The sequence below is a fragment of the Calonectris borealis genome, chromosome 3 (assembly GCF_964195595.1).
Source record: "Calonectris borealis chromosome 3, bCalBor7.hap1.2, whole genome shotgun sequence".
NCBI classification, from domain to species: domain Eukaryota; kingdom Metazoa; phylum Chordata; class Aves; order Procellariiformes; family Procellariidae; genus Calonectris; species Calonectris borealis.
In genome coordinates, this window is record NC_134314.1 from 64,759,940 (window position 1) to 64,881,835 (window position 121,896).

Consider the following 121,896-nt stretch of genomic DNA (forward strand, 5'->3'; position numbering starts at 1 on the left):
AGGATATAAGACAGCCACGGTAGTTAGGGCTACATTTGCATAATCACATTAACTTTAAGGACCTACTTTAAAACTGACCTAACAATGGCTGTCATTGTTTAAAGCCACAGCTGTCCATGCTGATTGGACAACATGCTTGGTCAACTTGTGTCGCAGCCATCTTCTTCAGGAGGATTTAGAAAGTTTGACTGAAAAAATCGTGGGCTCCAGGACATCCGGTGAATGCTCAGACTCCCATCATGGTTCGGGTATCTGGGAATCCACGGATTTCAGAGCTGCACAACTGTTGCGTTTTTGTTGGGACTGATGTAATTTATTACACAGCTTTATTTTTCAGAATTGTTCATCAAGGTTGGGTGAAAAAGCACACACAGATTACTTATTAGCTGCTAAGAATATTACAAAACACAGATAGTCTGAGCCCTGGTTATTTTAGGCTTGTGTGAGTTACTGCTAAGATTTGAAAAAAATCAGAACTTGTACTCCAGACATGACACTTCAGCCACATGTTCCTTCCACACACAGGGAAGAGTGGACCATTTTGATCTTCATACGTGCCTTGCACAATCATTCCCTGCCGCAAAATTGCTGATATTCAGCCAAAAATGTACCTGGCAAATGTTCTTCAGTAGAAAAATACTTACTTAAATTATCAACACTTTCAGGGTAGTTGGCCATATGCAAAGTTCTGATGAAAAACCAGACTTTTCTTAGCTAAGATTTCTTTTTCTTGTTCTCATTTGTTTCAGAAAGGCAACCTTGTCCACCTTGAAAAACATGTTTATTTTAAGTATTTTCAGGATTCTCAGACAAGCAAGGTGGTACTGGATTAGCTGCAGGGAACTCAAAGTTTCAGTTAGAGTGTGTCTTCTTTGAATAACACTAACCACAGGTAGGAGAATGACTAGAGCACATACTCTAGACTGGAAAACAAATAAAGAGAAATGTCGAAGAAAAAAAAAAAGCTGTAGCAAAAACGGTTCATCCCTTTCTGAGAATGAGGTTGAGGAAAACTAGTTTCTCCTTGCCCTGGTAGGCCTAGTTAGCATAGCTGCTAGCACGAGTCCGTGAACTTTAACTGACTTTTTGTTTTGCATTGCATATACCTGTGATTAAAAGTCCATTTAGTCTCCATACTGTCACTTGTTCTTAAACCGTGATACCCAGTTAAAATATTTTTACATCGCTTTCAATTAGGAAACTCTCCTGCCTCCATGCTGTGGATCAGGGACATGAAATTTTACACGGGAGTGTCGTTTGAGGCTCTTATTCCTATGAAGATCCATATAAATTGGACCAAGTCATACCCTCTGAGCGTTTCATTTGGCACAGGAGTACCAGAGGCTCAGCCCAGTTTGGCAGCTCCACTCCTTGCAGACCCCCTGGGCAGCACACACCACCCATTTGAGGCTCGGGGGCTGCAGCTGGTCACCTGTGACCCTGCTCCTCACCCTCGGGGGCCGGTGCGGTGTCGCACAGCGGCTCAGCTCAGCTCAGCTGCCTCGGTCTCTCAAGTGACCTCCTGCTGCCCCATGCTGAGCCTACATGGGGAGAAGGAGGTTACCCGACACGAATGCGGAGGGATACTGGGCAAGGTGGGTGTAAAGGCAAGTTGGAAGCGATAGAACTACTGGCGAGGAGCCAGATGTAAATGTGTGTATGAGCGTGTGCACACACATAAATGTGACTGTGTAATTAAGATTAGTATTATAATGCATATACAGAAAAGTGGGGAGTGAGGGGAGGGTGAATTAATTGCACGGAGAACCTCAATTCTGACTCTCCTAACTTTGAAGTACTGCACTCCCAAGCCTTAATGAGCTTTTAATTTATACTTTAAATGATAATTTACCTTTTGATTATTCAAAAGATGGGCAACATTTTACACCAACACTTCACATTCAAGCAAAGTAATTGAAAAGATGCAAATGCCTTTAATGAAGAGATATGCAGAATGCCCTTCTGAGTTAAGCACAGGTAAAGTGAACAAGCATATTAATATAGGCAAAGCTTCACTAACCACACTGTTATTTATATTTTAGGCACTTAGTTCATCATGAGGATCAGCATTCCTTCCTCATACTCATATCTGAACATATTAAGGCTACTGGAATAGTTCAATAGCATTACAAGAGAACTGCAGATAGAGCAAAGACAGGGATGAGATCTGTGAAACTTCTTCAGAAACGCCTATGCTGCTTCAGCACTTCTATACTGTTTCAGAGACCCCTGTACTTTGGGACTGAAAGAAAACACAGCTTCATATCACTTAAATTCATATAGATTTCCCACACCAAGGAAAGCCTCAGAGGTGAGTACTGTTGAGTGAAAAAACTGCAAGGGTTGTGCAGTACTGTCTTCTGACAGTCAAAATCAATCTTTGGCAGGGAAAATGATACAACACCTTCATTTGATCTTATTTTAGGTATCCCAAGAACTATGGCAGTCCCTTTATCTTAAGTCAATGTCAGGATTCATTTTGTAATTTTTACTTTTGAAAATCAGCATTGTGTTACTCATACACTCCCATGGATTTGGTTATTACTGAACGCAGTTCTATTGCAATGAGTTAACCAGATATTTCATTATACAAAAAGTCTTGCATAGGTTTGTGTGGGGATCCAGGACTGAATGGACATTTTTCATTTTTCAATATGGCGAGGATGACATTAGTAGCCCTGGGATTTCTGTCTAGAAAAAATCTTAATATTTCATAGGAGCGACCAAAATGTGTAGAGCACAAAGGGATGAACTAGGAAACCCATTAACATGCTCAGTAAGCGGAGTACCAAACCCCTCCTCATCATCAGACATGTCCGGTACCACCTATCTATCAAGAACATTTCTGCATTCACACTACAAAACACATGCCATTAGATGCCATTCCCAGCGCACCCTCACATACAAGCCCATTCAATATGGGCTAAAAACAAAGCTTTACCAGGTGAAAGGCTAACAGCAAAAGAGCATAGCATTTAACTCGGGCCTTCTCCACTAACTCAGCCCATCCAAAGTTTGTACATCTACAAAGGACAATCTCTTCAGAAAATCACACTTGCCTTTCAGGCTTAGTCCATTTGAGGTAAAAACTTGCTCTTTGTATGAGCGGTCAGCATTCGCTTTCCTCAGTTACCCCTATTTGCTGACAGATTAGAGTATTTCAGGTTTCAGCCCCACCGTTTTACACAGACTATACCACTTACACTAAATGCACGTCTGCATTGGAGAACAATTTGAAATTATGTCAAATACAAGCTCACAATAACATAAAATTGCCTATCGGCAAATAGCACCTATGGTAAAAAGTACAGACTGTAAACATTACATGAAACTCAACCTGTCTGTAAGACAATATTTAGCTATTACTAATACATCTGGGTGTAAAATGAGGCATACGAATAGCATTGTAACTGCTTCATGTAACTCTCCAAACCAAAGAGAAATAGTGAGTTATTTATCTTAATGATGTCAATATTCTGCCAAACATAAGATAAAACTGCAGAGCATGGATAGAAAGTTCAGAAACCCGTTCAAGCACCATGCAAGATGCAAGTTCTCATCAGCTATCACGGAAAGTGACTCATTTACAACAGAGTAAAACAAGGTTTATAGGGAGAGCAATATTTTTATTAGACTACCTGATACAGCTTCTTAGACCAATGGTTGAACTAATGCAAAGATATTACAGACTTTGATTTTCTCCGTAGCAGATAACAGAATCTCACTTGCACCCTTAGGCAATCACAGCTACAAGAGCATTCATTAATTACATTACACACACGGGACAAAGTGATGTCCCATGACTACATATGAAACTAGTGGTGCAAAATGAGTATTGGCAAGACCCTCCTACACAAAGTTAAATGTGGCATTAACACCACACATTAGAAAGTCTAAATAGCACAGACGCGTAGGAGCACATTGTATATATATACTAAACCAGGTAAGATCCTCTGCCCAACTATTATCCTATTTTGCCTTACACAGCAGATGGTGGTACCTGTTGCTGTAGAGACAGGTGAGATCTATCTGCAAACCAGCTAAGTATTTTCTACAGTGGTGGAGAAGAGGGAAAGCCATTCTTTTTGGGGTACTGCATGTCTTGACGTGTGATATTTTGTTAATCTTTCTTAATGCCAAATGTTATTTCATAGCCAGCTACCCATGTTATGCACATAAATATATACTGCTAATGACAGATTAGCATAGAAGGTCATAGGGAGCTCAAAATAAAATTTAAAAAAAAAAAAACAGCTACCTCCTCCAAAGCCCCCACATACTTCATTGCAATATGCATGCGGGTTATTTTCAGCTGCTGTAACTTGCCGATCTCCATTTAGCAACTTCTATATTTTTTCCTCTTTTTATGGCACTTTGAAGGCGTGGGTTTGTAGAGCAGTGATGTAAAACAACCACCTTAGAAAACAGCCTAAATTAAACATCTGTTCCTATCACTGAAAAAAGAGGGAAAAAAATCTGATGCCTTTTGCTTCTGACAGTATTTTCAAAGCCCACACAAACAGTGCATTGCTCTTTAACTTTTCCGTTGGATATTTTGGGTTTTTCCCGCTGCTTAAAGTCCTTTCATGGAGACTGTTATCCTACAAGTCTTATGTTCCACTCCGATTTAAATATCTCAGCTCTTAATATTGCTATTAAACTATTATTTATTTCTATCACAACAGCAGTCAAAAATGTCAAGGAGAGCCTTATTGTATGACACAGTGTAACACGACCCCAGAAAGTTCCCATTGTGTCAAGCAGAATTTGCTGTTACGAGATTTATTTAATAGTATTGTATTGTCATGAGAATAGATCTTGCCCCTTCAAAGAGTCCGTGCGTTATCTGCTGCTTATCTGACAGGCAATGAAGGTACCTTCACAGGCAGGTGAGACTATTTATTTTCATCATACACTAGCACATTATGACATAAATCTATAGGGTCTCTGTGAGAACTTCTTTTATGAACATACATCAAGCCGTACAGTTAGAGCTCCCGAACGATCCTTTGCCTTGCATTGGATTATTGGAAGAGTTACAACAGCTCCTCTGTTGAGGAACTACACTAACGATATTGCATGGTATGTGTTACACAGTGGCAGCTCGTCCCTTCTGCGTACGGTCACTCAGTTTGGGATTCCTTCCATGCATTCATTGTCTCTTTCAAAAGGGAAAAAAAAAGGGAAAGAAAGAAGGGAAGGAGGGAAAAATCTCAAGCTATTTCTTTCGAGTCGAGACCTCCACGCGGTGGCTAGGCACGCGCAGCCTGTTGCCTGTTTTGTGCTCTGCCATGTTATGTGGCAATGCAATAACTTTGATCCCCGGGGAGGTGAGACGGAAGTTGGTCTTCACCATTAAATTTTTTTATAGATAGCAAAGTCCGTCCTTCCACCTGCATCCAAAGCACTGAGGCAGCTGGCAGAACAAAGCGCTAGAGAAAAATAGTTGACCAGAATCTATCTGAAATTGCCAGCATACAGGTGCAGTCTTGTTTTTCATCTCAGTCGCAGCAGTCCCTAGTGACTGTCAATGTTTTACTGAGACTAATTAACCCTTTTTCGCCTAGGATGGATCAGAGGAAAAACCATCAAAAACCCCATCAACCCGCCACCCAAGCTTAAAATTACACGAGTAGAGAAACGCAATAATCATTCCTACTCCAGAACTGTGCCACAAATAAAAAGGTTGCTACAAAAGTAAAAAAGAAACAGCAAAAGTATGGGGAAGCTTTGCATCTTGGGATTATTGAGACTGTTCCAAGGTTAGTGTGTTACTTCTAACACCTGAATGAGGTGGTAAAGATAAACAGAGAAATCACCCACTGCTGAAGCACCGCCAACTCCTGAGCGTAAAGGAGCAGTTGTTAAACAAGGAATAGTAAAACTGAACAATAAACTTGGATAAGCACTGTAGACAGGAAGTCAGGAAATATAAACAACTGAAACTAAAGATAAGAATTTGAGGATAGATAAGAATTCCCAAAGCTGCAGTTTGGCTGAGCCGTCAACATTAAACATTCCTTCGGATCCTCAAGGAGAAGTGGTGGCCAAGGAGCCTTGTGGCTTTTAACTTGCTACCTCAAAGAAGCCAGGGGAAATCCAAATGATCCGTGCAAAAGGCAGGACTGTTCCCTGTGGTGCCTTGTGCTCCTTCTCTGTCTGGTTGTTCAAGTCCTAAACTATGGGCTTCCACTACTACCCTGAGGAGATGATCCCACAATACCAATGTTAGGATTTTTCCATTTACATGTAGCCTAAGTTTTGCTTCTCATTTTCATCTCATTCCTGCTATTATCCCTCCTCCATTAAAAAGAAAATGTCCATCGTTGTTACTTGTGGGTTGCAAATATTTACCTCATTTTCATGTCCTCTCTAGCTAAGTGGCTGTGATTAACCAAGGTATATTCGGTTCTCTGACAGCCTCCGTGGAAGCCACCCGCCGGTGACAGCAGAGCTGTTCCGAATCCCTCCATCCCTCCAGGGCCAGGCTCACTGTGGCCGCAGGGGGGGAAAGGTCCTCGCCTCTTGCCGCGGTCACCGGATAGCTCAACGTGGCCCTCTCAAAATGCACTGGCCTTTTTCTCCTTCTCCAGTCACATGATGAGCGCTTGCCGAACTTCACTAGCGGAGAAGTTTCTTCCCGTGCGGAAAGTGTGTTTGGTCGAGGTTACTTTTTCCCCCAACATCAGTTTTTCCGTAGCAACTTGAACGAGGCCTAACCGCGCCTCTGATTTGTCACAAACACTGACAGCTGCCTACCCGCCGCCCAGAGCCAAGTGACGGCGGGTCAGAAAGGTCAAACAGGCAGGCAACATCTGGGCTTGTTTTTACCCTCATTCTTTGGTGTGACCACGTTAGGAGGAGAGACGGGAGTATGCATTAAAAATAAGGGAGACGCTCGCTGCCTTGCTCTGCTTTTCTGCCAAGATTTCCTCTTTTGTGACTTCTGTGCCTCAGTTTCCAGGGCGGAGCGTTTTGAAGGACGCTCTGCGGCTGCTCCCCAGCCGTGACAAAACCCACGCTCAGATCCGCCACAGCCTCCGTAGCTGTAAATACGGCAGTTTTGGGAAACAGAGAGTAACGCGTAGATCTGGGACGAAAAGGACAAGGAAAGGACAAGGACAAGGACAAGGCGGGCTGCGAGAGGGGGAAATGCTCCGTCGTGCTGGTACGGCAGGAGTTCAGCGCGGGTGTCAGGGCTGCCGATGCCTACCTGATTCACTTCAAACAAGCCAGTTCAAAACACCTCGCCAGCCCGGAGTTGGGGATTCTTAAGCTGCGGTCACATTCCTGGCCCTCAGCGAAAACCGCCCACTCTGCGTCTCGGGAGCAGCGTCAAGGAAAGCGATGCCTCCAGACCCGAGCGGTGGAAGCCTGCCACAGGGCTGGAACTGCTGGAACGCCGGGCTGTGATGCAATGCTTTGGCAGTCGTCGGCCGTGCTGCAGTTAAGCTCGCGCGGCTGTGCCAGTTGTGCCTTCCATATCCCTCGCTTTGAAGGATGCCATGCGCAGACTCAGTGAGAGGGAAAACATTCCCCTTGCCAAGGCACTTCAACAGCAAGTCTGGGACATTTTGTTGGCTGTAAAAATAGAAAATACAGTTGGAAGGCATCTCAAGAGGTCATTGTGTTCGTCCTCATGCTTTTAGGCAGCACCAAGCCTGAGAAGCATTCCTGCAATAGACTTTTTTAACCTCTTCTTGAATGTCTGCAGTGGTGGAGATGCCCAGCTTCTTCAGGCCTCTCCGTTCTTAACACAATGCTTTCTCAAAGTCTTACCTGAATCTTCCCTGCTGCATTTCAAGCCCATACCTTCTTTTTCCATCAGCAAAATCATGAAGAATAGTTTGTTATTTTCCTCTTTGCAGCATTGTTAATAGTCAGTATTAATAAATAATCATCGTCTAATGAAATGGAATGAGATTTAGAAATATCGGTCATTAGGAGCCTTCAGCTGAAAGGCAGTACAGCTTGGTAATGTAGTATAACAAAACCCGCTCTCTGGCTATAAAGGGCTCTGAAGTCTAATATTTCAGGATTTAACTGGATTCACACTGTTTCACACTGAAATTCCACAGCAAATGGAATCCTAGGCTGGCAAAACGACTTCCTCCTCTTCATAAATCATATCACTTTGCATATATTTGAATGGTCAAACATCTATTTAGTCCCTGGAATGATTTGTTCTTTCATTAATGGAGACTAGATGAAAGCCGCAGATAACAGCTCATAGTGATTGAACGTAAAGTAAAACTCCTTTCTTGTACAGGATCTGCAGCCCGAGCACCATGGCAATAATCTAATGATGCCAAAACTTGGATGCCCTTCAAATGCTTCAGAACAATAGGTGCTGTCAACATGACCTACACGAGGTACCAGCAACTGGGAAGCCAGACTCTGAAGTTACACTTTCCCTCTGCCGCCGTGGGCAGCCCGTGAGGGCATGTGGAAAGCTGGGCAAGGGGCCGGCGCCACTCAGCCCCGGCCTGTTTGTGCTCCTCTTTCTTATTTAGACCCTCTAAAATCCGGCTGCTGTTGAAGCCGCTGCTAAAACTCTCCCAGAGGTGAATCCTTGTTAGGATATTCCAGAGCAGTTAAGCCCAGCAGCTCCCACTGACTTCACTGGGACTTGCCCAGCAATGAAGCATGTAAATATTTACGCTTGCAGAATTTCCACATTTTAAAGTTAACAGGGGCTTGGCCTGGGTAAGGAGTGTGGGTTGGAAGTTATCCCTAAAGCTGCTCCAGCACTTTGGAGCAGACAGTAGAGGAGCTTTCTCAGGGCCAAGTGTGCAGCACACTATGGACAATAAAATATGTTGATTGAGTGCATTCAGCTGTACATCAGCAGTCCCTTTAGAAGAAATGTCCAGCTTCCGTCGTTTGCCACCAAAACCCAAATTATTTTAATGGCTGGTGGGATTATTCAATATATATGTCATAAAATCCATATGTAGTCTGTGTCGCATAAAACTAAAATACAGCTGGAGTGAATACATTTTACTTGCAAGCAAAAAGTGATTTCTCAGACTGATACTTGGAGTAGATCTGGTGCTTTCAGAGGGATGTGGGAATGGGAAAGGGTGGGGAAAATAACCCAACCAAAACATGGTGTAGTTAATTTCCTGACTATTATTTCCCTCCTTTCTGCCAAATGGCTGCATTTATTGACTACATTATTTCCTGAAGAGAAATAGTGTTAATTCTGAGTTGCAGAGAAAGATTTCCCCATTGAGAAAAAATGTGAGATCATCACAAACCAATCACCGACTGAGATCACAAAAGAAGAAAAATGGACATGAAAAAAGGCCAAGTTCTCCAACAATGAGACATTTCCAATTGGACTGCGGTATTTATTTTAGTTTAAACATACTGCTCAGTGAATTAATGAACTGAAGGTGCATAGGTCAGGACCCACCAGGAATACCCTCCTCTCCTATCATAGTATTAGGCTGAATATTTTTCAAAAGCCTAAGTGGTTACAGCCTTTATTAGTCCTGTCTCTACCTAAAGATACTTCCACCCCTTAATGAGGGCGTGCTTTCAATTGAGATGAACGCTGGAGTTGCAGCATGACCCTCCGATCTTTTGATGCGGCATTATTATTTCACGTACTGTAAAATAAGCTCGGTCTCCTCAACTACTTCTTAATGCATTTCTGTTTTGTTATCGAATCAGCACACCATCCTATATGCTAGGCAGGCATTCCTCTTTGTGGGGGACAGCAACTTGGGTCTTTTCCTTGCCAGCTTATCCAGCATTTATCTTCTCCCTCTGTTTTGATGGTAATTATCACTTATGAATGCAAGAAACCTGAGGGGAAAAGTAACCTCTCTTTCCTTGCCATGGAACATACTTCAAGGCTTTGAGTTTTTCTGGCCAGACTCCCATCCCAGATTTTTGGAGCTCCAGTGGGGCTTGCTCTACAGTCTATTATAGCTGCCAGTGGAGAGTATATTGTAGTAAGTTATAGTCTCCAACTACAGCTGAATAATTCACCCTTACAAACAAAGGCCTTTTTCAGAGCTTTTTCATCTTGTGTCTGATATTGCCAGCCCAAAAAATAAGGTAATCAAAATTGCCTATCCAAGACTGGAAAACATGAGTTTACAAAAGTACGTTTAAAAAAACCTCAAAACTTAGTCCCACTATAAATAAGCACTATTTGCCAACTACTTACTGAGTCATATAGGTACGTGACAGCTAAACTTTTACGATTCTGCTAGACAAGGGCTTGAGGACTGTACATTGTCAAGGCAGTCTTACACAGATTAGCTCTCAGGCTGTCCGCAGAAGAAATATTAGTATCTCCAGCTAAAGACAGGGAAATTGAGGTGGAGGTTCAGTTGACCCAAGGCCATGCCATAAATCATTGGAACAGCACGATTAAAACTGAATAGCCATGGGCTCATGAGTTCTGGAGAAAGATTCAGGGTCAGGATTTTTGCTCCAGTTAGAGATTTATGACAGAGGAGATAATGAATAAAACACTTTCACTGTCATTTTTTCTCAAAGAACAGTTGTTAAGCACCAACACTGATCTAGTGGGTCTTAGAGATGCTATTTTAGAGGAAGAAAAAGGCAACTAATAATAGTACGCATAACACAGCAAAAGAAAGGAAATATATGACCAACTAATTTAAATGGTCCCAGAAGTACTTCTTTTTGCTCTGTCACGCTGCTGTCAGGTAAAACGAAGCTTGTCCAAAGCGAGAGAGAAAACATAATAGACATGCTTTGTAACGAAATCACATGGACATAGATCATACCAAACAGGGCTGCTTAACCTCTTGCTTTCTGTAAAAACTATACACAGTTAAGCACTGCTGTCGTGTCTCCCATTCCTTATCTCCTTTCCCCACTAACAAATCCAATTCCTTGCACATGCGTCATCGGTTTCTAAACCTCCTGTCAGCCCCACTGCTGTTCCCTGGACCCTCTTCAGTTTGTCTACGGGTTTCAGGATACGGTGCCCAAAACTAAAGCAAAGTATTCCTGCTGAAGCTTCACCAGCATAACTTGGAAAGAAGTAATCACCTTCTGATCTTACACTTTTCATCCCTGCTAATATCAACACTCAGATGAGTGTTCTTTTTTCAAACAGACCCAGCGTGTTGTTGATTCATTTAGTATGTGTTTGAACCTATCGCCTTCAACATTTTTCTGCAATAAAACTGAAAAGGCATTTCACGTTTTTGCCTTTGTTTCCTTCTTCCTCTACTTTGCACAAATCTTACTGGCTGCTATTTTACTGATTTGCTCCATTACTTCCATTTTTCAAAATCATTTTTAATTCTGATCACATCCTGCAAAGAGCCTGCAAACTCCTGGTGTCACGCACAAGTTTTATAAATACTACTACATCGTCCAGCTCATTAATGGAAATAGTGAACAGAAGTGACAGAGAACTGACCTCAGGGACCTCACTTGCAATATCTCCCTGGTATGATAACTAAACTTGGGTAACTCTTTTTTGAATGCAGCTTTTCTTTTTTAATTAGTTATGCATCAACTCCTCATGATAGTTTCATCTAGGCCATATTTCCCCCTTTGTTTATAAAAAATATCATATGAGACAGCATCAAAAATCTTACCAAAATAAAAATTTGTCACACTTAATATGGTCATATTCACTTAGACCAGTTATACTGCCAAAGAAGCAAATTAATTCGAGTATTCAACATCAGTGTTTTTCAAACAAAGTTTTTTCCTAAAAAATGGTCTTTAAATAAGCACTGAAGTTCTTTGTGAAAAACTGTCAACATAGTCAAAGTTTTCTGTGACAATGCAATTACTATTTTTTTCAAAATTGTTGTAAAATCACTGCTGGTATTTTTTATTAAATACTGATAAAGCATAACTTAGGCTAATGAATTACGTCACTGAGTATTTAGACAACAGTTTCAGCTTAAAGTTAATTAATCTGCTTTCAGTTAAAAGTCACAAAACCAGTTTAAATTAAACCCAACAAAATGGAAACAAATAATCATTTCAACATCTTTTGAGGAATCGTTTTCTTGGTTTTCAGGCAGCACTAAGATTCCAGATCACAGCTTTAAATTTAACTTTCCAAAGCATTTCCAAGTGTTTTTCAGCCTAGAGCAGATACTTCAGCACCTTAGGACAGAAGCAGCAAAAACCAGTTCCACTCACACCTTCTAGTCAAAGAAAGTTATAATGATAGTGGCAAATAACTAGCCAACCAACCTAAGCAAAAAAGCCAACCTTCAAAAAGGCCGGTACAAAACAGGCAGCTATATCAATATTTGCACAAATTTGTCCAGGAGTGAATAAGTTCTTTGAGTTACACAAGGCAGGAGTGCATGAAGAAGTGAGTCACCCCGGGGATGGATGGCAGGGTGTCCATCAGAGTGATAAGTGGTGTTTGATGCCTGGGCACCTGGCACACTGCCACCCATCCCATTTCTCCATTTCAGCTGGAGTTTTACAGAGGAGGCGGGAGGCCAGCGGGGAACTGAGGGTGGCTGGGAGGGAGAATGGGAGCGGCACCACAAATCGCGTGTCCTTCCAGGAGCCCTTAATCTCGTGTGACATTTGCCACTGCTTACAAATCCGCATATAGCAGGGCCTGTTTTCCACGCTGCTGCACCGTGCAGCAAAGAGACTACCAGTGTGCCGCTCAAGCACTTCTCCACTGGTTTTGCACAGGTTCAAATGACAAGTGAATTCTCTTTGTCTCTTTTTCTTTCTCACTAAACTCTTACTCAACTTGCAGGATTCAACCTGACCCTGCAAGACGTACTCACGCCAAGAAACTCCAAGTCATAAAGGAACTCTGCTAACCAGAGTTTAACCACTGTTAACCACTGTTCAGCTACAGTTTCAGGCACAAATACATGTGTCTTCAAATTTGGAAGCTGTGTCAGTCCACTGTCAGGTCCTAAGAAAGCAGGTATGTAAACTTCGCTGCTTCTAGTTCCAGAAAAAGATACCAACAGTTCAAGCGAATTAGGAACAGGTTTCTTCAATGATACAGAGATAAGTTTCCAATATGTATTACCACACATTCAAAAAAGGAACAAAACCAGAAAGAAAAAAAAGATACCCCAAAACATTCACAGATGTTACAGCGCTGCTGCGTGGGAAACTGGTGGAGTTTAAATGTCTCAGTGAAGCAACCTCAGCCTACAAAAAGACTGAACCTCAATAGTGTTTGAGCAGTGTGTCAACCCCAATGTGCTGAACCAGTCACTCTTTCCTCTCCGTACAAAACTTGTTCCTAGAATAGGCAACCTGACCTAAACATTAAATTTATCGTCTTTGGTGGCAGACCCAGTCTAAGTGCACTTATCGCTTAGGCTGAAAGGGATTTGAGTCTTACAGCTCTCTCCTCCAAACCTTCCAGTTTTTCATGGCCCAGGAGAAATCTTCTTTGGTAGTGGTATGACCTGACCATCAGCATTACTAGTCCTGTATTGCCTCCTGTTTCACTGGCATGAAAAAATACCAGCGAATGCTAAGCATTGTCAAAAAAGTTAACTCTCCTGATGAAGCAAACTGAATCAAGCTGTTGCTAGATGATAGCACAAACCAGTCAGGAAATTGTACCCTAGACCATGTCTGCACGAGTCTCTGTCCTTCCACACAGAACCTGACCAACAACCAGGACCTGGGAATTACCAGACTTCTTTTCTCAATATGAATTCAGGCTACTCAGGGACCTATCTGGAGGCAGCCAAGTCTGCAGCCCTTGGCCTACGAACCTGATGTCAAAAACACTGCCTCAAGTGATGCTCAGCAGGAGCCAGGTGCCTAGGTTTCCAAATGTGACCCTACACTATTTTGTTGCCAAAGAGTATAAAGGGCAAAATGCCAGAGATGCTGAACTCGAAGAGCTGCCATCAAGGGCTTTTTCCGCTTTCAGAGAGAAAACCTAACCCTGACTGAAAGAACAGCAAGAAAAAAGCAGCTGTAGCTACTGCTTCACCCAAGCATGTGGCAAAAACCGCTGTCTAGAGCTTCCACCCTCCTTCCCTGTGCCAGCTCAGTGACTGGAGCCCGTCCCTGGAGAGCAGGAAGCCTGAGCCCTGGCCCTGCCCAGCACCCACCTGCAGCCCCCCACTCTGAGGAGCGTGCCTGGGTGTCCCCCCTCTGAGGAGCGTGCCTGGGTGTTCCCCCTCTGAGGACTGAGCGTGCCCTGGGTGTCCCTCCTCTGAGGACTGAGTGTGCCCCGCTGCCTACTGACCTGCCCCCAGAGCAGCCCACCTGGCTCTTATCCAAACCTTTGGATGCGGGCAACAAATTAGGAGTTTTGTGGTGTAAATCGGGAGTCCTGATGCCAGGATGTTTCCTTCGGTGAATAGGACCTGCAAGGCCATTCCCTTCGTTGGGCAGCAAGCCAGCGGAGGGCCATGTGTTGCTCCCCACCTTCTGTCTGCCTGCGCACGTCCACGCTGCATCCCCAAGGAAAGCCACCCCAAGATATTTATTGCGCTGTAGCATTCTGCCTCAGTTAACAGAAAAGCCATTTTTAGTCACTCTCAGTTGTAACCCAGACCCAATCAGCTCTGGTCATGCTGTTGGTTAAGCAGGAGGGATGGCAGGAGCCTTCGGCTACGCTGCAGAGCGCATTTACTGCCCCTTCTGCCCTTTCCCTGATGTCACTTTCTCATTATGACACTATACCAAATCACAGTGGGGATTAACCACCCCTGTATAAGCTTATTATTGGCTTATGCAGGCTGTTGGAGATTGGCTTTAGATGGCATTTATTTTAATGAGCCTGGGGCTGATGTCACTACTACACCCATGACTGTATATCCCCATTAAGAGCTAAAATTAATGCGGAACATAAAACTGAGTTGCTTTATACAGTGTCTATACAAAGGTGTCAAAATCCTGATGACATACACTGAAAAAAAAAAAAGGCTGATGATGCAATGGCAAAATAAAAATGTCAAAGTGGAACTAAGAGAACAATTACAGTCCATAATAAAAAAACACTGCCAAGTGAGTAACACTGGTGATGATAACTACTTGCATTTACTCTGCACCGCTCACCTGCAGCAGTGGATACGCAAAGGCTTAACTTGTGCACATTAAAACACGCAGTGCAAGAAAGGAAGCAAAACAACCTATTCTACTTATCAAAATTTGGGAGAAAGAGGATTTTTCTTCAAATTACACAGTGCTGAATTGTCTATATTTAGCTGTGAATTAATAACAGGGTGTTCAAGACTGAATGTATCCCCAGAAAAAGATGAAACTCAGTATTTCTTCATGTTAACTGAGAGCCGAGGCAATGAATTTAGGATAAGCAGTTGAATGCAGGGAGGACCTACTCTAGTCACCTTTGTAAAAAATAAGCAGTAAGAGACATTAAAAATTGATTTGTGAGAAATTTGTACTAATTCTCTTTTCAACTCACAGACACTTTCATCAGAACTCTCTCACTATTATTAAACAAAACCGAATGTCATTAACATGGGTAAAGAAACAAAAATACGGACTGATCAAAGCTAACCCGGCGCCGAGCGTCTCAGCTCCACTTATTAATTTCATCACTAAAACACATGGCTAGGGCCTGCACTGACTCACAAGATGTGTGAAAAGAGGTTCCTCAGTTGAGTATGTCCACAGAACTTCATTAACTCTCCTTCTGACTTCCAGAAGAGTAGGATCTAAGCCAATATATTCTGCAACAATTTCCTTTCCAGCTATACCTCTGCCTGCACTGACTTTGCCATGGACACTCCATGATGTTGGTGAATGTGAGTCTGGGAAAAATTTCTAGATTCAGAGAAATAATGGTAATATTGGGCGCTTTGTCTTCTTTTTTTTTTTTTCCCGTTCCAGCTATACCTGCATTTTATGTGACTACAGAGTTTTCAAACAGCTATATCATAACAGTCTGTCGCAAGTGTATTGGGTGTTTCAGTTTGCCAGACCTGTCATAATAAATTAATTACAGGATGTTGCAGAAATGGCTGAGTTCCAGCAGCATCTTGCACAGTTTAATATAGCCCTATTTCCCCATTTCGATGTATTTGTGGTTAGATAAATCCTCAGAAAATTTACAGCTGCTACACACTAGTTTATTATACTCCTGCCTGTGCAGGCGATGTAAGTGCAACAAAAATTTGATGTCTGCTCAGAGCATAGATTTTACTGATATTGCTTTACCGGTGTGGAAACATTTTTCCGCTAAAAGTGGCATCTGCAGTTTCTGCCGAGTATTTGCACTTATGCATTAGACAGGACTTGTAAACTTGCTTGCCACAGCCAAACATAGTGCAAAAATCAGGTGGCTGGAGCTTTAGATGAAACGCAGAGCTACCATTTTCATTTTTGAGTGCAAGCTAGAAAATAGTTTTCCAGTCTTTAGTGTACACTAACGTTACGTAGTAACGTAAACTACAGCCATACTGCTGCTGCTGAAAGCCTAATCCTTGCTGGCTTTGCTGGAGCTTTGAGTATAGGGGTCCATCTACCCCGAGCAGCTTGCAGGACCGGGCCTCTACGTATACATGTCACTGCTGGAAAAGACCCTTCTGAAGGGGAAGGCAGCAAGCAACTGGCATACCACAAAGGAGAAGACTCTTGCCCAAACCACTGTGAGTAGAACACATCTACATGTAAGAAAAGGATCATATGATATTTAACGTTCAAAACAGCAAGCTCGATGCTTGGTGTGAAATTCTCATCTCTTCTCTAGCTGTTTTGCGCCAGATGAAGAGGCTGGAGCAGACTGAATCGAGGCAGAGGTGCGTATTGCAACAGACAACAACTATAAAGGTCTCCTCGGAAGACCTGTGCCAGAAATTAGGGAACCAAAGCTTCATCTATCCCAACAGCACTGAAAGCCATAGATGATTTGGACCTTTCCGGGCTGTAGCTCAGAGTTATGACAGTACCAAGTTACGAGTTACTGGAGAGACACAGGAGAATATTCCTCATGGGGTCTAAGAGTTCATCCAAAAAGCTCCTGTAAATGGCACAAAACTTAAATGTATTAAAAAGCGAAGTGGTTAAATATCTTAATTTCTAAAGTCTAAAAAACATGAAGCCACCACAGCTCTGCTATAGCATGCCTTCTCACTATCTTCTGTTCCTTCTTCTTAAGTTCCAATTTCTAATTGCCACATTCTTGCAAGTCTCCCCCAGACAGCAGTTTTCTTCTCAAGTTGCTTATTTCCCTCTCTCAGACCTCCTCTCGTTTCTATTCCTTACGTGCAGCAGCTTTGTTCCTAATGCACATATTTTATACTCCAAGCAATAAAGCTCCTTGAACTAACACAATGTTTTTACAAGTGCAGGTGTACATCCATAAATTAATTTGTCCAAAACATTGTGGATAGTCATTGGACAGAATGCCAAGGGAAAAACCCCACAGTACAAACCTGTACATGAATCTTTCTAGACTCCCTCCACTATTCAGAAAATACTTCTACCCCCTCCCAATTTCCACATCCATAAAATAGGTTGCACTGCATACATACTAATTTCATACGTGCTAGAAAAGGATCATTAAAAAACCCCACCACTCTTTGTGTTTACCAAACAAGTGTTTTTGCTTTAGTCTGTTCCCGCCTTAAATGAAGTATTTCCTATTCACCTTAGTAATTAGAGCAGAAGGATGTAGTGAATGAAGTGCCTCATTATCAAGTTTGTATCCACGGTCTCTGCAGAATGGCTGCCATGCCGGCTATTTTTCATAGCTGTCTGCTTTTGCTTGTAATGGGCCATTGTTAACCCTAAATGATCCTGACATTCAATTCTCCATCAGACAATCGGGTCCAGCCGGCAGATTTAGTTCACTAGTCAACAGAGACTTTCAGTTGTCATGTTCCTCTGTGTTCTCATTAGCCCTTGTTTGACTGTGATCCATCCCCTACTGCCTTCTGAATTAAGTGATGCTACAAATACACTTATTGTGTTTTATGATGTCTGTTCCTCAAATTATTTTAAGGAAAAAACTAAATGCAATCTGATGGCTATTGGGAAACACAGGAAAAACGTGCCGTCCATTCTTTTCTGTTTTGTCGACTTATGCATTGTTCTCCATGACTCTGCCACACCATAAAAATGTAATAGGAACTGTACATTGTAACCACACACACAAAACCTAAAAACACCAGAACAATGAAAGACCTACTATGCTGTTATCACTAGGCAGTTATAAATATCTAATATCTACCCCTTTTTAAACAAGGTTTTATCTGCTTTGTTCCAGCAATGAACTTGTATCACCCTCTAAAAACTTTTCAAATAGACTTTTGTATTGTATTTGTAACTCTTGTATTTTAACTCATGCCTCAGGGAGCAATTTTGCAGGGCACTCATGTTTTAGGATACTTAATGTAGTTCTTAAACTAAAAAAAAGAAGGAAAATTTTCAGTAGGCAATCAGAATCCTTCTGGAATTCTTTTCTTCCACTGAAAGTTGTGTCCTTTAAATACTTGGACAATTTCCAGCAAATGTACACAATGTTCATTTTAAAGTGATTTTAAAAATATGTAGGTTGCATTAACACAGAAACAAGAAGCATTATATAAAGCTTAATTTAAAAACTTTTTTTTTAAACCACTACCCTAATCCAAACTGTTTAAAAGTTTTATCCTTTCTTGTAAATTTAAAATCCCAACAGCAACGTCTAAAGAATAAAGAATCTACTAACACTGAAAAGCAGTTTTTCTTAAAATGAATGTATCTGCCATATTTCTGAACAAAAGGTAAAAACTGTCTTTGCCATTATGCCGTGTTAATAATTTGTTAAGAAATTTTAGTCTGAAGGTTCCGATTTTAATACCGAAGGATCACTTAGACTTTTTTTTTTAAATTTCAAATCTTTTTGTTCGTTTTCTGTTAAATGAATGCAGAAAACTAGTACCACGGTGACATGGTTTAAAGCAATAGAAGTCTCACAAACCATGTGGTAGGGAGGAAAAAAATAATAAAAACAAAACAAAAGCTATTGCAATTACAAGAAAACATCATGAAAAGTTTATTTTCAACTCCCTGCATTTTCATGTTTGGCTCTCATCTGATTCCATCTACTTAATTGTTATTTGGACCTGTGCCTTGGAAGACACTACTGCTGCCTCTCCTCTCAATTTGGAAAGTGTGGCAAAGCGGCTTTATTCAGCTTCAGAGCAGTGAACATAATTGGAGCCCTAGTTCGCAAGCATGAAAGGAGGTGCTGTGCCTTTGATTAGAACTACCATCTCTCTGTGGTGTTTATCTGAAGTGTTATTTCTGTCTTCAGTGTCCACAATGCCAAATTAGCATTTTACAATGCTTTCCAATGAGCTTCCAGATCTTGGCTACTGTTCAGCTCTCCCTGACGTGGAGCCTGATGTCATGCTCTGCCCTTATTTTAAATGTGATCCAGGACATTTTAAGAAATCTAAGATGTTGAGATTTTTCTCTTTTATAAAATCTTTAAATCCCACATCACACGGAATGATGAGTTGGAATAAGCTGCAAAAGCAGAGAGATAAGAGTCTAGGAGCCTCGCTAGAATCAGGCAGTCCCAGGACTAAGATAATTTTACACCACCTCTGACTGGGGAAAGAGATGTTAATAAGTTTCCAGTACATATATGCAAGTCCCATTTAGGGGAGAACTCCATACGCATGCTCTAGGCGAAGCAAAACTACGACTCTTAGCAAAGAACAACTACCAGTGCGGTCAAAAAAGAGTATTTGTTGCCATGCTTTACTCAAAAGAAACAAGTTTACAGATTTTTCTGGCTTTAAAACATGTGCAGGGAAGATATTACAATATATAGCAACCAGTCCTCTGCATCTGGGTGCATTTCACACATCAGTGCCCAACATTGTTATTCTCACTTCTTTTTTTAATGGAATCAAGTGCCCTGTCTACTAAATAAGGGCTTTCTAATTTTATGTTATTTATTGCTTCAGAGAGGGAGGAGGAAGAATTTCCTAGCAGAGTAAAAATAAACTGGACATCATCAGCCAGAAAAAATACCAACACTAACTGATAGAAAGTGTTTCCTTTAATATAAAACAAATTATTTAGCACTGTGGATAATTAGTGAAATCACTAGTAAAAGTTCACAACATAATACTCAAGTAAAAAACAGATTAATGACACAAGTGAATAAGGACTACACGTAAAACAAACATCACAGTTGGATATGAAATATTTCATTCAGACAAAAGAAAGTATATTTGGCAAGACTGCTGCCAAAGCAGCCAGGAACTCTGACAAAACTGCAATGCACCTTTATTATGTGCAGAAAACCTCATTTGAAAAATATAACTGCTTGGAATTTGCAACATTTATTTACATTGGTAAGCATGAGTAGTCCCATTGAAGACAGCGTAGTTGCATAGGTAGTTACTCAACATCTCACTTCAGAGCTGCAAAATGCAGTTCAAGTGAGCATTGGAAGTCAGGAAAATATTTTTAAAAAGCTTGTTTTCAGGTACACTGTAATGTCAGTGTTCCTTTGGAATTTTACCATTCTGAATACTCCTCTATTTTACTTACAACACATTTTAAAATGCTAATTTAATAACGTCTGTAGTGGTTGGGCTTGTTTTGCTCTAGATTACACTTTTTCACTTGATTATCTGCTCCCAATGGACTGATCTACAGTCTACAGAAAGGCCTGTTTAGCCTAAGTTAAGTTGTAATCAGATATTAAATTGGTTAACATTGTATTTGTCAGTGGGGTTCTCATGAAATAGGAATGTTGGTTTCAGATTTTACCAGTCCAGTGAGTAGCTGAACATTCAAGTTCTGTTGATTTCATGGAACCCAGGGCAAAAGTCTTCTAAAACAGCTTTACACCATTTGGTAAGTCAGAACTAGTGCCACTTTGTGTATTTGAGTATTTTAATTTCTTTGTTTCTTGCTAATCCTAGAAGTGAGATCGTAGTTGCAGCCTTCACTGTGTATACCGAATATCACACCAGTAATTAGAATTAAATTATGACTATACGTCATAGCATTCAGGCTCAAAGGCAGTATTTGTCTTTCCATTTGTGCTTAAGTTTGAGCCTCTCACTGCCTTTTTCTTCTTCTTCAATTCCACCCCATGGGCTGCAGGTTCGTTTTCAACACCATTAACTGTAACTGATGATACAGGAGTATCGAGACCCATTAAGTTGTGCTGATTTTCTATCTCGTTCTTCTGTATCCTTTTCTTCTTTTTCTTTGCACCTCTAGAGGAAGGTGGATATAAAAAGAGTAAAAGAAACACAAAGTTAGCCCAAATTTAGAGCTTTTTCCATCCACAGCTGATGTGTTAGAGCAATTGTCTGCCTGTCCCCCTTGAGTACAATACTGAAACAGCTACAAAAACTACTGTTCCACAGCAGAACAAAGACAGAAAAAACATGAAGACAAAATATGAGACCACTCCACTAGTCTACTTTTCAACGTATCACAGTATTGCTTTGAAAAGAACTGCTCATGATCTTAAAAATCAGCTCGTCTTGATCAACAGTCAACAGATGCAATCAGAAAATACAAATTACCAGCCTCCTCCACTCATAAAAGCCATTGCATTTTTTTCTTTACTTTCCTAAGCTCAAACACCAAAATACTTGCAATTAAAGAGAGATTCCTGGTTTATTTATTCAACAAGGATAAGACAGGCCGGCAAAGTGCGTAAGATCAGTTTTTCCATTTTAATTTACCTGAACTGTGACAGATTTATAGAATCAGAAATCACTTTAACGTCTATTCATGCTTATCAGACTTCATACAATGCCAAAAGCATCAGTCAATCTTCTGTATCTTTCCCAGTTAGTGCCTTTAACAAGGGAATTAAACTGGTCTTGCAGATGATGTCCGGGATTATGCAGATGTTACAGCACTTCTACCCTGAATTCCCCCTCTTGACAGAATTTGCAACTTTATTTAACTATAAATATGTAATACTACTTCGAATGTAGCCTTTCAAGGGCAGGTACTGTCTTTGTTCAAAATTTGTATTGTGCCTAGCACAAAGAGGTCTTCATTTGTGACCAGAACTGCTATGTTGAATGCTGCTGAAACACATAAGCGAGTGGATGAATCCAGACTAAAGACTGTAATGAGATGTATGCAGTTTCCCCAAAAAGGGTGCTACAAGAGCATTACTGTTGGTGATACTGTCCTAATGTAATCATATTTTATAGATGAAAATGTTTACACATCAGCCTTGCTAATGAACTGATGACTATGTGCCTATAGTTCAATTTTTTTTAAGTTAAATTGTATATTCATGAATACATGAATTGCTGCAGCTCTAACACTGGAACATCCTGAAGAAGAACATTCTGGAGTTTAAGACCTTCTGTGTTAGGATTCCTGGAACAATTTGAGAAGTACTGCTGCATGAGGAAACCAGGGTACAAAATCATAATTAATCAGTAATATAAGTACCAACCTACCAAACTGAGTGTTCAGCCGGGTCTGATGTGTAATCACTTGTAAATTTATGCAGAGAGCACTACCTAGTGTAGCTCAACAAAACTGTACAGTGGGAATATATCTTAGGAGATAATGTCTGTACTGACAAACAGTATCTAATCATTAATATTCGAAGGGTAAGGCTACTATGCAGATTTTCAGTGTAAAGCCACTCAGATTTTGAGAAGTAGTTTTCATCTTTTTATTTGAACATCAGATGGGATGATGTATCAAATCGTTGAGATACTTAGATAAAAACCTTAGTTCACTTAGCATCTATTATGTGAACATTTCTCTATTTATTCTAGAATCTACAGAAGATAGATTAACTGCTTGGCTAAGATAAAAATCTACTAGCACCTTGGATAAAATTTGTTTTCCTGTTGCAAAACCATATTTTCCATCCAGAAATTATGAAAGATAGACGTCATAAGGGCTTGCCATTCACTTTCTTTTACAGCAGGTATTGTGGCCATAATCAGCAAAACAGCAACCATTCATTTGGAGGCTCAAAGAAAGGTATAGTGAGTTGTGCAGGTGCTAACAGTTTCACTTCTCCATAGTGAAAGTGCGTACTTGGCAATTACATCTCACTTGATTCTTACGAAGTTTATTTACTGCATAATTCCTATGATATACTAGCACGTGACATGGATATTAAGTGTATTTTCACAGAAAATAGGAAGATAACAGGATGTTTTAGGTGGAGCAACTATTTAAGTACAGACTGGACTGGACCACAAGTCATGTTGATATTTCTTTTAGATGCTAAAATAGAAAACTTTTCCAGTTAAGATCGCAACACTTACATGCATGTCATTTTTTAAGGTTATTTCAAGGCACGTCAACTGTGGTGAACAAGAAAACTACAGTTCTGTCGCAGCCCCTGTAGGTCGTGGTTTCAGGTACAAAGTAGTGAGAGTTTTCATGAAAAATATGTGGCCATGTTTCTGAGAGGGTTTATTATCTAGTCTGTACTATATAGATAGCCTATAAACAGAAATATGGAGCAGTCTTTCAAACTACTGTCATCAGAAATGCCTGAAGATGCTTCTCTCTTCTAGATCTCAAAAAAAGACAAAAACTTGTGGTCTCTTCTGAAAAAAACTTGGTACGTGCAGTCACTGCTATAATTACGAAGACAACTGAATCGCATTTCATTATGTTCTAGTTCATGGAAGAGCTTGCAAAGTACATACTTTCAGATTCAAGCTCTACATCAGGAATAGACATTACTCAGATTTGCATTCTGATCTTAAAACATGCAGTGAAAACTGCCCTCTCCACGTCAGACAAAACTGCTCTTTGCCCAGATGGGGCAGCAATGACATGAAGCACGACTTCAGACCGGCAGCTCCATGATGCTCCTGCTCCCTATAGTTCAGGAGGAGGGAGTACATTCCAGTGACTCAGGCATGTAGGTATCTTCTCTCACCTTTTTGAAATGTAACTGAAGCCGTTTTGGGGCTCTCTTTCTTCAGCATGACACTTCAGTGTGACTTCTCAGTACATTTCCATTAAAATGAGTATCTCACATTTGATATGACTCAAAATTCTTGAATTTGATTAAATCATTTGTGATTCCACATTTTAAATCTATGGTCCAACATTCTTCAGTGGATGCCCTGGAAAGGTCACTCAAAATAATTGTTTCCTGAAGTTCTACTAATGGAGTTGAGTCATACCAAATTTTTGATACTGGCTTCTAACAGACTGTATCAACAGTCACAGTAACTGTGCTTTTAAGGCATTTTCTTTCTTAATGTACATCCTATCCGAATAGTTATGCCCAAAATTCAATGCTGAATTCTGTCACTGTGTAGTTATACAGCCCATTCCTCACCTTTCCGCTTGCAATTTATTTTCAAATCTAGATACAGCTGGAGATAGAAAATTAAGATTTAAAGATAAGTTAAAATTAGATACGTATCTGCATCTACAACATATATGTACAGATTATTTATATGGGGAGGGGCCCAGTCTGGAAAACGATCAGTGAAATAACTTTGCTTAGATGATAGATACCTGTAATGGCAAACACGGGAAGAATATTCAGATGTATTTTTTGAGGTATAAATGGTTGCAATAGCTAAAGATATTGTGGAAGGTCTTGTTCAAAATGTTGAGATCTTACCTGCTTACAGCTTTCACACAATATACACACAATTTTTAATAAACGCAAGTGTCAATCAAAGATGCTAGCTTGCATTTTCTCAGTATGTGACAACCTTCTGCAATTTATATTAATTAATTTTTAGAAGGTGCAAAAATAGTTTGCAGTTTGTAGCAATAAAGCCTAATACATAGCTAAGGGATACCACAGGGCAATCCCATATCCCTGAGTTTTGCTTCTCATGTACATTATAGTCCTTGCTCTTTTCAGGGGGGAGAGTGTGTATGCACATATGTGTGTGTGAACATACATACAAACTTACTTCCTTCACATTTCAGGTGTGAAGCACTTTTTGAATGATTATCCTAAAGCTAACTACCTAGCTAAAACAAAATAACCCTTCCAACATTTCTCACAGTTTTCTAACAGCAGTTGTAGAAATAACACTGCAAATTGTTTTAAGTATTTCTTGCTTACTGTGTTGCAGGTGAGTCTCTATCTGTGTCACGCTCTGAGCTGAATTTTAGGTCCCCTGACTTACTGATGACTGGTGACATCTGTAAAAGGAAAAAAAAAAAAGGCAGGAAGGTAAAAAGATGACAGACAATAGGGCCAACACATGTACATAGAAAACCCACCAGCTTCCTGAATAAGGAGAGAATATACCTCGTTTGAAAAAGAATGTCTATCAGCCATAAAATGTTAACTCCTATGTGGTTACAAACAAGGAAACAGTACCCTGCTTTAAAAAAAAAAAAACAACAAAAATCTACTTGCAAATAAAAGACAGTTTTTAGGTATGTGTAGAAACAAGAAGTTATGAATCTGCTTGAAGTAAGCTTAAAATACACATGGTCTGTAAAGAATTAAGTTATTTCTGCTACTGCATGAGTAAAGAGAGAATGCTAAAAAAGCCACCTTATTGCATAGTTTGAACAAGAGAAACCTGCCTATTTTTTAACCCTGCAAGTTTCAGTCAAAAGCAGTTCAAATCACTCCAGTTTATTTTACAATTCAGGGCTAAAATGAACCAATCAACCAAACCTGGAAGAGTTTAAGTAAATTCTCTAATTTCCAATGTCATTAGTGGGTCTCTATGCAACTCACTCCCTGCATAAACAAACCTCTTCTAATTCTAACAAGTCTCATACTTACTGCAAGAATTCTCATAAGGAAATGTGAGTGCCCTTCCCGAGTTTACTATCTTCAGGGACAGATTATTTTCTCTACCTTCTTCCCAAGCTGTTCACAAATATCTGGTAACTACCCGTGCAGTTTAATTTTCACGGAGGGCAGAAGCCAACATAACTGATAGGCCTTATGTCCCACTCAAAATTTGCTCTTCTGGAACCAGGCATGCACTACACATCCAGCCAGGAACTTCAGGCCTCCAGAGCACCACAACCAAAGAGAAAAGCTGTGGAACGCAGTGCAGCTTTTTACTAGGTTCAGACCTAGTATCACAATGCTGTCAGTAAAAAATTGCTGTGGATCTCCAGTTCAGGTTGACAGGACAGCTATGTTCTGTAAGTGTCCGTTTGGTATGGCATGCATGAAAGAAAAACAGAAGTTATCTCCAGGCAGGCATTGTGAGAGCGGGGACCGGTTCCTATGAAGACTTTGGAAAGCTGGAGAAAAAGCCTCTTTCAGGATACTGGAGCCCTAGGCCAGAGAAGGGAGGGAGAGATTAGAGATTAGATCTGGTACTTTCCAAAAAATAGGATTTTTTTCAGGGAGTAAAGGAGAAGAACGGGCTTGAAACTAACTCAACCCTCAAAACTGGGCCCATGTTTATGATTTTTTAAGACTGTTAGTTGAATTTCGGATTCATAGCCAGCCTAAAGCAAAACCTATTATATTGTTTCTGAATTTCTCAAATATCCTTAGTGTTAAAAAGATCAGCCCATCCTGTTCTGCCAAGCACAGGGGTACTCATCTGCTTGTAAGAAAGATGTTTAACATTCTGCTATCAGCCTGAATTACTCCAGGAAACAGCCAGTTACTGACATTACTGTCTCTAAAACCCCATTTAAAACGGAGCAGTATTAGGAACGGAGTATCATTCAGGAGCTCTGGAGTGCCTAACAACAATATAGCATCTAAAAAAAGCAACCACAAATTCAACAAGAGCTTTCTGGAAGCAACAGAGAAGAAAAAAATTACAGTTCTTGACCCTCTAGTCTGCCAATTGTTCATTTCATTTTGTGTGGCCTCAGAGGCAAGGTGTACCATGGTTCCTCCATATTTAACTTAAACAGAGAGAAAATAGAGGGTTGCTTCACAGCAGTTCTTTTTATCACTTAAGCATTAGTTTCGGTATTTTTAAATGGAATGAAAATACTTTGTTTTCAGACACTAATCTTATCCATAACAGCTTTCAAAGCCCTATTGAATAAAACTTAACATTCCCCTGTCAAGTACTATTGTCCAATTTTAATTCGGGGTAAAATGAGGCACAGATGAAAATTGTCTTGGCACACACAAACGAAGACCATATTGGAACCAGAACCTGTATCTCCCAAACCTCAGTTTTAGGCCTTGAACAGTTTAATTACCTTTTAAACTCTAAATGGAATTAATTAAAAAACATCTAGTCAATGTTAGTAGTTGAATGAAATTTGAACTTTTTTGTCTTGGTCCTGCTCCCTAGTATTATTTTATGAGGTTAATATTATTTTTCTGCTGACTTAGAAGAAACAGGATGAAGCTCCCATTGACTTATTGAATTCATATAAGCACACTGCCCACAACAACCATGTTCAAACATTAGTCATCAGAATTAGTCTGCTGAAATAATACAGATTGCTGGATTAGTTTAGACAAAAGTCAGCCTATTAGAATATAATAATGTAGCATTGGCGGGGCTAGGAAGAAAAATCTTCTACTTCACACACACATACTAATACAGTAATAAATTTGAGACTCAGTCAATGGTGAGAGTAAACACAAAAGAAGGAAATATAATGCCACTGATACGAAAATACAAGGGACTGCTGTAAAGGGAATGACTCTAATTAATACTTCCTTCAGCATTCCTTGCGGTTCCTTGCCATACACAATCATGAATTCACTTCGCTTGTAGTCAAAACAAAATCTTTTTCTGAAAATCCTATGCACATGATGTTGAACTAGGTTTTTTACCCTCCTTTTTGAGTAAATATAACAGAATCTTGACATTGTACTAATACTATAATCAAATATGGACCTTTCTAAAGCACGGTTTGGTAGTGCCACTACAGAAGACTGACTTCTCTTAAAAAAATAGACTAAGTTTTTTAATACTTACAGATACCAAAACACAGAAAATTATCCTTGTTTTACAGTTAGAAGATTAAAGTATCCACTGGATTAAGCTGCCCAGCTGAAGGTTCTTATGATCTGTTTTAAAAAACTACTCATCACATAGGCTTTCATATATTCAGGCACAGTATTTCAGTATGGGTACCAAGGAAAGAAAAGCACGCAATTAGAGACTAAGTTGGAATAGCTGTGTTCACCTGACATGGCAACTAATAAGAATTCCTAGGGTCTGTAGGGACAGACTCCATCTCTCCAGAGTACAGTTCAGGTATGATACCTTTCTTACTTACAAATTTCAAGTATGTAATGAGGCAGGAACTACATACTAGATCTTTCTGAAGCAAATCTCAGTGCCACTACCTTCTCTTCCCTATCCCACATTCCTTTGTGTCCCTCAGTCCACCCCTTGTACTAATTTTCCTATCCCAGTGATGTGAGTAAGCAGTAGCAGTACTGAAGGAACAAGTGGGGTCAGCAGCAGATGCAGGAGCTGGTGCTGCAAGGGGATGAAGCAGCAGGAGGAGCACAGTGAATGAGTGAGTGGAGGCTGGGAAAACAGGTAGGAGGTATGTGGCTAAGGAGGTAGCGGTAACACTTAGACACTGCGAATTCATCAAGGACATGCTAGTGTAAGGAGCAAGCCACAGAATTCTAGAGCATGGAGGGGCTGAAGGGGCTGTTGATGTCTTCTCTCCCCGTTTCTAAACCTCTTGACCTGTTATGCAGGGGCTCTGCGCTATTGTCACTGCGTCACCAAGATTCAGCAAACCTAGCATTGTAACAGATACAGTGTTAGCTATTAAATTCATCCAGACTGCAGAGCTTAAATATTAATACAGAATTATTAGGGCTCTGTCTGCTTTAAAGAAAAAAAATTAATGTGACAGATAATTATTATGAATAACTTGAACTTTTCTGTTCACGAGAACAAATACTGAACGCAGTACAAAATATGAGCTCCTTTGTATAGTGCCACCAACGGTGTTCAATTTTGTTGCCACATTCTAATTCTCCACCCTTTGAAAGATATAGCCCACCAGAAGGAGAGGAGAACATCAGCTCATATCAACTGTAGAAGTTTAGATTTTCTGAAGTTTCTTTTGCTCTGTTTACTATCATAAAAATAAAAATTGTAATAAAATATATACTTTTCTAGAAGACTTGCTTGCTTTACAGCTCATTTGGCCTTAATTTTTTGATACTTTTGTCTTAGTGTTGCCACATAAGAAGCAACCAAGGCAAAATAATTAAAGGCTAAATACACAAAAGCATTTCAGTTCCTGACCACTGCTGTAGAATCCACAGCAGTAGGTCAAGCACTAAACCATCCCTGTGCAACTTGTGGAAACAATCATACGTATCAGAACACACTTCATAGCAAAACCTGAAGCAGAGGGCATCTAAAGGAAATACCAGGGATAAAGTCTCATCCCAAGTCTACATCTTTGGTAATGCTTTTCTCTAGGCTGTGCAGAGTTGTCTCTAAGACTGATGGTCTGCAGAGCTTCTCTGATAGACTAAGAGGTAGATGGTCAGAATGGAGAGGTGCAGGCAATCTGTTTAGGCGATTCAAGCCATGAAAGTAAATGCACTTGCTCTATAGCCTACTCTGCACAGGGGAACTCTCCCACAGAAGCTGTTTCTACAGAACTTGATCTAATTAAAGATTCGTTGGATCACAGACAGCAAGAATGAACATGTTTCTGTGTCTTTTCAGAGTAGTCTTTAGGACGTCAAACTCAGTAATAAGTTCGTATTTTGTTTTCTATTACACAGTCCATGGATAGAAGATATATAGCAATGTACTTAACTCCCCAGAACCATGTTGATGCCTCCTGTCAAAACTGTTCTAATGAGTCAAGTTTGGGAAAAATGCTGTGATACTACACCACACTCATAATTTTCTTTCCTGCTATTCTGTACCCCTCCACACATTTCCCCATTAAATGAACAACTGGCACGGAGTTTTGCTAGTGAAATTACATATATTTCTTTTGCCATGACCTTCCTATTTAAAATGTAATTAACTTATAATTGCTTTTTTCCCCCTCTCTAGTGTTTTTAAAGAACAAGCCTATCTAAGTCAGATTCACCATATTGTAACCCTTATGCCTAGCAGTATCAACTTAGCTGTGAGTATCTAGCAGAATCATGGCTCTGTATACAACGGAGACATTGGCATGAAGTTCTATCTTTCCCATAAAAAACAGCCAAATCACTGTAGTGTTTAGGACTAAGCCAACACTCACTAGCTTCTCCATCCACAAATGCTAGAGCCACAGGCTGAGAGGACTTTGCCTTGTCTAGTCTTTGAAATGGCAAAATCCTGGGCCTGTTCAGGGCTAGGAGAGATCAGCAGGAAATCTGGTGGGTGAAAACCATAGTCATGGCTCAACACTGACAAATACTGCATCTCAGAAACCAAATCAACTAGACGGCTGTTTGAGGGACAGCAAAAGAAAGAGGAGGAAGAGTGGAGACAAGATACTTCAGACTGAAGCACTATGGTTTAGAGCAGCTGTTTTCAGTCTTGAAGTCTTGGCCTCTGGGAATTTATCTGTGGTTACAGCTTTGCATTAAAATTTGCATAAAAATAGTTTAGTCCTGTTCAAAAAGAGGCTAGGAGGACCCAAGGAGAAAACAATGGGGACAGAGAAGTTAGCTTGCTCCTGAGACCGTCTTAATAATATAAATGTCCCTCAATAATATTTTTCGTTCTGCTTGACCAGTTCATGGGCTCAGCCTGATTCTTCCTGTCTTTAAACAGACCAGTTACTTACAGCAAATGACACTTCATCTCTTTTTTCCCAATAGATATTAATTTGCCTATAAACCAGATACCTTTTCTTTCAATGACTCAAATAATACTATAGACACAAGCGCAAACATTTTTTGAGACAGGACACATTAGGAACCACAGAGGTGGTTTTGGAGTTGAAAAAGCTTACAAATAAAGTAGCACCACACATGCTTAAGAGAGAGTAATTCAACTTGAACAGTACAAACTGCATTTTAAAGGGAAAACAGAATATCTAAAAATAGGAAACTACAGAACTAAAAAGGTGAAATATGTTAATGTCGGGTAACGTTTAAGGAAAGCGGTCTATTCCTCATAGATGGTACCATGGTAACATTTTCTTCAGAAAAAGGATTTCTTCAAGAACAACAAAAGTAGTTTACTATTTCAAAAGTAGGATTTGCAAAGATGTCTCTATTTTATAATGCCTATTCAACAGTTTATGTGGAAGACCACACAGCAGCTTTGCTGACTGATTCTAGAAAAATATAGTTTCTTTCAGCCCAGATGTCAATGCCTTTAGAAAGGGAGATCTGTAATCATATTAGGCACGAATGAAGCCCAGAATTATAAACTTCACTATAATACATTCTAATTCAATTGAATATCACATTTTTGTGGGTCTGCAACCTCTCAGAACCTTGAAAATGAACACATTTCACGACGTGTTGAAAGTCTTCAGCTCTATTCACTGCAAGAGTTCCATCGTATTAATTCTTTAATGTTTCCCTCATCAACATTATCACATATTCCTAGTCCATCCTCTTCCTAAAAGATAATCAGTCACCAAAGTGCTCCCCAGTAACCTGAAGAAAAGCACCATTAAAGGAGAAAATAGAAACAGTACAAACTATAAAATGAAAGTTTTTGATGAAACTAATAGAAAAATTTCTAGTTAGTATTTTTGGAAATATTTTTGAGCAAGTTTTCTATGCTTTTAAAATTTTTAGATCTAATAAATAAACTTTGAGCCCACAAAAAGACCCACATTGAAAGAGCTCAAGCCCAGGGGAAAGCATCAATTGCTTGGCAGGTTAGTTTCAGACACGCCAGGCTAACTATTCAGAAAGTCTGACAACAACCTACTCTAGGGAAAGAAGAGTGAGAACATGAATTATTTATGTGAACAGTGATAATCCCAAACTTTGTTTAAATATACACGGAATCAAGTTTTGATGATCTCTGGGCACATTATCCAAATTGTGCAATAATAATGTAGTTCTTGAAGGTAACCCTTTTTTTTTCATGCTTATGATCATTATTTTACACCTTAAAATCATTTTTCAAAGATAAATATACTAGAAAGAATATTTTCTTACACTTTTAATGGACATTTTAAATTACTGGTTTGTTTTTGTCTATTACTACTTCCCACTATTTTCACATAACGTAGAATTGAGTAATTAACATTCAGAATCCAATTAGATGCATTTTATATAGTGAGTGGTAGGCGATCTTAAACTATAAAACATATTCACAAGATTTTATAGACAGCAGAACATTTCTGGCCAAAAAAAAAGAAGGTACTCTGTTGACTTTGAAACGTCTCTGATTTGCCAAAATTTTGCAAAATGCAAATTCTGGTTTCTAATAGAACCCTATCTGAATTCCTGTCTTTTCTGCCTTCAGCTTAAGGAACCTGAAAACAGCACATTTACTGGAGCAGCCAGATGACAAATTCATCTCTAATTCTTGGGATTCTTCATCAGTGCAGTGAGAACTTCACTCCATGAAATTTCTATTGGCAGTTTAGATGTATGTTGTAATTAAAGATGATTATGACCTAATTTTGTGGCTCAGGAGTTAAGTAACTCATAAGGCAAGAAAACAAGGTTTGCATAAAATTATTATGTTATGAATGCAAAGCTGATGGTAGAAAGCATTTTGAAAGCAGGTTCTTTGAACTACAACTTTTTTTTATTATTTGCAAAGATTAATATTGGATCTTGAGTATTACCCTCTCCTAATGTTAATGATTCCATTTTATTCACTCATCATAAAATTCTGAAGATTAGCTAGATAAGCATTTATAATATCTGCAGTTGGAAAACTATTTTTAATTAGTCTATCTGGTATTCTCAGTAATTAAAACCATAGTATTCTTCTACATTTTAAGTGCCCTATTTAGTCTTGTATGGTAGCAAAATCTCACGAGTAACTGCTATGATGATTTTCATAGTATGTGTTTTTGCAGTCTTAACAGAGCTAAATATTTAAGTATTCCTCAAAAAAAAAAGAAAGAACAATAGATATAGCAGACCTGGATATAACTAAGTATTTGGGAAAATATGCTTGTGGCCAAAAACCAAACACAACCAAAAAATTCAGTTATATTTTCCTGCTTGTGGTAACAACTTAAGCAACAACTTATTTAATTATTCGATAAATATTTTTGGATTTTTTTTTCAAAAAAACATGCTTCATTTTCTGTCAAAGCAAAAAAAAAAGTCATAAGGTATTAAAAAATAATGATTTTTCATATTTTTCATGTAAAAGAAATTGGCTTTTGCTTTTATCAGCTTTAATACTGACAAAAAATGGAAGGAATAGGAAGAAAAGTTGCTGTGTCACTGCTGCAACACAGGAACTGCCATAACCGATCAGCCCCCTCAGTGGTCGTCTTAGCAGTTTTGTCTCAGAAGTATCTGGTATTGCCTAAAGCCAAAGTGCTGTAGAACTTTCCTTCATTATGACAAACAGCTGAATGACAATTTGTTTCTTCATGCAGCACTCTGCAGCTTTTGTAAAACCATTACACTTCAAGGCATCACAAGTCTTACAGAGATTTGATTGATCATTTGATTCAACTCACTATCTTGGTTATTTATACGGTGCTTATGTAACTTGAAATTAAAAAAAATCAGCCAGGTTTGTGTTCCCCAGTCATTCAGATGCTTTTGGAATCTCAGCCATTACCTCAGCCTAAAATGTGTTATTAAAAAAATTAATCCTTGAGCGCATAAGTTTAATAGTGTCTTGTAGTAGCTAGGTTTACCAGGTTAACTAAGCATGGCATAAACATAAATTTCCTTCTACCAGTATTAGATATGTTCCATTCCAGCTTAATGTTCCCTGATCTTGTTTAACAACAGAAGGGAAAAAAAAAAAAAAAGAAAAAAGAGTGCATCCAGTTCACCTCACTGCATCATGTACTATTTTATACACTCTCTTCACTGCTCATTCTTTTTTAGTTTAATCTTGTAAGTATATCCTCTTATGCCATTTTTTCAGGACTTGTAAATGTTTCATTACTTTTCTCTGGACTCTTTGTGATTTTGTAATGACCTTGGATGCTGCGCAAGATAAAAAGCAACATATTTGCTTGTTTTTGGACTGTTATTGTACACTTTATTCATTATGCCTTTTGAATATCTGTATGTACTAATTATTAAATATGCAGTCAATTTAATTCAAAGTGCCAGTAGAATCAAAGTAAAGAATATTTTGATGAAATACTACTGAGTGTTACTAAAAAAGTGATACTAGCAATACAAAAACTATTGTTAGAAAAATATGTCAACCATAGACACTTGAGAAAACATAAGCGAACAAAACTAATCAAACGTTACTTCTCACAAAGTTGAACAATAAATACTGGTTGTAAATGTTAGTAACATTAGTTAGTGCACATAAAAGTATTTTGATCCAGTAAATCAACTAGATTCCTACTAGATTAAAACAGAAAAAAAGATATGCATAAAAATGATCAAGTCTTTAATGACAATAAGTATCTCAGCATTTCTCCCTTTTCTAATCTGTGTATGAGTGAAACTGGGTCAGTATGGCAATATATTCCCTCTGGGACGTCTACATTGCTGAAGGCAAGGAAGGTAACAAGATGAAAGAAATCTTCATGCTTTCCAGTAATGTTATAATTTTTCCTGTATTTGTTCCAGTCTGCTTTTACAGGAGTATGTGGAAGTAATGCACCCTTGTCTTTCTTGGACAATGGTTTGCCTATGAGTTTCTCAGCTACAAAGAGGTAAAAGATACTTCAGATTAATTATTACTGCTCGGTGTAGTGATTAATTCAATTTTTAAAGTATAGATAGAAACAAAACACTTAGTAAATTCGATTTATAGCAGTTGGCTTCAACAAGACAGCTGGCTTCAACACGACTGCCAAGTGAGTCATCCGTACTCAATAAGTTATTAAATGCTACCTATCTCTATTCACCTATTAAAAACAAAAGCTACACAAAAAAGGTTAATAGAAGTAGCTTTGAGTGTTTTAACCTTGAACATTACAATATATATTATGCAGCAAAGATTAGATAAATCATCTGAAAAAAGAAGAAATCATAACTAAGCAACACAGCATACATTTTGAGTCCTGAAAATCAGATGCAAAATATTAGATTCGATTTTAGAAAAGTACATGGAAAAGTCAAGTCATTTGAAAGAAATCTGAACAAAAGTCACTTTTAAAATAGTTACGTTAGTACCATTTGACTAAATGAATAGCTGTTGAAAGCACACTTAAGAAGGATACAAACATTTTGGAATAAAAAAATTCTTAAATTCTAACAGTTATTGAACTAATTTCTATTACTTTTTTTTTTGCTTACAAAGTATTCCATGTTTTAAGACAATCATCAGTCTTACTTCACAGAAGGGGAACATAAGCTATGCAAAGTTTCTAATCTCTGTTTGTCTGGAGAAGTGAGAGTCATTTGGCCTGCCTTGCACATAGCAGTATTTCTAAAGATCTGAAAAAAAAAAATAAAAATCAAACCCCTATTTTTTTCCTTGACTAAAAATTGGCTGTTGTTTCTTTGTTCTTCTGTACATAGTGTATTCTGACTGCTAACTAAAATCACAGAAACAGGAATGCTTCTGCATACAATATAGTATGTGATACGTAAATAACAACATAATGCCATATGCAATTGCAATCCAATATAAGTATACAGTGGGAGTGGAGAGATATCAGACATAGTCAAGACAAAAGCTTTTCTTTCCTTTGCTCCTCCAAACTATGAAGTCTCTATAGTCCACCCTCCTGCGCAACCTACAGGATGGGTGCAGTCATTCACATCAGAGAACTCTCAGCAGCTTTTAAACAGAAACATCTATTGATAAGAAAGTACGTTTAGATGCAGCCTATCTCCTGGTCTGGTAATAAGGCTTTATGATCATACTGTGTATCTTTAATGAGGATATTATTACGCGGACTGAAAAACTCTCAAGAGTAAAACATCACAGCTTTTTCCTAAGCAACCTGATAGATAAGGAAATTTCATGGCAGAAAATCTGAAGAATCTGTGGGCAGTGCATATTCCAAGAATGACAGCCAAGTGCCCGAAAGTATGTCAGGTTTTGACAAATCCATGTTGTTTCTTCAACCGTTATTTACGTCAGGTAGCTGTGAGATACTTCTGTCAACCTTGGAGTCAATGGGAGATTTGCAACTCATTACAATGGTGCAAAGAGTAGGCAGAATATTTAATTGACACATGATGGAACAGCTGGTTCCACACGAGACAAACGTTAGACAACTGCTGAAAACCTACCTGCTTGCCTGGAATGAGGTCTACACATAAGAAATTTTTCCAAAAAGGATTGAAAATTAATACAGTTCACTTGGCACACAAAGGACATACTCCACCACTACTTACAGAATCCCTTCTTCTCAAATTATTACCTTATGTAGTGTTGGAGAACCTTCCTCTGCTTCTCTTGGTCCTTCAGATAGGAGAGGAGCAGAATCTGAAACTAATCCTGAAGGTTGTTCTTCATATTCTTCTGAAAAGAAGATCCATAATTCACTATTATGAAAGTCATGAAAGAATTGTGAAGCATCTATTTTATGTGAACAACCATGACATTATGATCTAGTCAATAACAGGATGTGAACTGAAACAGATGAAAAATATTTGAAGCCAAACTTTGTACGAGAATTTATCAAAATTTGCCCATTAACTTTTACTTACACCAGTAAGCTTAGATTTAAATGTAATTTATGAATAGGTAATTTATATAGGTAATTATATAAAATAAAAACAATCAAACATTTACACGACTAAGAACAAAGTCCATACTGACAGCAATGCAGCTGATACTTTTTTAACAAATGTATCATATGCATTTCTTTTGGTTCAATAATAGGATGATCACCAACTGAAATAACAAATTATATACCAGGGGTTTTTTTGCAGAGTTGGACAACTGCCTCAAAATTTTTTTTTTTTTTTAAAAAAAAACAACAGCCATTATTGAAGAATCTTCCTATAGACTGCTCTCTGGCTTATTTTGCAAGGAAGAAAGGAAGGAGAAAATGCACAGGATGTGCAAAGGGAGGACAAAGAGGAAGGGCAGTAGTTAAGCTAACTTTAATTACCATCATCAAGTTAGCACAGTGTTATGTCCAGGTTTTTTTTAGGAAAGAGGCATAAATACTAGACTTCACGTGAAAGACAGAGGAAGGAACTAGAAAATGGGGGAAAACATCTTGAGAAATGTTTGGTTAAAAGATTTCTAAACACCAGTATAACTGATAGTTTGATAGTTTAGGAAGGCAAATGAATTTCTTGTAGCATGCAACCACACACTATGTCCATAAGCTGAATACTAACAACTGCCAGGACACTGAGCATCTTTACATCAGTTGACTCAGTAGGATGCTTCCTATATTATTTGTTCAGATTCATTTAAGTTTGTCTGTATTAGTTTAACCAAAACTGTTTTAATGACAAGGACCTGGTAGCAAAGTGCAATGCTCAGATATGAGATTTAACCATTACTCTTCTTTTAAAACTTCATACTGAAATCCACTTATTTGGGAATTGTGCATTCTCCGTTAGAGTAGGGGAAAATTCAAGAGTTTTTACAAAAGTAACTGGTTAGATCTCACAGAGATTGCCTAAGAAAACCTAAGATGTCTGTGAAATGCTTTGATGTGTCCTAAAACATTGCCAAGGTAGGGCATGAACCAAGTGGCTATATGTAAGAAGAGACGAGGAATCAATCCAGTTGACTGATAATTAAGCTAGTACTATATAAGCTGGAATGTTTAACTAAGTGCCAATACCTTCCTAAGTCAGGTGTGTCAACTTGCTAAGTGGTTAGCTAACTTTATACAACTTCTGCATCACAATAAGTCATCATTATGCCATCTGCATGCTAAATTCATATCTTCAGAACAATAAGCAGTACAGCAGAGTAAAATCTTGGACCATCAGTTAGACCCACACCAGTATACCAGGAAGACGGCAGTAAACTTACTTTCACCAGCCACATAATTAGCTGGAAAATAGCCTTGCTGTCCATTTGCTAGGCTGCCAAACCACCAGTTATCATTATCTTTGTATAACACTTGGATAATGTCACTGCGATGGATGGTTAGCTCATCTGATCGATGCGCTGTGTAGTCATAAAGAGCCACTACCTAAAAGAGAGATAAGAGCACCACAGCTTTATCACAACCATGCCACAGAGAAGAAAGCGCAACATTCACTTCCTCTTGCAGAAAAGCAGCTGAAACCAAAGCTGCACTTTGGTAAAAGCTGAGGCTGTCTCAAGTTTTGCTAATGGGATCAGGGGTGGTGGGAAAGCAGCAGGAGAGGCAAGATAAAGGACTGTGGGATTGTAGAAATGGTTAAGAACATTCAATTCACTAAGATTAGCTTCAAAACAGCAGCTGTTAGTTTTATAAGCAATTTACTTGTGAAGCAAAAGGAAAAAAAAAAAACACTTCATACACTCACTTTCTCAGAATTGTTACACCACCTTCAGATCCCATTCTGTGTGTGCTCATGGAAGCATATGTGTTTGAATAAATACTTCAACAGTATGACAGTTTTACCGACGGAAAAATTTAATACAAAAATGTCATTGCAAAGTTTTGTTTTGATCGCTCCGCTTTTTCTTTTTTTTTTTGTTTAGAAATAAGGATTTGCCTATAAAATTTTATAAATATCTGCCAAAAATATGTTTATATTCCATTTCACATAATAAATGCATTTGCCAGTGAAATACAGTTCATCTATACTTTTCTGGAAAAAAGTACTAATAGTGGTCAGCACCATGCATACTACATAGAATACATTACCAGAAGCTTGCTTTCTACACTGAACATGAAAATATCAAGTAGAGTTTCTTATTTATTTCCTATGCCCTATGAACTAAAATCTGTCCTGATGAATTCAGAGCAGAAAAGACTGAAAACAAGTGAAGTGAAAGAATACTGGAATTGCTCACTTCCCTCATCATAAGTGAAGAACAAAATTATGACCCATTTTACACAAAGAACACTGCTTCCCTATATATAATCTTCATATCAGATCCCTCTATGAAATTGTAAGTAAAGAGGTCAGAAACAAAGATCATTAGGAGTGATAGGAGGTTATAGGTGATAAAAGGAGACAGCAAAGTTACTATGAAGATAAGGATTTGGAGAAAACACTTCCTTTTTTTATTACTCATGCATGCATTTAAATCCTAAGACTGCTGAACTGCACAGTGCTTTTTATATTTGTATTTCTATTTTGAGTAAGATAACCTATGAGTTATATGTGTAAAAATATAGCCAAGGTCACTTGTATTTTCATACTTGCATGTCATCACTTAAACAGATTAAATCAGTGTGAATGGGAAAAGATGGAAATGATGCTACCATTGCAAATTCTATGTAGTAATTTGTGAGTTGGTCAGCATCAAAGAATTGGTATCAGCATAATTTTCAGTAGACAAGAAATTTATCTAAATATGCATTCAGTAATCCTGAACTTACATAAAGAAGCTAAACAATGAAATATCATCCTTTATCATAACTCTCCTCCCTGCATTAGGAAAGCTAATACAGTAATTACAGGTGATGTTGACAATATAGAAATATGAACTTTAGAATAGAATAGAACCAAACTAAAACACACTAAAGAGCACCATAGATAAACAGTATAGAACTGGAAGCTTGCATGATCATGTCCAGTAAGGGGTGCTCTAACAGTGCCCACTTCAGTTAAGTGGCAATGGTTTCCTTAGTGATAGCACTATGAAAATCATGAGGTCACTTAAGATTAAAAAATAAATAAATAAATAAATAAATAAATTAAAAGGAATGTAACACTAATTAGTTGGCAGCATGAAAAACAATGAAAGGCAGAGCAACAAATACTTCTTTTTGCAGTGTCTTTTGGAAGATAGTTCTAGTGCTTTTGGCTTTGGAAAAAATTACAAAAATTTAGTAACATGGAAACACTGCCAACAAACAGTTCAAACCAATCAAGCAAGTCCCACTGCCTGTCTCCCAGAAATAAAAAATTAAAATACCAATGTGTCCTGTAATACAACTGGTTGAGCAAACCTGACAATTTAAAAGAAATGTAGAAATTGCCATTCTCTGGAGACATATGATCAGAAAATGAGCATAAGGGGATACAGGAAATGCATCTCAGGACCAAAGAAGAATGTAGAACACTCACAGTTATGCCCAAAGCAATGGAATTTCTTCTGGTGTGACATTTAGACGTGTCTAAATTAAATTCTGTCTGGGTCCAAGTTCAAGCAAAAAGAAAAATCTATATTCATCAAAATTTTACAAAATGATTTTTGAAGAGTGATATAAAAACAGCAGTAATGTGGTTATGGGGGTTATGAATATATTTGTAAGAATTACAAAATCTAGGGTAGCAAAAAAATCCTCGGGATCATGCTAAAAGAAAGAATGTGCTTTCAAAAGCACAGATACAGTGTAACAGGTATACAAGATACTGCAAAAAAATTACATAATACTTACTGTCTCTTGCCCAAGTGGACAACTGCTTCCTCCTCTCACCCCCAGTGCAGTCAGGCAATCATCATTCTAGAAGAAGAAATTATTTTAAAACTTTAATATTAAGTATTTTGATAAACTATTGAGTATTTTCATGTCTACTGTAAAACAGTAAGAATTGTCTGTAATAAAATACTTTTTTAAAAAAAGAAAAAGCAGAAGTGATGTTAAGCAACACTGACTATTACTGGCTAAATATGTAGATATTTAGAAAAAGATATTAAGTTTTTCAAGTATGTACACTACACTAAAGACAACATGGGGGAAGACAGAGGGTTGATGACTATGCAGTCTAAGCTTGTTTGCATTGCAAACACTACAGTAGATGTTTAAGAAGTTGTTCCAGTGAACTTTACCTCTGAACCAGTATGCAAAAGATGGCACTTTCATATAATGGAGAATTTCAGGTTGGTCTTAATAACCAATACTTTCCATTTAATTCTAATTGTGCTATCTTTATTTCTCATTCTTCAGACTTTCAACAAAGTCAAAGGAAAAGCAGGTATTTAATGCAATAATTAGGATTTGCCTGTACCAACAAAATCTGATTTCTGTCAAACCATAGAATTCTTCAGCTGAAAGAAGATTTAAAACAGAAAAATTATGAAAATTAGCAGAGGAGCAACCAATTAGAACAAAGGAAGAGATGGAAGTCCTTTGCTGGTGTTACTTAATTTTTTTCAATGGCCTATTTTCACAGAGGGGAAACCAGTTTCCCCTGGATTTTGTGTGCGTCAAAGGATACAAACTACAATGCAGAACAGAAATATTACACAGCAATTAAAATAGAAGATTCAAATGTGAGCTTTGTGAAGTAAACAACACTTCAACCAATAACAGATTGTACCACATTATAAACAACATTTAAATTTTAGAATTTCTATCCAACATACTTCACCTTTTTCATATTTTACAGCCCCTCCTTTAACTGTCTTTTGCATGAACTTCTTTCTCTTCTCTTTCTTTTTTAGAACATACACCTAAAACTTATTGCTCCTTTTATTTTCTCTTTTTTTTTTTTTCTTAATTAGAGTGATCCAAGGAACATAATTTCTGCAATCCTCAGCAGAATAAATGGCATTTTCTAGAACAGAGATTCTTGCCCTCAACATTGTTTTCCTAACTTAGCTAGGCGTATCCCATATGGGAAAGAAATCACTGACTATCCTGAACACAGAGGTTCCATCCAGTCTCCCGACTGTTTTCGTATTGCCACAGTAGTTACAGACACACACCATACATAGAGATGAACACAGTATAAAAGCAAACAGTTGCACTCAGTTCTTATCATCTACTAGAACATCTAAGCCTACCACCTAAAGAGTTCCGAATAATTATGTACGTACATGGGGGGGGGGGGGCGGGGGAGGAGGGAAGTAACTGCCTGATTTGATAAACAAATTTTGAACAAAGACCGGTGGAGCTGCAGTTCAGAGTACGTGGCTTGTTCAGTGGTCTACTGGTAGTTAGCACTGCCTTTCAGGTTTCAGCTAATTCTCATTTTCCATTCTCAAGGTTAAGAGAATTGTGCAGGCAATGTGCTTAGCCTGTGGGATGGGAGTGCCTCCTGTTGCTCAAAAATGATTCATCAGAATTATTAGCAGTATTATTTAGGTATCCAGTTCGGGTACTCATATTGCCCCATTATTGTGTCTCAATCTGTCTCTCTCTCTTTTTAATAAAGTATTTATGTGCTCTCAAACACTCAACGTAAGAAGAGCTTGAAGAGAGCGAGCTGTTTGGAAATAACAAGCTAAAATCCATGAGTCATCCTGAGACTATGTTGAATGTTCTCAGACACTGCGTTAAACTTTAAGGCAACAACAATCCAAAGAGTTTCCTCTTAAAGAGATACTCCAAATATGTCATGGACTGCACACACACCCTACCTCCGGCGGGACAGGGGAATTGCCACGGCTGCCTACCTCAAATGTATCTACTGCAAGGCAGCAGAGCTGCCTCTGGCGTGCTGTGCCATTTCTCAAATAGTGCCAACTACCACTTACGGGGCAAGTAATATCCAGCAAAAACTACTGGCCTTTCAGTTTAGAAACATCATTTTTTTATGTTGTGTCACAAGATTAAGCCACATTTTCAGGATTCCAAAAAAGCGACAGACATACTGAAGTGTATGAATACATCGTCCTTAACACAACATTAACGTCTCCTTTTTTTAATACAAGATGGAAACTAGTTAATCCTTTCCTTGCATTGGAACAGACATGGGGCTATAGTTATGTTCTGAGGAGTTGGTGGTTTTGGGAGGCAGACCGTCTGTGAGAAACATGAACAAAATTCTTGCTGGAAAAGCCCGCCGTGCCACACTGATTTTGCTTGAACAAAGCTGTTAGCAGCTTTCAGCATAAGGAACATCCTCAGAAGATGATAAACAGATGCGGCAGTTGATACAGAGTTCTAGACAATGGAATATCACGCTGGTTATCCACGACTAACCCACTTAGATAGCCTTGACATTTCTAACACAAAAACAAACAAAAAATGTTTTAGGACACTAATACAAAAGAGAGCATTGCAGGTAAGAGTAAACTGATAAATAAGTTGCTGTATCAAGTGTCACTGATTCCTGATAATAGCCCTAATTAAAATGTTTATGGCTTCTTTTTAATTGGGCAGTTTCAGTGATTGTGGTAGTGGAGGTTTTGCTTTTATTCATGCAGATGTATAGCGGCCAACAGGATTTGGGCATTAGATAGCATTCATTCCTTTAGGAGAAGCAGCACTGAGTAAGAACAAGTGATACCCTATTACTGCCTTTTCTGTAAAAATTTCAGCATTTCATTTCTACTACTGAACAAATATATTTCAAATACTACAATATGAAAGTTTAAAGAAAAAAATATGGAAAAATGTAAAGTCTACCGGTGGTTTCATATGCTTCTTTCTTATATGTAAACACATTCTTCATTGTAACAGAATAAACACATAGATTAAGTCCCACTTCTAATTAGTCATTAACTCTTAATAACTACACTTGGAAAATAAGCTTTTCTAAGATTAATCTTAGGCAGACACCACACATACTGGGGTGAACCCCAATGTGTGTGCACACAGGGCCAAAGTCACCCTCCCTCCTTTTCCCGTTAGAGTGATAGACTCAGTGACATGAAGAAGCACAAACATCTGTTTCTTGGATGCTGCACAGTGCCACTGCTTGTCTCCACTCTGCCTCCCTATACCTGCTATCTGCCAGAATAGCAGAGAAACTGAGAGTGCTACTTGTGCAAATACTCCAGTAAAGACACAGGGAAGGAGTGTTAAAGCTTCTCTTGTCTGTTCAGTAGATCTGTGCCTCAGTGTGTAATAGCCTAGGTTCTGAGACTGTTACCTTTTGGGGGTTTAGTTGTTGCTGTTGTTTTTGTTTTATGGTGGTTTGTTGTTGTTTTTTTTTTTTTTTTTTTAAAGGAGACAAAATAAGAAATGAACTTATAGTGCTCAAAAAACCCACGACTGGCTTAAAAGTGAGACAATATTTAAAACATTTAATAATTTTACAGAATCAATCTGAGTTTTAACAGTTGCTCCATTGTTTTCATTTTTCCTTATGAACCCGAGGGTTAGAAATTTACTTAATCCTCTCCTTCCCTAAGAATGTCATGCAATCTCTTTACCCCAGTAATTGAAGTTTTAAATGAAATGCTAAATAAGCTAAGACATAGCATAAAATAATTGAATATTGTTAGCACTGTCGTATTTCTGTTCTTGTTCTCTGGTCCAATTAATTGTCAACACACTCCTAGCTCAGGACACCTAACTGTGAAAATGTAGTCTACGGGAAACAGAAGTATAAGGACAGTATTAATAGCTAAATTAAAGTGATTCTAAAAGTATTAATTGCTAAGAATAATGTACTCTTCTTTGGTCTTAATTAATCTGTCTGTAGACACTGTAAAGTTACTTCCTTAGGCTTCAGATGACTACAATCCTTATTTGATTACAGTCCTTCAATATTTAATGAGCATGGGAATCTATAATCTGCCTAGAGGAAAAAAAACAAAACTGTGCCAGGCTGCACTTTATTGAAACCTGCAATGTACAAACAGAAAACAGAAATGCAAACACAGCTGCTGCAGTAAAGTCTACAGGGATTAAAAAAAAGAAGAAAAAGAAAAAAAGGGAAAAAAGATCAATTCAGAAGCATGTGAAATACTCTAGCTCCTGAAATTATTCAAAACCTCTTCAACTATTTTGTCATTTGTAAATGTGCTACGTTCTTGATATAAATCACTGTCTACCTGCACTTATAACATATATATTACTGCATTTATAACAGAAAAAGTAACAAAAATATTCAAAACCTTAATTTAACCCTCTCAGAAAAAAATATTTTAAATTATTGAAATTTCCAAAACAGTTGATCCTGTAAATATTTATAGAGCTTGCTGTGATGGAGAACATTAAAATACTGATTGAACAGTATTTGTTCAATCAAACACTGTTGATTGCTTGAAGATACCTCTTTTGTGAATAAAAACAGCATAAAAAACCCCCTCTCTACAATGAGGACTTGTGAATAATGACATTTTATAGTTAAACACCAATTTAAAAAAAATGCAAAGATAGAATTCCTTACCATCTGTAGTCTACCCAATAGTGTTCGGCTAAGAGGATTTCCTACTGGGCTGAAACACCCTGTGAAAAGAAAAGGCTGTGAATTTTCTGCCTGTTATCCTTTTCCATCGAATAAACCATTTTATTTTAAAATCATTATGTTAGCAGGATATGTTTGACAAAATTTTAATGAAAAGCAGCAACATCTTTCAGTCACAACTATGCATCCTTCAGTCAGGAACAGTTGGAGGGTTTATTTAACTAACAGACCTGATACAAGGTTAACTAATCCAATATTTCCATTCAAATGATTTGGAGAAATAGCTCAAGCTATGTCCACATGCCACCTCGTGCTCAAAGCTGACACTATTATCTAGGCTGTATTGCTTTTCTCTTCATTGAATTTCTGAGTAATGCATACGAAGTTTTCCAATAGAAATGATCACAAAAACTCTCAAAGGAATTACTTCCTTATTTTATCTGAAAGAATAACTATGCCTATTCAATAGTTCCCTTTGATCATCTGAGTTCCTATCACAACACATCTTGCTGTTTATTTTATTCACTCTCTACATAGTGCATTTGAACAAGTACTTGTAAATTCTTTTCTTTTCAAACTATTATGTTAACTACTAAGCTCAGGAAAAATCTTTTCATCATCTATGGATTTATCTTTTTGTTATTGGTCTCCTCAGCTGTATACTTAAGAAAACATCTTAAAAAGAAAAGATACAAAAATCTGAAAGTTGTTGAACACAACAGTGAAAAATGCTGCTGCTTCATTGGAGAACGGCTTCTCAAGTATAGAGATGCCAGACAACACAGAGTTAAGCTCACTGGATTTTCTCTGTGAGACACTAGATTTGAAACAAGTTTTGTTTTCAAAGAGGAATAAGTTCTGAAAACTCATTTTCATTTGCCACTCCAAAAGCCTACTCTTGAGCAGTCCAATATCTGAATAAAGAGGACTTTTCAGATTCAGATTCCCATGTACTGGCATAGCTCCACAAGGAAGCTTGCACAACTCCACCTACAGTATACCTTCTAAAGCCTGGTGGTTTAGACTTTCACAGGAGATGTACTCATAAATGTTTAATCATTAAGATATTTAGATATTTCTAAATATAAGAAAAGCTGCAAGCTCAAACAATCATAGTTAAACCATGCTCCTGCAGGTCTGCATGTGAATAATTTTGTACTTGTGAGAAATCCTAAATAAATGCAATAATTGATTTTTCAATTTTGTGTATGAATTAAAAATTTTGTGATCTTAATAATTTCAAAAAAGCTTGTGTAAATTCTGAAATGCTTCATTTTGAAAGGCTTACTTTGATTTTTATTACTTTTTTCCATCTCTTTTCAGAAGAGGAAAGAGATGAGCACAGAAACCATTTTCTGAGTTCAACCCATACTCAAAGACAGTAGACCTGAAGCTTACCTTTTTTAAAAATAAGCTATTTGCTAAAATACTTGTTCAGCACTAACACCAAAAGTCAGTGGGGATATTACTCTTATTAATATTGTTATCTACATACTCATACAGTTACAGATATGATACTACATATGGATATACTATTGCATACAAGTGTCATATCAACTCTTTGGAAAAAACAAAACAACAAAATCAAGACCAATAAAATGTCTGCATGATAAAAAAATATTTTTTTCTTTAGCCAGTGAAGTATTCTACCATAGGATTTTCAATTTGAGCATTATAGTGTTGTGCCAGTTCACATAAACCTATTCTAAGATAAAAGCTGTATAAAATACATGATGAAAACAATTGCTTTAATTGAAAAAAAAAAAAAAATCTGGATTTTTATCAGTAATATAAAATATTTCTTGTTCTCCTAAGGAAAATATGTATTACCTCCAAGTACTTCTGGACTGTATGTTTCTGTACGTGAGTACTCCTATGCAGTCTCTATATTTAGCTGCTTGTCAGGTGAAAACTTTATGGTTAGACTGATATCCCCAATTAAGCCTGAATAAAGGGCAGTGCAGACATGTTCTGCTGCAAGCACAGGAGAGAGACAGATGTGTAACTCGAAGATACAGGGAGTACTGTACTGAATTCTAGCAGCTGGCACTGGTTTTGACTTAGCATTTTCCGTGACTAGAGCCTTCTTCCGAAACACACAGGAAATTCTTATTACTTCGCTTGAGGTGTAAACACTAAATAGACCACAGCATACTTGGGTCCAAATATTCTATGCCCCACAGAGCCAATGCTGTTTGTTCATACTGATCATGACTATTGGTTACCCCAAACTAGTCTTTAGTGTTTTCCGTTAGTTGCTTTCAGTTATCAAGCATTCCTTTAGTAGCTCCTACATTCAGAACAGTCATACTAAAAAAAAAAAAAAAACCCACCAAAAAAAAAACCCTGTTCAAATCTTCCTCATTCACAAAACAAGGTCCATTCAGCAAGCAAGGGAATATCCATCCCCTCTTTCTCAAACGATGCAGTAGATTTTTAAAGCAATTTTACACAGCTGTTGACTTGACGTGGTTCCATGCTTGATGAAGCATGTAAATGACACCGAGCAGGTGTGACTAACAGCAGTGCTTGCTTTTGTTATCTCTGATCCAGGCTGTGCAAACTTTTCAACTACTATAGTGAGGTATTGAAATTGAAGTCAGGATTGCAGAAGGACACTTCCACTTCATCCAAAAATGAAGTTTACAGGACACCGTGACCTGTTGGGACTCTCACTTAGCCTGAGCTTATATAAAGGTCATTAAATCCCTTGTAAGGTCAAACCTGAAAAAAACCAACACCTAGGTTAATCTAGACTGTCTTATCTTAAGGATGCTTCAAAATCAGTAATGGAGAAGCATTTTTATTGATTCACAGGATTTACTTGAACTCTCCAACAATCTTCTTTCTTAACAGCATTTGCTGCCTTCCCTTTCCAAACCCTGTATGTCTTGAGAAGCTAATCTTCCCTATGGAAGTATTAACATTTGAACTACTGTATTCCCTATTACTCTGCATCGATTCTTCAGTTGTCTCCTTTATATGAGAAGAATAAATTATTTCTAGAAGAACCTACTGCTAATGTCTAAATGCTATGTTAGATGTCCCAAAATGATAGATGCTATTGCTTTTTCTCAAATGATCAGAATTTTCACATTGACACAATTTAACAGCAACTCTTCCTTATGGTCTACATAATCTTCTCGCTACGATTATTTTGTGAGTCCAAGCATATGCTTAGGCAAATGCCTGCCAAAGAATAGGTGTGTTTTGAAGAACAACGTAGCTGTCTGCCTTCAGAGGGAGTCTGAAACCGTATTAGTTTCCTGTACAATTTGAACAGTGAACTGAAAGTCTATCCTTAGTTCCTCTGAGTCACTTCTGGCAATATATTCTCTGCCAGTATAATTGCAACTAAAGACAAAAGAAGACAGAAACCAAACAGTTGTCCTCCTGTCCAAAACGTATGTCTGTACTACCAAGTTCCCAGTTTTATTGCATGCTTTCACTGAAAAACTACCCTCTGCTCTAGAAAAGCACATTCGTGTGAACCGATCAAATTCTACATAATTGGGCTGAAATACACAGGAAATAGATGAGTTCACTTCCAAACAGATTAGACTTAATACAGAAATTTATATGATAACAGCAACAATGCCCCAAAATAGCACTTGTGATGATTAAGAACATTTCCTGTTAAATAAGAGCATCTTTAGCTATTATATTTGTTTTAAATTGATAGCAAAAGAGCCAGAACAAGGAAAAAAGTCCTCTAGGGAGTCACATAATTCCACTATTATCCTACTGGAGTGCCTACAATCACCTAATATTAAACATTTATGTGAAAAATTCCTCTTTTAGTAGAGGCTGAGAGAACATTCACTACAGAATCTATGTTTTAATTAACTTTTCAAAAGCAGGCTTTTTCTCCCTTTGTGAAATGCTCTTGATAAATTAATTCTGTTAATTAATAAAGGTATTTGTGCATTATAAATCTCCAAGGATTCCAGTCTCATGGAATCTCAGTTAATGAAAACATCCAAAAGTTTATCCTGGAAAATCCTCAGAAAATCACAGAACACCAACGAACAAATAAATAACCAAGGAAATTGAAAAAAAGTTAATATTCAGACATTTCTGTGATGAACCCCTCTAAAGTATACAGAGAAAAAAAATCTTACCTATTCCAGTTCCACATTATTCTATTTTTAACTGAGTTTTACTTTAGGTTTATACTAATTAATAATGTCTAAAAAACCCACAAACAAATCCTGAAAGACATGAAAATAAACTATGCCTCTAGGAAATGCTATTTCTTATTGCAGACATTCTTATAATTTATATTGTGGCCGCTTGCAACATGGTATAGTTAAAATATACCCAAATAAACAACAAACACTGGGAAAAAAGTCAACTGAGATATGAGATGAATATGCGAATATCAATTCAGTCCTCTTCCTACTCGTCTTCTGTGGCTTTAAAATTGTTCCCAGTAAACAGAATTATGTTTTCAGCACAGTCACCTATTCAAAAGTATGACCTTTGTGACCAAAGGATCTTTTAGTATGCAGTATAATCTCTACTTTAGGCTTCAAAGGAAAGTTTTGAGTTTTTTTAAAAGCAAAAGCTTTCAGAGCAGTATTACTCAGTTTTTTCTATAATTTTATTTTTCAAGCTAGGTATAATATAAGAGAAAGAAGATCATTTTGTAATGATCTAAATATATATTAATCTTCCCCCAAAGGCTTTATCCTCACAACAATTATACTTTAACAGATCAAACAGAATTCATTAAATAAAAAGATTGTTTATATATTGGATAAGAACCTGTCTTCCTTTACTTAAACACAGGATCACAAATACTTTCAAAACCCACCACAAACATTTTCAGATGCAGTTCACATAAAATTAAAGGAATGGATGCACCCACTTAACACATGCGTGCCTTTTTGTTTTACCAGCAAACAGATGTTTTACTAATATCCAATGCTGTAGGTGAAAACCCACCTCAAATTCTGCTCTACGTAACTTAGTCTAGCACCTATGATTTTGAACATATTCCAAATTGAACAGGAAAATGGATAGCACCAAAGTGTATTGAAAACTGTTTCAATGAAGTTTAATCTGTATCATAGCTTTTAAAACTACTTTGGAACACATTTGGCTGAAGGTGGAGCAAGAAAACTACATTCAAAAGCAGTTCAAAGTGAGACGATGAACAGAGCATTTTTAGCATTCTTTGTACAATAGTGTTCTCTTTGTAACTAACACGACGCCAAAGGAAATGGTTAATTCTCAAGAGCCCGTATCTTGCAAGCCACTTAAAATGTATATTCTCAAAATAGACGGTTCTCACATGCTATGTTTAAGTATATATACAAAAGTGCTGTGATGGCATCACTACTGAATGCAAAGGACTTCTACAAACACCCGTAAGATTCTTGCAATGTATTCTGCACTGATAGAAGTCTACTCAATGTCAGGTAGAAAATCCCTCTCTGTTTATGGTCTTACTTTCTATAAGTTATAGAGAGAAACTTCTGTTAATTTATTTTACCAGTCAGATGAGAGATGTTTTCTTGCTATATACACTTTAAAAAGTGAAAGAGAGAGAAGCCTTAGCTCTACTGCTGCCACGTCACTCCTCCAGTTAGTGGAGAGATTGATCTAGATGGCAATGACAAAACAAAACAAAACAAACACCACACACAATTAAGCCAAAACAGAGCTGTGCTGATAGGTGGAAAAGCATAACTTCTTTTTGTTTCCCTTCCCCATTCCCATTAATACAATGAAAACTTGTAAACTAACAAAATAAAAGAAACTTGGGAAATTATGTCTAATAGGTCAGGTTGTGGTTGCCATTCAAAATACTATACCATATAGAAAAGTATGCACAGAAGGATAAGCTTTCAATAAAAAAGTATGCAATATTTACCTTTTTAACCAACTATTTATTAAATGCTGGTATTAAAACAGTTATCTAAAAAAGTAACTCTAGGGAGTTGCACAATTCAGTACCACACAGTGCCACACATATTACTGCAACTTCTTTCACACCAGCGTGTGGTTTTCCAGTAGATGCCCCAATTCCAGGTGTTAGAGGAACTCTGGCTTCTCAAACCATGAGTCAGTCACAGACTTCCTAAACTGAGAAAGACAACTGGTCTAGTGTGCTTAAACACAGTAACCTCCTTATCCAAGGACTGATACAGTTATCTCCAGCTACTGCATCTGGTTGTCTCTGATTCCCCAGCTCAAATAACCAAGTACACCCTTGCAGCAGAGCTAAGTGAACACTGGAGCAGTGGAATAGAGCAAGGCTTGAATTCACACCTGTAGATCCACAAAGAGATACCTTCACTGTAACATCAACTAATTCCAATCCTCATATAAGAGACCTCAGAATCAGACAGCACTAACACGAAAAAAACACTATGCTTCTGGCAGTGCCATATCCCACAACATAATTATATCTACCATCAGCCGAAAGAATGCACAGAGATATTCATTCAGGGTTAGCCATCATTTTCAGTCCCGGTTCAAGGTGTACAAGGGCACAAACAGGTATTTGCTCTGAATCTCAGAATAGTCCTCCAGAAGGAACTATGGAGATAGCCTGCCATTGGCTTTGAGGAGAATACTGTTTCATACCAATACATTTATCTTGTACTTAGGCACAATGAACAGGCAGAATTTGGCCCCTATTTACAAAAGGTATAACGAAGTAAAAACTATTGCATCACAAAAACAATTAAAAAATCCAACTTTTTAATTAGAGATTAAAATCAAATACATTTAGCAGCCTACACACCCACCTAATTATTTCTGAGTAATCTTATCAAATCATCATCTTACATTTTTCTTGCAAATGTTAAGTTTCTACAGCACCATATATAAACAATGCAAGTAGTAGCACGTGTCCAAGCATTCTTTTGAAGTAAAGAACATTTATTGAATTCATGCTAATCAGGAACGTGCTAATTTATGACAACCTCTAACGTTACATCATAATGGCATTAGATACAACTGAAAATGAGCAGGGGTTGTAATATCCAGTTGTTTCTTTCTACAATGTAGAGAACAGAAAGTGACTCTACAGCAAACATCAATAAGCCTGCACAGATATCATCAGTGTTCTGAAATCAGATTGGCAATATTATTTACAAGTTCTGGATAGCAGATAAAAAAAGATGTAAGGAAAATGCAGACTATGACGCATACTTTGTATTAATAAGAGTTATTTTTCTTCTAGTGCTGCAGATACCCTGAGAAAGTCATTGTTAGTTTTGGTAAGCTCACCAGGACTATTTAAAAGCAAACAAACTAAATTAAATTTGAATAAAAACTTATTTTGTATTATATTAAATAAAGCTTGTGGTGTTACCCCATCGAAAAATACTTCATGAAATACAGAAACTGCAGTCCCTTAGAGCTGTGGATGCCCAACACTGAAGTAGCAACCTTCACTTCTGGGTTTGGTAATATTTTTGTGTCTACATTAACTTACCCGCCTTGAATCAGAGGAAATGGAGCTCTTAAGCAGGATTTATGCTTATCTATTTCCTAAAAATATGTAGTACAGTTAAATTCTATTTATTAATACAGTTAATTTCTATGTAATACAGTTAAATAGAATTTATCTTAACTCTCAAAGTTAAGTATCTACTGAACTCAGGAGGTCTACTCATGTCTTTAAAAAACATACTTGACTAGGGATAAAAGACAAAGAATGAAAATTATGCAAGGAAGGAAAAAAAAAGTAATTTACTTTGCATGGTTCCTCCCACAACTGAAATTCAGCAATGGCTAGTTACCCACAGTTACTTAAACCAAATTAGCCTGTGGCTCTACGAATGGAAAACTGGAGTAAGAAAATATGCTTAGAATACCACAGATACTTTTCAAAATCAGCCATTAACATTTTTGCAATGCAAAGTCTTCTCAGCTAAGAAAAAATAGCCAGTTGCTGCATGAACTACTGAGTTTCTATATTAGCTAGTAGCCTCACAATGTCAAATCAAGTCTTGACCGGAAAAAAAAAAAAAAAATCTTGTAACTGCTTGAAGAACATATGTAGCATTTTTCTAACATTTACATTCAAGGAAAAATAGTATCAGCAACATCATATGCAATATGCTGGAAAAAATAAGTCAGCTTGATATTTCAGGTCTTTATCATGGCCAGAATAGCCACTAGTTTGTACCTAGCCTACTTTCTCCATTAAATTAGCATTTTCAGGCAGTACTGAATATTAATTTTGAGAAAATAGTACCAGAAAATTCCATGACAAACAATTCATACATTATTAAACCTGAAAAATGCAGGACCATTGGCAGACACTAAACCATTATATAAGAATTTTAATATGGTCTAAAATCAAAAGAATAAGGAAAAAAAAGTTCATAGCAGAGACACTTACTATTGTATTTTCAGAAATAGAAGGCTATGTCTTTAAAATACATTCACAAGTTTACTTTCCATTTTGTAGTTCAGAAACTAGATTGGTCAGATATTTCATGAGAATGTGTGTGTGGTGAAACCGATGTATCACGTGAGTTTTTGTGCATGCACACTTTCAAGTTTTCAGACAATTTATGAACAACTACTCTAAGAAGAGTTTTTCTACATATCAGTGAGTAAAACATGTATGAATAAGTAAGTCTTTTCTAATTCGTTTCCAACTGTATATGGAAATAAAATAATGGCCTGTAGCAACTTGGGTAACAAAATCTGAATACACTTCCTTTTAAATAATATATGACAAAGCACTTGAGACCAATATTGGTATCATCCATTACAGAGGAAAATATACTGAAAAGTTAAGTCCAACATTAAAGGAACACATTTCAGATCCAGTTGGGCACAGAATTCAATGATATTGATTTTTCAGTTTCCTTCACCTACAAGGTCCGCAAGGTTTTCTAGAATGCAGTAGCAACCTGCTACTACTTTTACAGCAGTGGATTTTTAGAATGCTTTTTAGAAAGTATCACTATTGCTATACTCCCAGCCTTCAGCCACCATGCAAGCACTCTAGCAGAAGTTACACTGGTTATACAAGTATGTGGACACCAAATGTTATGCTACTTTGGAGAAAGTAAAAAGGATGACTTGGCCATTAAGGGCCACCTTCTAGGTACAGGAGACCGTGGTAGAAAGCTTGAATTAGCACTTGACAAAGAGCTGAAAAGCAATTTGTTCTAGACAGATTTTTCCTTGGGTCTTAGGTGGAGGATATGCAAAAAATAAGAATGGAAATGAAACTGTTTGCAAAGAACAACATTAGAAGGCAATACTCTCTTTCATTTACAAAGTGGCACCTGATCTGAGGAGAGGTAAAAGACAGAAAACCAAGATAGGCAGGTTCATAAAGAGGGACTGTGTACAGCTTTGGGCTAAGACCACATTTCCAGAACTCTGGATATCCTGGAAAGAACAGACTTCTCTCCAAGGTTCAATCAGCAACCCAAATCACTGCAACTGGTATTAGAAGAAAGTACGACTTTACACTATTCTCAGCATCAAGCCAACAAGTAGAAGTTACATTCCTATCCAGTGAATTTGTATCTTATTTGTATAGGAATTTTACAAACAAGAATATTTACACAGCAAGTCTAAAGATGTAAACAAAAATATTAATGAAAATTGAATTCAGAATGAATACAGAAATACCATTTGACTAAATATTTTCTATAGTATCATGAAATACAATTTGATTAAGTACTTAATATAACAACATGAGAGTTTTTTTCACATCATCACACAAGTAGTGCCAAACTGATAAAACCAGCAGTATTTTAAGATATAAGCTTAATTACATCATCCATCCTCTCTGGTTTGACTAACAGCAGCAGCTGAAATTGTTACTGACTATGCTCATACTGCATCTCCAATAACCCAAAATCCACATAAAAGCAGCAACTGCAAAGTTTTCATACTCATCAGTAAAAGAAAGGGAATTATTGAGGTCTGAATATTTAAGGACAGGAAATTCTTCTCCATAGCTTATTATGAAAGTAACCTATTTCTATACATTATGCATTGTGAAAGATATCTAGGTTTCTTTAAAATTGACTTAATTGCTAACTGCTACACAAACATTTGTTTCTTCAAAAGGACCAAACAACTGTACAAAACACAGAAAACTGTCTAGTAACACTCTAAGTTTGGAACTCTCAAAGCATATGCCTTAATAGCCTTGTTCACATAAAAGCACACAGTTGTTAAATCTTCCTAGACGGTTTTTGCACATTTGCATGTGCCAAATTACTAACTCAAGAACTGGTGACACCGACAACCCTGGACACACCTTGATCTCTTTGCGGGATTCCTGGAACTTACCCTGAAAATGATTTGTTTTGAGAAAAAAAGCTGATTTGCAGGAAGATTCTTAATTCAAACCACAAGTTCAATTGCTGAAGATCCTTTACACATATGAATAGACAAAAAAAGATGGAAGTGTCCTTTATGCTCTTTAGCACAAGGAAAACAACTTTCTAATAAAGTACTGTTATCAAGGTATACATGATGTGGTATATTATAGATGTGTATTAAGTGGGCACTGCACTCCAGATTTTCCAAATAACAGTAGCACAATTATCTTTCTTCTCCTGTTCGTTATGCTTTTTGTACAGAAGCAGCCAAACCTGAAGCAAATATAATTGGGCTGAACATATTGCTAGATTGAACTGCTAGACACAAAAGGTGAAAAGTTACCACTAATTAATCAATATATAGTTCAAAACCAAGTTCTGAATATATTTCTAAAATGAGAAGTTCTAAGAGTGTGGCTTGGAGTCCTGAAAGGAGATAAAGACCAGCTCAGTTTTAGCTTGTACCTGGCTCACAAGAGAAGTTCTTCAACTAGCAACGTGCACCATACAGAAGTTATCAAGAGCTCTGTTACAACAGATTCTCCTGAAGAAGCAGAAGAGATGACAGACCTCACTGATACCTCCTCTGAATTGAGACAGCCTTAAAAAAAACCCCAACACTTCAAGGACAAGACCATCCTTTTTTATTAGAGAGGTGAACTCTGCTTAAATGTGGTTATCCATAAATGAAAATTCAAAGATGCAAGAAGTAGGAAAACAGAGCCTATTTATGATATTCACCTGAAAATAGCAGAAAATACGACACCTTATAAAGTGAATCTTAGCAGTTATAGTCCTTGCTAGAAAAAAGCAGCTAGGGGACTTGCTTCTTATGCTCTACTGGTGGATAGTGACAACCAGAAGTTTGGTGAAAGAATTCTCAAAACATTTTCTGCTACTAGGCAATCTATCACACCAAAAGATGCTCAACATATATTATTAAGTAAGCTCCAATTTTCTGTATTTTATTCTTTGGCATATTAACTGCAGCAGTCTGCTTCCTTTAACCAGCCAGGCTCTGAATGGATTCCAGAAAGACCTGTATCAACATATGTCACTGCAACACCCTTCAGCTAACCTGGAAAAAAAAAACAATCAATGAGGCACCAGAAGCTAGCATAGACAGCTGAAGTGGAGACAGTGGCCCTCTATTCAAAACAGAAGATATTGACAGGATAGGAAAAGGGGATGTGATATCTAGAAGTATATGGGGATGCGATATGCTGGAATCAATCTTCAGATGAGATACACAGTTTCAAATACTATCTGTTATACAGTCTGAGTAAAAGTCTTCTGCAGAAGGACTGCCTGGCACGCAGAGCAAAGCCTGGCAAGTGAGCAGGAAAGACTTTAAGGATTTTTTTTTTAATTTGCCTATGTGTCGTTCAGATCTTTTTTCTCTGGCTGAGAAAGTAAAAACTGAAGAAACTGAGCCCTAATTGTGAGGAGGAAAGATGAGGAAGGAACTTGGGCAATCTCTTCCTTCACTGAAGTGTGCCATAAGATTGCAAGAAACACACAAATACAAGTTTTCAGGAGTAGAGTTTTAAGACAATTCTACCACCTCATTTGAAGCCAACAAGCAATGAGTCACTGTTTCTTACAACCTCCAGTGAGCAAGAAAGCAAGCTAACAGTGAGGAGGCAGGCTCCAGTGAATCTCTCATTTCATCTGGATCAAAGCAGCACGTTGAGGCCAGCTCTGTAAATAATACCGAGTCACTAGGCTGTGTGACAATAGCAACGTGTGAGTTACATACCCATAGGGGCCTTCACTTCTCTGTATGTGCCTTCTGCTTTCTTAATGCTTTCCCAAGCCACCATCCTCTATCATTAGTTGCTATAGGACCGACATGATCAGTATCAAGCTACACTGGTACCACAGTCTATTGCAGAGCATAATAGGGACCACAGATACCCAAAATTAATTTAATATTAGTAGAACGAATCATGTGAGGGAAGCTTGCTCTCACTGAACTTGGTGCTTCGGCAACAAGGGTAACAACAGTTGCGTATGAATCCATAAAAGTTCAGTTGTTTCACACAGATAAAAATCTATGTACAAAATTAGCAAAGGGTTTTTAAAGTAGTTGAAAAAGTATACGTGTAGACCAAAAAACAATGGATAATGTATCTTAAAAATACAGATTTTTTTTTAATGTACTTGGTTTTTGCTCACTTGTCAAAACCAGAAATGAAGTCAAAGGACCTAAGTCTCCTCTTGGGACAGGGAGATGCCTCCCTCCTGTGCACCATGGCTGCTACTGGGTCTTTTGCACAGTCCTCCCAGCTTCTCTGGAAACGATAGGACAGGAGGATTGGAGCAATATAAAGAGGGATCAATTTCCTCACCTTATTCAGTCATGCTTATTGCTCTACAGACAGCATCCTTGCTGACCTGAACTTTCTGCTAGACAGGGAATTGATACTTTACTACACAGCCCTTGGGCAGAAGAACTGTTTCCACCTCTGAAACCAGCTAGAACTGCATTGAAGCATGCACTTTGTCATCACTTGCTGTCTTGTGGCTCAATGGCTCAAAAATTACAGACAAGCTCTATTTGAAAGTACAGACAAGCTCAGACTGAAAACAGTTAACAGGACCTCCCTACTTTGGAATTAATTAGATTTGGTTGTTTTAGGATCCACATAACTGGGAAAGTAAGGGCACATGCAGGCCAAATCACTTTTGGCAGAGTCTTTCCACAGTACTACGTCACACCCTGATTTTGCAATCTATATCCACTGCTGCCAAACAGAGAGTAATGCTTCATTTAATCCACACCCTTGTATAATTTGGCTGAGAGTACTTCCTTTAGCCTGAAGGCACAGCAGTAATTACCCTAACACACACCAATTTCAAGTAAATATAAATGGTGTTCTTTTGATAAAGTTTTTGGAATCTTTAAAGATTGCTGTTATTGTGCTCTGTATTTAGTGTAATTTTTAGTGAAATATTTTAATTAACTTGCCTAGAAGAAACATGAAAAAGAACATATAATAAAGGAACATGTGTATCTTTGATCTCAGTATAAACAATTCTAGCAAGTTTAACTAGAAAATACAAACTCTTCTGACATTTATAGCATCTTATCAATCAGATAGAGGAAACTGGATAACCAACCTTTTAAAATAGAAGAACTAGACTGTCATTAATGTTAATGGTTTTGTCTCTATGTCTTTACTATTCTGTTGGAACATTTTTGTGGTTAGATGAATCTATTTATACACCTTTTGTTTTCAAATTAAAAAATCATTTTTACTATTCATTTTGTAAGTGTAAGCACTCAGCACTTCTACCTTAAAACAAGGTCCTGTAGTTGTGCCTTGAGGCAAAACTCTGACATCGGCAACTGATGTTGGCAGCACAACAGGGCCACAGAGCTCTGAGGAAGTCCTTTCCTCTGCAGAATCACCTGAGCCGCCTGTAAGCCACAGTGAGGGCACGGCTGTGTTCTGGTACTTTTAATTTTTATTTACTGCCGAAGTCAGCTGCAAGGTGGAATATCCCAGAGATAACTCTAGTGACTGAGCAGACGGAATAAGATCAGGGAAATACATGCAAAGGTTGGCTGCAGGTGACAACCGAGCCTTCGTAATCTATTTGCACTGAAGAAACTGAGACACAGCTTCTTCAAAATGTAAATGGTATAGCAAAATAGCTTATAAAAGAACCAGAAAGGCATTAAAAAAAAAAAAAAATCTTGTGATGGATGTTTCTATTGTTTTAAAAGAAAATTAAGATTGAGAAAAATATTTTTAAGTTGAATTTTTGAGTTCTTCCATTCTGCTATGAGCAAATAATAACAATAAAAAAGTTTTATTTTCTTTCTCCCTTCTCTCTTATACTTTTCCCCTAAGTAAAAGTGAGAGATAAGAATATCTTAAAATGAATGATCATTTTCCCCAGGGGAGTTCCCATTCAAATTAGCACACAGAGATATATAAAAAAAATTTTAGATGTTCTTCTGCTTTTGGTAAAAATATTTTTACCTAACTTCAGTGTAGTTAAGGGAGTTCACATTTGCTGAAGATCTGATCTGTGGTGTTTAGCTGGTACTTTGTCTCTACTCAGTTCTCTTACCCCCTTTTGAAAAATAAAGAGAAAATCTGGTAATTGGATCTAAAACTTAATCTGTTATCATAATTTCTCTGTGACTATGCAGTGCTTTATAGTTAAAATAAAGCCTTGTAATGAATGTAAAGGTATTATCTTTGGTTAATAGGAGAAAATAGAAAAACAGAATAATATACTTAAAAAACTAGGGACTAAAATAACCCAAGTTTATTCACTTAAAAAGTGCTAGTTTTCTGCACTTTCTCATAACAGTTTTCAAACATTATTGTTATCCAAACTGGGGGGTGGTGGGGATGTTTAAGTAATTCAGTTTCCAAAAGAAGGAAAACATACATACTTGATCCAATCAAAGAGTTAGAAACAATCGGATTCTACAATTTACAGCAAAATGTGAGAATTCTGCAAAGTTGCAATTAGATACTTGTTATAATAACAAAAAGGCAATTAATATTTCTACATTTAGGAATGCAAAAGAAAATTATAGGCAAAATTTTCAATCTTTTAGAACCACTGTCCCATTAGAATAATTAAATGAAAAGTCCACTTTTCAAAAAAATTCCATCCCCATAAAAATGTTAGAACTCCTCTCTTGAAAATTTTTAAAAGGTTAAATTTCTGGAGAATGTGTCTGGCAGGATCAGTTCTTGAAATATATGACAGTGCAGGAAAACAGCAAATTGCATAAACCATAGAAACATAACTGAGAAGCGAGAGACAATATTGGGTACATATTTCTTTCATCTTAATGCACATTCACCTTTCTCAAACACATGACATAATCTACTATAAGCAGATTGTAGCTTGCAGGAAGCTAACCGTTCTGCAAGCATTTCTTCTCACATATTCTTAGACCACTTTCTATTTTGGCAATACCTCTACAGGACATAGTAATAATGTTCTGTATTTATATACAGTTTAAGACTTAAAGACAACTGGTAGTAGACTACTAATCAAAGATATTTTCCCCACTGGACTGCCTGATCACATTGAAGCCATTACAACTATCCCATAGTGAACAGGAAACTTGCATTTCTCCCTCTGTAGTAGTAAGGATAAATAGGAAAAGATACACATTTCAGGCCACCACTAAAACCCTTTTTCGCAGGCCTCATAACGTCACTTCATTATTTTCTTAATCACTATCACAAAAAAAAAAGCCTAGCAGACTCACCGATACTAATGAAATTGAGAGACTATCTTTGTGAGATTATTAAACATTATCTGCTTCCCTTTTGTAAGCATTCTCATATACAAAAGTAATGAAAATCAGTTTCCATCATCACCTATTCCTCCTAGCAGATTGTATTACACTCAAACCACTTTCAACTAATAGTGTGGGTACTGAACCACTTTTAGGTATGTATTTGGTACTCTTCACCACAATATGCTCCTGCCCAATTTTAAGAAGGTGTGGGGCTAAAAAGAAATATCTCAAAGTGACTTAGACATTATGTCAAATTGCTACACCATTTCCATAGCTCTGATCTGTGCAGCCCTGAAGGCTTAATTGCTTTCCCCATCACAGCAAATCTAAATGAAGCTGTTGGGTGAGCTAATGAGGCAACACACATTACAGTTTAACAGGGAACAGACATACCCAGATTCTTTCAAGACAAAATTGAGAGTTCTTTTCTTATGTTTATATTCTCCACAGGAAGTATTCTACACACACTCAAGCTATTTCTCTTAAAAAATTAATAAGAGATTTCACTCCTCCTTGAAAATTTGATAAAATACAGTAGTTACAGTAACATGTTAGGATTAAAAAAAAAAAGTACGTATTCAATGATCTGTGTGCCATTCAATTTGCCTGCATGGATTGGATCCCAGTAAACAGATTTCTCCAACTGGCGCTCCTACTGGCACTCCCACTAAACAAAAATGGTTCCCTAAGGTCAGCATTATCTAACTTCAGCACAGTAGAGTGGGAAAGCCGGCTATGCTGCTGGCTGTACCGCATGCTTTCTCTTAATTCATCTTCTGTCTGCCAATCAGTTCTTTCAGTCCTCTTTGAAAATGCCAGCAACCTGTATCCAAACATAGCCAGAGATACACTACTAATATTGTATTTCATCTTATACTTGGACTATATAGTACACATACATGGAACCTTCAATCAACATATACTCTGTCATCTTTTTTAATATCGCTTCAGTCTCTTCAGGACATTTTATTACTGTTTATTCTCAAATTAGAAAACTAAGCTATTCTAATAGTAAACCTGAATTAAATTGTTCATTTGATACATTTTCAATGATAGTTTGCATGAGTCTTTTTTCCCCTAACAGTTTCTTAGTAAGAGATGAAAAGAATAAGGCCCCACTGAACTAGCTTTCTACACACATTCTTCCTTGAGTGGCACAAAATTATGTCAGAAGCAAGATAAATACCCCCAAAATAAACAAACAAAAACATTAAAGTCTTTCAGGACTGTGGTAGTACTGAAGATAGATGTTCTAGAGTTGGGGAGAAAGTATGAAATACTGAAAAAAAAAAAAAAGTAATCAATGATACCAACATACATATGAGGATGTAACTTTTGACAGTGTTTCTGCAGTATCTGCAAAAATGTGAATTTTGCTACTTGATGTAGGTCCTTTTTCTGCCTCTAAAAAAACAAGAATCAAAATAGTATTTTAAGAGTGTTTAGTTGATGCATAAATACTTTTGATATCTTTGATGTAGAAACCTATTTCATTGTTTGCTTGAGACTGAAAAAAGTTTTAAATAGTCTATCAAATATAACGGAGGACTTAAATGCAAAGTCAGTTTTGTTAATATCTTCAGAGAGCGAGAAAGAGTGCTTTGAAGCTTTCACTTTATATAGGTGGAAAACACCTTTGACTGTCAGTTGTGTTAATGGAGAGAAAATTTCTAATTGTTCTCAACCCTGCCAAAGCGTTGTGTTTTTTGTTTTTGAGATTTTTTTAAAGATACAAGAACCATCACGTTTCTAGCACATATGTAATTAATTTTTAAGAACAAGTTTAATTAACTGGTTTTATTGAAGTCAAAATTTTAGTGAAAAGATCTGTGCAGTATTTATAGTCAAGCTTCAATCTCCCACATAGTTAACAATTAGGGTCACTGCTAATTACAATTACTTGAAACCTAAAACTTATTTTAGAAAACATGCCCTGAACACAATGGGAGTTACTGAAGAGTCACTGTTAAATAAAGCCTAAAAATGCGGGCCATTTCTTTCATGGCATGCCATGGATCTGCAAAACAGTGTCTGAGAGTATAGGAAGGTGATTTCACTGTCCAAAGACGCTCACAATATTAAGGAGGGAAGGAAACAAAACCAGAGGGAATTTTAATGTTTCTCAGAGAATGGGTAATTGAAAGCTGGAGCTTTGGCTACTTCCTTTTTTGTTTTAAAAATTAACAACTAGGAAATGGGTTATCCTGGAAGAAGGTACAAAGACAAGAGGAAAAGATAGGAATGTCTAAGACAAAGTCCTGGATAATGCTACAGTGCAGTGCTGCAGAGTAACACCACAGGACAGGTATGATAAAAGTAGCACTGAAACATGAGCATAAGCAGAGCTATACAGCACAAGGAAGGTAAAACCTCAATTCTGACTATCAAAAACAGGTCTTCAACAAATTTTCTTATTACAAAAAAAAAAAAAAAAGAAAAGAAAGGAAAGAAGAAAAGAAGTTCAGCAAGCTTAAACATTACATACTTTTAGGGACAGATCGCCTAAAGTGTACTAAACAATAATCAAGTAAGAATAAAGTAACCTTCTATATATACAACATGGAGAAATTTGTGTAAAGTGAAAAATAGGACTAGCCGTAAGACTTCATGAATCCAAATTGCAAAGATAAAACTCAAAGGGGATGACTTTCTCCAAAGACACACATCTAGCAAACTTTTCAAATGATTGAAATAGTAAAGCTCCAGCTGTGCTGACAGCTAAGGCAGACACAAAAAAACCCTGATATGGCAAAATGAGGTACACTCTCAGTGCAAAATTCCAGCTATAGGCTATCAGGATGGACAGTAAGAAAACCTAAGTTCCGTGCCTTCCTCTCAAATTTAACACGATCTTTGTGAGAGGAGGACACACAACACACATTTTCTTAAATATAAATTAATTTTGTTAAATTTTAAGAAATCTCTCTAATGAAGCACTTTATACAAGAAACAAGTTCATCCATGTCTTGTATTGGCTTTGTGGTACCTACTTTGATAATTACTATTTGTCAAAATTCATTACTTTTTTCTAGTAATTCTAACCATACTCTTGACAAAACTTTAAATATATCTCTTGCACAGCACTCTATAGCATTGATGGGAAAGCAGTAGATGTTGTTAACCTCGAATTTAGCAAGACTTTCAACACTGTCTCCCATAACATTCTCATAGACAAACTGATGAAGTATGGACTCTGCAAGCAGACAGCGCAGCAGACCGAAAATTGGCTGAGCTGCAGGGATGAGACGTTTGTAACCACTCACATGAAATCTAACTGGAGACCAGTCACTAGTGGGGTCAATACTGGGGCCCACACTGTTTAACATCTACCTGGATGACGGGACTGAGTGCACCCTCAGCAAGTTTGCAGATGATAAAAAACTGGGAGGAGTGGCTGATACACCAGAGGGATGTGCTGCCATTCAGAGGGACCTTGACAGGCTGCAGAAACAGGCTGACAAGAACCTCGTGAAGTTCAACAAAGGGAAATGCAAAGTCCTGCATTCGGGGAGGAATAATCCCATGCACCAATGCAGACTGAAATACACAAAATACCATTTAAACATAAGAAGAGCGTGTCCAACGAAGCTGGTGAAGGGTCTGAGGAGCGGCTGAGGGAACTGGGACTCTTTAGTCTGGAGAAGAGGAGGCTGAGGGGAGACCTCATCGCGCTCTACAACTACCTGAAAGGAGGTTGTAGCGAGGTGGGTGTTGATCTCCCAAGTAACAGGCCACAGGATGAGAGGAAATGGCCTCAAGTTGTGCCAAGGGAGGTCTAGATTGGACATTAGGAAAAATTTCTTTACTGCAAGAGTGGTCAAGCGTTGGAACAGGCTGCCCAGGGAAGCGGTTGAGTCACCATTTTAAAAGTAGTATAGTATTTAAAAGTATTTAAAAGACATGTATTTAAAAGACGTAGATATGGTGCTTAGGGACATAGTTTAGTAGGCATGGTGGTGTTGGGTTGACGGTTGGACTCTTAGAGGTCTTTTCCAACCTTAATGATTCTATGAAAAAAACCCTTTACTGTGAGAGTGGTCAAACATTGTAATAGGTTTGTCCAGAGATGTTATGGAGTCTCCATCCTTAGAGATATTCAAAACCCAACTGGACATGGTCCTGAGCACCCTGCTCTAGATGAACCTGCTTTGAGCAGGAGGGTTGGGCTACATGGTCTCCAGAGGTGCCTTCCCACCACGACGATACTGTGATCTTGTCTTTACTCATCTCATATAAAGAACATTCTGTGCTTGAGAAAGGTGCGGAAGCTCTCTATTTGATGATTACACAACAAATTATTTAATTTGGAACAAAGTAAGTTAGGATATCTAAGCATTACATGTAAAACTCAAGATCAGGGATAAAAAAAAACCAACATAACTGAACAAACTCTTTAAGGAGACAAGGAAGGATCTGATATGGAAATATATTCACTTACAATTAGAAGTTACAGCAGCTGAGCATGCAGAAAACCAATCACTAGCAGATTGCTTCACTCTATATGGAGTCACTTCATAAAGATAACAGTTCACCTTTTTTTTAAAATTAACTAAATAATCAGAAAGGAGTGCTCAACGTAAGTCTCTAAAACATTATAGAACAGAGGGAAGACTGAAATAAGAAGAGGCATCTTTGCTATCACATTATGAAATATTCAAGGATGCACGAACCCAAGCGCTTTCCAAGTAACTCCAGTTTGCTTTTACAAAATAGTGTTGCTGGGGGAAGGGGCTATATTAGAATGATAAATGGCATTGAACTATATTTTCAGTGTTTCATGAATTTTTCCTTCACATAAAATATTTATAAATTTATGTTTCTTACTGTTTGACTGGAGTGTTGCAAGAGCCTGTGGACACAGGTTCTTTAGGAAGGACCGATAGGGAAGACAAGAATGGAGAGTGCTGTAGGGAAGGGAGGGGAGGCTCAAATGCAGAGAGCTACAGAGCAGGTGACAGGTTTGTCAAGAGCGAATGGGTCAGAATTGGAAGAGAGGCCAAAAATATGGACATTGTGGGGGGCACGTGCTACAGACTGCCTAATCGAGAAGAAGTGGATAAAGCCTTCTTTAAACAGAGCAAGAAGTCTCACAATCACAGGCCCTGACTCTCATGGAGGTTTTTAACCACCTCAGTATCTGCTCGAGAGACAGATATTACAGGCTACAAGTAATTCAGACTTCTGGAATGCACTGGAAACAAGTTTTTGATGCAGATTCTGGACAGGCTGACTAAGGGGGCATACTAATAATGAATAAGGCAGAACTGGTTGGAGACAAAGGCAGTCCTGTCTCAGCCACCGCGAGATAACTGATCTTGAGGGAAGTGAGGAAGGTAAATAGCAGAACATGGACTGGGGCTTCATGAAAGCCTACATACATGTGAAAGTATGCACTTGAAGAAAAGCCAAAACATACTATATGTTTGAGAGTATACAGAACCCATCTGTTAAAATGAACAAGCATGTTTAAAAGGCATAGTAGTGAATATTACTTTTATTTCAAGTATTACGAAATCACTTCCAGCTATTTCTGCAAATATATCTGGATACAAAAAGATTTAAAAGTCAGGAAAGATCTGCAGTATCACTGCTACTGCCCATAAATCATAAAGGTGGATACCCCATTTTTCCACTGTTTCTACCTAACGCAAGATGTAGATAATTAAATTGTTTTGTTAAAAGAAGGAAGTGTGGCATGTATCCAGGCTACTACACTGTCCATATCACAAGACATCATCTACAACCTTATCAAGTTAATACAGCATGCACGTACACCAGTTACATGGTTAAAAAGATTGCTAACAGCTTTACACATGCTGCCTGTAGGGACTTCACTGTAATGCAAACTCTGCATTTTGCTTTAAGAAGCACTAAATACACAGCGAAAGGTGACAGGAAAGTGTGAGAATGAGAAGACTGAATAACTGCCAGCATAACCCTCAGGAATACATAACCATCTGCTGAACAAAAATTAAGGATCTCTGTATTGCAGGCAGTTGTTAACGATGCAACATCCCAATAACATATGTACAAAAAAGCATATACATTGTGTATATGAAATCAACTCAGAAAAAAAAGGTTTTGTGCTTCCAGCACAATCCATAAATGAATAAATCTGTTTAAGTACAGGTTTTCTATTATTCAAAAGTAAAATTAAACTGGCAGTTAGGAGCTATGAACATGAGCACCTACCTTCACACTTTATAACCAATGGGGAAAGATGAAATACATGAGTAAATCTTTCTCATATGTTTCACTGAAAATAACTCTATTTGAGGCCTCCAAAATGACAGAGAAGTAATTTAGGATTTTAGAAGATTTTCTTACAGAAAAATATATTTCAGTTGTGGTCTACTAGCATTTTTATGGTCTTTTTCCCCTAAAAATCTTCATTTTCTCATTGCTTTCATTGACTGTTGAAAGACCATTAAAATGTACCTCTTTTTTACTATACTTCCCTTGCATAAATAATACCGTGTACCCAAGGATCATCTTGAAGTATTAGTCAGTTTTGGAAACAACTACATTGGGAGCCCATATGAACAGCTGTAACATGTATCTATGTTCATGCTATTTAAGAAGTCTCCATCAACACATTTATCTGTGCTTCTGCATATAGTAAAATTCAAGACAATAAAATGCACTGGTTTGAGCAATATTAGGTATAGCCATTTAAAACAACTTAAAGTATATGTTAATGTTCTTTAAAGGGTTAGTCCACTTATTTTAAACATTCATAATATGTAAGAGCATGTATATTCTACTGTTTCTGTAAGATTTACAAACTCTGGAAACAATAAGCATCTGCTGTGCAATAGATGAATGTTATTATGGCTCTAAGCTCTTTTGTTAAGATAGAAAAATGGAAATACAAAAATTAACTGGCGTATGGCCATTTGCATTGGGAATTAGTGACTAAGAGCAACTCTGAGACTAGTGGTCAATCTTTTAGACCACGCTAAGGACTCTTTCCCCCCGCTGCTCAGAAAAAGTAATCATAACTTGATTTGCAAAGAAAATTGCCTTTAGGAGATAATTCTATATAATTATAGAGACTATTCCTATCTTTACTATTTACATTTTAAATCTCTGTTACCTGTTTTTAGTTCATTATATATTCCACCCTCCCCCAGGACTTCTTTTTACTCTTCTCAAGGATACAAACAAAACCACTTCAAAACTATGGTTCCAATTTTCTGTCTTATTTTATAGGTGCCCAAAAAAGACAAAAAGGCATGAAATAGTCAATTTTATTATTAAATATTATGATTAGCAATGCAACAGATATATTATTAGCAAAGTATCACAAAAATGCATAATTCCATTGCTTACCTTTTTCTCAAAATCTTTGAATACAAAATGTCTTTAAAAACAAACCCCTAAAAATAGATTAAACATAACTGCAAATAGACTACCAAGCACTATAATTCTACAGTAAACTGCTTTTCTTATTACTGTTTTCTTATATTGAAACATATGCTTTTAAAAATATTATTTTGTTGTTTTTCAGTGTCTGTGTTTAAGATACTTCAGTAAGTTTAAAATATTATCAAACTATTAAATTAACAAAAGCTGGCAATCTCATACTGTTCTAGGAACTTACAGCCTTAACAAATAAGTGTACAGCTTAAAGAAAAAAAGCATTACAAGGGAACATATATCAGTATTGGACTGTATCACACTGCACTTTATAAACAATATCACGTATAACAACCAGGACACTCCCTGAAAGAGCTGCACAGCAAAATTTATAAAGGCAGAAAAAAAATCCTCATGTTACTATTCATTCCCTACAGAGAGTGAAGAAATAAAGAAAAAAATCGTACCACTTTTAGTAGTGGAAGAATTCAGAGGATTCAGTGGAGTGCTCAGAGTGCCTGGTAGTCTTAGCTTGGAGTGTGGTGACAGCAATGATGGTGCAGGAAGCAAGAGATTTGAGCTCGCCTGTAACAGGAAAGACAAATCAGAAAGTGAAGTGTAATTTCCTGGGTTACCTACTGATGCAACAGCTAGAAGAGAAATATTTGCTCACTGTAAATAACTATTAAATTCCAGGAAAAAAATTAAGACTCAAGTCAATGATAAATAACAATTTCAATGGATGGTGGGGTTTCTTATTTTTTTTTAGAGTACTTGGAGACATAGACTTGGAAAAATTATTGACACAGCTATAAATTGAATTGCACATTTACATATGGACACAAACTCTCAAGCAGTGCAAACAATGGAACAGAACTGTTTGAACTGGCATCTCATTGCATCTTCATGTATAAAAATAAAATTACATTTATATATGGTTATAAACCGATAAAAGTAAAATAATTTCTCATTTTGAGTACTCCAACTACACTACATTTATGAAGAGATTACTCAATATTAGAATGAGAGAGGGGAAAAAAAAAATCTTAAACCAGTCCTAACACAAAACTGATTTCTGCAAATCAATAAAGCATACTTAGACCAAAACACAAGACACTTCCTTTATGTAAGCTACACAAAAAATATCTGCAATCCTAATTTTCATAGCGACAAAGATAATGTATTTAAAATTTGATTTGCTATGGAGTTTCTTGATATACATGCAGCTATCACAGAGCAAAAACCTTTCCCAAACTGTACTCTTGACGTATTATCCCCTAGAGCCTATGTAAAAAATATATTATGACAATCTTAGGGTTTTACATGATCCAACTGAGAATTTACTGTTTGTTAAACATATTTTCACTGGCTGCCTTGATAATACAGCCGAAGGGGAGGGAAAATAGGCCTTAAATGAAATATTTGTAATTTTCCTCAAACAAAATGGATTCATATGCTAAAATTTTTGAGAGTTATTTACATAAACCAACATAATTCTTGACCCTTTCAAAAGTCAAGCCTATTCCACCATCTAGAATAAATGCATATGGTCACTTAATCCAACTAAAAGCCCCCACTCAGTGGAGCACTTCCTTTGGCCTCAATAAACTCTAGATCAGACCCTTAAACTTTAGTTGTGAGCCAAAACAGAACAATGACATTTTGCAAATTTTCAATCTACTGGCTTTTAAATTCTTTGGAAAGAAAGGAGACAGCTAAAACAAAGTGAATCAGAGGCTTATTTCCAGAAGTGATATAATTTATATAACTGTTTTTGTCATTTAATACGTATTGAACAACTCAACAGGTTTCAATAATGCAGAATATTTAGGCATTGGCAGGTGTACTGGGATGCAGGTAACATAGCACTGAAAACATGTGTTGAGTAACTTGACTGGGCCATAGAGGATATCTGCTATCATCTCCTCTGTATTACTACACTAGACCTTCACCTTAATGTATCTGGTTTTTGTATAGCAGTATGGATTTAATTCTACTGAAAGAAGTTTATAATAAAAACTGTCTTTTACTAGTCAAGTACTCTCTCAGCAACTGTGCGCAATCGTAATAACTATACTCCAAAACTGACCAGAAAGAAAAGCAAGACAGAAAATCAGATCAACCATTGAACATGATTAAAAAAAAAAAAAAGCAGCATTAAAGCAGCTAGATTTTACTGCAGTGTACAACTTCAACAGATTGTTAGTAAATAACAGTTGTGAAATGCAAGCAGAATGGAGAGGCCTGTTTTTCTGAACAACAACAAAATCAAACTGCTTTTCTTATATTTACATATGCAAGTGACTAAGTTTCATTAATATACACAAATATGGTGTAAAGCCATTAGCTTATGTGTTTACTCAAATACAGAAAAATAATCTGTTCTGCAAATGCATTGAGCTCAGCTTCCCAGTGTTTCATCTTCTTTTATCGACTGTTAGCTCTAGTGAGAGCCCTTCTGCAGTAAGACAAATGAGAAGATCTCCTCCCTGCATGAATTTCTTGCTGAGTGCACACTACACCATCAGCAATACAAATGGATGTTTTCCAGTCAAGTACTCTCATGAAACCTTTTTGGAATTCTCTTTCAAATTTACTATCAAAAGGTTGGTTTCAGACAGTACCAGGGAATGAAGACAGGTTGAATATAGCAGCCTTTGGAAATCAAATTAAACACAGCACAGCAAACTATTCAAAACTAGCACTTAACAGACACTTTCCTGCTTCATCCTGGAGGGAAAAAAAAATATCAGGAGAAACTTGCCTTGATTGTTGTGCTTGAATGAATTATAGAAAAGATATGGAACTCTGTATGTAAATTATCCCTGTGCAGCATTTAATTCCCTTCTCTTTATTTTCCTGCTGTATTACCCAAATACTCTCATTATACATGCCAAATAGCATGCTTTGAAATCAAATGCAATCGACACATACATTAGAAGATTGAATGTACGCTCCTGAAGATTTAAGAAAATTGGCCTTTCTAAAATGCAAAATAAGTTCTATCTTACAACTCTTCCTTCCTCTCCAAGTCCTTAAAAACAAGATAAAAGACATTTTTATGAAAGAGATATTCAAAATAAAGATTTAAATTAAAGCAGTAGTACAGGAGTGAATCATTCCTCCCCTTAATGGCAGTAAAGCTCAGCGCTGGTGAGCTATAAAAGACTGCCCATCCAAATCAGAGTTTTTATGACCTTTCTGCCACTAGCTCTTAAGTATTATTTAAATCTCTAAAAGGCTCAAAAAGGAGAAAAACCCACAACATTGTAACAGAAGCAGGAACCACTCAGCTAATAAGTGAGGACTAATGATTCAGCAGAACTGTTCACAGGTTCTGTCCTATGAAGAAAAATTCATTCTCCTACAACAGACAGACATAGACTACCTACAAAGCAGAGTGAAGCAATCATATTTTTTGAAATGCATGCTGTGGGAAGGCATTGCTAAATACCTTTACAACAATGAGCAGAGTTGGCTAAGATAGCCAACCATCAATCTAATTTTTCACAACAGGCTCTGCTTGCTTCATGCACTAACCACAGCTTTATCAAAGACACAGTTTACTACTATTCTGAATTGAGTAAAACCAAGAGTTATAACATTCATGTAGTTTTTGTAATGAAAAAAAGATATCTACATAATTTTTGCCAGGTTTAAACAAAGCTGATGTGCATTTTCTTTTTTGTTAGGACAGCTCTATGCAAATTATGCAAATACACATTTTCAGTGAAACTTAAAGGTAAATTGCATGAAACAAAAAACAGAAAAATGCAAGACTTGACAAGCTGACGATAAAAATTCCTCTTTTTTCCTGAGAATGCAATTTTATGATCTTTGCAACCAATATAATCGACATTTCCACATATACTTGCAAGTCAAATCAAGTTGGCCAGCTCTACACTACCTCTTATTCTTTTAGTTCTAGGCTTCCCTTTTGAAACTTTAGGCCTCTAGGACACTGTTTTTAAAGACAGTTTAAAAACATTATTAAACCACGATTCTGAAGAATTTAAAAGTTGACAATTGAATTTGAAATAAAACCAAAACACAATTCTGCTATTCTTCTCAATGCTAGAAGAAAATACATAGGCAATAATGCTTAAAGTAGGAGTACAGTACTACAGCTTTTAAATTTGCAACGTGAGTTTGAATCAAGTTTACATCTACGTAAAAATGCAATAATTTCTATGACAGTAGTGTTAGGAGGACTCCCATGAAGACTGGTATTCTATTGCAGTAGGTGTACTGCAATCACTTAGAGACTAATCTATTCTGCTCTTAAGTAACTTCTAGACTAAATGGGAAAATCAAAGATAGCTAAAATAAGATATCATCCCATTACACATAGGCAAAACCGAAACATACATACTTTGCTTGTCTGAAGCAAGTGTGTTCCCCTGATGCTCCCTACAGTCCTCTTACTCTGATTATCCAGATCAGGAACTCGTCTAGATGGCAATACAGTTCCCTTGTAACTTGGGTGCTCCATTGTTTTTCCCCATAGAAGCCCAGAAGTGACCAGGGCATACATATGAAAATTGAAGCTAGAATATGCTTGATCCTACAGTTCAGATATGGCCATTGTCTACAGATGATATGTCTCATCACACAGTAATTATATATATCCAATTCCTTAGTTCTGCCAGAGAGTTCCGGCATTTCAATTACAGGCTTACCAGAAAACCTTTCTTTTTTTCTTTTTTTAATTAAAAAAAAAAACATCGTTAAGAAAAAATTAAGATTACTATAAACATTTGAAGTAGTAAGCTTCTTTCTTTTAGTCACAAGGAAAACCAAATTCTTTGTACAAGACACAAAATAGTTAAATACAGGCTCAGTTATACATAGGCTGTGTAGACTCACTCAGCCATTAAGCACAGAGAGTATGACCTTTCCTGGTTTGGATAAAACTGGCATTTCAGCTTAAGAACATGCCTGCATATATACATTTTAGCAGTATTGGCCAATGTCATCACCAATAACAGTAAAAAGTAGACTTGTCTTGCTTAATAAGAGCCAAGGCTGGTTATGATTCTTGCTATCAAAGAACATATGACCAGGAAAAAAAAAAAATTCATGACAACTTCAGCTGTTACATTTTAAAAATTACTTTTTTTTTTTTTAATGTAAATGAAAAATGGATGTAACCTGTGTCGCATACAAAACACACCCAAAGATACTTGTCCTATGATTTTATTTCTCTTCCTACTAAGGAAAATGGACACCAGAAATTCTTCTGACTCACAGTTTGTCAAATACATATAGAAATCTATTCCTCTGTACCTGCTGGTAAAAGATTAGGACATGACTCTAAACACAGTATAGAGTTTCAGGTAATCATGTACCCACTCAAACATTTGTAACCTCTTCCCCCCTCCATCTCTCCCCAAGTATTTGGTTAGACTCTAGGCTTTTCTCATCATATATAAAATCCTTTTTTGGTAGATTTTTTAATTGGGCGGGGGGGGGGGGGGAGGAGGAGTGTGTGTTTGTTTTTTTCACAGAGATGTTAAGAAAAAGATACATTTCAGTGAAAATTTCATCATCATTCCTATTATTCTAAAAAAAAGTATAACCAGGCTTGCGCTTCACTAAATTGTTTTTAAAATTATGCACTTAAACAAAAAGTGTAATCTAATTTCTTATGCTGAAAAGCCCGTATTTGCTTATTTCAGAGATTAACTGTAATGTAACCATAAAGAGAGAAAGGTAAAAAAAAGACCTGACCAGATTTCTCCAGAATAAGCAGCACTTTTAGATGCAAAGATATAAGGTTATTTTCTGTATCTTTTATTTGAATGAAAACTAAATTGCTTTCCTCAGCTAACAAAAAATAAAAGGAATCTATGAAACTTTACTAAAAAAACTCTTAGAGGTTTAGTCTTGTATATCCTTCTTTATCTCTCAATTTACAGTATCTCAGTATTTGAGCCATGATCAATATTCCTTTCTGCACCCGACATGTTGCAAGAAACTATCACAGCCCCAATAATGTCAACAATATTATTAAATTAATTGACTCAGTGCACATTTATGGTATTTTCTTTCACAAAAAGTTCTTAATAAAAGCTGCTTTCTCCATACCTTAGCGACAATAAGCCAGCTGGCACAAGGAGGTATAATTTGCTGTCTTTTACCAGCATGAGTGAATCTAGCTTTCTCTGCTCTAAAATATGATTTGAATAAACATAGTAATACTCAGATGTCCCTGTTTACTTTGTTCAGCAGGGAGAAAACAAAGTGAGTAACTTTTCCTTAACACTGTACAAACGTTTATGACACGAAAACTAAGATAGTAAAACTGGAAATAAAATTAAAGGACTGATAGGTAAAATCCACACATATTAAAATGCTTAACACCATCTTACTTTACCTTCTAATAAAATTATTATGATGGATATATTCTTATGCTAAAAAATGAATGCAATTCATTTCTCGAGTCTGATATACCTTTTATATACAACACAAGCCACTGAGAGAAACATAATGCTGAAAAAGGTCATAGCTGATTATTAGCTTATTATTGCTACTTTAGACCTCTATACAAATAGTAACGTCAGCAAATATTAAGCAAGAATTAAAGACAGATATCCTGTGCTTACAGCACAGATGAAAGACCAGTGCTGTGTAAGTATTATTGCCCTGATACTCTAACTAGATTCATACAGGTCACTTAGTTTACTCAAGTAAAAGGCTGAGAGCATGCAGATTTAAATTCCGTATTCACAGTAAAATTTGTAATGACTCTGCGATAATAGGAATCTGTATCCAACAAAAGATGCGCACAATTCCTCATTAACTTTTATAATTAAAAGTATAAAGAAATAGTAGAGAAATAGTTTGAAATAGAAATTCCTTACATCTATTGCTAACGCTAAATAGAAGCTTGGAGAGAGGAGAAAGTCCTTAATGTAACTAAATTACATATTCAGGGAATTCAGTAAATATTCCCATGACCAGACATTTGAAAGTACAGTCTTAGCATAAAGAGCCCTTTCAGTCTCTTTATGCTCTGTGTTAGCTACCACACTAGTGGAGAATTTCAGAGTTCTGGTACCAGATCTTACTCCGGAGGAGGCTCAGGCTGCATTGCTGTGAAGTTGGAAGGCATACTTATAATGCTTTACCTATTTCTAAGGTAACTACCCAGACAATGACCTTTACTTAATACTAAAAGCAAGATATTTTACTTATTTTCTTTTATTCACTGGGTAAGTGTGGGAAGACTACCAATTACTGCAGAGTAACTCATCGCGGTAAATCCATACAGATCAGTATGAGGATAGAATTTGTGAAACTACTCATGTCACATCTGTGAAAGTTCCTTCATCTACAAAATACAGACAATAGTTTCCTTTCTTTTACATCTATTTTGATGTGTTGTTTTAAAATTCATCTGATGTTTGCTAAAAATAAGGAATGCCTAGAAAAAATTTCTTATTAAGCAAAGAATATTCTAACGTAGGAAAATATTACAGATCTTAAGGATCTGACCTGCTTTGTAAGATTTTCACAGAGGGGAAAAAAAACCCAACAAACTGCAGAAAAAAAAAAAAGCTATTTGTTCAACTTTTTCTAACACAGGCAACATAATTAAAACTGGCAAATTTAATGAATTGACAAGGAAAATTCATTACAATTTCCAAAACCTTACTTTATAACAAACTATTTCTTATTTCTTAAAGATATACAAAGCAAAATTCTGGCAAAACTTTCATATACTATTAAGTATTTTACCTATATAAAGCTTCTAGTAATACTTCAGCCATTTCATATATACAATCACTTTATGCAATCACAGTGATTCAACAGTGTCTGCTTGACAAATGGAAAAAAGGTTTATAAGAAAATTTTGTATCCAGTAAATGAAATGCACAGGGTTATAGGATTTCAGATCCAAAACTGGTTCCACCATGGCTTATAAAACACATCCTTTTAAGTCTGCAGCTGGAAGTAGCTATCTTTAAAGTAATAATTGCAACAGAATTTCCTAGAGTAAGAAAAACATCTCCTAGCATTCCAAAGAGGAATATTGGAAGAGGAATAGGAAAAAGTATACAGCACTATTCAAAAGCACCTATTTAATTTAAAAGCCCTCACTCCAGTGGAATTATTGCACAGGTCATCAGAAAAATGATTGCCTATGTTACAGGATCGTGTTCTCCACTAATACGATAACTAATAAACTAAAACCCAAACCTATCATGCAGGGGGCCATATGGATCTGACTTGAAATTGCTATGAAAGCAAAACTGGAAGAAAAGTAACCTTAATAAACATTTTAAAATTCAACTGAACTTTAATGGATTTTTAAAATTACTTACTAATCTGATGTAATGAAAAGAACATTAGTAAATCTTACAGAGAATTACCACACAACCCACTCATAAATAATATGATAATGCCACACACTTGTCAGTATAACTTCTATATATATTGTATATACACTCCATACCATAAGAATAATTATGCTGTGTTAGATCAAAGATCCATCCTCATGTTTTTCAACAGTAAACTGTAGCGGATAAGGTGCATAGGTTTTCTTTCTCCTACGGGCCCTTCCACTTTCATCGCTCAACAGTTTATAAACTTCTTGAGCATCAGCTGGCAGTAACACCAGTTCATCGGGCCAATAGCTTTTGCTGAATCTCTCCTTTACGAATTTGCCCAAAATCTCCGTGAATCCATGTACGCTTCTGACCTTCACAACACTCTGTGTATGTAACTTCAGTGCACGTCCCCACTTCAGATGCGAGAAACAATTTTTTTTTCCAATACTGTTCATGATTTCATGTATTTCTGTCACAACTTTCCTCTCACTCATCTCCACCTGCACAATCTGAGGAGCTCTAGTCAATTTAATCTCATTACATGCAAGCTCTTCAATAGCTCTTGGCATTTGTATTACTCTTGTTTGAACTTCTTCTCATTTTACTGTATTGTTTTTCAGAAGGGGTGTCCAGAACTAATTATAGCGTTGAATATATGGGCTCATCTTGGATTTCCTAAGTAGAAACACACAAGCATCCTCCTCATATTCAGTTTGGAATGGATATCACTTATGGTTTCTTAAAAACTATTCAGCTACAGTTTTGTTTTTAATAAGAAATAAAATTAAGTGATTTTTTGTCCTTTTTCTTTTTTCCAACAACGGTATACACAGTATAAAAAAATTGGCTTTCTATTCATTTGCAAGTTTTCTTTGGGAAAAACTTAGGAGAAACTTAAGAAATTCTATGAACTTACTCAGTGAAAAAGAGGCTTTAAAAATACTGCAAAATTCTTATACATATGATAGATAACAGAATATCAATACCTCCTCTGACAGTTTGTAGATAAAAATTTTGTACTGCAGGCATGATCAAGTGAAAAAAGCTATTTCAGCCTGCAGAGACATTGTGGCATCGCCTTGTACTTGGCCAAAAACATTCACAGAATTGGCAATGTTTTAACAAGAGTCCTCAGCACTTAATGTATTACAACCCCCTGGTTTTCCATCTTCAGGTAGAAGGTGTAGTAAGTTACTACAGAACTCTTCTCTTCCCGATCTGCACTACAACCCAGAAGCCAAGCATTGTATTTCAGAATCTACCAAACACAAGATGACCTGGAGGACAGATTCTTACAAGACTGACAACAGTATCATAAAAAATACACTCCACTCTGGCATCCAGCTCTGCCTCTAGGTCTTTGGTGCAGACAAAAGGACAAGTTTCCAGCGTCTTCCACTTGATGGCTTAGATAGTATCAGTATCATGTTTATGTGTTCACTAAAAAGGCTGCATGGTTTTTCTGAAAAGCAGTGGCTTTAAATTCCTTTCTGTTTTCAGACAACAAGACATATTTGCATCTCAACTTAATTCTAAAAGGAGACCATCTGGAAGGACTACATAGTATAGTATTTCATGTATACTATACCAAAGCATCATATACGACCATACTTCATAGTCATACAGCTTAATGATGAAAGTTCAGTACATTTGAGGCAATCCAAGGTATAACCTGCTGGATTCTCTCACAGTACCTACTCCCTTAATGAATTCTGGCATAGTAATAAATTCACTCAAAGGACAAAAAAAATTCAAACAGTTATAAGTAGTTCTGTATATAGGAAAGAATATTTTCACATTCTACTTGTCTAATATGGCACTTAAAACCCTCTGAGTATCAGAATTTTGGTAATCACTTTGACAACCTTTTAATAACATTTTTCAGAAATACATCACGAAGTAAAGACTGGAAAAGCCAAACATACTTTTAATTAATTTAGAAGCATTCACATATTAAAAGACGAGGCAGCCAACATATAATTGATTCCAGGACTAGTACTACAGATGCTGTTCTTGAGCACTACAAAGGTTTTTTTCTCCTTTAAGTTATAGCATGAAAGTTTTGACATCCAAAAAAAAAAATTCACACAATTTCAGAGCTAGGATATAATACCTTTTAAAAGAAGCCCTTCTCCCCATGTCTACATAATATATATCACCCCCTTGTTATGCAAGTTATAAACAGGTATTTTGATTGCTAGATGGAAGTGAAATTTTAAATACATAAATAGTAACACTGAATGAAAAGCACTTATGAGTTCTTCCAATGACTAGAGATGGGTTAAGTGTTTTCCTATCAAAAACTTCTGTGAATAGAAACATACATTAGCATTAGTTCCTTGAGGTGGAGATAAATAATAATTGCTGCCAAGATTCACTATACTGTAATTTCTCTATGTGGTAAAGAAGCCAATTCTGCATTCTGGTTTCATAGAGAAATTAATATTTATCTTTTGTAACAAAATGTCCTAGCTTTTGTGAATTACTAGAGCTTTAGCCCAGTATTTAACTCTTGGTTCTAATTATGCATTTTCTGGGCTAACAAGAATGGTAATGTTGCAGAGGAGAAGAAAAGAAACTTCCTCTATCATTCATTAAGATTCCTGTTTAGGTAGCAAAGAAGAAAAAAAAAAAAGAAAAAAACATTGGTTCTAAAGGGACCTGGAAAGGATGCACTGGTCACAACACAAAAAACCCAAGCTCATACAGGGTCAGAATATTCTCTATTTCTATATAGCTTAAACCAAATTTTCATGTATTCACATTACATTTTCAAATCATATATCTAAATTGCAGACCTCCAAACTTTGCACTTACAAGTTAATTTTATATCCGTTAATTACTGCTGTTAAGTTCACACACATTGAACCCAGAGACCCCTGTGTTGGCAGATCTGCTCTTCGGAGGTCCAGCACCTCTGTCTCGTAAGTCATGACCCCAGGCGTGACCCCAGGCCAGGTTTACTGTCTACAAGGTATGCTGCCAACATGCTTGTCCCAACACTGTAATCCCTACATGTCTGTGACAAGGCACTGGCATGCAAACATGACCAAAAGACCAGTAAAAAGCCTACACAGTTTCCAGTTCCCTTTTATTTTTCCCATCAGACAAATACATACAAGGTAACACCTGCATTTTCATTTGCATCTTCATATTCCAACCCTATCACATGGCAGCCTGCCACCCTACGTGTGGCTTACTAAAGACTCCTTTTTCTGTTTTCACTTGTCTGTACCCAGACATATTAGCACATTCTCACATAGGCAGCTGAGTGGCAACTTCTATGAGGCTTACTTTGACAAACACTTTAGCAAAGCATTTATGTGAGTACGCATTCTAACAAGCCTTCCAGCAAAGCCTGCACTTATATACATGCATCATTTTTCACATGAAAAAGGGAGTTGCACACATGTAAATACATACGCATCCAAAACGGTAATTCCCAATTACAAATTAGTAGAAATTTTAAGTTTTAATGTTGATATATTACACTCTGGGGCTGTCCAGAATCTCTGATAATGCAGGCAGGCAATACCGCACCCACATGCAAGAAATGATCCTATCCCTGCTTGGAAAGGAGGTATCGCTGTCCCCTGACTCTCATGTTGGATTGCTGAAAAGATGAGTATCAAGAGTCCTTTCAATGAAAGGAAATCTTCTCCCAATATCGCAGTGGTTCATAAAGCCCTGCAAAGAAGCACTCTCAGTTTTTATAATCATCACTGCTCTGTGACAAACATCAGACTGGATGTGGACTCAACTGCCATCCTGTACTGTTTGGAAACCCACACAGTGAGAAGACCGATGACCTTTCTGACATCTCCCATACATACAGTCCATGAGTAGAGGGTTTGCAGGATGCTGTCCAAAACCTTGATCATGACTCTGGTCACAGTGGATTTAGTCACCCCAAACTGGTCATTGAGTAACGGGAATGTAGGGTTACAAAACTCCAGTAGCTGAAAGTTATTCTCTCTAACACAGTTGTAGGCATATCTATTCCACCTAGCTACACGGTTCCATGGAACCACTACATGGTTCTGCTAAACCAGGTTTGCCTCCCACAGCCCAGAATCCCTGGCTAATCAGGGACTAAACAGTTGCAATGATAAAGACTCCCAGAAATTCATTATCCCTGTCGTCTTCCTCAGATGACAAGACATCCAGAAGAGTAAAAATAATTTCTTCTGGAATGTCTTCCCAGACACAAGGTTACATGCTCCATTCTCTCCATATTGTGCCTCTCTCTGACTGTTAAACAACCTGAAGGCACCAGGTTGTAGATGAGCAGGAACAAAATAAACAGAAAACTGAAACAAGGCTTGCTTCCTTATGTGAGGCCACACCTAATTGTGGAGGCAGCAGCCACATGCTACCATTATGCATGCAAGCTACAGTGTGGTATTTCATAAAGGAGTCCACTGAGAACTCACAGTCCAGAAGGCAAAGGACTGTGAGATAGCTTTCTTTTGGATAGTTTCAAAGCACCGGCCTAATGGGGATGTCCAGGCCAGGGAACCTGACTAGATCTAATCCAAAGCAAAACCCCTAAAGCATGATGAGAGTAGCTACAGCATCCTCAGCAACAACTCCTGTCACCTACTCATCTGCTTCTTTTGTGCTTTACTACTTATTAATGCAGACAAAGCCTAAAACTACATTAAAAAAAACCCCAAAAAACTACATGCGCTCAGAAGTACTTAAAAATGAAAAATAAGTAGCACAAACCCAAATGGAGTTCATGTCATTGTGAACAGTAATTACAACTGCACAGAGCTACTCAGGAATATTCTGCATTCTTGTCACATGCAAAATTGTCTCAAGTTGGGGAATTTCACTTAACTAAATTTATTGCCAATTACAAAAGCTTTAATTGCTGATTCGGGTTTTGAGAAACAAGACAAATAGTCAAACAAACAGCCAAAGAAAACACTTTTCCTCCCTTTTTGTTTGTCTCCACTTCAAACACCTCTCTCCCCTCCTTCCTAGTCCCCAGTCTCCTTGCTTTTGCCATTATGTTACACTCAGTCCCTTTGGTAAGGCGATGGTTGGTACAGGAGAGCAGGGTTAGTGCATAGTGACTTGCTCTTTTTGCCTCTCTTGTTTCTTACGCCTTTCAACTGCTTTCAACTGTGGGTCCTCCACCGGCCAAAATCCCCTCGGGGATCGTACCTGCCCAGTGTGGATTCCTCCATGGGTGCAGTCCCTTCAGAGGTGTACCTCCTCCTGTGTTTTCTTTTGTGTGTCCTCACACATCTCCTCCTGTCTTTCCCTTCATGCCTACTCCATTATCTCCCCCTGTATCTCCATTTGTGCATCATTTTGTGTCTCCTGCATCATTTTTGTGCCTCCTCCTGTGTCTTTTTTTGTGGCTCCTCACATCCCTCCTCCTGTATTTCCACTTGGGCCTCCTGACATGCTTTCCTTTGCTCTGGTGTCTCCTGTCCCTAGCAGCTACCGACCTTGCTTAAATATGTTTTCACAGAGGTGCCATATGCTCTTCTGTTTGGTTCCAATTTCAGTTGTGCAGTGGGTCTGTATTGTCCTTCACAGAACTGGCTGGAAATGGCTGTGCCCAGCACAGGGCAGTTCATGATCTCCTCCCACACAGGTCAGCCCTGCAGCCCCCCTGCTATGAAACCCCTGCCATTTATGCCACATACAATTCTAAAGGTGAATAGAAAAAAAGAAAAAGAAGAAAAAAAAAGAGATAATTTTCTAAAGCTCAGCCATAATGATTGTCCTGGTTTCGGCTGGGATAGGGTTAGATTTCTTCCTAGCGCTGTGTTTTGGATTTAGTATGAGGAGAATGTTGATAACACACTGATGTTTTCAGTTGTTGCTAAATGCCCTCCGAGTCCAAGGACAGCTCCCGTGCCTACTGACTGAGCTAGGTACCCAAGGTGGGAGGGAACATAATCAGGACAGCCAGCCCAGTTGGCTAATGGGGTATTCCATACCATGTGACGTCATGCCCAGGATATGAATGGTAGGCGTGATCCAGGAAGTACCGATCGCTACTTAGTTATCGGTCAGCGCGGGTGGTGAGCATTTGCATTGTGCATCACTCATTTTGTATATTCTATCATTATTTATTATCATTATTATTTTCCCTTTTCTGTTCTATTAAACTGTCTTTATCTCAACCCACGACTTTTTCTCACTCTTACCCTTCCGATTCTCTCCCCATCCCACTGGGGGGGCAGGGGGAGTGAGTGAGCGGCTGCGTGGTATTTGGCTGCCTGCCAGATTAAACCACGACAATGATCTGTGGAGAAAATCATATGAATGGCAACGGGCACTGACAGAAAACATCCCTTGTCATCAATACTTGATAAACAAAAAGAACTTAGTTTTATGTGATTAATCTCTTCTAAAGAACTACTTACAGGTGCATTAATATTATCGAGAAATGTATTCATTTCTGAAGAACAGATCCCAAGACTACATATATATGTTTTGTTACATATACCAGTCCCGGAATATGAACTTTGGCTGAGAAGACTATATACTTCTGGAAATTAATTAAATTTGACTTACCATAACAGAATCAAGTTTTTGTTTCACCTTCTGCATTCTCATTGATGCTCTTGCAACACTGACAAACTGATCTGCTGGAGACATCACTGAACTTTTTTGTATAGGAATTTCAGAAAAACTGCTAAAGAACTGTGGCCCTCTTGGTGCAGCTGTGGTATGTGATGAACTGAGATCTTTTACAAGTTCAGCTTCCTGTCGTGCAACTGTAGACATAACCAATATTAATGTGTCAGGTGAAGGCTTACATTGCCATGGGAAAAAAAATAATTGAAAGATCACTGCCATTTTGTCAACCATGTCTTCAGTGAAACACCATCAGAATCTGTACTAATAGTGCTATAGGGAAAACCTGAAAACGACATGAAATTTTCCCCATACTACGCCATTTCCCCCAACTCTTCCTGATCACAATGTCTCCCTTATGTTATCTGTGTTCAGTAACCTCTCACACAGAACTGATACTTTTGTATTCCTTATAGACAATAGTGTTCTCCATGCAGAAATATTGGGGGGGGAGGGGCGGGGTAGAAAAGAATGTTTTCAAAGGCAAGGAAGTTATATAGTTTGCACTGAGTTCAAGTCAGCTATTTTACTAGGTACATTTCACATTTTTTCCAGCCTAGTTCAAGTGAGTTTATTATACTTGAGTAAAATTTCAGAAGTTGCTAGACATATATACAGGCACAGGAAGCATTTTTAGGAGATAGCCTGCTCTAGAACGGGATACTTTTGATGAAAGTTGTGCTTACTGTCATTTAAACAAATTGCTTGCCTCTTGCAATTTTTTGTACTGTGGTCTCAAGCCAACAAAGGTTAAAAGAATTCTTCATGAAAGTTTTGTCCAGGATATTCATAAAACTGTTGGTGTATGTAAAACACATACTGTTGGAGTCTTAAAAACTGTGTCAGTGACTAAAATTAGTATTACTATATGATTAACTCTTTCACCACTGACAGTAAGACTATCTTCTGAAACCAAAAAAGGAACAAAAAGTTAGTAACAGACAATGTAGAAAAGACCACAACCTATGCAAAACCTTACTGTCACAAGTGACTTAGTTAAGCAGTCAGATGATACAAATAACTATCAGTGTGATATCTGTGTGATCTCTAAATATATACACACACATATATATATTAAACTACCCTATTAGCTTTTTAAAGACTCACTGTCTGCTGAATAGTGAAAAAATTTTTAAAGAAATCCTTCATCCGAAAAATTTTCCATTGCTCTCTAGAATGCAGGTCTCTTACTGGGTTGAAGTTTAGCACTAAGTATTGACTGTAAAGTCATTCCAATTTATTTTCCTGTAAAAGTCAACCAGTTCAACAGACAAATAACCTAAACTGTGAGAGTTGATGTGAGTAATCTTGTTAGTACCTTTTATTTAAAAAGCAAATGTATAAAGACAGGATTAGCTTTATAAATCTATGTTCACTGCAAATATAATTCAAACAAAAAACTGTTGCAAATATGTAAAATTTGTTGCATAATTTGTATTAACATTATCTACTGTCTAGATGCAACATGACATCTGAAATTATGTCCTTGATTGAAACAATGACACTGCTAAAGCTAACCACAAAAACACATCAGAAAAGCCTGCAAGAGACAGTCTGAATTTTATTTTGTATATCAAAAATTCAAAGCTAGCATTTATCACTATCTTCTCTTTAATATAACATGGGGAATAAGTGTATCTCTCATATAATCACACCACTGACTTAACACCTGTTTATTAAAAAAATCTATACTCTCTCATATTAATTTATTTCTCCTTAACAGCTCCTTAACATTATTTTGTAACATAGCCAGCACAAAATAATGAGATTTCTATTAAGCTATTCATTAATTTTCAGAACAATAGTATTTTCTAGCTCCATAATCCACCTTGATACTGAAAAGGGGCTTTTAAATATTTATATGACGCTGCCTATATATGATAAAGTGCTGTAAGAATCACACAGGATGACATAAAATAACACATTTAAACTTGAGGGTGCAAGGGGCTTCTGGTGATTGGCTAGGCCAAAGCCCCTGCTCAAAGCAGGGTCACCTAGAGAATGTTGTTCAGCGTCATGTCCAGTTGGGTTTTGATATCTCCCAGGATAAAGATATGTATTATCATCAAATGACTATCTTCTTTTTCCTTCAGAAGAAGTACAAATACTAGTAAATCACTTCTAAAAATAAAATATTTACCAGTGTGTATCAAGAAAATTTGTACTGTACCTTTATAATCATAAATGTATACAAGTATTGGCTGGTTTTGACCAAAGGCACAAAATGACACCATGTGTTCATGTGGATGAAAGGCAACATCACGAAGTGGAGATGTGAATGAAAGTTCAGAATATATGGCCACCTGATCTCCTACAGAAGTGAAATACGTTTATTAATACCATGGAAACATATTTGATATAGCAAAATAACGGTTAGTTAAAGCTTGTATTACTACAGTGCAGTGATTGCCACTGTAAATAAATATTCTTCAGTCCATTTCCTTATTGAAAAGTAATATTTGGCATAAGACAAAAAAACACTGCATGCTTTTAAGTTATTCAGTAAGTCGGAAAAGTTAGTGCTGTTGCAATAGCTGCAGGAAACCCCAGAGGATGCACCAGGTTAGCTGAGTTCTCTTGCTCTGATAAGCAAGTTCTGGAAAGGCAGCGTTCCACAGTATATGTGCTTGCATTTTGCCAGAGATAGCTATCTTAGTTGTGGATTTAAATTATATAATACTGACAATAGGAGTGAAAGTTGAGCACAAAATTATTAAAAAAATAAATAAAATTAGCTCTTCAGCTGATGGCATTATGAAGGCAAGTACAGTGTGTAAGCAAGAGTCAAAGCCCGGTGAAAACATACTACTAACAAAATTTCTCCCTCCATTTACTCTTTTTTAAAGTTTTTGGACAAATTATGTAGTGGCATAGATGTAAGCTAATATAGTTGGAAACGTGAAAAGAAATTCAAAACAGAACTGTTGGTTAGCTGCTAGTTTTAAAATATTTACTTCTTCCTTTTTAAAAATTATTTACATCACAATTGGAGACAGAACATAATGTCATCAAAACCAAAAAGTGTATTCTGCTACCTTCTACTGTTATTTTCGTCCCTTTTACCTCACTCTACCACAAAGATGACAAACTCTTTATCTTACATTTGCTTACCACTTTTCCAGAAAGATTTTGGTAGCTATTTTGAAACTACTCAGTTTGGGAAATAATTCACGAAGGAACCTTATATCCCACATGCCAAAAATATTCAGTGTCTCCAGTCACCCTTGGGAAACAGATGAAGTGGTTCTCAACAAAAGCCTAATTCCCAAATCAAAAAAATGCAACAGAAAGACTGATTTGACTTAAAACATTTTTGGGCACTGTTTTAAGACCCTCATCCACATGTGAAGAATTGCCCTACACAAAAAGCTGAGCTTAAGGAGCTCCATTCCTGCTGGATATTACAAATGCTACCTCTGCCTATTACTTTCCTCTAGAGAATTAAATCTTAGAGATTAATAATAGCTATTTAAAAGGTGGACCTAAGGCTTCAGGATTTAAGAACATCTTACTGAAGTTTTATTCCATATCAAAAGTGTTTCAATAAAGCTTACAAAACCCTTTCCCCCTCAGTCTTGACAACCTGGTTTAAAACCATAAAATAATTAGTTACCTGTTTCTGGATTCCAAACGTAAGCCTTTCCATCTTCACTTCCAGAAAATAGGAACGTACCACATGGTGTTAAGGTGCTGTGAATCTTTTCTCTGTAATTTGTGGCACCTGTGTATTTCTTTGTAGCCAAGCTAAAGATAAAGAATAGTTTGCAAATGTAGCAGATACTTTCAGAATAGACAATCTAATTTTTTATGTCAGTCCCCCTCTCTATTCCTCAGAAAAATCAATACACCCAAATAGATATGCAAGCACCCACGTTTTACAGAGTACAGTGTTTACCCCTTCTTCTCCCTAGCTTTCATAATGCACCTGAAATTATAGATGAAAGTGTACATCCTTGTCTTTCAGTAGAAAATGGAAATACTTAGATCTAGAGAATGGATATAGATGTAGTAATTTGCATTTTCTTGATCCCGGGGGCTTTGCAAAAAATGGGGAAAAATAGGGCACTATTACTCCAAGCTCTGCCAAAAAAGTTTCCATTAAGCATCCCAGTGCTTAAATTTATCCAGCAGCTCTCTTTAGCTCTTTAGACTAATGTCTCCTTGGTTAGAAAACCAGCAGTAGAATCAACAAATTTCAGACATCAATGTTGATTTACTATTAACATTAATATTTTTAATATTATTGTGCTACATAGGTATCCTAATCTTTTTTCAGTGAAACACTATTGGTCAGCATAGTAACAATGACCCACTAATGAACTACTGTCAAACAGTTTGTAGAGAAAATCTGCCAAAAAAATTAAAGAAGCATAAGCCAGCTTGTAAGAGGCTATCTCAAACATGAGGTACAGCTTGGAAAGAGATATGGAAGTTCAAAATGGAGACTAATACAGCAGTAATACTATGATGCAGAATTCGAGGCAAGAAGAATGGCAATAGACCACGACAGCCCTCAAGGACAGTAGACAGAAATTTTTAAGATGTGTTACTGCAGAAACAATGGAGGTATGCTGGGAGCAGTGCAATGCAGTTAATATGACAGGAAAATTATTTTTAACAATATTCTGAATAAATATACCTTAGATATAATTCTATTTGGCAAGTAAGAGAAAAGGATGCTTTAATGATCACAGTGCAAGACCATATTAACCCAAATAAGAGTTTTAGCTGTGTGAATAAGAAAGATAGTATCTCTGAGATGTCATGTAGAAGAGCTCTGCAAGATGTAAAACTAACCTGCATATGAAACCCTAAGGAGAGATCTGAACCAAAACCAAATCCTTGATCACATACCTGAGTGACAGGACAACAGCATTATCCAAAAAGATCAAAAAAGCAAGTTGAAAGAGGAAAGTTAAGAACAACTAGCTGTCAATGGAAGTGAATTGTGTTGATCTGTGACCTCCACCCCCTCTTTTCTCATGCAGGGAATGAACAGTTAATGTTGACATGTAAAATTATCACTGCTGGGTATCTGACCCTGTGGTTTATTGATAGACTTAAGCCAATGTAACTGTGGGCTGCGGTTAAAGCAGCAGTCCTGCTGCTGTCCTCTCCACCCTTATTTTCCCAGGCTCTCCCTCATTTCTTCTCTAGTGTTTGGGCAGCTATCAGATGAGTTAGATCAGATAGTTGATTAAAATGAGAATTAATCATTTATATTTGTAAGCTGATTTTTAGTCGGATCAGTTCACTGATCTGACTTACCCTGCATCAAAAGATCTCTAGAGCTGATAAAAAGGAAATCCTAGGAATACATGGCCAAAGGTGTGGGAGATAGCAGGAGATGGTGTGTCCTACAGATAAACTGGCTTAATAATTGTGAAATTGCACACCACATTAACCCTTTCTTAAAGATTAATATGCATGTTCATTTTTCCCCTCTCAAACTAAAACTCTCTGCACTTTTTAGGAATGATAGTGATAGAAGAACACTATCTGCTTCAAAAACTACAGGTTCTCTCTGTTAATCTACTGACATCATGCTTCGATTGAGTGGATAGTTTAGCCTTCTAGCATGGTCATTATAATTTATCATTTACAGTAAAAGATGAAGAGTGCACTATAAGACTGGAAAGTCTTCAGCTAGTTCAAACATCCAACCCAATATATTATTTAAGAGTGAGATTTTCTGAGAGAGTGTATATATATGTACAGAAGTATGTTCTAAAAGAACGTAGTTTCTCGTGCCATGAGACCATAAAGAGGTATTTCCCCCGGGTAATTTCATGTAGAACACCAGGATCCTTTGATTTTCTACGTGGTGAGGTGAGAAAGGAAACACATGAAATTAAGGATTAATCATTTAGAAAGAGCATTCATCTCTCTAACCTGACTTTCCAGAAGAGAAAGTTCAGGTGCATCTTATCAATGTGTGTAACTGACAGGAGTAAGACTCTTCTCAGTTTCACCCAGTGAAAGGACAAGAAGGAATGGACACACATTGAAATATACGAAATTCCATTTAAAATTAAGAAAAAACTTCTTTTACTTTGAGGGTGAATGAACACTAGAACATGTTGCTCACAGAAGCTGTAGACTCTCTATCCTTCGAGATACTCAAAACCCAACTGGACAAAGCCCTGAGTAACGTGCTTTCATGCTTTGATTATTGGGGTTGGACTGTACACTCTCCAACCTCAAGGACTCAAGTGATTCTGTGATCCTGTTGTTTTTTATTGTAGTCTATTATTAAATAGTCTATTATTAAAAATGAGAAAATAATCAAAAACTAAGTTAAAAATATCTCACTGCCTGCTTAATATACCATAATGGGTACATCACTGCATATTTCAGTGTTTATGATGACAATCTTCATTCCATTTTATCATCAAAATACTCTTCCCAGAGTCTTAACAATGAGAAACTAATGCACAAATAAATGTTATAATTTCAAACTTATTTTCACGCCCAGATCGCATTTTTAAAAGTGAATTCAATCTCTAATGGACTAGTGTCTTCTCCTTCATGCCACCTTAAGCTCCCGAGTAATCTAGTAATTTTGGGGTATTCTATTCTAAAAGACTTACCCAATATCACACAAAAAGTCTGTAATACAGCAGTGTTTTGAAACCATTTCCTAACCCTAATATTGCTATCCTTGATTATTAGGACATCTTTCTTCTCCACAACTATACATTTAATAGTTTTATGGCACTTTATCTCCCCAAGTAAATTTTAAAACGAAAAGGAAATATGCACTTGTCACCAAAAATCTACTTACATTCTGAGATCCATGATTCTCAAGGTACTGTCTTTGGCATGGATTAATAAACGCCTTCCATTTGGATGCACCTCCAAATGATTTATTGGTGTTCCTTTAATATCATTTTCTTTTATTTCCTACAGAAAGAAGGAAAACAAAGTAAAAAAACATAACTTTGTGTTTTAAAACTCATGTTTTTACACATTACTATTCATTTTTCTCTTGCATTACTCTTTTTCTGCCCACTTCATTCTATTTGGTTAAGGAAAAAGTTTGTTCCTATATTAAGGCATTACATCCTAGCCAATCAACTTTTCACAACCACGAGGCAGATTCTACTGTGACTCTGAACTTCTGAAACAGAATTGATGACAGAAATGCTGACTTAGGCCTCTAAGGTATGAACAAAGGTGATTTGTAAAGCCAGTGGTCTAGTAAAGCCTGTGGTCTATTTTATTGTTGTCTCTAGAAAACAAACCTAGTGCATTAGTTTTTATCTGTTAATACAATGCTATTAAATCTCAAGCATTTTCATGTTTTATATACAAAAAATTGAAGTTGCAAAACAATTCAAAAATTTTAAGTCAGTGAATCACAGCATGTTCTATCAGCTCTTTTGCACCGTTATTTAAAGAAAATACGCCTTTTTCAGTTAAATAAAAGTTAATGTATAAAAAAATTTGAATTCAAATCAAATATTTGGACCAGTTCACATAAAAATTACAATGCTAGTTTAAGAAACCTGTATACCTTATTAATCCTCCAGTGTTGAAACAGATGTTCAGAACTTCCTTTGACAGATGTATCCCAAACTATTATCAGTCCTGAACTGTCTCCTGAGAACATGTGGAGCCCTGTGAAATAATAACATCTTCTAAGTAGAATACCACACAAAAGAACAAATACAGAAAAGAATGTATGAACAAGAAACAACTTTTTTCTATTATTTTTGTGAATAGGTGAACACCAATTCTTTCCTCTCTTTTGCTATGATATACTTATTGCAAATACATTTGCTTATACTGCATGACATAAGTTGATACCATAAATTTGGATTCAGCACATAAGTCAGATACTGGGGTGCTGGATATTCTTAAGTTTTTTCATTTTTACTCATATTCTAGAACCAGCAAAAAAGCATTTATACCTCAATGAGCTTCACATGATAGCCTAATGCTTACCTATACATTCACTGAAAGCATCTTGAACAAGAACAAATCTCTTCGTAGTATCTACTCCAGTGAATACGTCCAAAAATGAACCACCTAATTATTAATGATGTCACTAATATCAGAAAAAGTCAAACACTTCCAAGTATCTTATTCATTCACCCATCTTCAACTCTTCCCACCCTCCACTAGTACACGTCAGTACATCTCTCTCACTCGCTTTCAGCTGTTAATCTACCAGTTAACATCATTCACAAGGGTCAAATCTCTGCCCTTTTCTCTCAGTTTTTCACATACTTTGTCAATGTTGAAAAGTTCACCACCTTCCCATTTCTTCAGTCTAGCATTAAAATTCTCACAATCTAACTACTGCTACCTCATTTTCCTTATCTTTGTATTGAGTTGGTAACTTTGAATGACAATATGGTGGAGCTGTCTTTGCTACTGTTCTGATCATGCAATCTCCTGTTCTGAAGTTCTGTTCTGACAGTTCTCTAGAAGCTGGTTTCAGACTTCCTACTTCTGCTTCTAAGTTAGTACACAATTCTTCCACCTACTTCTTTAGCCAAACCTGCCTTTTTTCCAACTTCTCTACACTAACTGCTAGGCTTTTCACCTGCATCTTGATCCATCCATCTCCTCTGAACAATAGCATCTATGCTTTATGTTCTGCTAGTTTTTGCTGCAATATGTACAAAACACTAGCTAATTAACAATAGCTAGTTATAGGGACAATGAAAACTAAACTATGACCAAAATTTGCCCAGTCATCATTGCCTGATCTCTACACATTTGTTTGCCTGTCCTTTCTACAGTTACCTTTTCTGATTACTCTGAATTTATATCAGGAACTAAGTGTCCCTTTGTGTTTGTCCAAATAAGGCATCATACTAACATACTAATTGCAAACACAGCCGAAACTATTCTGTTCTATTATAGCATTTCACATTGCCTCTATGAAATAAAGCAAATTCAAGTTGGTCTTCAACTAAAGACTATTTGAAAAAGTAATACTAAGTACATACCTTCTGCATCAAAACAAAGTGTGTTGATGAAACTTTTGTGACCATCAAGCTCCTGTAGCAGTTGCCCATGGATTTCTTTCACATTTGCATTCCAGATTCTAATCATGGAGTCGTAACATCCTGTCACGACCAACGAGTCAGCAATTGGGTGGTACTTTGCAGTGTAAACAAATGAAGGATGAGGGAAAACTCTTACTGCAGATGCCGCCTGCATTTCTATTTTCCACATTCTAAAAGGAAAAGATCTTAGGATATCTACTGTGTAAAGCAATCACATGCACAGCTATAGTTGATGTCATATTTTGTGCTAGTGGTTCTAGAAACAAATGCTTGCAAACACTTAACACCACCTGTTTATCCTATCAATTTGTTCCACCTATATTTAATCCTTTAATATGGTATTTTCTAACAACAATTAAGATACATTTACAACTTTACATAGTACACTGTCTTCAAAGTAAATTCATGACTACTTACTCATTTAATGGATATTTTGCACATTTTAAAATACACATAAAGAATTCTGTGGAATGGCTCGGTTTCTTTCTTTCAGGAATCATAAACAAATTATTAAGACCTTCTAGGGTATCACTCATTTAAAAAAAAAAAAAGTAAAACAAAAAACCCACAAAGGAACACTTAGGACCACTAAATATAAATAAAACCCCAGAAAGTTTTAAAAGAACAATTACCTACTACACAGTGATTGTGATCTCAAGGATTGTTTTCTTCACATAAATTCAGTTTTTACTATTCATCTATTTCATATCCTTCACCACCCATAGCTGTGAGATCAGATTTTTCTTAGGAGGTGTTTTTTGTTTGATGTTATACATTTTATTATTGAGCCTTCCCCAAAGATGAGTCCACAAAGAATGGAATGGTACCTGGATCGTGAAATACAGGTGGGCAGCACATTTCAGAGAGCGCTCAGTTACAATATGGAATTTAATTGTTTGAGTGCTACTCTTCCAGGTGGGGTGCCTACTTCTGATGGCTACTGAAGAATTCTAAGCTTACTCTGAGGTGAGTTCATTACAAAATTGCAATCCCTTAGAGTATAGCGATTAACTTGCAACTTAATGTGCAAAGGTAACAAGGAGTCTACCTATCTTTTAGAATGGTTTTGCTCTAATGACATAAAAGTTAATTTATTGCTCACAAATAACGTGGAACTAAAGCTTGGGAAGGCTCAAGGGTAACATACAAAACACCATATAAAGAAGGATTCACATAAATTCCCAAATTTCCCCTCAAGTTGCTTTAGAACTCAGTCTGAGAGATGATCCAGGTAATAAACTGATAAATGAATTTAAAGCAATGGGGTGCCTTTTGGTCCTCATCCTTCAATTCTACCATGTTTCAATGGCAAAATGCTCCCAATATGAAAAGGAAAAAGAAGAAACTCCTTGCCTAAACTGAGACTTTTTAAGGAGCTTAAGGCAACAGACAATAAATACAGGAACAACTCATAGAGTGACTATGCATAGTACACAGAAAAGGAGGCAGACCACTACAGTTTCAACTTGCTGCCACAAATTCAAGAATCGAGGAACAGCTGGGCCTTCTTATAGGTAACATAAATGACTGAAATTGATACTTACTTCAATATAAAAAAACTATTATTTAATCTGCTTCCAAATACAAAATAAAAACATGGGCTAAGCTCTCAAAATATTCTTTTTATTCCTACATACAAGCAGAAAAAAAAAGCAAAACAGTTGCACATATACAATATATCATTTAACAACTCTTCTGGCATTTTAATTATGCAACTGCCTGTAGCATTACTGAGTTGCATAACAGAAACAAGAGATAGGGATCTGAAGAGCTAAAAAAAAAAAAGCCCTATGAAAACCTATGAAGTTGCTCGTAATAAAATCATGCAGTGTCACAGCCATACTTTCATGTTTTTCTACAGTTTTGAGGGTTTTGCTTTTAAACCTTGAACAGATTAGTATTTTAACATTAACACTGCGTTGAAGTACACTTTTAAATTGTAGAAGAAAATGTGTACACATTCAGTCTCAGAAATAATACTATCAAATTGCATTTACAGCAATTTAACTTGAATTATTTAACTATGTGTCCAAAAAAAAAAAGTTACATATATATGTACAGTGTGGCCAATTTATACATGCAACTTGAATCTTAAATTTTCAATTTCCTGCCTCATGTTCAAATTTGCAAACTTAATACTTCATTCATAATATGGCAATTTCTCCAAGGACAGAATATTCCAACTGTCTCAGTGACTTCTGGAAATATAAAGTCTTTTGGCTTTTTTGCTGCACTGTAGATTTAGACACTACAGTTTTTGGAAAAGCTTTGGTCACAAATACATATGCATTAGAAACTAATATAGTAAATACAGAGTAAGTGACTAACTCCATCATAATTTTTATAATATTATAGAGTAAGTCACAGTGCAATCAAATCTTTAATTAAAACATTATAGTACAGTTTTTAGTAAGAAATAAAACTGGACCACTTTCTTTCGTGCTTCTGATGCTGATCTGCCAGAATATCTTCATCATACTGACCTGACAGTGCCATCAGAGGATGCAGTAAGAAGGTATTGATTGTCTTTTGACCAACAAAGATCATACACTATGTTAAGGTGACCATAAAATTCTCTCAGGAACTGTCCAGAAGGAATTTCATACACTAGTGAAGTTTAAATAGAAAAATAAAAATTGTATAAGTATTTACAATCAATTATATGCAATTATTACTGCAAAGTTTAGTCTAATCTTGGGCTGAGTTTCTGGCTAGCATAACTCAACTAATTTTCTTTATCTTCTCATTTTCAGAGAACAAGATCAAATAGTTGCTTGATATGCACGGACAGCAAGCATATACTTCCATCTAGTGGTTCATGGATGTCACGAATGTCTTAACTCTTAAACAACCTACTTGCTTTAAATTAGAACCAGATTAGGATTTTTTTTTTTTTTAAAAATTTTGACAGTTACTCGACCAATCTTTGAAATAGATTAACACAAAGATCATTTTCTGGGGCTGTGTAATAAAGGAATCTACACTTACTGTTCCTTGCATTTAAACATTCACTTTGTGTCCACTTAAAATACTGCTCTCTCTAAATCTCAAAATTCTTATGCAAGGCTTAAGAACTATGCAGTTGAGGCTACTGTGAAGAAGCAGCCCCAAGTTTGAGTAATAAGGAATATTCATAGCTCCAACTGAACTGGACCATGGAAGACAGTTGCCTCCAGTAGTCTGTCTGGAGATTACAGTATTCCAGATATTTAACTTTCATGACAGGTTAGGAGAAAAACTTACACAAAAAGCACGCGGTGGGGGCTGGAAAAGCTATTTCACTTAAAACCTTATTATCAGAAAATATGTTCCTTATGCAAACTGATTTAGTATTTCCGTTAGACCTCTGCGCAGAAATAGTGTGATTTCATACCGTTAAACTGTATATATACGTTACCATGTATGAAAAGCTAGTTCCAGCCCTATTAACACAGAAAGAGCATTTTCCTCAATGCTCTTTAATGCATAGAACAATTTACAAAACACAATTATAAAACAAAACCTCTAAAAAAACCACGATTTAAAAATACATTTTTTGCCCTTTAATTTCAAACTACACGAGTTACAAGAAAAAAACCCAAAACATATTTTAAACTTACAAACAATGGGATAGCCATTCCTTCCTGCACATGCTGCTGCCAGTGTTTTCCCATCATGAGAGAAACGAATACAGAAACAGCCCATATCTCCACTTCGCAGTGAAAACAGATGCTTGTTCGGTATGCGGCAAACCTAGCTTTTCAGGTAAGAATTGGGATTATACAGTTATAAATATTAACTACCCAATGCTTAAAACACATTCTTAGCTCCTGTCATGCATAAGTTTTAAAAAGCTACCAACATCTTAAGGGAATTTAAAAGAAAAATTCAACCTTATAAACAGAGACAGTTCTGCTGCATAACTTAGGCCACATCTAGTTTGTATATTTTTTTCTGCCCCATTACTACAGACAAATAGCAAGTTTTAAAAAACTAAGAAAATTTAAAATTGAATTAATTTCCTTAAGATTAAGAAGTGCTTAATGATGACTATCGTCAATAATATAAGCTGTAGAGTTAGACTATAAGTCAAGGTTATTTAAGGAGTCTAAGCAAACTTCTAGTAACTTAATGTGACCTCAGAAGACTAACTACAGGCACTCAAACCTTTGGTCTACCAAATCTCCTTTACATTCCTCATCTGTATTTCAATTCCCCACTATTTTAAACATAACTGGAGATGAAACATTTCAAAAAATTGCACAGGTATTATAGTCCTCCTTCCTCTCTCCCAAAATATTTCTTCTTTTTCACCCAAGGGCTTCTTCTCCAGAACTAAATTCAAAGCTTAAGGGTAATTAAAATATCCAGAGTAGTTATGTGATTATTTAACCTAAACCTGATTTACCTTTATGAATGAAAAATGAGTATGAACAGATTCATATGCATTTGAAAGCATACAAATAGATCTACTTATGAAATAATTGAATAGACACTGTTCATTTCAGAATAAAGGTAAACACATCTTCTTAGAAACTATATATGCACTTAAGCTGCTTATGCTTTTTAACCTCTCTCTAAAATAAAACATTACAATGTTGAATCAATAATTCAGCTCAGAACAAACTTCTTTTATTTACAGGTCATGTAGCTACAATTCACATATAGAATTAATTTCATATTTAATTCATATATCAAATAAGTCATAATTCTATAGAACACTGCAAAAATAACATGTCATCCATCCATCTATATTTATGGAGACAGACACAAATATATTGTGGTTCTTTAAAAAGATAATTTAGCTTGAAAGGTAAAACAATAATTTAAATATATAAAAAGGAAATAACAATTTTGAGTGATTATTCATTTTTAAACAAGCACATCTGCTTTAATATTCTTTGGCAAACAGACATGCCACATCATGCTAACCTTACTGAAACTTTTTCACAAGACAGCACATCACAAAATACATTATCGTTGCTACTAAAGTTCTTCAATATGGACATGGACTAGTCTAGGAATAAATGAGCTGCCAAATTTTATTTGTATGATGGCAGGCAAATATTCTTAGGATTGTTTTTCTCTTGGTTTTGATTACACACTTATTTTCAGAATGGCAACTTTCTGAAAAGTAACGAACCTTAACATAAATACACCTTTTAGGTATCTTGCCATTTTGGTAAGAAAAATTCCATTGTAAAAACAGAGTTGTCTATTCTTTACTATTTTATTATTATTAGGCAAGCTTCACTGGGAAATAAAATTAAGTCTGTGTATATTTAGGTGTTCTTTTTGAAAGGATCTGTATAAAGGCTACAGTATGGAATCAAAATAAAAATCAACATTCTTTGTTAACAAATCTTTTATTATTCAAATTTTTATAGAACCATGAACTCACATTAACACCATTCTACAGAAAAATATAAAATCATTGCATGGACATTCTATATATAGTTGCAAAAATATTCCCTTTTATGATTGCTAATTTCCATTAGCTACAGTGATCTAGGAGTTACGATGAAGTCAGCAAGAACCTTCTTAATAAGGTTCTTCAGCGAAAATTCCTTCATAATTCTGTTATGCTGTAAAAATAACTTTAACTGAGGGAATAGAAAAAAAAAGGAAAAAAAAAAAAAAACAACCAACAATATATTTCCAATCAAGCTGAAATCTGAGAACTGGTTTCCTGTCTTACTTCCACTACCTGAATAGCGCTACTCTTTCAAATTCATAGAGAATTCTGGAGATAAAAATACCTGGCTGTTCTGGGAAAAAATGGTCAAATCAACCATATTTGGTAAGAAGCTAACCATCCTCTACTATTTCTGAGAGTTCCTTATGTTTTATATTTTGTTTAGTTTTTTTTTAAATTTGCTTTAATGAATGACTTTGCTTCATAATACTTATATCATGAAAATAAAGTTATAAAAAGATAGTAGATCTTTAAACTATTTTTCTCTAAAAAACAAATAAAAACACTTCACCTGTCCAGGCAATCTTGTCCATTTAAATGGCTCCTTTTTCTCCTCTGGAAAAGACTCACATGATTTTTTAGATCCCTCTCTCTGGAGCTCACACAGTGTTGCACCACTTTGTTCCTGCTGAACAGCTATCATAGAGCGGAAGGAAGGAGCAACCTTAAGGCAAACAAAACTAAGTATCAGGAAAAAGCATTTTTAAAATGAACAGTGTAATATGTGAAAAGATTAAAAGGTACTTTTCAAATGCATTGCATTTTTACATCTGAAAAACAGAGATTGGAAAAAGCTTAATACATGAAAACTGCATAGCAAAAATTTCATTTAAAGTAACCAACCAGCAAGTCAGAAAGTAATCTGAGCTTCCAAAGTTGTGTCAATCAGATGGTATCAAAGATTTTTCAAATAATCCATACTTTTCTATTTTTATTAACTATCCAGGTCAGTGAAAATTAGTAATACTCAACTACCTGGTGAAGGTGTTGTATAAAAAAAAGCATTTCAGCATGTAAATAGTTCCAGTGACATTAACCTACCACCCTCAAACCAAAATACTGCCTTGGCAACAAAATCCATTCATGATACCAAAACATATTAGCAGCGTTGCATATTAAACAAACTATGTTCAAGTGTTGCAAAGAAAAAAAGGAGGATCGACCACGTTTGTGATTTTAATTATAGGTAAAGCATATACACTTTCCAGACTTCTATAAGTACACTTACTGAACCTTACCTACAAGTTACACCAAGCTTGAACACACAGGAAGCCTTAATGCTGCGAAGCAGCCTAGCAGCCCCATGGCTGAGGGGCACAGAGGCCATTAAGCAGCAGCTGCAGTTCTGATCAGTTCCACTAAGACAAGTCTCTTCAGAAACACATCTGAATATCGGGCAAAATTACTGTTTTCTTCCAGGCTGACAGTTGCTAGGTATCCACTTCAGGGTGAATAACTGTCTAGGTTCTTGTGACTAAAAAAGGAGGCTGGACACCTACTATGCAAGTAGAAACCAATATAGGAGCTTAAATCAGTTGTCCACACATAAATGTCTACTTCCACACAAGACGCCCTGTTTTATCTGAGACATCTACTTTCATATCTACCAGCCTATGCAGGAGGTATGGGAGATCTGGGCCCTTCTGGAGAAGCAGGAGACTAGGCAGAATCTGTAACAGTCTTAAATGGAAGCAGAAATCTATGCATAGAAAACTGTATCATGGCACGGCTCTTATCTGGAGCTCAATCCCAGCCTTGGCAAATCTGGCATTTATCAGAACAAGAATGAAATAATATCAGTAGCCAATGGATCCAAGTCAAGCACAGCTCAGAAAGCCTATGCAAATTCATCACATCACTTGAGCTTCACAGAGGACTGTAAAGTAGGGACAGTTGTAAACCAGTGGCAGCACCTAAACATACCAGGAAAACATTCAGACCACGGGGAAAACAGGCTCAGAACACTTCCAGACAGATGAAGCACAGCTGCTCAAGCAAAGCACACACAATTCCTAACAACCTCAGCAGCTGACTGAGAAAGAGATCTGCAGATATCATTCCAGTATACAGATTAGAAAGATGTCCCAAAAACATACGAACTAATCCCACAGATTAGCTTGGTTTTAGACCACATCTCACCAGACTTCCACAGATCACCCTTGATTGTATGAACAGTGAGCAGAAGAAAGACTTATGATAACTGTAAATACATATGGAAAATTATGTAATAGAACAATATTGTACTCGCATTGTAGAGCAATAAATGCTGTATTTATCTTGAATGCAGATCTCAGCACATACCAATATAAACCTGTCTTTAAAGGATTTTTCATTTGAGAAAAAAATATGACTCATTATAGCTTGAGGGTGCAGGGAATCAGAGTTAAGTGGCTTACATCTTCTCTTGCTTATAGAATTTATACATCTGCATGAGTCCAGTGACTTAAAATGGCATTTCTCCTAATGAGAAGGAATATCAATCTTCAGGAAAGTACTCTGACTGTCAATGGCAAAATATGCAAAGTTGCAGATGGGAAAGTATGCCTATTTTTCGAAGATAGCTATAAAGGGCTGAGTTTGGAACACATATCTTAAGATGCGAAGTTACTAGCTATTTTATATACTGCATGTAAGTACAGCTTTTATATACATGCATACAAACATACACACTCACAAGCTCTAGTTACCAGTTCCTACAGAAAAGTCTGTATATTTGTAAATATATTTATAAATTATATATTTAACTTACATGATCTGGCAGTTTTATGCCTCTTACGGTTACATATAAAGTTGATGGGTAACGATTTCTAGGACATTTTGCCCACCAGTCATAAACCTCAACGACATTCGAATGTGACTTGGTCCTTGGAGGTGGGTAATATAATTGCAGACGGAGTTTTCCATCAATGTTTCGAACTCCATTTGCACCTACAAGCTGGAAAGGTGATTAAAAAGAGGAAAAAAAGTGTTATGCTAACATAAAAGTAATAATAGTCATTGATTATTTCTAGTGTCTTAAACAACTACAGTATAAACGCTGAAATCCACTTCCCGTTGGGGAAATATACTATCCCTAAAAGTGGTAATGAAGTAAGCATGTATTAAACACCCCCAGGATCAAATCACTAAGATTAAAACTTAGATGGCAGCTTTGTTGTGAAACATGCTTCATATGCACAACAGTAATATCCTGTATGCGGGAAGACCTCTGCAGTACCAGTTTTTTTTTTTTTTTTTTTTAAATTACTACTTGCTGGAATCACCCAAATCTTAAAGGACTGTCAATCCACAAAGAGCCTCTTCCAAATCTACCCCCTTTGAACACTGCAGCAAAGGGCATTGGTAAGGCTTTGACTGAGAGCAGAATATACAGCAAAGCAGTAACCTTTCCAACTTCAGAAGAAATAAGAGTTCTCTCTACTGAACTAAAGAACAAGTGTACCTACTGCCATCAACACTGACCACTGTTTATCAGGACACATCTACTTTGACTGATACAGATGAAAGGATAATGCAGACAGATGCAGTAGGAATGAAGAACAGGCCACAATTTTATTTGTATTTATGAGCTTTGTTCAGGAGTAGGCTGTACTGAATGCCTGGATGCACAGCTCCCACCAGCTATACACCCAGACACGGGATACCAGACCTCTGACTCCTCAAGATTCATCTTCAGCAGCGCTGAGAAGAGACTCTGTATAGAATGATATGGAGGTCCCTCTCCCTTCCCCTGAACGTGCAGCCCATTATTTTCTCCTGTATTTCTCATGTTGTAGACTGCTCAAGACCTACCATCCACAGGGGTAGGTGTAAATGAACAATCCTCAGGCAAATTAAAGCTTGTCAGCTCTCAAAAGCCAAATTGGGACATTCATGTCTCTCCTAAAAGGGTAAAAAAGTACACGATGTGCTGGCTAAATTACCTGTTTCTCATTGCTGCAGCATTTCAAACTCTGCAACTAAAAATGACAGGCATCTTATAATTAGGCTAGGGAGTCTTTTCAAAGACTGGCCAACTGAAAATGCCACTAGAATACAGAATAGCCGAGGTACAGAAATCAGTGGATTTGTCACTTTCTTTGCAGAGACAATCTCATGAACACACAGAAAACCCTCAAAGAAAACCTCCTTCTGTACTTTATGAACAAAAAAAAATTCTTACACATTTTATTCTTTCTTGAAAAATACATATTCTTTACTGTCAAGCTTGTTACTGTGAATTTTATGGGGCGAAGGAAGAGGGAAAGGAGAGAACAGCCAAGCAAGCAAGGATTTGTTTTTCTATCTCTGTTGCCTGGAAATACTAAAAAAAGTTTTCCCACTTAGTATGGTTAGTGTCTTTTAGATAACTGAATAAAAAGATTTATAAATTGTTTCTTCATTTAAATATTTACAATACCTTTAGAAATGCCCAACAAATTTTTCGGAAACCACGTTCCTGAATTTGTACATCAGAGCTGGCTCTCACTTCATCCATACTTAGAAAATCAAGGATCTGAAAGTATTGGTAGGAATATAAATACATTTCTAATGAATATATACTTCACGGTAAGTAAAAAATACTGCTGAAAATATGCTAGATGCGATTCACTTAATTAAGCAGATTTCAATTCTAAGCAATTACAAAAACAGTACTTCTTCCACACCAGTACGCAATTAGAAATAACAGATCCTTATGCATTTACCTGATGACTGTTTATGACCTGCTTTAAAAAAGAACATAAGTCTGGTCTTAAAAAACTATTCTTGTTTCCCTTCAGTCTCAATAAAAGAGGAAAACGTTCATGTGTAATTTTCATAAATCCTATATAGTTCAGAAATCATATAGATTATAGATCTGACAGCCAAAACCAGCTGTATGTTAATCTAGCTGGAAAACAGCAGTTAAAAAGTTAGTTTTCCTAGCTTTATCATTTATGTCATAGAATCAATCATAGAATGGTTTGGGTTGGAAGGGACCTTCAAAGATCATCTAGTCCAACCCCCCTGCCACAGGCAGGGACGTCTTTCACTTGATCAGGTTGCTCAAAGCCCTATCCAACCTGACTTTGAACACTTCCGATGATGACCATGAGATTCTTCATTTTTCTGGTCAGTGACCAGAATCTTCTCATATTTACCCACTCCTGGAGGTTTATCTGGTATACAAAAAAACTTGGAATCATGCTTTCTTTGAACTGATATTTCATAAACCACATTGAAGTCAAACAGCATGCTTTCAGTGTAGTCATATTTTTGGTCCCAACATTAACATGATTTCCATGAAGAATTTTTACATACAAACGTAATTACTTTTGTGTTATGCAACTAAGGTCTCTTAATTCTATAAATGTGTTCATTTATGAGTATCACAGAACATAAGGAAACATATGGTGATACTGTATATACAACCTATTTGAAATATAAAAAAAAAAAAGAATGAAAAAAATATTTATTGTATTAGGTTCCCATTTTCAGGTTAATGCTACAGAATCTCTCCTTACAAATATTGAAATACTTAAGCTCAAAATCATGTTGAATATATACCTCACAATTTTTCCTTTAAACATAACTGTATTGGAGGACAAATTAACAATTACTTTGTGAAGAATGGGAGAGGAGAAGAAGATGTCTAAAATGTTAAGAGAAAACAATGCAATAGCTTGCTCATTGGTACAAAGGAAAAGAGGTGTTGCTACAAGCAGGCAAACTCCATCTTTCAGTTTCTGGTACTTAAGCTCCTTTTCAGATTTCAAGAATGTGAAAAAGGAAAAAGTTATATCCTTTATACATGGTGCTATCCCTTCTGATCTGGAAGATCTTATCAGCCTTTCCCAGAAGTTTGACAGTTGATTTTATAAGAAATCTTTGTCCTCCTTACTACTATCAAAACATGGGGGTTTTTTTGTTATTAAAAAAATGTTTATTAGTTTTAGCAATCACAAATACCACTTTTTGGTATTCTCCACTTCATTCTGTATCTTAAGACTATGCTATTAACCCAATATAACTGAAAAAACCCACCTGAATCAGTCAAATATATACTGTTGAAGAAACAAACAGAAAATCATAATGTGCATAAATTTGATGTAAAATATTTAACCTTACCTCAAAAAACAGGATTACCCGAGGGCTTTCTTCAGTATTTTGAATAAAATAATGAAAACACTCATTAAATATGACTTGCTCCTCCCACTCTGGAACTGTTGATTTAGACTGTCTGAAGTCATATGGTTGTGTCATAATAGGAAGAACGTGCTCTATTTGTTCTTGTTCATAATAAGATGAAACTTTCCTCTTGCTGTTTGAAAATTTCCAAACAGTTACAATTGTTATAGCGCCTTAAAAAACCAACTCAAACAAAACAGTATTTTCAATTACTGAAAGCAAAGAAACACACAAGATTCCATTTGTTTGATTTTAGAAAAAAAATTTCTAAAACCACACAAAATTTAAGACAATTTGCAACGTATATAGAAATGCTACAGGTTGAAGTTCAAAATCCTAACAATCACGTTACTGTTACCAAATTTATGCATAATGATCACGGTAGAATCTACTGCTTAAATACTGTTAAAATTTGGTCTTCAGGAAAACTATGCATAATGACAGTGGAAACAAGTAACTGAAGTGATTAGAAATATGAAGAACTAAACTTCATTTCAGGATTCTAAAAATTCTTTTATAAAAAAGAAAAGGCAGACACTATTTATACTACAAGAATTTTGCTTACTTATTCTAATCTTGGCTTCTACATGTTTTTGAGATTTAGGAAATTTTCTCTCTGGAGAGAATACAGAATGAACTGTGCTGTAAATATGGGGACCTTGAGAGCAATACAGCAGTGCAGAGCATTTAAAAGTGCCAAAAAGAAAAGAAAAATACCACCCTAATTTACTGTAGGCATATATATGCATTATCATAAATGTAGAAACTAATGAATGACCTTGCAAGCTTAAAATTCAGCATTATTTTCATTTTCATATTTAATTTTCTAGGGAAGAATCTATGTATTTATAGTAATCATTGATAATAGAAACAGTTTATTAAAAGTCACCTGTGATCCTTCTTGACATATAAGCCACTTCTCTGATCAACAACATGGATTTTAACCATGGGATGAGATACCAGGAGATCAGTTTTAAGTCGATCAGATCGATGGATATAAACTCCTAACACAAGATCATCATCAAAACCAAATTTAGATTGAGTTGAAATTTCCGAATTCTTCATTTCCTCATCGTCTGCAGCAACTTCTGTGTTTTCTTCTAGAAATAGGAACAAAGTAAATGGAGGTTACTACTACGTTCCACTAGTGACAGTTTAAAGGAGTAAAAATGCTCTGTATTATCTTAGCAATAAATAGTAAAGTAATAATATTTAACTTGTTCTTTAGGTAATAAGTTAAAATTATCAAATCTGCAGCGTTTTAAGCATGTATGAACATACACATGAATATATATTAATTAATATAATCTATTCTATTAACAAACATTTTTATTTAAAATCAAAGGTCTTCCTCTTGATTGACATAGGTTCTTCTGTGCCACAATGACTTAAAACCCATATAGTTCAATATCCTGCTCTGGACTACAGCCTATAGTAGGATTTTTTGTTTGGTTGTTTGTTTTTGTTTTTTTTTTTTTAAGGAAAACATAAAAAACAAGATAAGCAGAAACTGGTTTCTCCATGTGCATTTTCCCTGAATTTACCAAACATTGTTTTCAGAACTTCCTCATTTGTAAGTTACAGTGAGACCACCATACTTAATAGATATTAAAAGACCTACTCCTCATCAATTTCTGTAATCTCCATTTTCTAAACTAATTTGTTATTTTTGCCTCCACAACATTTCAGGAAATGAATTCCCCAATTTGACTATGTGTTGCACGAAAAAGTATTCCTTATGTTGGAATTGAGCATCAGGTTAAAACATTGGTGATACACCAAGCATAAAGTTAATAAAAATGATAAAGTAATAAAAAGACAGTTAGAATATGCATCTAAGTAATACACTGTAAAGGTGGTGTATATTAAAAAAAAAAAAACCACTTTTTAACTATTTAGCAATTTCAAAACTATTTACAGGAAATGAATTCTCAAGATTTTAGATTGATACATCAAATTAACTTCCTTACAAATTAGGCTCAGAATTGGAAGAACAAAAATACAATTAAATAATTAAAGAAACATAAGTAACTTCAACATCTCAATCACTTCTGTGTTACTACTATGGACAAATATTTCTGTAGCAGCACAAAAATAAAAAAAAAAGAAAAGAAAAAAGATTTGGATAAAGCAGCACACCATTCTAACATTTTGTTGGCAGACCTTTTCTGGTTTTCTTTTTAACCTTCTTTGCTTTAGGTTTCTGTTTTTTCATGCTTTCCTCCAGTTTCTGTCCTTCTGATGTAAATAGTTTTTCCAATGACTGATTTTCATTGCCATCTTCTGCTGGATTATGCTGTAGCTCAGAAAGGGACATTGCACTGCAATGTAATGGATTACTGTCAGCAATTGCATTCTACTACATATATGGATAAAATTGCTCATTACCATTATTAATCCACTTGAAATTTCCTCTTTAGTTCTGCAACTCATCGTCTGTGTAAAATGCAACGCACACCCCCAACATTAGTGTCTTGCCTTTTTAATTTCTCTCCCCCCTTCATTTCCCCCTAATTTCCAGATAATTGCAGAACCATTCATGTGAATAGAGCTCAGCTAATACTATTCTGCTGGATCACTCATCACTAAAAAACCATGCACAAAATTATCTTTAGTTAAGAGTGAGTTCCATAGAAAATAAACATCAGATAGTAATGGAGGATTTTTTTTTTTAAAGTTAAACAGAATCTGTGAATTAAATATTAATCTTGACAGCATTTTGAAAAAGTATTTGGTGATATTTTTTCATAATAGAATCATTCAGTTCATCATTTAGAAGATATGTACAGTTTATCAGAAAGCTTCTGCCTATCTTAAAACAAAATGAAACATTTCGCTTAAGATTCACAGACACACGGTATATAGTTTATCATGGTACCTTGTTTCAGCTTCACTTAAAACTGCTATTTCTTTCTTCTTTTTCTTCTTTTTGCCCACTTCATTGTTCAATACAACTTCATGGCTTTGAACACTGGAGGTAAATTCAGACATCTGTTCTTTAAGTTTCATTCTTATTTTCTTTTTAATTGCATTTGCCTCATCCTCAGCCACATGCAGCTGATAGGCTCGAATTAGCTCTTCTTCCTCTTCTAATTCAGTTATATTTCTTACTTCAGTCAAGGAATTTTTAATCTTTCTGTCACCTTCTTGATGAGGTACATCTGTTTGTGATTTACTTTTTGTTTTCTTCTTTGGAAAATCATTAATCTTTTTCTCAAAACTCTCCAATTTAGCTTCATATAAATTTTCCTCCTCATTAAATTGTTCTTGTAACAGTGATTTCTTTTTCTTCTTGTTAAACTTTGGTTGCTTGTTCTCCTCTCCACTAACAATATCATTGTTTATTTTCTCTGCAATTGAGGCTTTCTCTCTCAGTTTATTTTTTGTAAATCGGGGACTCTGTTCTTCAGGATTATATGTGTTGTTTACAATCGCTTCATCATTCACACTTTCCTTAGCTAGATCAATATTACTTCTAAAGGTGTCAAGCTATAAATGAAAAGAACATAAACCATACTTGTGCTAAAAATTATAAAGATAAACATACTACTTTATGTTATTTCTTTAGCAACATTACACAAAGTAAAATAAAATCAAAGATCTAGCTATTTTCTTGTTTAAAATTAACAAGTGACAGATTGAAAGGCAACAAAAAATTCACACTGAAAAAAACCATTTTGTGTTTGGGCGCTTCATCCTCAATTTTGTTTCACTATGTTTTTAAATTACTTTTATGTATATCCAGCAAAAAAAGAAATCAACAAGTCTACTCCATAAAGAGATGCCAATGCTTTAGACTATGGAAGACTTGAAGATTACATGCAGCATGAAATCAAGTATTTTCATCCATTTAAAATGCAAGTTAGAGACAGGCTTCAGTTTCAGTTGTTTGTAGTCTCTTTTACTGAAAGCTGCTTGGCAAAGTTGAACAATGAAATTATATTAAAAAGTGCTAAAACTGAAAAATAGATTTCCATTAAGACTTTTTTTAAAAAATATACTGAAAAAAAACTCCACGTTATTCTGAGTAGAATGAGAAAGAGTTGATCTAAAGACCAGTCTAGTAAAAACAGCTAAGATAAATTTCAGCTAATGCATTTGTCTGTGCACTCCTTTGGCCAATTTTTGGTGTTTTTTAGAAAACACACTGTAAACTTTCCTCCCTCCTTCAGGTTTCTATTCCTGGTTACTAGAAGTTATAAAGCCCCATCCCTGGAAACATTCAAGGTCAGGTTGGACAGGGCTCTGAGCAACCTGATCTAGTTGAAGATGTCCCTGCTCATTGCAGGGGGGTTGGACTAGATGACCTTTAAAGGTCCCTTCCAACACTAACTATTCTATGATAACTCCAAACAGCACAGCAAGTAACCAAGGCCTAATTCTGTAAGGAGCTCAACACACAGATCTCTGTTCCTTGATGGAACTTCTATAAAGTCTCTGAGGTTCTTTTACTCTGTTGTATTGCATAAAACTCTCTGGAGTCTCCACACGAAACATTAGAAAGGACTTTAAAACACAAAGAAAGCAAATTAAAAAAAAGTTGGAGAAAATATAAGTATCTGCATACAATCTTTTCTTTGCCAAGACCACCTTCGTCCCTCAATAAACACAGACATCTTCCCCTTCTAGCTGGGATGCTTCTCCCAGTTACAGAATCATCTTTGCCTCAAACATTTTTCAAAGGGACAATATGTGTAATAAGTTATCACCAAAATGTATAAGAAGAAAAAACAGAGAATGAAGTTGCAACGGCAATCAGGCTTTGGAGGATGGATCCTGACTTAAAAATGCCCACCTGCGAGAATAATATTCCATGACTAGAAAGAAGAAAACACTCATAGTGCAAGTCATCCGCCCCCATATTGCATGCCCTTAATTATGTAAGCCTGCAAACCTTCATCACTATGTTGTTTTATGCACATCTGACATTGGAAGAGAGAACATGGAGAGTAAGGAAAATATTTTAAGTATTCAAGAAGGAGAAGGGAGGAAAAAGAAAGGAAAGTTTGAAGTACATGAATAAAAGCACAGAAGAGAAAAAAATCAAGGAAGTTTACCATTTGTACAGGAAAACTGTCAAATAAAAGCAGCGTGACAAGAAAAATACACCAAGTATAACACAGAAATAAAAGTTGATGTCTGAAACTGGAGACAAAGCTTACAAATGCACTAACTAGAGTTACTAATGCTACATATTAAACAACACTGTCCTAATAAAGTATGAGTTAAAAAAGAAAGCGTCTAGAATTTCATGAAAGTATGCTTATCTAATACATCAGAAAAATCTAAAGCCATTCATACATCTTTTCAGTAGGTATCTTTATTTTTAGCATGCTATGTCTAAAAATAGTTTAAATTATCTCAATATCAAACCATGAAAAAACCTTTCTACCTTCATCTTTTACTTGCTTAAATAGACCAGTAACATCCTCTATACTCATAAGTCAATGAACTAAGATGATGTGGAAGATTTCATATAAATAACTTGAAATACAGACTAGAGTAAGGGAAATTAAAAAAAAAAAAGCAACAAGCTTTGTATAAACTAAAAAAACAAAATAATGCCTTCTAATACATTGTCCACATCCTTACCTGCATTTCTACGAATAGCTTTAACTACAGAGTATAAGGAATGAACATTAAAACACACTGGCAATTAAGACCCAACAGTGACCAATAGCTAAGGTCATGCTGATTTTTGCCTCTCATAGAACATTAATCCATTAAGCCCAAGAAGTAGAATCCTGTGAGAAATCCTAAACAAAAAGCCCTCATCTTTGACCTGTTCAAGAGTTTCTAAAATAACTCTGATATTCAAGAATCATTTCCTTAAAGAAACCTAGCTGTTGCAAAAACTTGCTCGAAATATTTACTAAAACTTGTTAATTATTATGCCTACAAAAAAAAACATACATCCAAAAATATGTGTCATGAATAGTAGCAGCACACAGTCACTTAATTATAGCAAATTTACTCATAGGAAAAAAATTACAGAATATCGTCATAATGAAATAAAACACAGTCTCAAACTACAGCAAATTCCAGGAACATTAATAGATACTGCAGACAGCACAAAGCTGCTTCAGCAGTTGAAACACAAATTCCTCAGATACATAGCCTGTACGATCTTAACTCAGGCCACTTTTTCCACATTGTAATTAAACAGAGAGGAAAGATGGGAGGGAGTCACAAAATGATAAAGTAAAAGCCAAGAGGTTCATAAAAACCATCAGATTAAGTCTCAGGCAGAGGCAGGGACACTGGTATAGATTCTCTGTCTGAAATGCAGGACAGAGAGATCAACTAAGAGCAATCGTCTATATATAAACACGCTTGAACTGAGTTAGAAAAAGCAGTTAGGCTGGAAAAGCAGCTCAGAGGATAGGCCTGTCTCTGGAGTAACTCCAGAGGGTTCCTGACCTGAACCTGACCTCCTCAGCTTAAAGCATGGAACAAATGAGAAGGTTTTTTTTCAAAACAGCTCTGCGGCCACATTACGACAGCAGGGCAGAGGAAGCACTCTTCCCTGGGAACAGACCAACCTGCACTACTGGCCTGATAGGAGCGAGAGGTGGGCTAACACACCAGGCTCAATGAGCCAACCCCAGGTCATATCGCTTGCCATTCGTGTTCCAGAGCTGACAGCAGGGACAATGACTAATAATCTCACTCCTTTTTAAAAAGGCTTCTCAAAATGCCTGATGATCTTACTCCGTTTTAAAAAGGCTTCTCAAGTATGCGTGAGTGGAACCTGGAAACACATCAAGTGATTTTGCCCAGGCTGTCTGGAAACTCAGATAACCAGATTTACAGAGGTACCTGAACTTCTTCCCATAACACAGGCACACCTTGAAAAATTAGGAATGGACATTGCCAGCCCACTGAAGGGCTGATATGTTCTGGTTGTAAAAGACCATTTACTTACAACTGAATTGGTAATGAATGTACTTGTGATGCTGGCTAGTTGGCTGGGCTGTTTAAGAAAATTTTAATGCAGTAGGGAAACAATTTTACTGCCATTGCTCATATAAGACTACAAAATGTAGACGCTTAAAGCTAGAACAACTTTAATTTAGAGATAGGATGGGCTTGGAGAAGTTCCACCAGATTTTAACAGAAAACACTGAGAAAATGTGCAGGTCAAGTCAATTATTAGCAGTTCTCCTATTTTAAGTACAAGAAACAAAGGGCTAAAAACCAGTGGAAATCTCAACAACTATTCACTGCCTGTCAGCTTATAGAAAAAAATGGGCCATGAAATAGACCCTGGGAAAATTCTACAACCTCCAAGCTTCTCAGGTTGTGTTTTACATCTAAGACAGAAGCTAAAGTACTGAATTAGTCAGAAGAAACCTGCAAAACATCCATCTTACCCAAAAGAATACAAGAATTTTCAAGCCTGGAGATAGACTCCTATTACCTGTACCCTCACGGAACTCCAGACTCCAACCTGTCATCCAGGGACTTACGAAGAAAGGGAAGGAGCGGACTCAATGAGGTAGGAAGTAAAAAGCTTCAAATGCAGTCCTGCCTTGAATACAAAACCTTAGTTACCAATGCGTGCCCATCCTAATATTGTAAGCTGGTCAGACTACAGTCTAGGGAAGAAATTCTTGCCTCGATAAAGGGATCTTGCTTTTCACCTGGTAGAAAACTTCACTGACATTTTCTGAGTTAAACATCCTCTTTTCTACCATGAAATTTAGATTGAACCAAATAAACTCAATCATTCTCATGCAGACTTTAGACAGATTAATCTATCTGGGCAAAATACTCTGGGCATTGCCTGGTCTGAAGCTTGCCTCATTCTAACAACTTGTAATAGGAGGCACAACTGGTAAAAAATAAATATGGTGACTGTTAGCCCTGGAAGGGATACTAGCAAGTTCACTTTCTGACTGTGTCCCAAATGCGTGTTTTTTCAGCCATGCCTTCAGGCCTTACACCCACTGCACCTGTGGCTTCTGAACAACAAAGCAGACCTTTCACTGGCCACAGCTAATGTCTATCTCCATCTCCATTACAACCCCCTCATTCCTATCAGTTGCGACTTCAGACTCGTTCTACCCTACTGATATCAGCTTTTCCTCTTCCAGTCAGGCTGCTGCCCTTCTCTCCAGGCAGGCTCTCCAGGCAATGGGCACACAAAGCAGAGCAGGCAGACGGGCAGGCAATCTCCTTACCCTCACTTCTGTTGTTCAAAATCACAGAAACCTCCTGCAGCTCCAGAACTCAGGTTTCAAGGAAACTGGACTATGGTGGAAAAGGTTTTATTAATCTAAGAAAGGCTAGGTTCAGTAAAGACAAAATAAAGAAGCAGACTGGAACATTTCCAGTGGAAATATGCTCTCAACCATGACCTATTTCTGATCAAACCTGGGAGACCATTTATGGCAAATGCATGACACAAAGACAACCATCACTGATAAATTTCACATTATTTCAAAACACGTGAAACTCTCTACAGTTTAATTTTATAAAGTGAAGAAAACGGGAAGAAAACCAGCCAACACCCTCCATCTACCTCCTCTTCCCCTCCCACACACATTTATTTTTTACAAAGAAATGACTGGTTATTTGCTGAAGCTTTTCCAGAAATTTCTACCTGAATGCAACCAGCATGGAAAAATACCAACCTGAGCTCTTGCAACTTTGCCACATTTTAAGGAAATACTCAAAATTGTCAGTATTAGGTTTCAATATACTTTCTCCTCAAGTTCTTAGTTTTTTAGTGCTTTGATTGGTAAAAATCTATGGTTTCAACAAAACCATAAAGTTAGGCTTCCACACTGATCCTAAAAACGCTTCTTAATTTGTGTGTATACTGTTAACTTTTGATTCAGTTCACTGTGATTTTGTTTCTAGGTAACTCCAAAACACTAGTGTTTTACATCAGAGATTTCTGGAATGGAAACAAATTTTTAAACCAAAGTAAGCTTAAAATATTTATGAGTAATATGTAGTTGCATATGAACATACAATTATGTGCTCAAAAATACTTATATCATACTTATAAAGTACAGATTTAAAAACTCATGTTTTATCAAAAAGGTAAATCTAACCAAGGAAGAATTTAGTCTTGTCTTTATACATATGCCAGCAAAAAAAGGAAAAAAACCACCCTCTAACTCTTCTATACTGTATTTTAGACATCACGTTGATTCTTTGTATAGATTACTGACTAAATACCATATACTTCAAGGAATGCAAAATAAAAAAATCCACACAAATAACAATTTCAAATTGTCAATCTAAAGACAAAATTATGTTTCAGCTTAACAATATGAAGTTTAATATAATTATTGCAAATAGACTTATATATAATAAACACATGTAACATTCTGATATTATATAAAATACCACTCCTTTGTCTTAAATAAGTATTAAAGAATGAACATTCACTTCCAGCATCTGGTATGGATGCAATTGTAAGAAAAAAGACTGCAAATATAAAACCTAACAGCAGGAAAATAAAAAACTAGAACATTTGTCTTTTAAGCAAATTGCTTTCTTTTGAAATTCCAAACACTGTAAGTCAATAATCAGTATATATAGGACTCATATTAAACATTTATTCTTCTGTTCAGGAAAAAAGCTATAATATGAACCATAACTCAGAGGAATCTCTGAGGGTCTTTTAATGAGAGATACGCCACAAACAAAAATGTCATCTAACCATAAGGTCAGGGTCATAGAATCATTCCTAATCTGCAAGTCACAAGCTAAGGCCAAAATCTTTAAAACAAATCTTTATACGTTTGTACTGCCTAAGTAGACACGTAAACACGGGACTAATTAGACACAAAGCTCAGCACATACAGAGATATGCTGATTACTGAGATCAAATTGAAAAAAAAAGTTTCAAATGTTGTTTAATATTGTTTGTAAATTCTTACTCTTACACCAGTAATTTTTAAGAAATGGAATAAAATTAATTATTATCTCTAATACTATTATAAATTCTCATTAGTTCTCAATTCACAGATATATTACACAGACGTACCTGTACTACACAGATGTAGTAATCTCAAAATTAAATACTTTTACACCAATAATTCTACTAGCCCATCACTCAAACTCCCACTAAAGTCACTACTGAATTTGAAAATATTAAAACTTTTCTGAAAAATGTGAATGGAAAAAAAGTACTGGCAGACTTTAAATGAGTGCATGCCTGCATGCCTTGCTTTTTACCGGTATTATACTCTCTGTAATTTTGGCATACCTCCAAATTACAAGGATGCATTGCTGGTACACAAACAACAAATAAAAGCCACATCAAAACCAAAGGATATGTGCAGAAATATACTTTATACTTTACTTTTTTAAAATGCTTACATCTCCTTTCTACAATACATTTTCCTGATCTTTTTTCCATGAAAGAAGGGAACCAAACAAAGCTTGCATGTGTTCAAACTCACCACAATATTCTCTTGAGAGCAAAACAACTTCTTCTTTGATTTCTTTGTGTCTGTTAGGCCAGCATGATGCCTGAAGATTTCCTCAAACCGGACCTTGGTTTTTGCCTTTGCCTCACTTTCAACTGCAAAAAGAAATCTAGAGTATGATTCACTAGCTCAATAATCACCGTTGCTAAAGAAGTACGTAATCATGCTTTAAAATTGCAAAGGACAAGAATTATTTTATCAGGGAAAGTTTACCAAGAAATTCGCTTGGTATTCAGTTAAGAATTTCCACTGACAATGTAAACCACACAAGGATAACTCAGCAACATTGTACAAACACACCAGGCTATTACTTGCTGCTGAAGTCGGCACTGTTTACTCTGTTTCCTGAAGAAAGCACATTTTGAAGAGCACACACATCAGGATCAGCACAAAACTTGGGCTAGCCAAAGCAGAGGACAGATTGTTGCCCTCGCTGTTTATGAACAGTAGCACACTGATACACTGTCTCCAGGAGAAACAGCAGCTCTGGGTTCCTACTGAGTCTGGAACCCAGAAGAGCACCACCCGGAGACAGACATGTAAGAGGCAGGAGCATGCACAGATCCGAAACCAGCTGGAGCTGGGAGCCCCTGCCTTTCTGTGAGTGATGATACTGCTATCAGCAGCATTTCAACCCTTGAAGCAGTAGGTGTTCTAGCCCCCGTGAGCTAATGCTTAATTTGTAGCTAAAGAATTAAAAATGCAATCTGGCACACCACTGAAAAAGGCTGTTGAATCCTCAGCTACAGCATATTTACCATTGTAATTACAATTTTTACAAAAGCCCCCAAATTTAAAATAAAAAAATCCAACACTTTGAAAATCAGCTATAAATATGGACTCAAAATGGAGCCAATGCAGCATTAAAAATTTATAGACAGAAGACATTTGCATCTAGTTCTGACTATAAAACATGTAGTGAAATCAAACACAAAGTGTTCTTACCTGCTGGCATTTTCAGTCCTCAGTTAGAAGTGGCACAACACACCAGCTGCTTCTTCTTCAGAATTCACCATTCTATTTAAAGTAATTAACAACTTTCATTAACATAACTGGTCCATAGACTTTAAGCTAACAATTGAATGCATGCTAATTAATACCAAGGATGAGTACAGGTCTTTTAGGGAAATATTTATTTCCAGACTATTTGTCTAAATTGTTAGAAGTTCTCTGCCATCAAATCTCAGTTCAGGATTCTCAGCATCTCTCTGATATTTGTTATTTGAGAGTAAATAAAAACCAACACTACAGCAGTTTAATTAGCTATATATTTCTGGGCAATAGCCAAATACTTCAGTACTGCAGTCCTCCAGTCTTTTAAAAAAACCTGCATTTTATTTAAATAATAATGACCCATGAAGCCATTTGTATTGAAGCCTTTCTAATCAGGTTCTAATCTAATCAGGTTCCTATGCTGACAGCATCATCAAGGAAGTCACACCATAGCCAGCTGATAGCTTTCAATGCAAAGATTAATATCTGCCAGCAAATCTAACTTCATTACAAATCTCTAAATATTTATGTTTACATAAAGCATTTGTATTTTACATAAAGCAGACAAGCAATTACATGAAACTCAGTTCTCTAAAGAAAAAATGTTAGGCCCTCCTGGTTGTAGAGAAAAGCCTACAAATGTAATCCAAACAAAGCTTGAAGGCAAATAAAAATATTTCACAGCTTTATCTTTTCATCAAGAAAATTCAGAATGTTTTACAAAAAACTTTAATACAAAAAGCTGTTTTGTAAACAGTGGAACTAATGAAACCTAGCTTTCTATGAATGTGTTATGTTCCCTTTAGCCTTCCACGCAATGAACTATCGTATCTATCTCCCCGATAGCCGATCGGGCAATATCTCCAAGTTCGCTCTAGGTAACACCTTCTGTTAGACACCACTAGCTCACATCCACTGGACACACAGACTACATCTATCCCAATAAATTAAGACGTAGCATTAAATATTGCCACGCAATATGGTTGCATTATCCTAGGCACCATTTTGGTCCAAACCACCTAACACTCACCCAAGCAATTCCTGGGTACAGTTTACTAGTTAGTATGGATTATTATTAATAGGCAGTTTGCATGCAGCCACTCTGATTTGGGGCTAAGAGGTTTTAATAGTATTAAAGTGGGCCAAACATACCACTTGGCCTCAACACTAAAAATCATTCCTGGGCACACATATCTTACCAGGATAGGAAAGAGTCAAGGCTACACTTACATCCCCAAGCACCTGCCATTCTGCACTACTGTACCCTCAGATCCCCCTCATCTCTCACAGTGCTACTTGCTTCTTGCTTGTCCCCACAGGCTACGTAATTTCAGGTCATTTTCCACTTGTTACTTACAATAGTTTGGTCTGCTGGCTAGCCAAACCAAACCAAATTAAGAAAAAAAAGGCAAAGTGTTAGGGTTGGTTTGGGATTATAGAAGTGCTGATTAGTCAGTTGCCAGGTGCCATTAGTTTATTTCACATATTAAGCAAAGCATTTATACTAAGTATCCAACAATCTAAGGATGTTTGAAACAAGCAAGGATGACCAGAAGAGAAGAAAAAAAAATATTTTGTTCTGTAATATGCTTCATCATGTCACTGACAAGGTAGCAATATTTTCACTAACTAAAATAAGTTTTGACTCCTAAAGCAAAGCTTTACTGTCACAATTAAAACAGTAACAGTTAAAAATAACACTTCTTACAAGAAATGAAAACAGAAAGCATTATTGAAAAACAAATCTGCTTTTGCAATTTATACTTAGTTATACCAAAAGGCCATTTTCAAAGTGCTACAGTTACTAAGTGCTGCTTTTCAAGTAGTCGATTCACAATTGGCTAGAAAATACTTATAATTTGAAAGAGTAGAAAACTAAATATAGTTATAAAATACAGCAGATTCTATCACTTTATCATTCACTGAGGATTGCAGGAACATGGAAAAGTCTCTTATGATTAGTTGACTGATTTCAACCACCCCTCAGAAAAACTAATTACAAACAACAAATGAAATTCTGAAGTGCTCCTAAATTTAAAACAAAAAATATGACAGACAATACAGAACAGAACAGCAAAATAAGTAAAGTGCATACTCGTTCCAAGTATGGAAATAATTTTATGGTCAAAGGTTAAATAAATCACCCCACAAAAAAACCATAGGGAAATTAATTTTGCAGATACTTTTGCTTCTAATGGAACACCTTTCCAAAGGCTAGCCTCACACGTCATGTCTACCAGCACTCTCTGTAAAATGCATAAATTTGCCAAATTCACTGGTGAGTGCATCATTTTATATTTACCTCTATTTATTCAGTAAAAGTCTATCCTCTTGTGGTAATAAAATTAAGAGATCAAGTCCTCTAATGATAGTGCTATTATTTTATACACATTTCCAATTTAGAATTACACGGCCTTTGACATGGTGCATTAAAGCAACTATTAGACTTGTGTAACTACAGATCATTAATCAACAAGGGTAAGAACAAGGCTGTTTACTCAGTATAATCTCACCTTAAAATAGTAGAGATTTAATCTTACATCAAAGTTCAGCAACCATAGCGCCCCAATCCGAATAAACTAAGTTATCATTAAGATTAATCTTGTAAAATGCATTTTTGCCTGATCAGATTTGATCTCTTCCATGTTAGTCAATATAAGGCAATCCAGGAATTACAAAAATACATACTTGGAACAGTGGCATATTCCAGCCGTCAGGAATGACCAGGAAAACAAAATCAAGACCAAACTTCCAAGAATTACTATATACCTTCCTGAAAATCATCTAATTTGCTCCTCTAATATTCCAACTGTATTTATAGATGTGATTCCACACTAAGTTGTTGTTCTTTTCACAATATTTTACAATACCCACTAAGTTGCTGTATTCTGCATCTGTAATATAGGAATTCTCTATGCAAAATGTGCCACAAAGCCCACTATTTATGAAAAACACTTTTATTGATCACCAAAAAAAAAATTTAAAAAAAATCCCAAAAAATCAAACCTATACTATAATGGAGCGGAACATACAGAATCTGTACTACACAATGGGAAGCGACAAAATTTCCTACCTAATTAGGACCATTTAGGAAATTGAGTTGACAAAATATAACTGCACACTTCAAGATTTTCACGAACTAAAGCCCTCATTTTTCTTTTCTTGCGAAAAGTGAATGTAATCTTCAGTGGCTGAAGTAGAACATCAGGCCTTGTTGCCTTCTAATCTTTTAGATGAGATCAGTCATCATAGTGGGAAATCTTGGGGTTTACTAGTAGGTTTGTAATTCAGCTATCTGTAGGCATCACTACTTTGAGACCTGAAAAAGCTTTAACTCAGAATTATACAGCAAAATAACACTGAGTTAAATCTGTTCCTCTTCACTAATGAAAAATGTGTCATCAAAAAACAATCTGGTTTTATTCATGAAAATTCAGTATTTAAGTCCAGAAAACTGACAGACAGCTTTATTATTACCATGTAAATACCTATGTACCTGCATATCAAATAAACACTACTAAAAGTGCAGTAGCTTTTTACCAGTTTAGATGTGCCTGTAAAAACCTTCTGTTCACACTAATGTAAAAGGATGTTTAAAAAAGCTGGTGCCACCCATCTGAGTTTTCCAATAGTAACGTATCAGAAAGCTTTAGCTTCAGAGTAACTGCCGTTTTTTTTCCCCAGAAGATGTGGCACCTTTCGTTGGTCAGGAGAAGGTTGAAAACAGTCTCTGTCTGCCCTGATGGCAAAACTACACACTTCGGCTCTGTTTAAGGAAATACAGTTGACTTTTATTGTTTACTACACTTTAAGTCTCTGCCTTATCTTAGATCATAATTATGAAAATGAGTTCTCATCAAGAGACCACCCTAAGTATTTTAATTTCCAAAGTGGCATTTTGCTTTGCGTAGAGGAATAACGGTAATCAACAAAGATACAAAGGCACATTCCCAGCACACCCCACAACTGGACTATCCGCTGGAATTAATTGTATTGAACGTGCAGATGCACATTCCTCGTGCGAGGGAGGCATCACTGCTTGGGGGCTGAACGTGTCAGGCACGGAGCAGCACTGTATTTTCACGTGCTGTGGGGTATAAACCGACCATGCGATGTCTACAAAGCTTGTACCGAGAGGGAAGAAAAAAAAAAAAATAATCAAGGGATAAAGGCTTCGCACGGCATTGCTTCACGCCCCCACGCTGCGCCGAGACCAGCAGACGGCAGCCACGCTGGCTTCTCTAGGCCGCCTGTCCTGCTCGCCCCTCACTCTGCCCTCGAGCAGTGGGGCTAGGCTGAGCAACCACGCGAGGTGCGGGGCCCGGCTCCCGCTATTCCCCGCGCCGCCCGGGCCCTGGGCAGGGCCGGCCGCCAGCCGCCCCCCGGCCCCGCCACCGGCCGGTCCCCGGGCGCCTCACACCGCCCGCGCGCGCCGCCGCCGCTGCCGCGCGCGCCAACGGCCGCGCCACAGCGCGCTCCGTAACGGCTGCCAAGCCCCCGGCTAAGCCCCCCGCCCCGAGCGAGGGAAGGGACCGGCGGCGGGAGAGGGGAGTGCCGGTACGCGGGAAGGGGAGCCGGGGGAGGGAACAGCGGCGGGGAGGCGTGCCCCAGCCTACCCGCCTCTGGGGCCGCGCACTAGGACGAGCGGCGGCAGCGCCCGGTGGGACCCCGCCCGCGGCGCGGGCCCTGCCCGATGCGGCCCCACTTCTTCCCTGCCCGCCCGCCCGCCGCGCCTCCGCAGCGCCAGGGCATCACTCACGTCGGCCCCGTCCGCTCCCGTGGCAGCCCCGCGGCCAGCCGGCTGCTGCGGATGCCCTGCCTCCCCCCGCCAGTGGTCTCTCCCTCACCCCGCGCTCCCCCTCCGCAGCTCCGCGCAGGTGGTTTTGACGAAAACAATCACAGCTGCCAAGGAAACAGCGCACGTGGCGCATGCGCGCAGGAGAGTGGGGTGAGGCGGGGCAGGAACGAAGAACCCGCAAGGCCTGCGCTTCACGCCGGGACGGTTTAGACAGCGTACGCTCGCGTATTTTCCCGCCGGAAAGTCGCGGCGGCAGTGAAGCGCATGCGTGTTGAGGCCGTGCGGCGTGAGGGAGAGCGCCTGCGCAGCAGGGGCGGGCTCGCAGGGACGAGGGAGGCGTACGGGAGCGGCCGCTGTAGGCCGTCCTGGTGCGCATGCGCGGCCCTGGCTCCCCTCACGCCGGGTTTCTGCGCTAGCGGGGGCGGGCGGCGGCTGTTTTCGACCTTGGCGCCCTGAGGCGGCGGGAAAGGGGCTGGACCTGGCGAGGAAAGGAGGGAAGCCGGCTGCGAGCGTCCCGGGCCGCTTGCGCGGGCGCTTCTGCCGCGCGTCTGCCGGCCTGCTGGCGCCGCTTCCCGGCGGTGCCGCCTCCCCCTGGGCGGGGGGCCTGTGAGGGGGGCCCGGAGGCGCGGCAGTGCTGCCCGCCGCCAGGCCCGCCGCAGGATGCGGGCCGGCGGTGTCTGGCGGAGCTGGGGGGGCAGGAGCCAGGAAAAAACTCCTCGGCGTAACTTTCCTGCAGAGGGGGTTTGCTGGTGTAGAAAGCGGCAGGCTGCACCCGCCTTCTCCCGCGGGCCCTACGTGACTGCACATGGGGAATGGAAGAGGCCTCCTGACCTAAAAGCGGTGCAAAGCCTCGCAAAGATGATGTTGTTAAGACTAGGGCAACGTGTTTTACAAAACAGAATTAGTTCAGCAGTACCTCCTTCCGTGTTTCAGGTTTGTTAGTAGTGTTGCTTTCCTCTCGTGGATGATGAGCTGATTAGAAAACACTTAAAACATGAGATTGGAATTTAGAAAAAAGAGACTGTGAAAAGCTTTAGAAACAGGGGAACCCTTCAGGGATACTTTATCATCCATTTTTAAAACTGTCAGAAGTACAGAATAGCTCGAGTTCAGACTAATAAAGTCGTTTGCAGAAGAATGAAGTCTGGGTAACAGCCTCGGTTGGAGTCAGGAGGGTGCCTCAAATGTTTGAAATAGACATCAGCTTTTTGGAAATGGCAGCACAAATGGATGTCCTGAAGCTGTGCAGATACTCCAGAAACATTTATTTCCTCTCTCATTTAGTAGCTAGTTTAAGCAGAGGTTTTTTTCTCTAGGAATAATAACATATCTTTACTGTCATGGAAGAACTATTTGTTCATTTCTTCTGTGTAAAAATTAATAAATGAATTTTTAGATGTCAAAGTTCCTTCAAATACTAGAAGGCTCAAGAAATTAATGCAGGTTTTGGATGAATGTGGCCATGTCTTTTCAGAAGCGAAGTTGGGTAAAATTAGCCTTCACTTGAACATGTGCTATTTCTACAACCTAGAGGTGAGCTAATGCTTGTGATCCCGTGATCATGATATTCACAGTTCCCAAGCGTAGTGTCCCTCAAATTCTGTCAAGAGTTACATTGGCTGCCAGAAGAATACACTTTGTGAAACCTTGTTTCGTTGTTTCTCAAGTATTCTTAGTGACAGATGCTATTATCTCTTTCTGGTACTTACCTGTCCTCCGCTTTCTCAAATGCTTACGCTCACTCAACTGATAGGCGTATTTATTTTTTCATAAGACAGGTGTCCTGGATTGTCCTTGATGTAACACAATTAAACAAAAAAAGATAGCTCTTCAGCATTTCTTTTGCTGCTTTCTGTCCTTAGTATATCTCCATTCTTGCATATCTCCGTCCTTGGTAGTACACAAAACTCAATTAAATAATGGCCTTGAACAACCTGGTCTCACTTTAAAGTTGGCCTTGCATTAGGAGATTGCCCCAGATAACCAGAAATCCAGATGTCCCTTCCTAACTAAGTTGTATGAATATGACATTATTTGTTATGTTTATATTTAACATAGAATTATATGACAGTTCTAGTGCTAGCTTTTACAGTAGCCAAGACACTTAAAATGGTCTCAGGGCTAGTCATAAGGTAGACATCCTAGTCAAAGGCCACCTTTATT

General features: G+C 37.0%; 1 protein-coding gene across 17 annotated transcripts; it reads right to left on the reverse strand.

Moving 5' to 3' along the window:
* Positions 1-19,963: 19,963 nt before the first annotated feature.
* On the reverse strand, positions 19,964-119,990 carry AHI1 (Abelson helper integration site 1). 17 transcript variants are annotated; one of them, XR_012672994.1, is made up of 27 exons: positions 119,783-119,990; positions 114,888-114,959; positions 113,916-114,037; positions 106,373-106,983; positions 105,658-105,815; positions 104,384-104,594; positions 103,435-103,627; positions 102,390-102,485; positions 101,747-101,842; positions 100,097-100,282; positions 97,859-98,011; positions 95,492-95,624; positions 94,376-94,499; positions 91,833-92,062; positions 90,389-90,492; positions 89,657-89,775; positions 86,486-86,616; positions 85,043-85,183; positions 82,810-83,012; positions 68,404-68,521; positions 44,963-45,021; positions 40,336-40,401; positions 37,824-37,986; positions 36,244-36,344; positions 24,980-25,059; positions 23,199-24,014; positions 21,080-21,155 (listed from the first exon to the last, which is right to left on the reverse strand). XR_012672994.1 is itself a non-coding variant. In XM_075145882.1 (26 exons), exons 2-26 carry the CDS (start codon positions 114,895-114,897, stop codon positions 20,927-20,929), a joined length of 3,834 nt encoding a protein of 1,277 aa, XP_075001983.1. In that variant the 5' UTR covers positions 114,898-114,959; positions 119,783-119,990; the 3' UTR covers positions 19,964-20,926. The 17 variants fall into 17 exon arrangements, 14 of the variants coding, with proteins under 14 accessions (XP_075001983.1, XP_075001979.1, XP_075001980.1 ...); XM_075145882.1 differs by lacking the exon at positions 23,199-24,014 and having other exon boundaries at positions 19,964-21,155; positions 36,244-36,341; XM_075145878.1 differs by lacking the exon at positions 23,199-24,014 and having other exon boundaries at positions 19,964-21,155.
* Between the last annotated feature and the right edge of the window lie 1,906 nt (positions 119,991-121,896).

What these genes read in the sequence shown, in the direction of transcription:
- AHI1 (XM_075145878.1), bottom strand. An exon ending in TATGTCAAGAAGGATCACAG is followed by an intron (nt 103,628 to 104,383) that starts GTGACTTTTAAT and finishes ATTTTCAAACAG; the next exon opens with CAAGAGGAAAGTTTCATCTT. An exon ending in GTTCTCCAACACTACATAAG is followed by an intron (nt 25,060 to 36,243) that starts GTAATAATTTGA and finishes TTCCTTTTACAG; the next exon opens with ATGTCACCAGTCATCAGTAA.